The sequence below is a fragment of the Balaenoptera borealis genome (assembly GCF_965194805.1).
Source record: "Balaenoptera borealis genome assembly, chromosome: 11".
Classification (NCBI taxonomy): domain Eukaryota; kingdom Metazoa; phylum Chordata; class Mammalia; order Artiodactyla; family Balaenopteridae; genus Balaenoptera; species Balaenoptera borealis.
Genome location: NC_138868.1, coordinates 97,864,775 through 97,986,670, shown reverse-complemented (window position 1 = coordinate 97,986,670; position 121,896 = coordinate 97,864,775). Strand labels below are relative to the sequence as shown.

At 45.0% G+C, this 121,896-nt stretch overlaps 5 protein-coding genes and 1 pseudogene across 11 annotated transcripts in view; 5 read left to right on the top strand and 1 right to left on the bottom strand.

Moving 5' to 3' along the window:
- The first annotated feature begins 9,380 nt into the window (after positions 1–9,380).
- MPZL2 (myelin protein zero like 2) lies at positions 9,381–21,525 on the top strand. 3 transcript variants are annotated; one of them, XM_082342818.1, is made up of 6 exons: positions 9,383–9,585; positions 10,560–10,726; positions 10,993–11,203; positions 14,012–14,159; positions 17,260–17,335; positions 19,653–21,525. In XM_082342818.1, the coding sequence occupies exons 1-5, from the start codon at positions 9,528–9,530 to the stop codon at positions 17,321–17,323; spliced, it is 648 nt and encodes a 215-aa protein (XP_082198944.1). In that variant the 5' UTR covers positions 9,383–9,527; the 3' UTR covers positions 17,324–17,335; positions 19,653–21,525. The 3 variants fall into 3 exon arrangements, with proteins under 3 accessions (XP_082198946.1, XP_082198945.1, XP_082198944.1); XM_082342819.1 differs by lacking the exon at positions 17,260–17,335 and having other exon boundaries at positions 9,382–9,585; XM_082342820.1 differs by lacking the exons at positions 14,012–14,159; positions 17,260–17,335; positions 19,653–21,525 and adding an exon at positions 13,291–13,958 and having other exon boundaries at positions 9,381–9,585.
- A 614-nt stretch (positions 21,526–22,139) lies between these two features.
- On the top strand, positions 22,140–48,168 carry MPZL3 (myelin protein zero like 3). Its single transcript, XM_082342817.1, has 6 exons — positions 22,140–22,734; positions 32,697–32,863; positions 37,841–38,051; positions 39,402–39,567; positions 41,088–41,148; positions 45,306–48,168. The coding sequence occupies exons 1-6, from the start codon at positions 22,662–22,664 to the stop codon at positions 45,330–45,332; spliced, it is 705 nt and encodes a 234-aa protein (XP_082198943.1). The 5' UTR covers positions 22,140–22,661; the 3' UTR covers positions 45,333–48,168.
- Positions 34,387–37,376, bottom strand: LOC309605867 (prolyl hydroxylase EGLN2 pseudogene; annotated as a pseudogene). The gene is made up of 2 exons: positions 37,350–37,376; positions 34,387–35,968 (listed from the first exon to the last, which is right to left on the bottom strand). The product of its transcript is annotated as a prolyl hydroxylase EGLN2 pseudogene (transcript).
- A 97-nt stretch (positions 48,169–48,265) lies between the features above and the next one.
- Positions 48,266–81,907, top strand: JAML (junction adhesion molecule like). Of its 3 annotated transcripts, XR_014231673.1 has the most exons (11): positions 48,266–49,038; positions 49,149–49,283; positions 58,406–59,891; positions 62,798–62,952; positions 64,477–64,702; positions 68,524–68,636; positions 72,210–72,447; positions 75,900–76,038; positions 78,105–78,356; positions 79,623–79,709; positions 81,400–81,907. XR_014231673.1 is itself a non-coding variant. In XM_082342816.1 (10 exons), the coding sequence occupies exons 2-10, from the start codon at positions 59,849–59,851 to the stop codon at positions 81,490–81,492; spliced, it is 1,155 nt and encodes a 384-aa protein (XP_082198942.1). In that variant the 5' UTR covers positions 48,266–49,283; positions 58,406–59,848; the 3' UTR covers positions 81,493–81,907. The 3 variants fall into 3 exon arrangements, 1 of the variants encoding a protein (XP_082198942.1); XR_014231674.1 differs by having other exon boundaries at positions 48,266–49,283; XM_082342816.1 differs by having other exon boundaries at positions 48,266–49,283; positions 78,105–78,165.
- Positions 81,908–90,663: 8,756 nt separating this feature from the next.
- SCN2B (sodium voltage-gated channel beta subunit 2) lies at positions 90,664–106,209 on the top strand. Of its 2 annotated transcripts, none has more exons than XM_082342265.1 (4): positions 90,664–92,080; positions 100,889–101,055; positions 101,361–101,571; positions 102,261–106,209. In XM_082342265.1, exons 2-4 carry the CDS (start codon positions 100,906–100,908, stop codon positions 102,458–102,460), a joined length of 561 nt encoding a protein of 186 aa, XP_082198391.1. In that variant the 5' UTR covers positions 90,664–92,080; positions 100,889–100,905; the 3' UTR covers positions 102,461–106,209. The 2 variants fall into 2 exon arrangements, with proteins under 2 accessions (XP_082198391.1, XP_082198390.1); XM_082342264.1 differs by having other exon boundaries at positions 90,667–92,276.
- Positions 106,210–115,480: 9,271 nt separating this feature from the next.
- Positions 115,481–121,896, top strand: part of SCN4B (sodium voltage-gated channel beta subunit 4) — a 16,658-nt gene continuing 10,242 nt past the window's right edge. The window contains exon 1 of the mRNA XM_082341962.1: positions 115,481–115,680. Within this exon, the coding sequence (XP_082198088.1) occupies positions 115,620–115,680 (61 nt within the window). The 5' untranslated portion in view covers positions 115,481–115,619. The remainder of the gene's footprint in view (positions 115,681–121,896) is intronic.

Sequence of the window (121,896 nt, the reverse complement as noted above, 5' to 3'; positions counted from 1 at the left end):
CAAAAAATGAGTAATAGGTTTTTGGAAGGAACAACATAGTGAGATTTTGGCATAATCCAAACCTCATTTTTGACAAAATCTCCAAATATTCTCTCATCAAATCTTTTCTTTTAGGAGAGATGCCAAGAAGAGGATGCCTAATGTTTATTTCATTTACTTGTGCTTCAGAAGTCTTCCAGAATGGTGGCAGTGGTAGTGATGGGGAGGGAAGGAAGGCACCACTGGTCAGAGAGTGGCCTGAACATACAATGGAGGGCTGACTGTAGACAAGCTTGATACATTGTTTTTTTTTTTGGCCTTGCTGTGCAGCTTGCAGGATCTTGGTTCCCCAACCAGGGATTGAACCCGGGTTCTGACAGTAGAAGCACCGAGTCCTAACCTCTGGACCGCCAGGGAAGTCCCATTTGATACATTGTAATGAGACGGGGTGACTGGTATTGTAGGAAGAGTTCAAATTGGCTCTGGAGTTGAGAGCTGGGCAGGCCTGGTTTTGAATTCTGACCATGTCACTAGGTAGGTGACCTTGGGAATGCTACTTGACTTTGGCCAATTTCTCCTCTCATTCCTGTCACCAACTGTGTCAGACCTCCTCTCCCTTTCCGACTTCTGCTCCTCTATCTCCTTGCCTCATCCTAGGACAGTGACATCTCTTCCCTAGTACACAAATGAAGTAGGAACCACTAGATGAGAATTCTCTCAGGAGGCGAAAAAATCTTTATAAACCCACACACACACACACACACACACACACACACACACACACTCACACACACGGATGAAAACTTCAATTTTTGGCCCCAACACTTTCATTTTCAAAGTTAGCCAAGTCTGTGCCCAGCCTGGGCTTCCCCCTTATCTAGATTGACCATATAAATTATCTTCCACACTGTCACAGTGTGAAAGGGGTACTAATTTTTAATTTTAATTTTTTATTTTTTGGCCACCCTGCACGGCATGTGGGATCCTAGTTTCCCACCCAGGGATCGAAACTGCGTCCCCTGCATTGGAAGTGTGGAGTCTTAACCACTGGACCACCAGGGAAGTTCCCCGAAAGGGGTACTATTAACCATTACAGCAGGACAACAAGTATTAAGCAGGACTGTCCTGAGCATCCCCTGAGCATTTTTTTAAAAAATATTTATTTATTTATTTAATTTTACTTTTTTTTGGCTGCGTTGGGTCTCCATTGTTGTGCGCAGGTTTTCTATAGTTGCAGCGAGCAGGGGCTAGTCTTCGCTGCGATGCATGGGCTTCTCATTGTGGTGGCTTCTCCTGTTGCTGAGCACGGGCTCTAGGCACGTGGGCTTCAGTAGCTGTGGCACATGGGCTCAGTAGTTGTGGCTCATGGGCCCTAGAGAGCAGGCTCAGTAGTTGTGGTGCACAGGTTTATTTGCTCCAAGGCATGTGGGATCTTCCCAGGCCAGGGCTTGAACCTGTGTCCCCTGCATTGGCAGGCAGGTTCTTAACCACCAGGGAGGTCTCTGAACATTCTTAACCTCTTGTTAACAATGAGGGAGGTACACTTCCTCCTGTTTGCTGGCTCATTCCCGGAAGCATTTTAACATGCTAATACTTTCCTTTCTTAAAACCAACAAATGAGCCAAAAGCTAAAAAACTTTTTTCTACCACGTTCCCTTCCAGCTACCGCCTCTTCTGCTCCCCTTCATAAGCTCTGACCATAAGTAAACCACTTCCTCACTCCCATTTACCCCTCCATCGACTGCAAAACGACCTCCACCTTTACTACTTTTCGGGTGAAAGTGCTTTTACCAAGGTCACCAGTTGGGTGATCTAGTGAATACTTTCAGTCCTTATTTTACTTGACTCTCAGCAGCACTTGATATCTTGTATATTTGCCTTTTTTTTTTTTTTTGGAAACCCTCCTCTTCCTTTAGCTTTGGGACACCACTCCAGTTATTTTCTTCTCTCTCCCTTGTGTTTACCCACTCTCTTCAGAGATCTCCTTTTCTCTTGTTCCTTAGGTGATGTTCAGCCTGTAGATTCTGTCCTAGGACCGCATCCTTTCTCACTCTACAGTGGCCCCACAATTGCCTTCTGGAAGGGCTGGAGACCTCAAACTGGCATCTCTAGCCCAGAGCTCTCTTTGGAGCTCGGATCCATTTATCCCATTTTGTACTGAACATCTCTGCTTGGCTGTCCCACAGGAACATCAAACTTGACAACTCCTCATCCTCTCCATTTCAGAGAAGGGCAGCCACTGTCCACCAAGTTACCTATGCTAAAAATTTGAGAATTATCCTTCAACACTTTCCCTCACTTCCACTTCCAATCATGTACGAATCTCCATCCACTCTGCCTCCTTCATAGCTCTCAAATCCCTACTTCTCTCCATTCCCTCTGCCATTGTTTCAGTTCCTGTCAAATCATCTGCCTGTTGATTACTGTTCCCAGAAGCAGCTTCTTGCTTTCGGTCTTGTTCCTCTCCATTGTCTCTCTCCAAATTGTAGTTGCATGATCTTTTATTTTTTTATTTTTTATTTATTGATTTATTTTTAGAATTTTGGCTGTGCTGGGTCTTCATTGCGGCGCACAGGCTCTTCGTTGTGGTGTGGGGGGCTTAGTTGCTCTGTGGCATGTGGGATCTTAGTTTCCTGACCAGGGATCGAACCTGTGTCCCCTGCATTGGAAGGCGGATTCTTAACCACTGGACCACCAGGGAAGTCCCACGTGATCTTTTAAATATACAAATCTGATCAGATCACTTTCTGCTGGAAAGTTTTCAATGTATCCCCATTGCCCTCCAGATAAAGTCCAAACTCCTTAACCCTTATCAAGGGCCTTTAGGGTCTAGCCCCTGATGAGATTTTCAGCCTCATCTCTGGTCATTCATTCTCCTTTTCCCCCTTTTCTCTCCACCCACAAGGGCTCGATGGGTATTAGAATGAATGAGTCTCTTTGTGCCTCAATTTCCTCATCTATAAAACGGGGACCTCTGCTTATCTTGCTATTATGAGGATCAGACATAATATCTGTGACATGCCTGTGGTGGTGCTGGGAACATAGTAGGCACTTGATAAATGGTAATTTTTAAATTAATGGTAATTTTTATTTGTTAAAATTGACCAATATTCTAAGGAATGATGTCTAAACTATAATGATGTAAAATAATGACTCTCAAACATTCTATTTCTAAGTTTGGTGTTGTCATTTACTTAATGCTAAGGAAACTTGGTAAATGAGGAAGCAGATTTTTGCCAACATTTTATTATGAAAAGTTTCAAACATGCAGAAAAATTGAAAGGATTTTACGGTGAACACCTATATTCCCTGCTTAGGTTCTTCAGCTAACATTTTACTATATATTAATACATGATTTATATCATATATCTATTCATTTCTCTTTTCATCCCTTTATCCACCTATCCATTAATATCTTATTTTTTGTATGCACTTTACAGTTTCAGACATCAGGACACATCCTCCTACATACTTCAGCATTAATGAGAGTTCAATATTCATTTATAATTCCTTTTAAGAATACATTGAAATAAAATTTGCATACAATGAAACACACAAGACTTAAGCATATACCATTCAAAGAACTTGGCAAATGCCTAAGCCTCTATAACCCAAACCCATATCAAGATGCAGAACATTAATATCACTCCAGAAATTTCCCTCATGCCTCTCCAGTCAATTCCTTCTCCCACTCACTCCCCCAAGGGCAAACACTGTTATGATTTTTTCCCACCAAACATTAGTTTTGCCTGTTCTAGAACTTCGTATAAGTGGAATCAAAGAGTAAGTACTGGGACTTCCCTGGTGACGCAGTGGTTAAGAATCCGCCTGCCAATGAAGGGGACACGGGTTTGATCCCTGGTCTGGGAAGATCCCACATGCCACGGAGCAACTAAGCCCGTGCACCACAACTACTGAGCCTGAGCTCTAGAGCCTGTGAGCCACAACTACTGAGCCCACGTGTCACAACTACTGAAGCCCGCGCACCTAGAGCCCATGCTCCACAACAAGAGAAGCCACTTCAATGAGAAGCCCGTGCACCGCATCGAAGACTAGTCCCCGCTCAATGCAACTAGAGAAAGCCCATGCGCAGCAACGAAGACCCAGCGTAGCCAAAAATAAATAAATAAATAAATAAAAATCTTCAGAAAAGTTGAAAAAAAAGAGTAAGTACTACTTTATGTCTGGCTAATTTTGTTCAACATAATATATTTGAGATTCATGCATGTGGTTGTATGTATCAGTAGTTTGTTCCTTTTTATTCCTGAGTAGTAAACCATCGTATGAGTATTCTATGGAGTGTTTATCTATTTTTCTGTTGATGGACCCCTGGGCTGTTTCCAATTTGGGGTATTATGAATAAAGCTTCTCCAAATAGTCTCATACAAGTAATTTTGTGGATATATAACTTCATTTCTCTTGGATAAATACCTAGGAGTGAAATTGCTAAGGTGGTTAGCTTTATATGAAACTTAGCTTTACAAGAAACTGCTAGACCTTTTCCCAGTGGTCATGGGAACAGTTTTCAATATGTTAACTAAGTATAACCACAAACAAATAAATTTACTGAGCGTTTTCTATGGGCACTGCACATAGAGCTTTACTTAAATACAGCATTTCACTTGATTCTTATACTAAGTCTATGGGGCAGATAGTATTAATTAACTAATTAATTAATTTATGGCTGTGTTGGGTCTTTGTTGCTGCGCGCGGGTTTTCTCTAGTTGTGGTGAGTGGGAGCTACTCTTCGTTGCATTGCGCGGGCTTCTCATTGCGGTGGCTTCTCTTGTTGCGGAGCACAGGCTCTAGGCGCACAGGCTTCAGTAGTTGTGGCACGTTGGCTCAGTAGTTGTGGCTTGCAGGCTCTAGAGCGCAGGCTCAGTAGTTGTGGTGCACGGGCTTAGTTGCTCCGTGGCATGTGGGATCTTCCCGGACCAGGGCTCGAACCCGTGTCCCCTGCATTGGCAGGCAGATTCTTAACCACTGTGCCACCAGGGGAGACCTATGGGGCAGATATTATTTTCATTTTACATGTAAGATAATTGAGGCACAGAGAATTAAATAACTGCCCAAGGTCACACAGCTAGTAAGTGGCCAAGCTTGGATTTGGATCTAAGCAGGTTGGACTCCAGTTCCTATGCCTCATGCTTCCTAATATTTACTAGCAAAAAAAAAAAAAAAAAAAAAAGAAGAAAAAGAAGTATAAGAAGAGGCTATTTCTTTTCTCAGGAAATGAAATAATTTCCTAAGAATGAAAATTGGTCATGGTAACCAAAAGATACCACATTCATCAATAAGCACTATGTAAATGTAAATTCTCACCCAGTATTTAGATGTAGTGCATATGGTAAACAGGGAGATAGACAAATGCCTCAATCAAGGTCTCTTTATCCTCCTGGGAGACTCTTCAAGTTTATCTTTAAAGACACCCTATCTCTTCAACCCTGTGTAAATCCATCTAACTTCTCTTTGGAATATGAAGGGTTAAACTTCAGAGTCTCTTTCTTGGGCTGTTTAATAAGATTACGATGCCTCTCCTCTATAATTAAGAAAGGAGTCTGAGGCTTTACTGGAGAAGTGTACATATAAGCTGCCAAGAGGTGGGGAGGTAGAAGACATTCCTGCCCATGGTTTTACTAAGCCATTAGAGCTCAGTCTCAGATCCAGACTTGCCCTGGACTATCTGTAGGAACCTTGAGGCAAGGAGGAGGATCCAAGGGAACACACCTCTTCCTTGGGCTGAGAACCCACCTCTCATCTAGGACTCTGACAGTCTCTCTCATCTTTGAAAAGGTCTCTAAACCAGAAGAAGTTAGAAAAAAAAAAAAAAAGGAGCTATAGGTTGGAATTGTTGGTTAGGGAAGGCTAGGAGTCTGAGTCTTCTGAAAACACGTAATAAGTTTATATTTTCATTCTGGCTCCTAGGCCAGGGGCCTTATGAGATGGTTGAGTATGTGGTGGTTGATGTCTCAAGGCCTTCCCTCCTTATTTGTTTTTATTTATTTATTTTTGGCTGTGTTGGGTCTTCGTTGCTGTGCTCAGGCTTTCTGTAGTTGCGGCGAGTGGGGGCTACTCTTCATTGTGGTGTGCGGGCTTCTCATTGCGGTGGCTTCTCTTGTTGCAGAGCATGGGCTCTAGGTGCGTGGGCTTCAGTAGTTGTGGCATGCAGGCTCAGTAGTTGTGGCTCACAGGCTGTAGAGCGCAGGCTCGGTAGTTGTGGTGCACGGGCTTAGCTGCTCCGCGGCATGTGGGATCTTGCCAGACCAGGGCTTGAACCCGTGTTCCCTGCATTGGCAGGTGGATTCTTAACCACTGTGCCACCAGGAAAGTCCCTCCTTATTTGTTTTTTAACTATTAAAAAAAAAAATTCAAGTATAGTTAATTTACAATGTTCAAGTGTACAGCAAAGTGATTCAGTTATACCTTGTTATTTTTTATGGTTCTGGGAAATACCAAATTCTCTCCTCTGGTCACATGTTAGCTACTCCCAACAGATATATTTGTCAGGATCAAGTCCATACACCTTCAGATGGCGAATGAGGACCCTCAATATCTGGGCCCAACCTCTCTCCAGCCTCCTGAACTGCCACTCCTCCCTATGCACTAGATTTGAGGAATTGCTTGCAGGTTCCTGTGGATACCACATTCCACCCATCCGTTTCTCTTCTCTCCTCTCTATTCAGCCTTTTAGGACTGGTTCAAAAGTCACAAATATGGTAACTACTGGCTTACATACACACCCCACCTCCTAATCCTCTTTAGACTGATTCTTCCCCCCAGGCAGAAATGTCTTATTCTACTTTTTTTTTTTTTTAAATATTTATTTAATTTAAGAAGTCCTTCTTATTCTACTTTGTATTTCTAGCCTAGCATATAACAAAAATTTCATAAAGCTTTTCTAGTAAGAAAGACATATGGACCAAAAGTTTTGAGTAACTAAATACTTTATTTGAACCACCCCAAGCGCTAAATTATTTATTTTCCTTGCTTCACAGAATGCTATTTTCATCTTGTGGTAAAAAAACACATTTTTCCCTAGGATGCTAAGACAACAATTTTTACAAATATTGATACAAGCCAGTTGTCCTTTCTGTCTTCTGAGCCCCCAGTGAGTTTCCTACTGACCACGGTCTCAGTATCCATTAGAAATATTTTTAGGAAATGTGTAGGGGAAGGGACAGATGAGGTGCTTTCAAAACTTAGTATGCCACGAATTTTAATGACAATCAGAATTTTTCTCTGGAAAAGTTTAGAGAAAAAGTAATGTCTCTGAAAACTTCACTTTTCTTCTTTTTAAACTCCAGAACTCCTCTTCTTTTTCTCTCATTTGCCCAGATACGAACTGAACGGTAACGTAGGCCTTACCCAGATGCCTCCAGCTCTCATCAGACTCCCGCTGACTGGCATCCTGGGGACTCTTAGGGACAAACGTCCTTTTTCTTTAGTGTTTTCTCTACTTAGCAAGTCCAGCCCTTGGCCTCTCCCCTCCCCACCCAGGGAGGAGAACCGGGTGACTCTCCTGCTAACTGGAAGGAATTGGGTGTTGCCGGGCACACAGCCAGGAACTTGAACTCTGCTGAGGAATGGCGCCTGGGCAGCGGCCGACTCCCCAGAGCCATGCTGGCAGCCAGCTCACAGGGCGTCTGGCTACCTGGCAGGGGGGAATCTTCTCCTCCTGACAAAGGGGCAGTTTGTTCAGTCCTTCTCGCCCCGATTCCTCTCATGCTGCTGTTCACTGCATCCCTGAGCCTTATGGTAACCCTACCTCTCACCAAAGTTTGCAATTTGTGGTAGACTTCAAAACCTCAGGCTTTACCTCTCCAGAGCTGCACTGCCCTGCAATCTGAAAACCAACAAAGAGGCTCAAGTTTCCTTAACTCCTTTTCTTTCAGGCTCCTGGAGCTGAACTCTTTGGACCTACATACCAGAAAAGCTCTTTTATCCTATCACCATTTGAAATGTTTCCCCAGCATTTCCGACCTAGAAGCTGACAAAGGAGCTAAACATTCTGTGTTCAGAAACACTCTTCACAGGACACTCACGCTGGGACACCGCTGATCTTCATTTGGGGGAGCCCCTGTTTTCTCAGTTCTAATGGGGACTGATTTTTGCTGTTGTTTACCTTTTTTTGCTCCGTCATGATGACATCTTTCTCCTGCTGCTTTTCTCTCCTCCTTTGCTTTTCTTTTTCTTCCGTAATCTGCCTCTCTCTTGGTGGAATTTTCTCTTTGCTTCCCTCTTTATGCTGTTTTATTTTTTCTAGGTAGCTTGCCCCTTCCTCCCCCTCCTGGAAACTTCTTTGTTCCAGGGTTTCACTAGGAGATTTTATGAATCACTAAAGAGCTTCTAGATTGCTAATCCAGGGATAAGGGCAATTTGTTTCTTCTGTTCTAGATTAGATTCCTGGTCAAGCCTACTTCTTAACTGTGTGCGTAATCTTCATCCCCCTCCTACTGCTGTTTCCACGCTGCTTCATTAATCTGTAACAATCACCCATCGTCCTTCCAGACAAGGAGGCACCTTTTCTCATTTAAAGTCCTCAAATCTTTAGATTTCTCAGACAGATGGCTGCCCCCAAAATGGCAGATAAAATCTGAGGTACAAAAAAGTTATTAGGAAAAACTTTTCCTTGAGAGTCCTCTGTCTGATTGTTCACATTAGCTATTATTTTGTGGAAAGAGAACTAGATTTAAGAGTCAAAAAAGGGGATTTAAGACTCTGCATTTCCATTGCAGGGGACATGGGTTGGATCCCTGGTTGGGGAACTAAGATCCCACATGCCATGCAGCCAAAAAAAAAAAAAAAAGAGCTGGGATGACGTCCTGATTCCTCTTTAAATCCTTTAAACGTAAAGGGTCATTAAACACTGAGATTTGTTTTGGTCAGTCTATTTTAGGTGGGTCTCGGGGAAAGGTAGCAGCTAGAAAAGGTACAGCAATCCTTGTGGTAACATTTGGCTAAAATTGAGGGTATAAACTGTAGGACTTTTTGAACACAGAGGGTCCTAAGGAATTCTGATTACTTTGGATTTGGGAACCCAGTTTTCGCTGCTGTGGCCCCAGGGAGGTGCTTTGATAAGTGGAATCACTGCAGGTAGGTTCAGCATTCACTTCTCAGGCGAGCCTGAAACCTGTTTTTAAAAAAACGTGTGTGTGTGGGCCAGAACCAAAGCAGCCTGGGACATTTCAGACGGGCACCACCTCCTCTGGCTGTTTTCAAGGCCATCCAGAGGCCAGGGTCCAGATAAACTGAAAAGTTAAGACAGGACTGCATGGGACTTTCTGCAGACGCGCTTGTAGCACAGAGGGTGGGAGGGAGGAAAGGAAGGAGGGAAGGAGGGCGTTGGGAGCTGAGGCCCCACCTTTCATTCCAGCACCGGCAGAGCAGGAATGACTCACAGGCACGGGTGCTCAGGTTCCCATAGGTGAGGGACTGACTCCCCTCTCCGGAAAAACGCAGTGTGCTTTCCTCCTGGAGTGGCCTTGGCAGGGTGCTGGAGCGCTCGGTCTGCCCGGTCTGGTCTCTGGGGCCAGGGCTGGGTTTCCCTCATGTATGGCAAGAGCCCTATGCGTGCTGTGCTTTTTCTCCTCGGCATACAGCTCACAGGTAAGAGCTCTCGGGCTTCTCTGAGCCTACCTCCTTCACTGCCTACCCTATAAAGTTAGCTAATTGTCGAAGAAGTTGCAAGAGTCTTTTTTTGGAGCCTGAGCCACAGTTGCATTTCGTTTTAGTTTTGACTTTAGTGAAACTGAAGTGGTGGGTTGTTTTGGGGGAGTTGCTTTTGGAAAAACAGGTTTAGGTGTGTTCTCAGGTGCCAGTGATTCAGGCACAGAGAGGGTTTTCTAATCTCAGGTTACACACCATTTTTTGTGGCTACTCTCAAACTCCCACTGCTGGCAGAACCTGGCACTTCGATTTCTGTGTGTGGGTCTTGTCTGGGGCTCTCGGCAGCACTGGGAAAGCTGAGATTGTTAAGGAGAGAGACCCACTGTGGCTTTGTAACTGCCCCAACATGCACATTCTAAATGTAAATATCATGCTAAAAAAATGCCATGTGGTATAAAGGTTCCAGCGGCGCAGGCAAGCTAAACTGTCTGGGACTGATTAACTCAGTTTCTGCAGAAGACTAGGAACAGTGTGAAATTCACATAACAAGGACACTTTCTGGAAAACTTACCTGCCAGGGGACCATCAGACACATAACATGCAATGCTTAATCTGAATACATGTCTAATTCATGTTCTGATTAGTTCTGATGTTTTGTTTCTGCTTTCAATTTTATTTGCCGATGTTTGTAGTTTGTTACAGCAGTTTTGAAGTGGGTACCATGAGGCTAGGGTATCATGCTTTGGAGAAAGTGAGAGCACTGTGTGGTATTTTTAGTTGTTTAAGGAATGGGAGGGTCAAGGTTGCATGTAGTAGGAGTATGTAGACTCTGAGTGAAGTGAGTTTGAGTGAGAGCTGGGGCATCTCAGTTCTGTTTGATGCCCTACTCAGACCTTTATTTTGGTAGTGTCAGCAGAAATTCTCTTAATACACATCTCCTGTTAACCCTTCCTTTCCCTTTTTTTTCATTGCAGCTCTTTGGCCAATAGCAGCTGTGGAAATTTACACTCCCCGTGTGCTGGAGGCTGTCAATGGGACCGATGTTCGGTTAAAATGCACTTTCTCCAGCTTTGCCCCTGTGGGTGACACTCTAACAGTGACCTGGAATTTCCGTCCTCGAGATGGGGGGTCTGAGCAGTTTGTAAGTAAGGGTCCCTTGGTTAGGAAAATAAGCCAGTCCATTTCTCCTTGCCCTTCCTGTATTTTTCTTAGCAACAAGCACAGGGTAAAGCTGGGAAACAAATCAACAGACAGAACTGAGAGGCTGGCGAAGGGGAAAGCAAGAGGTTCTTGCAGGAGAGCTGCAGATGGGACAGTCAGGCTTGCTTGCATTTCTCTTCTGGTCCTGCCATCTCAGCCTCCCTGCCCAGGTACCAAATAAGACCTTTGGCCATTTCTCCTCTCTAGGTTTTCTACTACCATGTGGATCCCTTCAGACCCATGAGTGGGCGTTTCAAGGACCGGGTGGTCTGGGATGGGAACCCTGAGCGGTATGATGTCTCCATCCTCCTCTGGAAGCTACAGTTTGATGACAATGGGACATACACCTGCCAGGTGAAGAACCCACCTGATGTTGATGGGCTGATAGGGGAGATCCAGCTCAGCGTTGTGCACACTGGTAGGTGATGCAGAGAAAAATCGTTTTGGAAAGCGTGAGAGCTTGTAGAAAAGAGAGGGGCAAACTTTTGTGATGGCTGAAAGAGTAGAGAGAAGGACCAACCCTTTGGATCTGGAAACTGCAGAGGGAGAGTGAAGAGTCCTGGGGTAAAAAAGAGAAAGGCTTTGTTTGGCTGTGGAAAGAAACAGAAAATAAAGGGACCTAAGGAATCTGTTACAAAAATGGCATTGAGATCGTGAAAGGGAGAGGAAGCAACCCTCTGATAAAGGCTAACACAATAGGTCCATTCATTCACTCACTTATTCACAAGGTACTATTGAGTACCTACTCTACATCAAGCACTGTCCAAAGTTCTTGACATGTACTATCTCATTTAATTCTCACAACCACTGTTGGAGGCAGATACCAATAAGGGTAGTTATTGTTTATTGAACACTTCCCATGTGCTAGGGGATTTACGTATCATATCTAATCTTTACATATCATATCAATTTATTGTGCTTTTAGTGTGCTCCCCCCCACCCATTTTACTAATGAGGAAATCGATGCTCATAGAGGTTAAGTCACTTGTCCAAAGTCATGGAGCTCATAAATGGAGTCACTCAGAACTCAAACCCAAGCATCTCTGTCTCCAAAATTGTGCTCCAAACTAAGGCACTGTATTGCCTGCAGTTCTATAAAGGACAACCTGGAAAACTGCCAGACAACAAAAAGCAAAGACCATAAAACTTACAAGTTGTAAATCTGGGTTTGAGTACTGCTACAGTTTACCAGCTGTAAATAACTTTTCTTTTTCTCCTGTAAAGTGAGAATAATATAGCAAAGATTATGGTGAGGATAAAATGAAGTAATAAAAATAAAACCCCCCAAACTCTTGAATTGTACTGAAAATTATAATAGTTACCATATATTGAAAGTTTATTATGTGCAGGCACAGCGTGGAACAATTTACATAAGCAATTTTAGTTTTTATAAGAACTCAAGAAGTGAATATTGTTATCTCTATTTTATACACTGAAGAAACAAAGACGTTAATTACCCCAAATCACACAGGACCTGGTACTTTAACCTAGCTGTCTCTGCTGTATGCTCTTAACCAACACACAACATTACTACCCAAAACGTAAAAGCCTATAAAGTGGTATCATTTCCTCCTTTCATTCCTATTATCATCCTTCAAGACCCTATCAATAGAGAGCTGTATGATCTTGGAGAAGTCATTTGAGTATTGAAAGAAGTAATGTAATATCTTTGGCTCTCAGTTTCTTATCCTGCAAAATGAACAGGTAGATAAGAACACATGGTTCTTCAACATATTGGGATCACTACTCTTTGAGAACCTAATGAATGCCATAACCCCTGTTTACCACAAACAATGTACACACACAATATGACATAGATTTTGTGGGCTTGTGCCCTGCTCCCCCCATCTTCCTTCATAGACTCCAGGCTGGGAACCCCTGGGCTAGATATTCTCTAATGTCTTTTCTGGCTCTGAGGGTTCGTTGAAATTTAAATCAGAAATCAAGGTAAAAATTAAGAGACCCAGGCTTCACAGACTCTAGCCTGGTTTAGGGACCCTTCCCTTTGGGTTCTCTCTTGCATCATATATCCACTAGACTATAGTTACTGATTTACTTGTCTATCTTTCTAGTGGGCGTGAGTTCCTTGAAGATAATGTCTTTTTTGGCTTTGTATTTCCATCAGAGTCCCTGGAACATAATAGGCCCTTAATAAGCCTGAATAAATGACTGACTGCATGACAGAGGGGAAAAGGATTCGGGGAGAAATAGTTTAGACACTGGATTCGATTAGGTCAGCAATAACCTTACCCCACTAGGTAGCTCAATTGGCCAAGTGGTTCTCAAACTTTTAGCATGCATCAGAATCATCTGGAGGACAAATTAAAACAGATTGCTGGGCCCCCCCCTGTAATTCAGTAGGTCTGGGGTGGGGCCTGATAGAACTTGCATATCAAAGTTTTCAAGTAATTCTGTAGCTGCTACTCCTAAAACCAAAGTTTGAGAACCACTAAAGTAGTCTGTATGTTTTTCCTACTTTTTTTTTTTTTTTGCCACACCACGCAGCATATGGGATCTTAGTTCCCCAACCAGGGATTGAACCTGCGCCCCCTGCATTGGAAACACGGTGTCTTAATCACTGGACCGCCAGGGAAATCCCTGTAAGGCTTTTCTACTGCTACTAGACTTTACAAAATTAATATCGTAGAAGAAAGGAAGATTACATTTCAAGATGAAAATACACCCCTTAAATGATTCCATTTAAGGATGAATATCTTGGGACTTCCCTGATGGTGCAGTGCTTAAGAATCCGCCTGCCAATGCAGGGGACACTGGTTTGAGCCCTGGTCCAGGAAGATCCCACATGTCGTGGAGCAACTAAGCCCGTGCACCACAACTACTGAGCCTGTGCTCTAGAGCCCGTGCGCCACAACTACTGAGCCTGCGCTCTAGAGCCCGTGTGCCACAACTACTGAGCCTGTGCTCTAGAGCCCGTGAGCCACAACTACTGAGCCTGCGTGCCACAACTACTGAAGCCCATGCGCCTAGAGCCCGTGCTCCACAACAAGAGAAGCCACCGCAATGAGAAGTCCGTGCACCGCAACAAAGAACAGGCCCCGCTCGCCGCAACTAGAGAAAGCCCGCACACAGCAACAAAGGCACAATGCAGCCAAAAATAAATAAATAAAATAAATAAATTTATTTTTTAAAAAAAGGATGAATATCTTTAGATTTCATTATAGTCTTCCTCTTTTCAGAACCCCAACTTGATCTTTTCTCCTTACAGTACGCTTCTCTGAGATCCACTTCCTGGCTCTGGCCATTGGCTCCGCCTGTGCACTGATGGTCATAATAGTAATTGTGGTGGTCCTCTTCCAGCATTTCCGGAAAAAGCGACGGGCTGAAAGAGCTCATAAAGTGGTGGAGATAAAATCGTAAGGCTGGGCAGTTCTGGGAAAGTCTTCTTTTAACACTGTTTTATGGCAACACTTGGTATTTTATAGTGGGGCTAAATAATTGTTGAACAGATGTCCTTCCTCTTGAGTTTATCTTACATAAAAGAATTCAAATTCACAGGATGGATAAATTAGGGTGTGAATTAGTAACTTTAGCTTTTTTTAAATTGAAGTGTAGTTGATTTACAATGTTGTGTTAGTTTAAGGTGTACAGTAAAGTGATTTATATATATATATATGTATTCTTTTTCAGATTCTTTTCCCTTATAGGTTAATACAAAATATTGAATATAGTTCTCTGTGCTATACAGTAGGTCCTTGTTTGTTCTCTATTTTATATATTATAGCGTGTATATGTTAACCCCAATCTCCTAATTTATCCCTCCCCACTCTTTCAAACAAACAGTAAGTTTGTTTTCTATGTCTGTGGGCCTAGTAACTTTAGTTTCTTAATTTTACAGAAGATTTTATTATAAGCTTTCTTTACTATGCAGGATTTGATATTATAAAAATTTACTTATGTAAAGCTTTTCTAGGATATTCCTCACTTTAAAAAAATAATTAATTAATTAATTTTTGGCTGCGTTGTGTCTTCGTTGCTGCACACGGGCTTTCTCTAGTTGCGGCGAGCGGGGGCTACTCTTTGTTGTGGTGCGAGGGCTTCTCATTGCGGTGGCTCCTCTTTGTTGCAGAGCACGGGCTCTAGGCGCACGGGCTTCAGTAGTTGTGGCAGGTGGGCTCAGTAGTTGTGGCTCTCGGGCTCTAGAGTGCAGCCTCAGTAGTTGTGGCACACTGGCTTAGTTGCTCTGCGGCATGTGAGATCTTCCCGGACCGGGGCTTGAACCCGTGTCCCCTGCACTGGCAGCTGGATTCTTAACCACTGTGCCACCAGGGAAGTCCTGGATATTCCTCACTTTTAATGTAAAGCATACATTTCTAAGAACCACTGGGCTGTCAGCAGGGGCTCTATGAATCAGTGCCTAGCAAAGTCAGCCATGCTGATATAAGGTGCTTAATATTTTTTTTATTGAGATAAAATTTACATATAATAGAATTCATTATTTAATGTTCACAAAGTTGCGTAACCATCACCACTAATTCCAGAATATTTTCATCACCTCCACAAAAGAAACTCCATACCCTTTAGCCATCACTCCCTATTTTCCTCTCTCACCTGCCCCTGACAACTACTGATCTGCTTTCTGTCTCTATGGATTTGCCTGTTTGGACATTTCATATAAAGAGGATCATACAATATGTGACTTTTTATGTCTGGCTTCTTATTTATTTATTTATTTATTTATTTATTCATTTATTCATTTATTCATTTATTTATTTAGCTGCCTTGGGTCTTCGTTGCTGTGTGCGGGCTTTCTCCAGTTGCGGCGAGCGGGGGCTACTCTTCGTCGCGGTGCCCGGGCTTCTCATTGCCGTGGCTCCTCTTTGTTGCAGAGCAGGGGTTCTAGGTGCACAGGCTTCAGTAGTTGTGGCTCACAGGCTCTAGAGCACAGGCTCAGTAGTTGTGGTGCACGGGCTCATTTGCTCCGTGGCATGTGGGATCTTCCCAGACCAGGGCTTGAACCCTTGTTCCCTGCATTGGCAGGCGGATTCTTAACCACTTTACCACCAGGGAAGCCCTGTCTGGCTTCTTTGACTTAGTATAATGCTTTCAAAGTTCATCCATGTTATAGTACTTCATTCTTCCTGTGGCTGCATAATATTCCATTGTATGCATATACCACATTTTGTTTATCCATTCAGTTGATGGACATTTAGGTTTTTCCCACTTTTTGGCTATTTCGATTAATGCTACTATGAACATTCATCTGCAAGTTTCATGGGCATATGTTTTCAATTCTCCCGTGTGTATAACTAGGAGTGGAATTACTGGGATATGTAGTAGCTCTGTGTTACCTTCTTGAGGAATTGCTAGACAGTTTTCCAAAACAGCTGCACCATTTTATATTCCCACCAGCAATGTATGAGGGTTCCAGTTTGTCTACATCCTCAACAGCACTTGTATTGTCTGTCCTTTTGATTATAGCCATCTAGTGGGTGTGAAGTGGTATCTCATTGAGGTTTTCATTTGCATTTTCCTAATGACACTGAGCATCTTTCCATGTGTTTATTGGCTATTTAAATATCTAATTTGGAGATGTATCTATTCAAATATTTTGCCCACTTTAAAATTAGGTTATTTGTCTTTTTATTGTTAAGTTTTAAGAGTTTTAAAAAATATATTTTGGAGTATACAAAAGCATCTTATTAGATATAGGATTTGCAATTATTTTCTCCCATTCTGTGGGTTGCCTTTACACTATCTTGATTAGTATCCTTTAACTTTTGAAGAAGTCCAATTTATCTTTTTTTCTTTTGTTGCTTGTTTTGTTGGTGTCATATCTAAGAAACCACTGTCTAATCCAAGGTCAAAAAGATTTATGCCTATGTTTTCTTCTAAGAGTTTTACAGTTTAGTTCTTACATTTAGGTCTTTGATTCATTTTGAATCAATTCTTGTATATGGTGTGAAGTAGGAGTTCAAATTTATTCTTTTGCAGTTGTAATTTTTCAGCTGTCCCAGCACCATTTGTTTCTTTTCCTCAAGAAATATTTACTATAGTAAATAGAATTGATTTTTAAGGAGACTAATGAACCCAACTCTGAGTTGGTTTGAATAGAATACAATCAATAAAGATGACTTCTAGGTGAGTCTTTTTTTGTTTTTGTTTGTTTTATTTTTTATTTTATGCTTTTCTTTTTTGAATAGGAAGTAGAATTAGAGGTAGAATACTAATGGTAAACTAAGGTGTCTGCTTTAAACCTGGAGTTCCCAAATGATATTCTCTTCTAGAAATATTCTGAAAAGTGTCTAAGTTCAGATACCCAGGGTCATGTGGAGGTATGAGTATTATTAGATAGTGCTAATAGGTTTAGCACTCTGTAAGCTTAGATCTACTCCCAGGTGCATACAATTCTTCCCCAAATTTGGGGGAATATATCTCACCTGAACCTTTGTAGGATTTGCCTCCCTTGCTTCTTGCCTTGTTCCCCTGACATTGGTTTCTGCTTCTATGTTACAGAAAAGAAGAAGAAAAGCTCAACCAAGAAAAAAAGGTTTCTGTTTATTTAGAAGACACAGACTAACATTATTAGATGGTAAGGTTCACAAATGGGTTCATTTCTTTCCTTAGCTTTTTTTGGCTGCATTGGGTCTTCGTTGCTGTGCGTGGGCTTTCTCTAGTTGCGGTGAGCAGGGCCTACTCTTCCTCGCGGTGCGCGGGTTTCTCACTGCAGTGGCTTCTCTTATTGTGGAGCACGGGCTCTAGGGCAAGGGCTTCAGTAGTTGCAGCACATGGGCCCTAGAGCACATGGGCTTCATAAGTTGCAGCACGTGAGCTCAGTAGTTGTGGCTCTCAGGCTCTGGAGCGCAGGCTCAGTAGCTGTGGCTCACAGGCTTAGTTGCTCCTCGGCATGTGGGATTTTCCTGGACCAGGAATCAAACCCGTGTCCCCTGCATTGGCAGGCGGATTCTTAACCACTGTGCCACCAGGGGAGTCCCTCCTTAGCTTTCTTATATGGCTCATTTCTACTGTGGATCTCCCAGATTATATGATAGGTGTTTCCTGTATGAAATTACAGGAGTTGGGCAGAGAGATGAAAGGCTTCTCTTGTGTTATCGATGGCTTCCCCTTTGAGTGTGTTTTGTGCAAAGGACAGGAAGCTAGACCCTACTACCAGTAAAGCTGAGATAATTCTATGATTATTTGAGGCTTTGGGGTTATATTTACCACCACAAAGAATAAATTAACTTTCAACATGTAAATAAATTTTTTTAAATGAAAGAATATCTGCTTTTTTTCTTTTGTTTTATTGTAAACTAATCATGGCATTTAAGAGAGTGACTCAATAGATATGCTTGACATTTTGATAGGAGAACTTTTGTATTATTTGGAATTGATTTCTACTCCTCTCATTTAGTTATTGGGACTATGAATCCAATTTTAGTGGTGTGTAGTTTTGTTTTTCCAGTTTTTAGGTTTATTAGGCTTAAAAGGTAGGATGATTTATTTTTCATATGATCACAATTTCTTCTATTCTCTGAAGTAGGTCCACTATTATTATTTGCAAAAGGAGCCACATTTTTAAAAAAAATTAATTAATTAATTTTAATTTTTGGTTGTGTTGGGTCTTCGTTTCTGTGCGAGGGCTTTCTCTAGTTGTGGAGAGCGGGGGCCACTCTTCATCGCAGTGGGCGGGCCTCTCACTGTCGCGGCCTCTCTTGTTGTGGAGCACAGGCTCCAGACGCGCAGGCTCAGTGGTTGTGGCTCACGGGCCTAGTTACTCCGCGGCATGTGGGATCTTCCCAGACCAGGGCTCGAACCCGTATCCCCTGCATTGGCAAGCAGATTCTCAACCACTGCGCCACCAGGGAAGCCCCCAGGAGCCACATTTTTATAGCCTAAAGCTCCAGTGAAAGTTCTCAAGGATTTATAAAATAGAATATGGAGAAAAATGGTTCTATTGTAAACCTAGAAAAAAAGTTTGGTGTCAGAGAGATTTTTACCAAGGGCTATTTTTAAAATCAAGCAGATTTTCTAATAAGCCAGAGTCATGGAAAATAAAGATGGAGGCTAAGATTGAAAAAAATTTAAGGATTCCAAAAAAGAGGGAATATATTTATACATATAACTGATTCACTTTGCTGTACAGCAGAAACTAACACAATATTGTAAAGCAATTATACCCCAATTAAAAAAAAAAAAGATATATAAGGAATTAACACAGTCAAGTGCAGTGTACGATCCCTGACTGGATGGATACTAATTTGAATAAACTAGTTGTAAAAAAGATTTGGGGGGACAATGGGAAAGTCTTAATGTGAAAATTTTCAATCTGGACAATAGGGAATTATTGTTAACTTTTATTAGGTATAATAAGGGTATTGTAGTTACATAGGAAGATGTCCTTATTTTAAAAATGCATATTGGAGTATTTAGGGTTAAAATGTCAGTAATTTGTTTTAAAAACTTTAGCCCCCACCAATATATGTATTTATAGCAAATAAGGAAAAAAAAAAAAAAAACCTTTAAAATTAAGTGATAGTGAATTCCATACACTGCCTTCTTTACTTTTCTGTATATTTGATTTTGTTTATAATAAAGGGGTTGGAGTGATGGTGGGGGTGGGAGAGAGAGAGAAGAATGAATGCATGTGAGTGAGCAGCTACGGATCATCTAAGTGTCCATGCAAGGCAGAGACTATGAATTAAGGACACTGACCCTCAGAAATATGTAATAAGGATCAGGAAATTTCTTTTAAAAGTTAAGTTAGAAGAGGACAAATATACTTAAGAATGTTTTCCTTCACGATGGAGAATAGATTATATATATACGTATGTATTCATAATGCCAGGTACTCCTATTGCACTCTTGCCATATACATTATCCATTTAAACTTTTATTTCGTATTTCAGGAAGCTGAAGATTTCCAAGAACAAGAACCCTGAGATAAGTTGGAGTTAATGGAAGCTTTTCTTTGGCTTTTCCAGTTGTGACCTGTCTTCCAACCAGCTCTGCAGTATATAACCACCTAGACAAGCAACGTTCCTCTGGTGCCAGCATAGGGCCCTTCTTGAGCAGATACCAGCAGACTCACACACAGCCCTGTTACTAAGGTTTTATTTAATTTCAGAGTACAAATATTGTATTTTTTTCAAATGCTCATTAGCTTTTATATACTAGGAAGCTACATTTTTGCCCTTAAACACTCCTTGTGGATTATGACTTGTATACATATATATTGGCATCAAATGGGATAAAAGTCAACTTGTGTGTCATAACATTTCCTTTAATATATTAGCTTCCTTAGAGCAGCATTCTTGCTACTAAAGTTAACATGTTTACTCTTTCCTTCTCACACTCTCGATTAAAAGGTGAGCTAGTTCTCCCAACTGTTTTTGATTAACAGAAAATCCTAAATTCAATCTGTTAAAGAACAGTTTGATTTTTATGGCTCTCCTTAAGTATGGGACACATTTTATCAAATTTCTTTCAATACCCTAGATGGCAGGTTTTTGTTTTTGTTTGTTTTTGGTCAGTTGATCCAAGGTTTACAGTAGTACAAGTCTAAACCACAGAGTAACTAGGGAAGGTTACAGAAATGCTAGTAGATTGACAAACACCACCTCAAGATGAATTGCTTGTCACTTTTTTTCTCTTCTGTGACAAGCAATCAACAGCTCAGAGCTTTCATGAGCAGTGAATGACTGTTTAGCTTACTATAGTTTTTCCCCCAATTCAATTATTTATAACAACAGAGCAAAATCTATGCTCATTTGTAGACTGGAATCATTAAGCTGTTAAATGGAAGGTTTCTGAAGGAGTATATTACAACTAAAAAATTTAGAGCTAGTGAAAAAAATCACCCTAAATGATAATAATTTTGTATAGTGTTATACAAAGCTCTGAGAACTGGAAGAGATTAAAATTTTTTTCTTTTATTTATTTTTTAATTCAGTTGCTTATTTGGGGGGAGGATTTGGTATGGGGGCAAAGAAATACCAAAACTAACAGAATGAAACCAACTTTGATTTTTTTTTTCTCTTATATTAGTAGATAAAACAAACTTTATAAGTGGGTCATGGAAAGAAGAGTGCTTTTGAAAAAGTGTCTAGTCTCCCAGTGTCTTTCCAAACTTAAGCTACTGCAGCACTTATTTAAAGAAGAGAAAACATCTAAATGTTTAGGAACCTCTCCCTCTAGCCCCTGCCCCCCATGTTTACAGCTTGATATTTTCAGTTTTCACCAACTAGGCTGAAGATGTTATTTCTTTTAAAACTGGAATTTCCAAATAGTTTATCTGTATTTAAAGATGATGAACTTTGATGTTTTTTCCAGTACTAAAAAAAAACCTGGTATAATTTACATATGAACCTTGATTCTGAAATGCATTCCATACCTGTCTCATTTTGCCTTTTATACTGTCTAAAAAAGTACAGTTTCAGTACCCAGTTTTGAAAGTAAAAATTAGATTTAAAGTCTATATTACCTTTCACATTTTCTATTTTTCTCCATAATTCAACCTTTGAAAATATAGTAACTGGGTATTTCTTCAAACAGATGGCCTGGGTGATGTTCCATAAGTGTAAAGAGGTAGTTAAAAATTCATGGAAGGTTTTTCCAGCAAAATTGTAGCTTTTGTGTCTTGGCTAAATATTCAAGTGTTCATATAGCCCGGCTGTTCAGTGTCTTTTACTTGAAGAGAACTTCTGTATTGTAACTTATTTTTTATTGTGCCTTAAACACTATGTAAATAACCTTCAGTAATAAAGCATTACAATTATATAATTTGCTTTTATGCAAATCTAAAATTTTTACATAGCAGGTCACAGAAAACTGATGGGAATACATTTTATCTTCATTGAAAAATTTTCTTAGAGGCAGCCTGGAAGTCAATAATGGATAGAATTAGTTTCTACTGGATAAATAAACCTGTATGAATTTCCACATTGCTTCAAATAACCGAGAATTGGGCACAACCAACTACTTAGTTTGGGGACTCTTTTGAAGGAACAGTATCATCTCTTCCATTTGATACTCTTGCATTACCTTCTTAATAGAGAAAACTACCAGCTTTCAAGTCTAGTAAAGGAATGGGAGTTGAAAAACGGAAAGTTATTAACTTTCCCAAAAGCTGAAGCATATTTTCGTTCCTCTCTTGCTTTCATTAAATATACATAGATTCCAGGAGAATAGGTTGACTAATGATTAGAGCAGGGTACCATCCCATCTCTTTTTCAGAAGAATGTGACACCATCTCTTCATTTCACTTCAAGCACTTCCTCACTGTTCCAACCAAAAGTGGCACAAATCTCAGCTCCTTTTTGTAATGATTTCATCATTGCCACTGTCAACAGCAATTTAATAAACACCCAATTTAGGTAAGTACTGAACTGGATGCTGTAATAGCTACACACACACACACACACAAAAAGAACACGAACCAAACAGTCTTGATGCACAAATTGACAGGAAGGCCTAATACATATTTATCTATTCACTGACTGATCCTGTATGATCTCCTAGGCCCCTCTGAACTCTAAATTTATAGAAATCTATTCTGAGAGCATTCAAATAAAATAATCTGTAGGGAGTAAAAAGGACTTCTGGCTTAGAGTCAAGGGGATCAAGACGATCAAGTCCTTCAGAATTCCGTAAAAATAAATAGTAAGTTCTCCAAAGCCTGTCCGACTTCATTTTCGAGCAAAAGGGAATAATGAACTCCTACTTGAGAGTTAAGAATCGCTGACTTGAAGTGAGCAAGTCCAGGTGCGGCTCTGGAAAGAAGCCACGTTACTATGGCAACTTCGAATCGCCATTTTAGGTCTTCCCGCGGCCTCCCGCCCTCGCGTCACTTCCGGTGTCACCTGTGTGGTTACAGAGAGCCGTAAACAAGGTGTGCAAACTTCTGGAGAGCTGTCGGGATGCTGCAGAGCGGGGCGGCTGGAGGCCGTGGCTGTGCTCTGTGCCCACTGCTGGGCGTCCTATTCTTCCAGGGTGAGTGAGTCGGCGGCGGGCTCGGTTGCACTTCCGGCCGGGGGCTTAGGGAAGATGGTCGCTTTTCCGGTTCCGGTGGGGGGTCTCAGGAAAGCCCCCACTGCGCTTCTGGGAAGGAAGGAAGCGGGAGGGCGTGGGGAGGATGTTCTCTTCTGGTAATCACCACCCACTGAGGGGTGTCGGTAGCTTGTCCGTACTTTCATGAGCCCCTGGCAGCTCGATCACCTTGCGTGACTGTGCGTTGTACTGTGGTGATGGCACGGATAGATAGAATCACGGAGGGCACTGGGTTTGGGGGCACCCGGTGTTATCTTATGATGAGTTATCAGTGGTTGACTCGGCTGTGGTTTTGTGGGCCGTATATCCTGATTTGGAAAGGACAATACTAGTCTTCAGTAGTTCCAGTAATTTTGGGAAAGAAAATGATGACTGTTGCTAATTTCTTTTGTAGGTGATTGTCAGGGCCTATGAAGTAAAACGTTTATGAGTCACAGAAAGGATGTGCTTTGATTTCATTGTAACAGAGATGCATGTGTTGAGGAAAAGCAACTGCTTTGGTATTTTAATAACAGTTTTTTTTTTTTTTAATACAAGGAAGGGAATATCAATTCTGTTAAGATTTTAATCTATTAACCGATATCAGAAGTATAGTATTCACACTATCACATAATCTTAAAATTTGGATAAGTTTTGCTTTCATGCAATTTTCAAGTTGCATAAATTTCAGTCAACCTAATTACCTTCATTTAGGGTGCAATTATCCCCTGGATTTGTGTGTGTGTGTGTGTGTGTGTGTGTGTGTGTATGTGTGTGTGTGTCTTCCCCAGGAAATCATATGTTAGTAGAGCTAGCATAGGAGTGTATTGTTAACTTCATAAAATTTCCCTGTGAGTAATGGGAATTTCTGAAGGGGATCTTTGATATAAAGGCTTCAGGTGTGCTAAGTCTCAGCAGGTAGGGCTAGGGAGTTTTAATTTATTTGATGACTAGTGTTTATGCTGCCAGCATACTCCCTGATCCCTCCCAGCTGCCTGTGTCATAACAGGTGTCCAGTTTTTCAGCTAAATTATTTTGCAATATACTATTTAGGCAGACCTACTGTCACTCCAAATAATCCTAAATTCTTTTTCAATATACTATTTAGGCTGAACTACTGTCACTCCAAATCATCCTAGTTTCCTCTCTCTGTCTGTCTGCCTGTCTCTCTCACACACACAGAGAAATGTTCAGATATTGTCCTACTGAAAAAAAATTCTAGAAATGGTGGGTGGTTTCACAAACTTGATGTCATTTCACATTGAAAAGTGTCCATCAGTTCAGCAACCAACTAAATACATACATGTATTTGTTGATTTATCTTTTGCCTAAAAAAACCACCCAAAAACCCCAGCTTTATTGAGATATAGTTCACATGCCGAACAATTTACCCATTTAAAGTGTACCATTCAGGGAATTCCCTGGTGGTCCAGTGGTTAGGACTCCTTGCTTCCACTGCAGGGGGTCGTGGTTTCGATCCCTGGTTGGGGAACTAAGATCCCTCATGATGCACAGCATGGCACGGCCAAAAAAAAAAAAAAAAAAAAGGCGTACCATTCAATAGTTTTTAGTATATTCACAGTTGTGCAATTATTATGACAATCAGTTTTAGAACATTTTCATCATCCCAAAGAAACTCCATAGTCATTAACAGTCACTCCTCATTCTTCCCTCCCCACTGCCCCTGGCAAACACCAATTTACTTTCTATTGCTGTGGATTTGCCAATTCTGCACATTTCATAGAAATGGAATTGTACAATATGTGTTCTTTTGTGACTAGCTTTTTTCACTTAGCATGTTTTCAAGGTTCATCCATTTTTGAGGGGGTCATTTGTTTTGAGTCTCTTAGGTAATAGACTTTGGTTTCATACCAGTTTAATTGCCTTTCCTCTTCATATTTAGGACCCATTAAATTATTAGCTTGTTTGAATTCTTCCTAAGTTATAAGTATGGTCCTGCTATATCAGTTGTCTAAGTATGTAAAACCAGTAGATTAACAAGCCTAGGGCTATTACACTTTTCTCTTTTCCACTTGAGTGTGCAATTTTATGACTCAGTTTGACAGATTTGTATTTTGGAAAATTGGGTGTATAAAATTGGGAGTTTTTGTCATTTTTTCCATTTCTTCCATGTTTAAAGTTACTTATGGTTAAATGTGATTTTCTTGTTTTCCTCCCAGATTAAAAATTTTTTAAAATTATTATAATTATTTCTATAGTTGGCTGTTTTTACCTGGCAAGAATGCTTTTTCCCTCTGGGGAAGAGATAAATATCCATTAGCACATTAGGCCTAGGGTGAAAGTTTCTGAATGAATGTAACATTGGATTGATATTTTTTTCTTCTTATTTTATTTTTTGAGTGGAGGAGGCAAATTATTTTATATCCATTGATTTTAGAATACTTTTAATTTCAGTAAAACAGAGAAAAGTGCTTATAAGTGTACAGCTTAATGAATTTTCAGAAACTGAACACACCTGCGCAACCAGCACCCAAATCAGCATGTAGATTGTTACTGGCATTCCAGAAACTTTCCCTGTGCCTCCTTTCAGGCATTCTTCTTTCTCCTCCAGGGGGAACCGATATCCTGATGTATAGATTAGTAGTGTAGATTTGTTTAGTTCACCCATGGATGTTATGGTTACTTTTCTGTAACTATACATTTAAGACCTGCTTATCCAGTGTTTAGATTTCAGTGAAGTGACTTTACATATTGATAACTTTGTGGCAAAATTATGTTCATGTATATGGAGTTTATATATATTAAGAAGGAAGAAGCTGCTAGTAGGTAGTTTGATTAAAGGTGTACTTGCTGTAATTCAGTAACCAAAATTTGCTCAGAACTTGTAATTTTTATGCTTATTTTATAACAATTTTTGCTTTATAAAAGGAAACTCTTGGTTTGGTTCAGTTGAATAAATATTACTGAGCATCCATAGTGTGCTAGGTTCCATTTCAATGAGCTTAGGGTCTATCGAAGAAGACAGACAAGTCAGCAGATAATTTTAAAATCTAGTACTAAGAGAGAAATGCACTAGAAACTATGGCATCACAGAGGAAGTGCCCTTAATCTGCCAAGAGGATACAGGGAAGACTTCCTGGAGGTGTCTCCAAAGTTAAATCTGAAAGAAGGATAAGAGTTAGAGAAAAGGAATGAGGAAAATTCCAGACATAGAGAAGAACGTAAACAAGGCATGGAGGTAACTTTCCAAGAAAATTTTCTGAAACTTACTTTGATTAGATTAACTTAAATCCGGTGTTGACCCCAAATATATCTCTGTCGTCAGGAGGATGGTGTGCTGGAGCTACCTCCTACTGGCTCTCAAGAGCCAATCATGCACATGTCTTCCTAACTCAGCATTCAGAAACTTTTACCTTCATAGCTTGAAATTAGCCATGGTGGGAGTATTTGTACCACAGAAATCAGAAATTGTCAAACCTACATATTTGGGTTTTCTATTTTTAGCTGTTCACCAGCACACCTCTGGATGTAATGATTAGTTTAGGCCAATCTGAGTCACCTTCCAGAGCTGGGAGTAGGGTCTAGTTATTCTTGGTTTGCTCCCCTCCCACCAGATCCATTCACTTCTCTTCTCTGTTTTGCCTACTCCGTGGAAAGCTGACCTATAAACCGCATCATCCAGGCTCCCGTCCTCTGGGTTCCAGTTAGGTTTGATCAGTGGTAGGCATTGGCAGGAGATTGGAGGGCAGGAGGAGAAAGACATTTTTCTTCCCTGCTCCCTCCCTGTCATGGTGCCATGGTTGATAGTGGTTATGTTCCTCTGTGGCTACAGCTTCTGTCAAATGGCCCACAGATCCACCTCTTACCAGGCTTCAGTAACACCATTTCCTCCCTCTGCCCCTTCAGGCGTGGAGTGGTAAAGGCTTTGTGCCTTTGTTGGCTTCCTTGATGCTGAGAAAAGTCCCTTTGAAAAGTGACCCATACACTTTTCAAAGTTTTAGCTGATTTTGCCTTCTGTTTCCTGCCTGGACCCTGACAGAGGCCTCTACCCCCAAGCTCATGGGCTATGTAGGAAAGGGTGGATATCTAAAGAAAATCTGGGCATTGTTAGGAAAGGAGATGAGGGGAATGGATATTGAGCTGGTAACAAACAAGAGTTCACTACCTTCAGTTTGGGTTCCTGTGGTGGTGATAGTCAAGTGGGTATATCCAGTAATATTTGGACACTCAGAGGCAGGTCATGGCTAGCAACATAGTTTGGGGAATCATTAGCCTATTAGTGGTTGTGAAATCTATAAAACTGGGTAGGATTGCCCAAAGAGAACATGTTGAAAGAAGGACCATGGGCTCAGGGTGGAACTCTGAGGAACACCAGTGTTTAAGGGATGGGTAGGAAAGGAGGAGCCTTAGAAAGAGATTTGATAGAAACTAGCTGAGATGTCGAGTGTGTGCGTGTGTGTGTATGTAACACAATCAGTGTGGAGAATTGGTTGGAGGGAGACTAATGAGATTCTGATTTATAACTCTAATCCATAGTTCTTTTTTGCTATAAACCAGGGTTGGCAAACTTTTGTAAAGGGCCAGATAATATTTTAGGCTTTGTGGGCCACATGATCTCTGTTGCAAGTATTCAACTTTGCTGGAGTAGCACAAAAGGAGCCCTAGATGATACATAAATGAATAAAGTTGGCTGTGTTCTAATAAAACTTTATTTATAAAAAGGTGTTGTAGGCTAGATTTGGCCCATGGTCCATAGTTTGCCCATCCCTGCCCTAAACCAACTGCCCCCTTGACATTATCCCTTGGATATCTCAAAGGCACCTTAAACTTATCCAAAATCAAACTCATGTTCTTCCCTGCCAAGCCTGGTACTTTTCTAGTCTTCCCTGTGTCAGTGAATGGTATCACCAAGCCAGAAATATGGGAGTCATCCTCAATGCCTCTCTTCCCCAAACATTCCACATATGATCTAACACCAGTTCTTGCTGATTTTACCTTGTATTGTTGTCTTCCTAGTTCTCTCCATGTCCACTGCCACCAACTTAGTTCAATCTTCCCTTATTTCTCACTTGACTATTGTAGTAGCTTCCTAAATAATCTCTTTATATATACTCTTAGTGCCTCCTAATCGTCTTCCCTAGAGTGAGATTTTAAAAATGCAAACTTCTTCATGCCCCTTCTCACTCAGTCCCATACTTAAGTATTTTCCATGGCTTCCCATTACTCTAAGAATAAGGACCCAAATCTCTAAGGTCCTGCCTGATCTAGTTTCTGCCTACCTCCTAGCCATGTCTCAGTCTTCTCTCTCATGCTCTTTGTGTTGCTGCCATTCTGCCTTTTTTTCAGTTCTTTGACTGACTGTGGACAGTTCCTTCCTAGTTCCTTCCTGACACAGGACCTTTGCATATGCAGTATCCTCTGCCCGGAATGCTCCCCCTCTCCTCACCTTGTTATCCTTGCTTCAGAACTCAACTCAAAAGTAACTTTTTTCAGGCAAGCTTTCATTAACCACTCCCTGCTCCCCTATCATAACTGGTACAGTTCTCATAACCACTCTGTCTTTTCTTCACAGTGCTTATCAGAGTTTGTAATTATACATTTGTCTTTATGATTGTTTGATTAGTGTATTGAACTTCTGCTGCATTTTAAGCTCCAAAACAGGGAGTGTATGTATTTTGCTCACATTTAATCCTGAACTTAGAGGGTGGCACAAAACAGACGCTCAATAAATCTTTGTTTGAAGAATGAGTGAATGAATGAGTGTATCATCCTGGAAGGCTTGAGACAGAGAAGGTCAAGGAGCAAACAATTACTGCTGCAGAGGGATCCAGTAAAATCAGGAGAGAAAGCTGCCTATTGGAGTTTTTGTCCCTTGGATTTTGCTGTTTTAAGACAATAATGCCTTTTACTAGGAGTGGTAGTGGAGTCCAAATTGTGCTGTAGGGGTCCAGAAGTGGATGGGAAGGGAGGAAAGGGAAACGTCAGATATAAACAACTCTTTCACAAACTTGGCTTAGGATAGAGAGGGCAGTAGTTGGTAATGAGTAGGATTACAGGGTTAAGGAAAATTTGTTATTGTTTTGTTTTATTGTTATATATTTGTTTTTACAGATGGGAGAGAATTCTGTGTATTTAGAGGCTGAGGGGAGAAAGCCCCTCTTGAAAGGGAAATGTTGAAGACAGTAGAGAGGGCTTTTTTTTTTTTCTTCTTTCTTCCTGGAGCAAGGCTTGGAAGGGAGGGATCCAGGCAGAGAAGGGCTTGACCTTGCTTAGAAAAAGGGACACCACATCCTTTCAGATTGGAGGTAAGAATGGGTGAAGATGCAGGAAGATATGTGACTAAGCAGTTTGTATGGCTTCAAGTTTCTTGAAGAAGAGAGACATTTTCTTCTGAGAATGAGGGGTTTATAGGTTGCACAGAGGATAAAAGAGAATGGCAAAGTTTGAGGAGTCAGAAAGAGGAGATGACCAAGGCTGGTTAAAGAGTCATCATGCCTCATTAAGGACTTAGCTGTGGATGGAACTGATGAATTTCTTATGGTAACTGTCGGTGCATTGGTGTGATTTTTCTCCTTCAGCACACACCAGCCATAGTCTAGAAGTGGTCATCTAGGGCTGAGCTTTTCCTGATTCAGTGCAATGGAAAGGTAGGTGTCTAGGGGACTTAAGAATGTTGAAAATACTTTAAGAATGGGGATAGGAAGAGAGTGGGTGACTAATAAGCACACTTTGTTCCTACATGAGAACTTTTGGTGACCTGTCCACCTCTTTCTCTTGGTCTCTCTCTGCCTTCTCCCTTCCCTCTGACTTTTGCTCTTAAGGTACTTCCTTTAATTTAATGGAGGAAATCATCTTTACAAATTGAGTGCAAGCAATGGTATATGTGCTCGAGTAGCATTATGTACTAAATGTTATGTGAAAATTAAAAAATAGTAATAAACTGCATCAGAGAATTTGGGAAGGCATCACAAGGGGGGTGATATTTGAGATGGGTTTTGAAGGGTGTGAGTATTGGGGATGTGGTTACCAGGCAGGATTGGTAGGGATGGGGAGAAACTTCCAGATAAAGACATATTCAAAGAAAGTCACAGTGGCATGAAGGACATAGTAAATTTGAGAAATGGCAGGACATTCTGGGCATAGTGAAGGGGATGGGATGGGTAGGTGGGCAGAGTAGCAGAAGTTGGGGGCCAGACTGGCACTATTTAGATTTTATGTTATAGCCCAATAGAGAATTACTGAAGGTTTTTGAATGTTTGTGGTGTTCATTTTAATGACAATAGTTAACATTTATTGAAAGTTTCAGTTTCAGGTGCTATGCTAAGCATTTTATGTGTTACCTTCTTTAATCTTATTATATCCTCACAGTGACACGATGAAGTAGGTCTTTTCATTATTCACACTTACCAAGTGAGGAAATTGACTCTTGAACAGGTTAGGTAACTATGATCAAGGTCTCACAGCCAGAAAGCAGCTGGGCTAGAACTCAAGTTCAGGTCTGTCTAATTCTAAATCTAAACTTTAAAATCTCTTCACTATACTTATGTTTTAGGATATATAAAGAGTATATAAAGGATATATAAAGGATATATATCCTTTACATATAAAGGATATATATCCTTTATATGTAAAGGATATATAAAGGGTATGGGGAGTGTGTAGATTAACCATTCATTTCTGCCTTCCATTTTTTAGAGCTTTATCTTAAGTCAAGAGTAAGGTGGGTCAGGAGTGAGGGCTTAGGAGAGAGTAGGGATTGAGGGATGAAGGCTTTCCAGGCAGAGGAACAGCATTTGCAGAGGCATAGGAGGAATAACAAGTTTAGCATGGCAAAGTCAGAGAGGATGTCTTGGATGAACCAGAGGTAGTCCTCATCTTTGGGATGGTCAGATTCTTAGTAGAGTTGTGAGCTTAGTCTTGGTCTCCTGCTTTTAAGAGGAATGTGAACAGACTGGATTGTCTAGAGAGGAGCAAGAAACATGATTCAAAGCAGCAGAGGTAAAGGCAGTGGAAATGATGACTCATAAGTATGTCTCTGATAGGAAAGTTTGAGAGACTAAGGACAGAACTAAAGAGGTGTCAGTAACGATGATGAAGCTATCTAACGTGCATTGAGCATTTACTCTGGGTTAGGTAGGCTTCTTAGTGTGGTACATGTTTTAATTCATTTATTCTTCACAGTGACCTTCTAAGGTAAGTGTTATTATTATCATTCCTACCAGGATGAGAAACTGAAGAAATCAAGTAAACCTATGAAGGCCACAGAGTCAGCAAGTGATAGGGCTGGGATTTGCATCTTTTCTCAACCAGAGGGACTGTTGTTTTCTAGGATGGTGTGTGGGTTTGCTCTCTTCTGAAACCTTGCTGCTCTGTTTGCCTTTGGCCTGCCAGATGAATCATGGCTCATTGTAGTGGAGAAGGAAGCAGGAAAAACAAAGTGCTGGGGGCTTACTTTCCTAAAAAATGGCTCCCTAGTGGAAGAGAAATTTCTACCACTGTTCTCTGAAAGCAGAGGGAATGGTCAGAAGAAAGTGCCAACTCTTTTGGGGGAGATGGGATGTCAAAGTTGGATATACGAGGGGGCTTCCCTGGTGGCACAGTAGTTAAGAATCCGCCTGCCAATGCAGGGGACACGGGTTCGATCCCTGGTCTGGGAAGATCCCACATGCCACGGAGCAACTAAGCCCGCAAGCCACAACTACTGAGCCTGCGCTCTAGAGCCTGCGAGCCACAACTACTGAGCCCACGTGCTACAACTACTGAAGGCTGTGTGCCTAGAGCCCGTGCTCCACAACAAGAGAAGCCACCGCAATGAGAAGCCCGCGCACCGCAACGAAGAGTAGCCCCCACTCGCCGCAACTAGAGAAAGCCCACGTGCAGCAACAAAGACCCAATGCAGCCAAAAATAAATAAATAAAATAAATAAATTAAAAAAAAAGTTGGATATATGAGGTGGTTTTGGAAAGAAGTCTCTAAAGAGTTTATAAATGATATCTTATTTTTACATTTTAAAATGCATTAAATTGTAAATTTAATAAACTTTTTCCTCCCCATGATTTACTTTTCATGGATGAGTGATTCATTAACCAGCTTTAAGAAAGGGAAAAACAAAACAAAACTAGATAGAACCTTGGGGTAGATTTATAAAAATTTTTTTTTCTTTGAAAAAAAATTCCTATTCTTGTTTTCTACTTTTATTTTGCTGGTGGTTGAGGCAGTGATAGCTTCAGGTTACAGTCGTGCTGTACTTGGGGTAAATCCCTCAGACCACAGCAAGTGCCATATTCCTGGAGTATAAGTGTGTCAAGAGAGTGGGTGGTGTTGCCTTTTAGCCTTCTGTGGGCTGACCCGCTTGGTTGTAGTTAATTTAACCACAACTCTGTATTTGGAAAAAGTGCTGATGTGACCAGGTTTTAAATTTTTACCCAAACATTCATTCTATGATTTAATATCGTAAAATGACAAAAATACCACCCTTGATTAATGCAGATTTCTGCTCCTTATCCTTTTGGGCCTGCCTGAGAAGATATTTATTGCTACGGCTTTCTGATGAGAGCCCTAAAAATGATAAATAGTGTTTCTAGGGCTTCCCTGGTGGCACAGTGATTAAGAATCCACCTGCCAGTGCAGGGGACACGGGTTCGAGCCCTGGTCCGGGAAGATCCCACATGCTGTGGAGCAACTAAGCCCATGCGCCACAACTACTGAAGCCCTTGCGCCTAGAGCCCATGCTCCGCAACAAGAGAAGCCACCGCAATGAGAAGCCCATGCACCTCAATGAAGAGTTGCCCCTACTCGCCGCAACTAGAGAAAGCCTGTGCACAAAAACGAAGACCCAATGCAGCCAAAAATAAATAAATAAAATAAATAAATAAATAAATAAAATGGGTTTCTATATTGTTCACTCACGTCTATATATTCCACCCAGTGTACACATTTTAAATGTTTGGGCTTGCTTTGATTAGGTGTTTACATCGTCCTTTCCCTGGAGATTAAAGCAGACGCCCACGTCTGGGGTTATGTTGGAGAAAATATCAAGTTGAAATGCACCTTCAAGTCAACCTCATCTATCACTGACAAACTCACCATAGATTGGACATATCGACCTCCAAGCAGCAGTCGCACAGAATCAGTAAGTGTATACTTTTAAGGATATTTCTTTGAGCCTTCCGTGGTCAACAGCTCTGGAATCCTTTTATTCTATGTCACAGGTACACCTTAGGCCTTCTCATCTTAAAATAGAAGATGAGCTTCTATTAAATAGAAGGAGATGAGCTACCCTATATGACATTCATCTGGTCATGTAGGGCTTTTTCTTCTTCTGTGTGAGAATCTTGCAAATAAGCTATAGGCAAAAAAGTCAGAAACTCAGAGGAAATGTGGTTTAGTTTTGTCTCTCCTTTGTTGTTTCTTTTTGCTTGGCTTCATAGCTTGAGTTTCAGATTTGTTGTACTAAAAAGGGTACCTCCAGGCTGTTGAACAGAGAAATTCTATAGGTCCCAGTCTTAGACATCCTTTTGCTCAAAGCTGCTCATTTCCTGTCATGTGAAGTTGTCTCAGTGGGTGTTTCTGTTTGTATATCAGTACTTGTAGATTTATCTTGGCATCTTCTCCCAGTGTATAAACATCTGCACTGATTTATACAGCTCCCTTTGAAAGAAATTATAGGGCACCTTATGCTGATGACAGATGCTGTTGATGACAGATGGTCTTGCAATATTAGAAGCAATATATTTTAATCACACAGATAAAACACATTTATGGCTCAAATCCCATTGTGGATGTCTAATTGAAGATTGCAATGCTATTAAAAAACCCTTTTTCTGTATGCTTCCAGCAATATCCTAGGTCAGGATACTTTTTATCAAGAATGTGAATGTCAGAGCGGTATGTAAGATTGTATTTTTGAAAGTATCCTTGATTTGTTTATCCTGTTTCCTTCATTAGAAGTACTTTCTCTTTGATTTTAATGTATAAACTTTGGATTTTGTTTTAGGAACCATTATTGAATGCCATGTAGCATCTCTCAGTAACTACAGTAGGTGCTCCAGTTGTCCTAGTGAAGGTGGGTCCAGTGAGCTAGGCTGTATTTGTGGTCCCTTTTTCTCCCTTCCTTCCTTCCTTCCTCCCTCCCTCTTTCTCTTTCTTTCTCTCTCTTTCTCTCTCTCTCTTCCTTCCTTTCTTCCTCCCTTCCTTCCATCCTTCCTTCCTTCCTTCCTTCCTTTCTTTCTCTCTCTCTCTCTTTCTTTCTTTCTTTTTTTTCTGAGGTAAACTTTTATTTCTTGGCTGACAGGACTTGCAGACCCATGCTCCTCCCAGCACCTTTTATCCTGCCCAAGCAGCGGCAGCCTAGTCCAAAAGGTGCCATGGCCAAAGGGGTTGGGGAGTCACTTCACATTCCAGGCTGGAGGAGTGGGGGGCTTGGGGATACTCCCCCACAAACCTTTGCCAGCAAGAGGCCATGAGTCACCCCAACCCCAAATCCTGCATTCTGGTAGGAGGTGGCAGTGCCTCCTTCCAGCTCTCCAAACCTGAGAGGGGCATGCATGACCACACAGGGCAGGACACAGACCCCCCAGCTCCAGTAATGGCAGTCCCCAACACCAGCCTCTGCCCAGGTCACAACCCCAGCCCCCATCCCAGGGCAGCAGAGGTCTCTCCTCCTCCTTGGTCCTCAGTGATGGATGGAGCCCTCCACACCAGGCAGAACAGAGGCAAAGTCAGAAGCAGCGGCAGTGGCAGGGAAGGAGCAGGCACCGAGACTGGTGGCTCTGGGGCCCAGGGCTCTCCCGGAGTCAGGGCAAGCTGTCTGTCCAGGCAGCTCTGGGGCTAGACACTACGTGGGCATAGTCGGCTGTGTTACGGGTACTTGGACACCTTTCCGTCCTGATGCTAGCTGATACTTGTCTTTGGCTGCTGCTCGCTCCTTGGCATCAAAATACCAGACAGTGATGGCGTACCTGGTGGCCTAGGCTGGTTTCACCTCATGGGGGTTCCGCCGATCAGACCAGAAAGTGAGCAGCCGGTCAAAGAGTGGCTCAATGTTGGCTACCACAGGACGGCCCTCAGGGAATATCTGCAGCAGGCCGCCATGCACCTTGACGTCCCAGTTTTGATTCAGGTAATAGATGCAGGTGATGCAGCACCCATCGCCATGTGGATAGTCAACGTGTCTCACCTACCCCAGCCAGTTACCTGGGTAACACGCCACCATGGCCTTGGTGCGCCCATTGATGACGTAGCTGCCCAGCCTCCCAGCACAGTGGCGGATTACAGCATCCACGTGGGCCATGAGGGCACTGATGCTTCGGCAGCCTGGCTCATGGCCTTCCACCCAGGCGATCTGCTCCCCACGGATGCTGCGTGGCAGGATTGCCCGCTGGCCCATCACGCAGGCGCCTGCCCCGCTTCAGGGCCTCCACCTCTGCCAGCACTTGGCCACCCAGTGCCGCCCCCAGGAAGCTGTCCTTGGCGCAGATGCCATAGTACCGCATGCAGGGCACAGTATAGCCCAGGGTCAGGTGCTCAGGCGCAGCGGGCAGCACCTCCTCCCTCAGCCCGGCGCTGGCCTCACCGCTGCCGCTGCTGCAGCCTCCCCCTCTGCCTCCGCCTCCTGCTTCTCCTGCCTGGCCCAGGGCCGCTTGCTGGGGGCGGGGGCATCCCCACCATCCTCTGCCCATTTCCGTTTGGGGGCCTCGGGCTGGGTGCCCTGGGCTGCCAGTCGCTGGCACCCCTTGGTGACCATCGCCGCAGCACCGTCACTCTGCAGCGGCCGCAGCTCGCCGCCGTCCTGCCCGCCGAAGCCCTCCCGCAGGGGGCTGGCTGTGGTGGAAGTAGCTGTGGCTCTGGGGGTCCCACTCCCCGCCGAGGCCTCACCAGGCGCTCCCGGACGGTGGTAGGAGGACAGTGGGGGACAGGGCAGGTGACTCTCCACCCCCATCCTGGCCCTACTGGGCCCCAAGGGCTCTGACATGGAACCCGGCAACTGAGGGAGAGCCTGACTCAGGGGCTGCGGCTGGCGCGGGCTGTCCACGGCAGCAGTGTCTTCATTCCCCGGGCATGGAGGGCGCGGCCCAGGCCCGGGGTGCCACCCCCCCCCCCCTCCTCCTCCTCCACTTGATGCAGCCGGGGGCCGGGGCGGCTGGGCCTGGCGTGGGGCAGGATGAGGCAGGGCAGGTGGCAGAGGCCTTTCTCGTGCCCTGGGGGTGCTTGCTGGTCCCCAAGTCCTCTGCTGTCCCTAGGGGCTTGGGAAGGGACCTGTCACGGTGGCGAGGTTTTTCCTCCGGCCCCGGTGCCGCGCCGCCGTTTGTGCCAACCACCCTGCGCCGCACAGCACGCCATTCCCTGCCCCACCACCTGCGACGCTCTCCCTCCCGCTCTTCCTTTCTTTCTTTCAACTTTTAAAAAAATTTTATATTGAAGCATAGTTGATTAACAATGTTGTGTTAGTTTCTGGTCCTTTTTTCTTTAGACTTAAAATAGGTCCCTTTATTTTGAGTGGTCAGGAAACTATGGCTGGCTTCATATGGCTCTTCCTCCTTGGCCAAAAGTAGGACAGAACAAACAGTGGGGATCTTCCTGGGGCAGAAACCTTAAATGCAAACAGCAGTTCTCGTATGGCGCTCTTCTCCGTGAGGCTAGTCGAGAAATCAGCAAACTCATCCAAGTTGGAATTAGTGGACCCTTAAAGTTGCATAACACTATGTTGCAGTTACGTGATCAGTCAGGATTCTGTCAAACTAATCAGTTAGCAGGATTTGAGTATCACTAGTTTAACTTGAAACTCACAGGTTGGATTAATCTTGAAGATTCACAGCAGGCTTTGTTTTGTCAATAAGGAGTTTCAAACCCTTTTATACTGATGCTGATAATCAGAGATAGGTATTCTTTACCTCCCTCTTTGGAACATTCTACACATTTTATTATTTACTAATATCTGTATTTCCCACTAGATGGTAAGTTCCATGAGAGCAGGGACTGTGCCTGATTGGCTCCCACTGTATCATTTTGCTTAATACAGTGCCTAAGGGCACATAGTAGGTGTGCAGTAAATATTTTTTGAATGAATGCATGAACAAATGAACCAAGAAGTGATTCAGCATCTTCTCTGGGAAGTTGCTTTTCAAAATTGGGCAATTCAGTGTTTGTAAGTATCTGGGTTCTTAAGTGGGGAGGTACCAAGTAAGAAAAGAACTAGGAAAGGCTTGAATCTTGCATAAGAGAGAGAGAAAGATCATATTGTATTGTAGTGCTTGCCCAGCCTACCACCAAATATAATTAGGTGTTTCTGGTGATGAAGTATATGATTACCAATCTGAAGTAGCATTGTTTTAATTCAATGTATATTCATTGAATGCCAATCATGAATCTGACTTGAGGTTTTTATTAATTGCCAAGATAGATAATTTGAGAGAGGCTTATGTTACAGCCTCCTGGTGATTTTGAGAATAAACAAAAATCTCCCCTTTCCCACTTATTAGCTGTGTGCCTTCGAGTAACTCATTTAATTTCTTGTTTTTGTCCTTGTTTCCCTTTCTGCCTGCTCCATGTATAGTTCAGTGTTGTTGTGAAGCTCAAATGAGTAAATGTATAGAAATAGTTTGCACACTATAAAGTACCATATGAATTAGATGCTTCTTTAGCATAGGGTTTCTGAGCTTTGGCACTGCTGGCATTTTGATACAGATAATTCTTTTTTGTGGGGGCTGTCCTCTGCTTTGTAGGATTTTCAGCAATATCCCTGGCCTCTACCCACTAGAAGCCAGTAGCACTCCTTCCAGTTGAGACAACCAAAATTATCTCCAGATATTGCCAAGTGTCTTGAGGGCAAAATTGCCCCTGGTTGAGAACTGCTACTTTAGGACTTTGGGGAGAATTTAAAAGGGGTTCAAGAATTAGGATCCCTGGGTTCTTTCATCAGGCCTTTTTTTGGACAAGTTTTATTAACCTGTCTTTTAATCTATAGGCTGGAAGTGAACAAAACATAGAAAATAATTGTCCAACTGGGAAAACCCACTACACATTTGTATTTTATTTTGGACCTACTTAGCTTTACGTTTTCATTGCATTTTCCAAATTAACTTTTTTTCTCATGGTGTTGCTTTCTTAGATTTTTCATTATCAGTCTTTCCAGTACCCAACCACAGTGGGCATGTTTCGGGATCGAATTTCCTGGGTTGGAGATGTATACAAAGGGGATGCGTCCATAAGCATAATCAACCCTACCATAAAGGACAATGGGACATTCAGCTGTGCTGTGAAGAATCCCCCGGATGTGTACCATAATATTCCAGGGACAGAGCTAACAGTCACAGAAAGGGGTAAGCTAACTGCCACCAACCTTCTTCTGTAGTGAGTGCTCTCTGACTACTGTGGTGGTTTGTGGGGAGATCAGTGAGAAGCAAAACTACCTATCTTCGTAAGCCGGTTGGTCATTGGGACATTCTGCCATTTTGAATTGTCTGAGGATGAGTTTTTTTATCTTTATTTTTCAAACTGACTTTTTTTTTCAAATATCGTCATAGTTTCTCCATTATCCTTTTAAAATTTTAATTTCAGGTGACCAGAGGTCTTGTGGAATGTATGGCACACCCCTGAATAAATGGAGAGTTGCTGTCTGTGTGAAATAGAAGTCATTCTGGTTTCCCTAATATGTTCATACCCTCAGTTATGAGACTGTGTTCTTGCCTGTTTCTTGAAAGGGTACCTCCTCTAAAGATGGAGGCAGCACATTTCTTTCATGTTGCAAAGAGCAACTGTTTCCTTTTAGTGTGAAACATGAGGAGAGTGGGTTAAGGGTTGACCTTTTGTTCTACACTATTCCCTGGTGACTGATGAGTGGTCATTCTAGTCCTTATTTGAATTTGAACCAAAGATTTAGAGATTCAGAAATGACAAAGTATCTATGGTTCATTATAGATACCTTGTCATTTCTGAAATCTTTCTGTATGTCTCTCTCTCTCTCCCTCCCCTTCCTCTTTCTTTTTTCTTTATTTTTTTAAGGCAACTCATAGGTTTCAAAGACATAGGAACATTCATACTGCTGGTAGAAGTAGAAACTGGTATAGTTTTTCTGGAAGACAGTTTGGTAGTATAAATCAGATGCCTTAAAATTATATACCCTTTGATCCAGTAATTCCATTTTAAAATTTATTTTAAAAAATGGAGCTAAATATTTATATACAAGGATGATCATCATTATATATCATAGATTCAAAGAATTGGAAATAATTTGAATATCCAGCAATAGAAGATTGATTCAATATATTATTTAATATGGTAGAATACTATGCAGGCATTAAAAAAAATCTCACCTGGAAGGAATACTTATGGAAAATATTTATAATATAGTATATAAAAAAGAGGCTAGAAATAGTATGTAAACTATGATCAATACTTCTGAACATGTACTCTCCTCCCTATATTCAGACTCATACCCACATACTCCTAGAAAGAAGATTGAACGGGTAGATATTGACATATTGATCCTAGGGAATGGGATTATGAGTAAATTTTAATTCTTCTTTGTCCTTTTGTGTATTTTCTACTGTTTCTACAATGAATTTATGCCCTTTGTAACCAGAAGAAATACAAGAGCAAAAGTAAGACTATCTCATGTCAAAGGAAGCACTTTGCATGTCCCTCTCTTTGACCTCTTTTTCCTCCTCCAGGTTTTGGCACGATGCTCTCCTCCGTGGCCCTTCTTTCCATTCTTGTCTTCATTCCCTCAGCTGTGGTGGGTGTGCTGCTGCTGGTGAGAATGGGGAGGAAGTCTGCGGGCCTGAAGAAGAGGAGCAAGCCTGGCTCTAAGAAGTCATCTATTGAGGTTTCAGCTGAGTAAGTCCAACTGCAGTCCTGAGCAATCAACCCTCTTCAGAGACCTGGTTTGTGGACAGTACCCAGGCTTCTGCGTCATGCCTTCCTTTCTTCCAGGATGAATTTAGTTCTGCTGAAAGGGAAATGCGTGGATGTTAATTTGGAGAGAGAGATGGAGGAATTGATAGCATAGTCCTAGTCTCTTTTTTTTTTTTGAAATGAGATGGTGTAGTGCTGTGGTTCTGAATATAAATTCTGAAGTGAATCTCTCATTCCTTCAAAATGGACAGGAAATTCCAACAAGTCAGTTATTTTCCCCCTTTTCCGTGTTTTGGCACTGAGCTGATGTATCCTGACAGAAGTGCCTGAGCAGTGAGAGAGGCTTTAGAACAGCCAGGGAGAGCAAAACAGTTTAAATAAGTGAGAACTGTTCTTGGTCAGCAGATGCTCGGAAGGGGCTAATTGGATTGTGGTTACCAAAAGCATTTGCCAGTGAGCAGGTGTGATCCAGTATTTTCCCTAAGAACAAATCCACTAAAAAAAAGGTAACAAAAGTCTACATAAAACCCTGTTGATTCTCCATTATCTATATCAGGGGCTCTTAACCTGGGGAGAGAAGTCTTACTTTGAGAAAGTCTAAAATCTTCTTTCAGTGTATGTGTGTGTGCATGTGTGTGCGTGTGCACATTTATTTAATGGGAGTAAGAGTGCCCTTTACAAGGAATCTGTGGCCCCACAAAAAGGCAAAGAACTCTTGGTAAAAATACTAAAACGTCTATTTCGAAGCATGGTCTAACAAGATCCTTTATGATCTAACCCTAAGTCACATTGTTTCTTGCCATTTCTTCTCATTTGCTCCACATTCCAACTACAGTGAGCCATTTCCTTCTCCAAACATACTATACTCATTTAGACCTTTTAAAAAATTTTCAAAATGCTTTCCTCTTACCTAGAATCCCCTCCCTCCTTCCCTTGTTTGCCTGGAAAACTCTTCCTTATCTTCTAAGACCCTGATGAAATGTCCGCTTCTCAAGAGTTTCCCTGACTCTTTCAGGGAAAACTGATCACTCCCTCCTTTTTGCTGCCACAGCGGTTTGACCTTAACTCTATGAAAACATTTACCACATTGTATTCTAACAAAATGAGCTCAAGGGACCATGTTTTATTTATGTCTTTATCCCCAGCCCAGCACAATGCCTCTGTCATGGTTGGTGCTGGGTGCATTTCTAAATGAATGATTGTGACTGGCTCCTATTTATTGAGCACTTACTATGTGCCAAACACTGTGGTACCTGTTTTACATGTGCTTATTTTGCATTTACTCCTAACCACTACCCTTTAAGTGTAGCTGGTAATACCTGCATTTTGTAGATGAGGAAATAGGTTTCTGGAGCTTAAGTAATTTGCCCAGTCACCCTGCTAGTAAGTGGCAGAACTGAAATTTAAAAACAGACCTGTCTGACTTCAACGCTTGTCCTCTTAACTGCTCTACCATACTGAGGATAGTGACTGTTCACATTTGGTTTGTCCTCTTTCTACAGCACTGACCAGGAGAAGGATGACTGCATGGCAAAGCTTTGTGTCTGTTGTGCCGAGTGCCTGGTAAGTCCATGCCATTTCTTCTGTTCACTGTTCATGCTTCATTTTCCTGCTTAATTAAAGGAATCCTTCACCCTCAGAGGCAGCAGAGGATATGCAGATAGGTCTAAAGCAAAGTATGAACCAAGGTCTTTCCCCAAAGCATTTTGGTCTCAGGGAACCCCCACCAATTCTAACCATTATTTTATTTTCTGTCTTACGGGCAGAGAGTGGTGTCCTTAGGTTAGGGAAGGGGATTGCGTAGGCAGCCTCTGCTGACTGACAGGGAACATCCTGAAAGAGGAGTGTCCTATGCTGCTGAGGTCATACTAGGAGACCTGGCTGGACTGGCTGAACCTAAAACCCTGAATTGAACTTTTCTTCTGCGCCTCAGTTTTCCCCAGGGAATTTAGAGTGATATAAACTTTTAGGTGACTTGGTGGCGTTTGTCAATAAGAAATACCCGTGTTGGAAGGCTTGAGTTTTGATTTACATTTCAGAAAACTGTCATCCCTCCCCCTTTGGGTGCTTGCTGTGACTGGTAGGCTTGTGTACCTGTTCCAGGATCCTAGGAGGGAGAGAGACTCTCTGATGTGGTACTGTTGGAAACAGGTCAAAAGCAACTCATGATCTAGTACAAAGCATACCTGTCATTTCAGGGTTTAAACTTGAGCCTTCTTTGTACTTACTGCCAAATTCAGCACTTGGCTGGATGACCGCAGCCCAATTACTCACCACAGTGTTCCTTTTTCTCTTTCTCTTACGTACTTGAGTATTATAGGTAAGATGAGAGAAAGGTTGATAGTGCCAGTGGATAGGATCTAATTCCAACCCTTTGGGATTTGAATATTTTGATAACAAAAAATAAGCTAATGTCCTGAAACTAATACAACATTATTAATCAACTATACTCCAATATAAAGTAAAAATTAAAAAACAAAGAAAGAAGAATCACTTTGCTGCACACCTGAAACTAACACAACATTGTTAATCAACTATACTCCAATATAAAATAAAAATTTAAAAAAGTAAATAAAAAAACTAAATAAGCTAATGTTCATAAGATTATTGTCCACATTTCAGATATTGATTTGTTCAACAGTTATTCTTCGAGCATGTATCTGACATGCCCCAGCTGTGATTTTTAGGTACTTAGGAAACAACAGTGAACAAAACTGACAAAAATCCCTGCCCTCAGAAGAAATTACATTCTTTCCATTCCTGGAAAACTCTCATCATCTGAGACACAGTTGAAATGTTACCTTCTCTTAAATTGGGGTACAAACAATAACAAACTAAAAAAATTTTAAAAATTAGTAAAATATATAGTATGTCAGATTGTGCTTAATGCTGTAGAGAAAAAATAAAATAGGAAAGGGAGATGGAATGGCTGGATAAGGGGGTATGATACCAAATAGGATGGTTGGGGGAGTTCCCTGGCGGTCCAGTGGTTAGGACTCTGTGCTTTTACTGCCGGAGCCCGGGTTCAATCCCTGGTCCGGGAAGTAAGATCCCGCAAGCCGCAAGGTGTGACCTAAATAAATAAATAAATAGGATGGTTGGGGACACCCTCACTGAAATGATATTTGAACAAACACCTAAAAGTAGAAGCAAGCAACATGGCTATCATGGAGGAACATTTCAGGCAGAGTAAGTGGTTGGTGCAAAGACTTTGGGGAGGGGCCATGATTGGCATGTTCTAGGAGCAGCACAGAGGCCAGTGTGGCAGGAATGAAGTGAGCAAGGCAAAGACTAGTACTTCTTCAGAGAGGTAATGTCGTATCTTATAGAACATTATAGTGATTGTAATCACCTAGAATTTTATTCTTTTTTTAAAATAAATTTATTTTATTTAATTTATTTTATTTTTGGCTGCGTTGGGTCTTTGTTGCTGCGCATGGGCTTTCTCTGGTTGCAGTGAGCGGGGGCTACTCTTCGTTGCGGTACACAGGCTTCTCATTGCGGTGGCTTCTCTTGTTGTGGAGCACAGCTCTAGGCGCGTGGGCTTCAGTAGTTGTGGCACGCGGGTTCACTAGTTGTGGCTCACGAGCTCTAGAGCACAGGCTCAGTAGTTGTGGCACACGGGCTTAGTTGCTCCACGGCATGTGGGATCTTCCCAGACCAGGGCTCGAACCCGTGTCCCCTGCCTTGGCAGGCTGATTCTTAACTGTTGCGCCACCAGGGAAGCCCTAGAATTTTATTCTTAATGAAACAGAATCCACTGGAAGTTTTTGAGAAGAGAACACTTTGAACCGATGTATGTTTTAAAAGGATAATTCTGGCTTCTCTGTTGAAAATAGGTGGTGAGGGACCATGACAGAAACAGAGTACAATTAAGAGACTTTAGCAATGATGCAAGTAAAGGAAGAGGGTGATGATTTGGACCAAGGTGGTGGTGGTGGAGGTGGTGAGTAGTTGTTTTCTGGTTATAGTTTGTAGGTAAAGCCAGAAGGACTTCTTGACGAGTTGCATGTGTGTGTGAAAGAATGAGAGGAGTTAAGGATAAATCCAAGGTTCTTGGCTTGAGCAACTAGTAGAACAGAGTTGACATTTTCTAATATGTACAAGCCTGGGGGTAGAACAAGCTTTAGGGGAGCTGAGTTTGGATATGTAAATTTGAAATACTTGTTAAACATTCAAGTGGAGATGTGGAGTAAGCAATTGGTTTTATGGGTGTGGAGTTCAGAAGAGAGGTCTAGAATGGAGATATAAATTTAGGAGTTATTAGTATATAGAGACTGGTAGAGATATTTACACCAGGGAAATGAGAGTAGATAGAGAGGAACTCAAAGGACTGAGCCCTGGAGCTCTCCAAGGTTTATAGATGGGGAAGATGAGGAGAAATTAGCAAAGGAGGCTGAGAAGGAATGTCCAGTGAAGTGGGAGGAAAACCTGGAGAGCTCTGTATCCTGGGAACCAAATGAAGAAAGCGTTTCAAGGAAAAGAAAGTGATTAACTGTGTCAATTGTTCCTGAGTCAGGTCAAGTAAAATGAGAACTGAGACTTGATTACTGGATGATCTGGTAACGTGGAAGTCATTGGTGGCCTTGGCAAAAGCAGCTTCAGTGGAATAGTGGGGATGAAAGCCTGACCAAGGTAGGGTCAAGAAAGAATACAAAGAGATGTATTGGTGAGAGTGGGTATAAATGACACTTTCCACTTTTTGCTGTGGAGGGATGCAGAGAAATAGGGCAATAGGTAGAGAGAGGTGTGTGTCAAGAGTTGCTCTTCTTTTTACGATGGAAGAAATTACAGTACATTTGTATGCTGATGGGAATAAACCAGTAGAAAAGGAAAATTTGATGTTACAGGAGAGGGGGGAGAATTGCTGGAGTGACTTCAGGATCTAGTGCACCAGTGGAGATGTTGGCCTTAGATAAAAGCAGCGAGAATGTATCCATACTAAGAGTAAGGAAGGCCAAGTAGGTGGGCCCAGATGCAGGTGGGTGGGTAAATATGATGGGAGCTTGTGGAAGTTCCATACTGACTGCTTCTCTGTTCCCAATGATGGGAGAAAATAAGGTCATCAGCTGAGAATGAAGTGAGCTGAAGGTGTTGGAGGTTTGGAGAAAGAGGGAAAGATATGAAAATAGTCATCTAGGAGAATAGAAGAATGAGTGGACTAGAGAAATGGGGTGTGCCAGGTAGTACTAATGGCCTACTCGAGCTTAGAAGTTTGAACAATAAAGATAAGAATAAGAATAATAGTGATAGTGGTTCATCATGAATGAGTGCTTACAAATTGCCAGGCACAGTGATGGAAACTGAGGTTTAAAGAAGTTAAATAACTTTACTCAAGGTCACATAGCCAGCAAGGGGTGGAGCTGGGATTGGAACCCAGAGGTAGACTGACTCCTAGCCTAAACTCCTAGCTACAGTCTTGCACATTTTGCTACAGACAGACATCTTTTCATGTGTGTTGAGGTTTTAAAAAATAGTCACCAAGGAAAAGGGAACCCTTAGGGTTTCAAAGCAAAAATTAGCCCAATAGATACCAATTATAATGAGGTCCTGTGATGCTTCTTGGGAATTTAGGTGGGTTGAGTCAGTGCCATTTCACTGTTGATGTTTCCCCTGGCCAAGTTCCATTTGGGGGACCCTAACGTGTGGTCTTTGCCTGAATTCTGACTGTGGCATTGTACTTCATAGACCCACCACAACTACTGTTCTTTCCCCTCCAGGATTCGGACTATGAAGAGACATATTGATGAAAGTCTGCATGATAGGAGAAGAGTCACCTAATAACAGAAAATATCCCATTCCACTGGCAGCTAAAGCCTCCCAGAGAAGTGGAGCTGGCTTGGACAGTAGTGATGGAGAATTCTGGAAGCCATCAGTGAAGACTTTAGGAGCCATTTATTTATTGAAGAAATGTTCTTTTTGTATTTATAAACTTCAAAAACTCTCAGAAGAAACTCATAACTACCCCTTTTAATAACTTATACTCTAATTGAATGAAGGAATTCTTTTCCTAAGTAGAAAAATACTTTTTATTTTGCCTTTGGTCTTGAATGTATTACATGTTTTCTTCCAATTTTTTGAGGGAGAATCCTAGATGTTGGCTACACTGCTGATGCCAAAATATGTACATATATTTAATGAAATGGAGCTTGGAGCTTCCTGATGTGCTCCCAGGCAAAATGTTTGTCTGGGATAGCTATTCTTTGTTTTTTGCTCCATGAACATTTTCAGCTGTGAGTTAGCATACAGCATATACTCGTTGGTTTAATTGTCTTATCATCAATTGTGTTTGGGAGGCTTGGAGTGCATAACCCCAGTTTTTTTTTTAGAGTTGGTAGGCTCGGGAGTCAGTGGTTTACTTTGACTGGGTTTTTAAAGTGTTAAAGAGCCTTCAGTTTACAATTAAGGAAATAAATGATGAGATAGAGGGATTTCTTTCTTTTGTCTTACTAGGTGCAATTTGTTATTTTACTTTCTTACAGCTGACTGATTTATGATTTCCTTCTTGACTTTTCAGATCAGAGGCAAGAAAAACTCTTCAAAAGGTTTTTAGTGGGGCTAAGTAGACTATTTTACCAGTAATTTGCAATGAAATCATCTTTTAACCTATGCTGTTCTTCAAAAGTTGTTTTATTTCTAAAATGCGGAAAATATGAGCAAACTAATGTATTTACAAACTGTTTTTGCATAATATTTGAGATAAGGAAGTGAGGGTGTGAATAACCTATACTTCCTCCTTCTGTTCTCTTGATACCTTCTATTAGCTTCCTCCATTCTACTGCAGCAACATATTTCAAATTTTAATTTACATGGGATTTTCTGTAAGCCATTAAGAAATATGTATGAGCAACAACTACTGAGCCTGTGCGCCACAACTACTGAGCCCACGTGCCTAGATCCCGTGCTCCACAACAAGAGAAGCCACCGCATTGAGAAGCCCGCGCACTGCAATGAAGAGTGGCCCCCGCTCGCCGGAACTAGAGAAAGCCCGTGCACAGCAACAAAGACCCGATGCAGCCAAAAATAAAAATAAATAAAAAAAAATATGTATGACATATCAGGAAGGGTTGACTGTGCAGTCCTCTGTAATAGAGGGATAGAGTTCACTTCTTAATTATGAGAGACAAAAATTATCCTCTCTTCCCATCTTTGATTTTTTAACAGGATAGCCCATTTCCATGATTTTTTGCTAGGTGGCTCAGGAGGTTTCCATATTATAGCATAATACACTGTATGCTGTACAAAAATCACTTTTATATTTTTTTGCTAAGATCTATTTTTAAAAATTTGGGTTATTAGTTCTCATAGATTTGGCCTGGCCTCTTTTGTTAATCTAGTCCATCAATTAGAGAGTCTGATTAGTTAATAGATGTTATGATTTACCTCTGGTCATATAAAGAAGAAGAGGCAAAGGCAAGATTGGCAGTCTACATTTCCAGTGGTTAAATCTCACAGTCTTGGGCTACTTGTTAAGTATGTGGATGTCTAGGGCCAATCTAGTGAGACAATCTGACACCTCAACACAGAGAGGAAAACAATTTGAGCAATGAAAGTAAATAATTTGGGCTCTAGGACATTTGAAGATAGAGATATAGCTGTGAGGTAGAATTTTTGTGGGTCCTCATTTCTTTGAGAAGGAGATGATGTTATAGGAACCCAGGTAAAATCACATCCCATTGAATAAAGAACCAGTTTTGGCTGAGTTATCTTGTAATTTCTTTTCAGGCATGTTATGAGGATTAATCCAGTGGGATATGTTTATCACAGTCTTAGGGCTGCTATCAGTTTCCTTCTTCAGTCCTTATATTGAGGTCTGGGTTACAGCTCTTTTTCTTCAAAGGAGCACAAAGCAGTGTTGGGACACATGCCTTTTAAGGATGGAAGGAAGATTAAGTTTTTTCTTTTTTTAACTTACTGTTTTAATATCTTCTAAGGTGCTATTCTCTTTGTTTTTCTTTTTGCTGCTCCATGAGTTCTTATCACATTGTATGGAGACCAGCCTTGTCTAGAAAGGGAATTGAATTCTGAAAGCTTCAGAGGTGCTTAAAAGCCTTTCAGAATTTTTCTTTGCCTGCTGACGTCTTTACTTGTGGTTACATTACCTTATGAGTTTTGTCCATTGAGCTCTTAATTCTGTTACCAAATGTGAACTTATAAAATGCTTTGTGTTTCCCATGTGGCCTGTTACCTCAAGCTTCTTGGGGGCACATTATCTACAGCTCTCAAACTGGACTCTGGTGCTTCACGAGGGGATGTTGCATGTCCTTGTTTAGAAAAAATTCTGGCGGCCAAATTCTGAATCTGAATATTCCTGTGTGTCACTCAGATATGTTTCCAAAGGGGACCTGTAAGAAGACATGGACCAAGACTCTCATTTAATTGCACAATTTAAAACTTTGCTGCAAGACGAGGCAGCTCCAACCCTTTGACTCCAATGTTGGACTGTTAACTGCTACATTTCACTGTGTCTTTTGTTTGTTTGTTTGTTTTTGTAGGAGGGTATGCACTATTGGGTCATGCACACAGATGTGTAACTCTTGAGATCTTTACCACGTCATAGTTAATAAACTTCTTTGCACTTTCGGGCTACTTTTTGGTGTATATCTACATATTAGATGAGAGCTGTCCTGTGAAAGAGAAGGGGGGTGGTTTGTGATTTTCAGCATCAAGTAACCATTCATCTCTGAGCTGTACTCCAGCAAGAATCTGCATAGATTCCGAGGGGTGCTGGAGCCAGCTCACACCATAAGAGCTGATTGTTAAATTTTTAGGAATTTTGCAGGCCAATTGTTAAAGTGTTGGTAGCTTGAAATAGGCCATGGTGGGGGTATTTACTCAATTGCTGACTTATCAGCACACCAGTTCTCAAGAACCATGCAGCATAGCCCTGGTGAAGAGCAAGCATTCAACAACTTTTCAAATGATACAGGACAAGGTCCAAAAAACAAGTATGCCCATGTTTAAGTTAAGCCAGTGCAGGCAAGGTTGAAGGCGTGTACACTGAGAACACTTATTTTGAAGTGGCGACTTAAAAGCAAAAGATACCTCAACGTGAAGAAGCTTTGAGTTTTTATCTAGTCACCCACGGGATTCTCTGGGGGGGATAAAATGCTTCTTGTATTCTAGAAATGCTGATATCACATGGTCAGGGGAAATTGACATGCCTAGGTGGTGAGTTGGAGGACTGGACAGGCATATCTTTGGAAGCAGGGATTGAGTGATTGGCTATATTGCCCCTCTGTGTTGAGAGAAAAATAATGAAAGGTTGCTATATTTTACGTACAGAGCAGAATGTTTTGTGTTAATCTTAAATTTATTTTGTTTGCAAGAGGCTGATTTCTTTCTCAGCATGTTTGCCTGGGACCATTTGAGATCCCACCCTCGGAGAGTTTGTAATCTAGAAGGGGAGATGACACCTGCAGAGGTCTGGAACATGAGGCTCTCCTCAGTAAGGTGAGTTTATTACCTCATCTTAGAATGAAAGTGTAAATAAAAAGTGGGTAATAGGCCAGATGACTGAAACAAGAACCTTGATTTAAAGGTTCCTGTTTGTGTCTCTGCAGCCAACTCAGAATGCACGCATTTGGTTTGCTCTGAGCCTGACCTTCTGTGAAGGCAGAAGTGTCTTCAGTCGGACTTGGCAACTGCAGTGGTGGGAGAGCTCAGTGCATTGCTTCTCCTGGCATTCCTCATCTTGGGTAAGCAGTTTCTTTGTATTTCTTAAACAGTGACTTGAACTTTCTCACTCGGAAGAAGGCTGGTTCTAAAAGTATTCATTTAATGGCAATCCTTTTGGATTGTGAGGCCACAATCTCAGAGCTGTCAATTTCTGCAGGAGGACTGCCATAAGGTAGTCTAATGGGGACACGTTTCCTTTCTGTAATGTAGAGTAACTTGTGTTAAGACGCTCAGAGAAAAAAGGAGTAAGGTTTGCTCTTAATAAAAGAGTAAATGATAATGATAATGATGATGATGGTGATAAGGCTTTAGCTTTTTTTTTTTAACATCTTTATTGGAGTATAATTGCTTTACAATGGTGCATTAGTTTCTGCTTTATAACAAAGTGAATCAGCTATACATATACATATATCCCCATATCTCCTCCCTCTTGTATCTCCCTCCCATCCTCCCTATCCCACCCCTCTAGGTGGTCACAAAGCACCGAGCTGATCTCCCTGTGCTATGTGGCTGCTTCCCACTAGCTATCTGTTTTACATTTGGTAGTGTATATATGTCCATGCCACTCTCTCACTTTGTCCCAGCTTACCCTTCCCCCTCCCCGTGTCCTCAAGTCCATTCTCTACATCTGCGTCTTTATTCCTGTCCTGGTCCTAGGTTCTTCAGAACAATTTTTTTTTTTTTTTAGATTCCATATATATGTGTTAGCATACAGTATTTGTTTTTCTCTTTCTGACTTACTTCACTCTGTATGACAGACACTAGGTCCATCCACCTCACTACAAATAACTCAATTTCATTTCTTTTTATGGCTGAGTAATATTCCATTGTATATATGTGCCACATCTTTATCCATTCATCTGTCGATGGACACTTAGGTGGCTTCCATGTCCTGGCTATTGTAAATAGAGTTGCAGTGAACATTGTGGTACATGTCTCTTTTTGAATTTTGGTTTTCTCAGGATATATGCCCAGTAGTGGGATTGCTGGGTCATATGGTAGTTCTATTTTTAGTTTTTTAAGGAACCTCCATACTGTTCTCCATAGTGGCTGTATCAGTTTATATTCCCACCAACAGTGCAAGAGGGCTCTCTTTTCTCCACACCCTCTCCAGCATTTATTGTTTGCAGATTTTTTGATGATGGCCATTCTGACGGGTGTGAGGTGATACCTCATTGTAGTTTTGATTTGCAGTTCTCTAATGATTAATGATGTTGAGCATTCTTTCATGTGTCTGTTGGCAATCTGTATATATTCTTTGGAGAAATGTCTATTTAGGTCTTCTGCCCATTTTTGGATTGGGTTGTTGTTTTTTTGCTATTGAGCTGCATGAGCTTCTTGTAAATTTTGGAGATTAATCCTTTGTCAGTTGCTTCATTTGCAAATATTTTCTCCCATTCTGACAGTTGTCTTTTTGTCTTGTTTATGGTTTTGCTGTGAAAAAGCTTTTAAGTTTCATCAGGTCCCATTTGTTTATTTTTGTTTTTATTTCCATTCTCTAGTAGGTAGATCAAAAAGGATCTTGCTGTGATTTATGTCATAGAGTGTTCTGCCTATGTTTTCCTCTAAGAGTTTTATAGTGTCTGGTCTTACATTTAGGTCTTTAGTCCATTTTGAGTTTATTTTTGTGTATGGTGTTAGGGAGTGTTCTAATTTCATTCTTTTACCAGTACCTTTCCAGTTTTCCCAGCACCACTTATTGAAGAGGCTGTCTTTTCTCCATTGTATATTCTTGCCTCCTTTATCAAAAATAAGGTGACCATATGTGCGTGGGTTTATCTCTGGGCTTTCTATCCTGTTCCATTGATCTATATTTCTGTTTTTGTGCCAGTACCATACTGTCTTGATTACTGTAGCTTTGTAGTATAGTCTGAAGTCTGGGAGCCTGATTCCTCCAGCTCCGGTTTTCTTTCTCAAGATTGCTTTAGCTATTCGGGGTCTTTTGTGTTTCCATACAAATTGTGAAATTTTTTGTTCTAGTTCTGTGAAAAAAGCCAGTGGTAGTTTGATAGGGATTGCACTGAATCTGTAGATTGCTTTGGGTAGTACAGTCGTTTTCACAATGTTGATTCTTCCAATCCAAGAGCGTGGTATATCTCTCCATCTGTTGGTATCATCTTTAATTTCTTTCAGCAGTGTCTTATAGTTTTCTGCATACAGGTGTTTTGTCTCCTTAGGTAGGTTTATTCCTAGGTATTTTATTCTTTTTGTTGCAGTGGCGAATGGGATTGTTTCCTTAATTTCTCTTTCAGATTTTTCGTCATTAGTGTATAGGGATGCAAGAGATTTCTGTGCATTAATTTTGTATCCTGCTACTTTACCAAATTCATTGATTAGCTCTAGTAGTTTTCTGGTGGCATCTTTAGGATTCTCTATGTATAGTATCATGTCATCTGCAAACAGTGGCAGGTTTACTTCTTCTTTTCTGATTTGGATTCCTTTTATTTCTTTTACTTCTCTGATTGCTGTGGCTAAAACTTCCAAAACTATGTTGAATAATAGTGGTGAGAGTGGACATCCTTGTCTTGTTCCTGATCTTAGAGGAAATGGTTTCAGTTTTTCACCATTGAGAACGATGTTGGCTGTGGGTTTGTCATATATGGCCTTTATTATGTTGAGATAAGTTACCTCTATGCCTACTTTCTGGCAGGTTTTTATCATAAATGGGTGTTGAATTTTGTCAAAAGCTTTTTCTGCATCTATTGAGATGATTATATGGTTTTTCTCCTTCAGTTTGTTAATATGGCTTATCACATGATTGATTTGCGTATATTGAAGAATCCTTGCATTCCTGGGATAAACCCCACTTGATCATGGTGTATGATCCTTTTAATGTACTGTTGGATTCTGTTTGCTAGTATTTTGTTGAGGATTTTTGCATCTATGTTCATCAGTGATATTGGCCTGTAGTTTTCTTTCTTTGTGATGTCTTTGTCTGGCTTTGGTATCAGGGTGATGGTGGCCTTGTAGAATGAGTTTGGGAGTGTTCCTCCTTCTGCTATATTTTGGAAGAGTTTGAGAAGGATAGGTGTTAGCTCTTCTCTAAATGTTTGATAGAATTCGCCTGTGAAGCCATCTGGTCCTGGGCTTTAGTTTGTTGGAAGATATTTAATCAAAGTTTCAATTTCATTACTTGTGATTGGTCTGTTTATATTTTCTATTTCTTCCTGGTTCAGTCTCAGGAGGTTGTGCCTCTCTACGAATTTGTCCATTTCTTCCAGGTTGTCGATTTTATTGGCATATAGTTGCTTGTAGTAATCTCTCATGATCCTTTGTATTTCTGCAGTGTCAGTTGTTAGTTCTCCTTTTTCATTTCTAATTCTATTGATTTGAGTCTTCTTCCTTTTTTTCTTGATGAATCTGGCTAGTGTTTATCAATTTTGTTTACCTTCTCAAAGAACCAGCTTTTAGTTTTATTGATCTTAGCTATTGTTTCCTTCATTTCTTTTTCATTTATTTCTGATCTGATCTTTATGATTTCTTTCCTTCTGCTAACTTTGGGTTTTTTTGTTCTTTCTCTAATTGCTTTAGGTGTAAGTCTAGGTTGTTTATTTGAGATGTTTCTTGTTTCTTGAGGTAGGATTGTATTGCTATAAACTTTCCTCTTAGAACTGCTTTTACTGCATCCCAAAGGTTTTGGGTTATTGTGTTTTCATTGTCATTTGTTTCTAGGTATTTTTTGATTTCCCCTTTGATTTCTTCAGTGATCTCTTGGTTATTTAGTAGTGTATTGCTTAGCCTCCATGCGTTTGTATTTTTTACAGATTTTTTCCTGTAATTGATATCTAGTCTCATAACATTGTGGTCAGAAAAGATACTTGATACAATTTCAATTTTCTTAAATTTACCAAGGCTTGATTTGTGACCCAAGATATGATCTATCCTGGAGAATGTTCCATGAGCACTTGAGAAGAAAGTGTATTCTGTTGTTTTTGGATGGAATGGCCTATAAATATCAATTAAGTCCATCTTGTTTAATGTATCATTTAAAGCTTGTGTTTCCTTATTTATTTTCATTTTGGATGATCTGTCCATTGGTGAAAGTGGGGTGTTAAAGTCCCCTCCTATGATTGTGTTACTGTCAATTTCCCCTTTTATGGCTGTTAGCATTTGCCTTAAGTATTGAGGTGCTCCTATGTTAGGTGCATAAATATTTATAATTGTTATATCTTCTTCTTGGATTGATCCCTTGATCATTATGTAGTGTCCTTCTTTGTCCCTTGTAATAGTCTTTATTTTAAAGACTATTTTGTCTCATATGAGAATTGCTACTCCAGCTTTCTTTTGACTTCCATTTGCATGGAATATCTTTTTCCATCCCCTCACTTTCAGTCTGTATGTGTCCCTAGGTCTGAAGTGGGTTTCTTGTAGACAGCATATATACGGGTCTTGTTTTTGTATCCATTCAGCCAGTCTATGTCTTTTGGTTGGAGCATTTAATCCATTTACATTTAAGGTAATTATCGATATGTATGTTCCTATTACCATTTTCTTAATTGTTTTGGGTTTGTTATTGTAGGTCTTTTCCTTATCTTGTGTTTCCTGCCTAGAGTAGTTCCTTTAGCATTTGTTGTGGAGCTGGTTTGGTGGTGCTGAATTCTCTTAGCTTTTGCTTGTCTGTAAAGATTTTAATTTCTCCATCGAATCTGAATGAGATCCTTGCTGGTTAGAGTACTCTTGGGTGTAGGTTTTTCCCTTTTATCACTTTAAATATGTCCTGCCACTCCCTTCTGGCTTGCAGAGTTTCTGCTGAAAGATCAGCTGTTAACCTTATGGGGATTCCCTTGTTTGTTATTTGTTGTTTTTCCCTTGCTGCTTTTAATATTTTTTCTTTGTATTTAATTTTTGATAGTTTGATTAATATGTGTCTTGTCATGTTTCTCCTTGGATTTATCCTGTATAGGACTCTCTGCACTTCCTGGACTTGGTTGACTATTTCCTTTCCCATATTAGGGAAGTTTTCAACTATAATCTCTTCAAATATTTTCTCAGTCCCTTTCTTTTTCTCTTCTTCTTCTGGGACTCCTATAATTTGAATGTTGGTGCATTTAATGTTGTCCCAGAGGTCTCTGAAACTGTCCTCAATTCTTTTCATTCTTTTTTCTTTATTCTGCTCTGCAGTAGTTATTTCCACTATTTTATCTTCCAGGTCACTTATCCGTTCTTCTGCCTCAGTTATTCTGCTATTGATTCCTTCTAGAAAATTTTTAATTTCATTTCTTGTGTTGTTCATCATTGTTTGTTTGCTCTTTAGTTCTTCTAGGTCCTTGTTAACTGTTTCTTATATTTTCTCCATCCTATTTCCAAGATTTTGGATCATCTTTATTATCATTACTCTGAATTCTTTTTCAGGTAGACTGCCTCTTTCCTCTTCATTTGTTTGGTCTGGTGGGTTTTTACCTTGCTCCTTCATCTGCTGTGTGTTCCTCTGTCTTCTCATTTTGCTTAGCTTACTGTGTTTGGGGTCTCCTTTTCCCAGGCTGCAGGTTCGTAGTTCCCGTTGTTTTTGTTGTCTTCCCCCAGTGGGTAAGGTTGGTTCAGTGGGTTGTGTAGGCCTCCTGGTGGAGGGGACTGGTGCCTGTGTTCTGGTGGATGAGGCAGGATCTTGTCTTTCTGGTGGGCAAGACTGCATCCGGTGGTGTCTTTTGGGGTGTCTGTGACCTTATTATGATTTTAGGCAGCCTCTCTGATAATGGGTGGGGTTGTGTTCCTGTCTTGCTAGTTGTTTGGCATAGGGTGTCCAGGACTATAACTTGCTGGTCGTTGAGTGGAGCTGGGTCTTAGAGTTGAGATGGAGATCTCTGGGAGAGCTTTCGCCGTTTGATATTACGTGGAGCCGGGAGGTCTCTGGTGGACCAATGTCCTGAACTCGGCTCTCTCACCTCAGAGGCACAGGCCTGACACCCGATCAGAGCACAAAGACTCTGTCAGCCACACGGCTCTAGTTACAAACAATAAAGCAGGGCAGTCAGGCAGGTTAACACAGCTTGAGTTCAGCAACCACCTTACGCTACGATCTTCATTCACATCTCAAAATGAACTCACATCAGCTTTGTCCTTAGTCAGCAGAACACTCTCAGACTCAACTGTGGTGCTTCCTCCTGCTTCCATGTTTTCTCACATCACATCTTAGTTTATCACCTGCTCTACGCATCTTTAAATGGTTCCTACTCCTTCTTCAAGGCTTTAGCTTTTAAGTTGCCTGTGGCTTTGGGTAGAGCTGTGACTAGCTGTCCTTGGACTCATGGCAGAACTCTTCCTGCACTGTTTCTCTTCTCCCAGTCCTAGACAGGCCAATATTTAACCTCAAGAAGTCAGGAATTTAAACCTCCCTAGAGAGCTAGGCTGTTGTCCATACTTACCACACCCTCTGCATAGCCCTGATCTCAGGAAAGATGAAGTAGGATGGTTTAGATAGAACCCATTCTAAAGGAGAGAGCAGGAGTAATGACTCTCAAGGTCCCCTTCAAGTACAGGCTTGACCGATGTAACTGAGACTGTATTATAAGAAGCCATGTAACCTACCAGTCTGTATTAAATGGTCTTGGAAGGAAAAACGAGGATGCATTTTAAGAGGTTCATGCCTCAGAGTGGTTATGTGGACTCTATACCTAAAAACATCCAAAAGCCTGGAGGTACACAGTGCTGTGTAAATTGAGGGGACTTAACATTGCAGGTAGAGCAGCTGCCTGAGTGAGGGAGGGCAGTGAGGTTGTCTGTGTGCTCAGTGGTTGCTTGTTCTCACTAGGGGCAAACGCTTTGACTGAGAGAGAGTGCCTCTCCCTTATTTTGTCTTGTAATATTTGGGGGTCATTTCCACATCCTGTGTTGTAGCCTCATTGTCATGAGTCTCTTTTCTGAAGATTTTTTTTTCTGTTATAATTGTGCCAAGGACAACAATTCCCCTACACTGTTAATAATAGGAAAGGGGGTCCTGATACTTACAACTCCCCAGGAGTGATAGAAGGTATTTGCCAAGAGTTATATTGTGAAAGAGCCATAAGCTCAGGTTCAAACATTTGGCCAACATGTGAGATAACTTACTATGCAGAATTATCTCAAGAACATGCTGGTGAAGAAATAAGTCAGGATCTGGGAAAGGAAGCAGGCTAAGTTGAGGATTCAATTGGAGTCTATCAAGGTGCTGAAGGTGCATCTGAATGCTTTGGTTAGATTTTTAGAGACTGAGATTCATATATATATATTCTGAATTATATATCTGAATAATAAAATTCTGAACTATATATATATGTGTGTAATATCTATCTGTATTATATGGTAGGAATTTCTGAATATTTGCCAACTAACTAGGAAACTTGAAATTTGACTAGTGTTCTTGGCCTGGTTAGGTGTTATTAATTCATCTGATGAGTGGTCCCTGGGCTCCCACTCTGGGTCTTACTCTGCGCTGGTGTTGGAGATGCACTGGCCCATAGCCACAGCTCTTGGCCTCATGGGGGTGAGGGTGGAGAGCAAGACTTTAATCAAACAAGCACATAAGTAAATAGATAATTAGAAGTTGTGACAAATGCCCTAAAGGAAAGAGAAATGGTACTATTAAAACATGTGGCTAGGGTCTGCCCTGGGAAGGGTTGTTCAGGAGAGGTTTCCCTGAGGAAATTACGTTTAATTTGAGATCTGAAAGATGAACAGGAGTTAACTAGGGGAAGGGGGTGGGAAGAGCATTCAGTCAGGGGGAGCAGATTAATCTTGTTTTGGTAGATGAAGTTCAGGGAAGCTTTGCTGTAAAACATTGATTACTTTCACACACATGGAAGAGCAGTACAGGCTAGTAAGGAGACAGGCTCTGATCCAGAATGCCTGGGTTTGAATCCTGGCCCACCACTTGCTCTGTGTTATTAGGCAAGTCACTTCACCAAACCATGCCTCAGTTTCCGCATTTGTAAAACCTCATAGGGGGTTGTGAGAATTAAACTGGTTAATGTGCAGAGTGCTCAGACAGTGCCTGGCATATAACCTTCTCTAGTTTATTGAGTATCCACTACTGATTTCTAGTGTGGTGCTATATTAACTAGGGAGAAAAAGTCTGACCCTTTAATGTTAAGAATGAGGCCTGGGGAGACTGAGTGGTTTCCCAAATATCAAAGAATTAGTTACTGGAATGTCTGATCTGGGAAGAGAATTTTTAAAAAACTTAATGCTTTTTATGTTAAATCATTGCTTCTCTATTCATTCACACAGAGTTCTAGTGGTGCACTTGAGTACTTAAGACTGAAAATGGGTATCTTCTAGTTATCAGATTTTTGCACATTTCTTAGAATTTGTTTGAAAATGGTTTGGGTGTGGCTCTGTGTGTCTTGAGGTTGGTGACTAGATTCAGAGTCTTTTTGGGGTCACCGGTTTCCTCTTAGAATAGAGTGGTGCATTTGCATGATGTCTAAGTTGATTTCAGTTTGGTGGTTGTATTGGCAGCTATCAGCACTTGTCCAGTATATGCCAGGCACTTCACCAATACTGTAACACGGGCATGGGACACTCATAAATGAGACGCATATGGTCCTGCCCCTGAGAGTGTAGATAAGTCTACACTGTAATCAATGATTACTCCTCCATGCAAATGGCGCACTGCTTTGGGGAATATATGAGAGCTGTTTGCTGGGCAGTGAAGGGAGCACAACCAACTTCCTGGAGAAGAATTCATCCAGAACACAACAGGGATCTTAGATGTCCGAGATATGATGAATTAAAGTTATGATATAAAGGAAGTCCTTTATCATGCTCACCCATGTATGCGTAGGGTAAAGTATGTGTCATGCAGCAGGAATAAAGTTGTGGCTATCCTGAGAGAGAGCTTGTATTTTCATTAGAAGTACTCATATTTGGGGAAATTTAATGTGACTTTTGGTATATCTGAGTCAGTGTAATTGTTAGCTACATTGTCGTGATGGAATTCAAGAACTGAAACTTAAAAAGTTTCCAGTTCATTCTGATTCATCATTTGCCATTCTTGTAAAGGTAGATTCTCAGAACCCAAAATCTCCTCTAAAGCTACAAACTCTGTTTCCTATCTGACTTTTAGGCTATAAAGATAGGATCTTATGTGGTAATGCTTTCTATTTTTCAAAGCACTGTTATCTGCATTATCACATTTGATCCTTTTGTTGTTATCCCCATGTTATAGGCGAGGAAACTGAGGTTCAGCAAGGTCAATGGACTTTCTGCATAAGTGAGACTTAGGTAAGGCCACCTTAAACAGTTTGACCCTGATTTTCCAGATGGAGGATTTTGTTGATTAGAATACAGGTAAGAAATCTCTTACTGGGCTCTAGAGCCTGCAAACCACAACTACTGAGCCTGTGTGCCACAACTACTGAAGTCTGCACACCTAGAGCCCGTGCTCCGCAACAAGAGAAGCCACCGCAATAAGAAGCCTGCGCACCGCAACGAAGAGTAGCCCCCGCTCGCCACAACTAGAGAAAGCCCGTGCCCAGCAACGAATACCCAATGCAGCCAGAAAGAAAGAAAGAGAGAAAGACAAAACAGCAAACATCAAACAGACAAATTATTTTAAAAAAAGTCTCTTAGGTAATCATTTTTTATACATTAAAACGGCCACCATACGTGCTGGACTTCCAGGAGAGCCGGGTAGTGTACTATGATGTTAATACACAAAGAAGATCTTTCCTCCTAGCAGATTCTGAGGTGGAATTACTCCAAGATGTTAGGGGTGCAGGGATCGTGACTGAGACCAACCACAGTAGTAGGTAGGAACCCAAGGCTTGTTGAATTGTAACTCCTTGGAGTTAAGGTTCTTCTGTTTTGTTAAGAAAATTACAGGGCATTGTGCAGACAGTGAATTCTTTCCCAGGAGCTGGTGGATGCAGTGAAATTAGTACCACAGAGATAATATAGATATTTTAAAAGTACTTTTGCCCATGCACAACCCAATTCTCATTCTATCCATGCTATCCTGCCTAAAAAAGTAAAAAAATAGAAAAAAAAAATCTCACTGTGGACCTTTCATGTGGCTTCTTTGTGTCATAGAACTTGGTGAATGCCTTAACTGAGTTTAAAAAATTTCCTTGTATTTGTGTATCTCTTTTCGTACATGTCGAGAACATTCTTTATATATTTAAAGGTAGTCATTTTAATTTAGTTGGAGAGATAGGTAAAAATTTCAGGCTGAGTATCTTGTAATCTTTTGTTTATGTGAAACTCTCAGGTTGTAGATTGTCTAGGGGTGTCATCTCAAGGCTATCCTGGAATTGTTTGCTTTTTTTCTCTTTAAAAGCAACTTTCATCTAATCTTCCCTTATAGCCAGTCTGAGGCAGCCCGCAAGTGACTCTCCAAACACCACTCTGTTTTGCTTCATCATAGCAGTTACCAGCATCCGCTGTTTCTTATTCTTTCATTTGCTGCTTTTTCCCCTCTCCATCTCCCCTCCATGTGCAAGCTGCTCATGAGCCGGGACCTTGTCTTCCTTGCTCCATGCTGCAGCCCAGTGCCTCAGACAGAGGCTGACTCACAGAAGAACCCACCATTGATTTGTTAAATTAATGAACTTCTCTTGACACTATTTTCTGACTTTTTTTTTTCTTTTAAGGTTGAAAAATTGAGAGCAGCATGTTTTACACACTGAAACTCATCCTGATGCCAGTGTTACTCAGTAAGTAGAAGCCAAGGGACCAAGGAGGGTATTTGATTTCTTGTAAGTCTCATGCATGTTCAGAAGCCAGTTTTATATGTTTTCATTTCCCCTTGCTTTGTTGAAAATGGAAACCCCAACCTGGAACTTCATAGTTTTGTTGAAACAGCCGTTTTGCTGCAACAGCTGTTTTAGAAGCCAGGTAGGAGACTCTTTCTTGGAAAGCTGAATATTCCTCTGTTGCTATTAGAAACAGAATGCCTTTGGGTCCTGACTGGGTGTTTTAGGACTTTCTTATGGGATACGAAGAAAGTTTCTCGCTGGTATTCCTGCACTTTAAATTGTTATCTTTAAAACCACAGCTAGTCTCAGATTAGGAAATGAAATCACCAAAGGGAGTCCCAGAATCCCTGTAATTGTTTTCATGCTTTAGCTACGCTAGTCTTCTTGCAGTTCCTCAAATGCACTGAGCTCTTTCCCAATTTTGGATGGTTTCTTTTGCCTGGAACCTTCTCTCCCCACCTCACCCTAGCAAGCCTGCCTAAGCCTTCCTTATCCTTCCGGTTTCTCCTTAAGTTCCACTTTTAAAAAGCCTGCTCTGGCTGACTCATCAGACCAGGTTGGAGTCTCCTGCTCCTACAGTGCTCAGGGCTGCTTCTTCTTGCTAATTCCATCTCTTTCTAACTTTTTCATCCTTTTGTCCCCTTGTCTTCTCTTTATCCCATGGATATAGCTCTGTTGGAAGAATAAATTAATTAGATGCTTTGCTCTCACAGCTTTTTATTTTTTTCTCTTTTAAATAAAACTTAAAAAAATTATTTGGTTGCTCTGGGTCTTAGTTGCGGCAGGCGGGCTCCTTAGTTGTGGCATGTGAACTCTTAGTTGTGGCATGCATGTGGGATCTAGTTCCCTGACCAGGGATTGAACCCGGGCCCCCTGCATTGGGAGCGTGGAGTCCTAACCACTGTGCCACCAGGGAAGTCCCTATTTTTTTGTCTTTTTAAAGTATGGTTAAGTATGGTTGATTTACAATGTTGTGTTAATTTCTGCTGTACAGCAAAGAGATTCAGTTATACATATACATACATTCTTTTTTATATTCCATTATGGTTTATCACAGGATATTGACTACAGTTCCCTGTAATATGCAGTAGGACCTTGTTGTTTATCTATTCTATTTTTCTCTTTACTATTAGTTTTTTAAACTTTGCATGGTGACCTACACACTGACTCAGCAAAGTGCACAAAAGAATTGTCTTTGCTCTAATTCCAGGCAACATAGCATGTGCACAAACATGCAGTCAGACAGACACACACACATGAAACTGGTATGTACTAGAGAATTTTTTTCCCCATGGAATCAGGGTTATAAAAATCTCAGAGGCTATTTAGACATTTCCTGGGTTAAGCAACCTGCAGGTTTTTGCCCTTCCATCCAGAGACTTAACAATCCAACCCCATGTGGAGTGGCCTGGTGACATCAGGGGGTATTGTACTTCTTGGTGGAGAGGTTTTCCTCCTCTGTAGAAAGTCTCAATTTCTTCAGCCATTTCTGTACAAAGGTTACCCATCAGGTATAAGTTTCTCTTTGCTTTGGTTGCTGCTCTTGCTTTCTAGCAAACTCATTTAATTCTACAGACAGTGCTCTTCATATTACATTAAATAAGCTTCTTACACCTTTAACCACACTTAAAGTTGCTCAGTTCTTCCTTACAGGAAAATTCCAGGTCACTTTTGCGGGTACTTTTGATTTCTTTCAAAAAATAATTCCCTCCAGAGGGTGGAGAGTTCATGTTTTCTTTCACGTCTTCCCCACTGCGTGTTGCCTGCTGTGGGCAGGAAGTTAACACTCTTCACTCGGGGCAACAGCTTGGATGGAGAGGTTGGCACATTTTCTGTTTATTCCCAAATTCGTTCACTTGGCTCTTCTTTGATAGGAACTGGCCAGCATCTAAACGTGTCTTTCTTGCTATGGTTATCTCTTTGCATAGAGCATGTCTTGTGAAAACAGAAATATCCATGTAATGGTTTTCTCTTTAGAAATAGTTTTTTCTTTAAGGGAAAAGAGAAATTACTTGAGCAATGGACAGATAGTGGAGGGGTACTGCATGGGCTAACCCTAGAGACTGGAAAGCCAGGGCTGAGGGCAGAGCTGGAGGAGGGAGGTGGGGAGAAAGCAAACACAAAGGAAATTCAAGGGAAGAGCTGTGCTCTGTACTGGCCTAATTACAAGGACCTACACTACAGCGAGAGTCAGCCAGCAAATTCAGAGATAAGCTTTTGTAAAGGAACTAAAGAAGGAGAAAAGCAGAGGGAAGCAAAAATACCTGTGAACTGGCTTTTCAGTTAGGGAATGGGTGGGAAACTAGGAGCCAGAGACATCCCATTTCCTGTTTATGGGTGTCTAAATTCATGACTTGAAAGGAGAGACTTCAGGGTCTCTCATCTTTTTTCTTCTTGTTTTGTTTTTGTTTTTGTTTTGTTTTGTTTTTCTGGCCACGCCACACGGCTTGCAGGATCTTAGTTCCCCGACCAGGGATTGAACCTGCTCCCTCAACAGTGAAAGTGCAGAGTCCTAACCGCTGGACCACCAGGGAATTCCCTCTCTTCTTTCTTTAGAAAGGAGATTGCAGGGATGAATTCTAGAAAAGGGGAAGGGACTGGCTAGGAGCACAGGACCAGTTAGCATCTATAGAACATGAAGATTGTAGAACCCCTCTGACTTGAGCTACGTGGGGGGAACTACAGGGTATTTCTCTTACCCTTGGGAATGCCGTGCTGGTTTGAATGAAGGGCCTCTGAATACTTTGTCCACGTTGGGTCATCTGGGGGTGGAAAGGTGCATATACTTGGAGATTAATACTAATTTTTATTGTTGACTGTATTTGTCTGAATGATGCCTCCTCTTGCCTTTTTGACTTCTGTAGGTTACTCCTTGGGCCTGAATGACTTGATTGCTTCCTCCGTGGAGCTAACAGTCCATGTGGGTGATTCAGCCCTGTTGGGATGTATTTTCCAGAGCACAGAAGAGAAACTTGTGACCAAGGTAGACTGGATATTCTCATCAGGAGAGCACTTCAAGGTAAGAAGGAGGAAACACTGCTGTGTATTAAAAGCCCCTGACCAGTGGTGTCAGAATGTGGGGAGAGGGAGAATCAGGTCATCCAGTGCCATGAGATGGGGCTGCAGGAGCTTGGGCTCTGGAGCTTGCCAGAACTGAGCCTCCTCCTAGTCTGGCCTCTTGGCTCTGTACTCAGCTGTGTAAATTACTCAAACTCTCTGACATTCAACTTCCCCATCTGTGAAGATGAAGGTGATTATAATAATGGTAATGCTTACTTTTCAGGGCCTTGAGAAGCTAATGGGAGACATGCACATAAAGTTCTTTAGTTCCTTTCCTCTATTTCTCCCATTTGTAGAGTAGCATAGGTGGGTGGGAGGGTGGGAAGAGCGAAAACGCATTGGTCTAGACAAAAAGAGTTACGGCCTAGGCACAGGAACGGTGTCACAGTAATATTTTCTTTGGGGAGGGGGCAGATTCTTTCAGCACTCCACTGACACATTTATGGGCTGGGGAATCATCTCTTTCTCCTTCATGGCTGCTTAAAGTTGGCATTAGCAGATTCAGCATGGCTGAGTGAAGGCCTTTCATGGGAGCTCTTTGGATTAGCAAACAGTGTATTAAGCCTCATCTGAGATTCTGTGGAGATACTTGTGTGTCAGGATCATTTGCAAAATATGTCCTAAGTAATATATTGTGAACAATAAAGTCCCAATGTTTGCAAATGAAATATTGCTTTTGTAGCTCAGAGCATGTTATCCCCATAATGCTACTGTCACTCAAATTTTTATTACTATTTTTTGTTATAAGAGGGAAATACCCATGGTCTAAGTGAAAATAAGAATTCCCGATGGCTCCCCCTCCCAGTCTGTAAACAATTCCCTGTTGAGGACTCCTTCTCATGCCTTATGATAAGCTGCCTGGAGGAGGGCAGAAAGGACAGCGGTAACAGCCAACATGCTGGGGATTGTCACAACAGCCAGTCTGTGGGATTACATTTGGATGCCATCGAATGCGGGGGCCATGGCAGAACACAGGGTGAAGATGGGAGATGCTTTTCAAAAGTTGTGAGTTTGAATCCCCAGAGTGATCTTCAGAGTGGATGTTACATTTTACCTTAAACTGTAAGAAATGGAAATGTGTTGACCCTGTTTCTCCAATTGTCTTTGTATAAAATGAGCCACAGAGCCTTGTGCAAGTTAACGTATTGCCTGGCACATGATGATGGTGATGATGATGATGATGATGATGATGTTGATGATGATGATGATGATGGTGATGGTGATGATGATGATGATGATGATGATGATGGTGATGATGATGATGATGTTGATGATGATGATGATGATGATGATGATGGTGATGATGATGATGATGATGATGGTGATGATGATGATGATGATGATGAATTGGGTACCAAGCACTTTTTGATCACAGTGGTGATGATGACGATGCTGCCTCCACAGAACAGGGGCTTTTCAATCCGGACTCCTGGGTCTGGTGCCATGGACTTTAGATTTTCTCTGACGTTGTATTGCCCTCCAGGATGATTACGTGCTCTTCTATTATGCCAACATCAGTGTGCCTGTGGGGCGTTTCCAGAATCGTGTGCGCTTGGTGGGGGACATCTTACACCATGACGGTTCTCTCCTGCTGCAAAATGTGGAAGAGGCTGACCAGGGAAACTATACCTGTGAAATCCGCTTCAAAATGGAGAGCCTGGTGTTCAAAAAAGCAGTGGTCCTGCATGTACTACCAGAGGAACCCAAAGGTACATAAATGCTTACTCAGAGAAGGGCGAAGGGGCAAGAGATTTGGTGTGCAGTGAGGGAAGCGAACTGATTTTGTTGAGCAAATGCCAGCCATTGTGCTATGTACTTACCACGGAGTGAGTCCTCAATAAAATAAAAATAATGATGATCATTATTTTATTATTACTTTAACATGTTTCAACCTCATGAAAATGCTGTGAAGGAAGTACTGTATTCTCCTTTTCATTTTACAGATGAGTTAACTGAGGCTTAGAGAGATTAAGTGACTTGCCTAAGGACATATATTTATTAAATGGCATACCCAGTACTTGGACCCTGCTACCTCTGTCAACAAAGTCCATGTTTTTTTCACTATACCCTGATGCTTCCCATCAGTTATCCACGTTGATGTTGTGTCCATATTTTGTAGGTAACTATGTTAGGTGTTCTGGGGGATATTAAAGAAATGAGCAGATCTCTCTAACTTCCTAGGACCTCATGTTCCCATTTATAAATGGCTTCAGTAGATTGTTGGTTTTAAAAAACATGTTCTATAGAACACTCAAGGTCCAAGGAACCTGGTGGGCCACACAAAGGGTGAGAACAGGGCAGGGGATTGATAGAGGATCTAGTTGGGCAGGACCTCAGGCTTCCATCTCCACTACAACCAAAGTCCTTTTCCTTTTTCCTGTTGTATTCATTGGGCTGCCAGATAAGATTTTGTTTGAAGAAATAATTCTGCTGCTTTAAAAAGTTTGAAAACCACAGAATTAGATACATTCTTTAAAAGTGTGAGATAGAAGGAACAGTCTTTGGCCTCAGGAGAGCTTGCTGTTTAGCGAGTGAACTAGAATCTGGACGCCCCTCTCCCTGCCAGCTAGTTTAGGTCCATTCTTTCAATGAGCTCCTTTGGAGCACCCTGTCCTCCTCTCTGGTGATATTCAACACACCTGTTCAGTTGTGTCTCCCCTGCTCACCTGGATCTGTATTCTTGGTCCCATGACCAGCCCTAGACACAATGCCTGGCATAGAGTAAGCATTCAGTAAACATTTGTCAAATGAAGGAAATTCTTAAATTAGCATCCCTCACTTGAATCTGACTTCTAAAAAATGGAATGGTAGAAGGAATTGTAGAAGGTGGCCTCTGGCCTCTCTCCTAATTTTTCCAATTTTTTTTCAATTGCATTTTTCTTTTGATTTTAAATCTATGGCTCTCCAGGAAGAAGAAATGAACCAACTGCCTGTGTCCCACAAGGATTATCTTTGAGTTCCCCCTTTCTACTTTGTTCTCTGATGCTGGGCCTGAGGACTACAAGCATGTCCTACAAAATGAGTGCCTATTCCTGCTTAGAAGAGACACAGAGGGAAGGAGCCCAAAGGAGGCAGTTTTAAGAACTGAGTCCATGGGAGCAGGCTAGAGCAATTTTAGGGGTAGTCAGATATTTCCCAGTAGCCAGTGGAGCAACTTGTATTTACTTTTCCTTTCCAGCCAGCGTGGGAATAGCTCTAACTCCTGACCATTTGCCTGGTGGCTATCTCCTTCCAAGTGAAAACTCATCTAGATTTCCTCCACAAAGTTTACCCTTCAGTTTGTAATTTTTCTGTGTTTCTACTACTTCAACTCTTTTATTCATAGTTCTTATTTTAAACACTATAGACAATTTTCTTTTTTCTTTCTTTCCTTTTCTTTCTTTCTTTCTTTCTTTCTTTCTTTCTTTCTTTCTTTCTTTCTTTCTTTCTTTCTTTCTTTCTTTCTTAGGAATTTGCTTCCATTTTATTCTGTGAAAGGATTTTAAGGCATCTGAATGTGTGTGTTCACAGATTATATAATTATACTGTATAGATATATTATATAATAGTTAATGAAAAGTATAAAGACAACAAAAAGTAATTTTTATTCAAACTTGTGCATATAATTTCAGTCAGATGATCTTCATTTTTAAGATTCAAAATTGAATTAAAGTTTTCATATCAGATGAATTGCTTGAACAATGTTTTGAGTTTGGTTTAACATTTTGGAAAATATGTTGTTCAAGGAGAGAAAATATTCTTATTGAAGGGATTCGTACACATGGTAGGTAGTATAGTATGTGAGCTTTAGGTGGCTTCTGGATCCCTAACTTCATTACTCTATTATTTTTATTCTATTCTAATCTCTTCTCAATTTATAAGGGTCTATGATTCTAGAAGGGAGGCAATATAATGAAATAATTAAAAGCCCATGTTTTGGAATCACACCTAACAGTGCTTTAAATCCTAATTTAGAGAAACTTCCTAATATTTGGAAAACAAAATTTCAGTGGTATAGACAATTTTCTTACAAATAAAAATAATATTAACTTCCTGTACTTTTGCTCTAGAATCAGCCATCCTTCCACTTAATGTGAGGTGGTAACAGTAAAGGGAGTGAGAAAGCGTGTGCTTTGTTTTCACTCAGGCCTGGGTTTGAGTGCTGGCTCTGCCTTTTACTGGCCATGAAGCTCTGGGTTCTTTCACTTCCTTCCTCTGTGAAATGGGAGAGTAATAGTGCATATCTCAAAATATTGTAATGACTAGGTGATATCCTAGGTGTCTAGCACATGCCTGGTGTGTTGAAGGAACTCAGAATGTTCAGTCCTTATTATTGCATTTAAAAAATAGGGTTCAATTCTTAATATACTCATAGATTTAGAGGGTGTTTCCTTCCCTACTGGTATTCTTTGGAGTGAATTTTTATTACTTCCAAAATAATTCCCTCCATAGACTTTTGAGTTCATAATATTTTCTTTTACTTTCCTCCCATTGTGCGTCTTTCCTCCTGGGTGGGAAGTTAACATTCTCCAGGGACACAATTTGGATGAAGAGGTTAGCTGATGTACTGTGTTCCTTTATGAGCTCTGCTTAATGCTCTTTTGAAGGAACTCTGTCCAGTTAAGACGTAGGTTTGTGTCTCCCTTAAATATCATCCTGCCTTTCTTTTCTTAATTGACTTTGTGGTCGATTTATATAGAGCACTATTGAAAAATCAGAAGCATCTTTCTAATTGTTTTCTTTTTCAGGGACTTCTTGAAATGACTAAAGCAGTAAACATATGATGGGGTCAGCTGCTTATACAAATAAGCAGGAGGCAGAGACTATGTGTTGGAAAGCCAGGAGCAGGGGAAGGGGGAGCAGATGGGGAAGTGGGGGCAGGGATTAAAACAGAAAGAAAAGCCAAGAGGAAAACTGTCTGTTGTCTTGGCCTAATTAGCAAGCAGTCTTGTGACCTGTACTCTAGCCAGAATTGTCCTAAGCAAGTCCTAAGACAACTTGTAGAAGAATAAAAGAAGTTGAAGAGAGTTACCCATGATTCAGTTTTTCATCTAGGAGAGCCAGTGGGTTATTTATAAGAATGAGAGTTATATAACTTTCCACTTCCTGTTTATGTTAAGCAGATGTGGGTATCTAAGTTGGTGAACAGAAAGTGGGGGGCTTCAAGGTTTTCTGTACTTTCTTTATTACAAGCTTGAAGTGGAGTTGGGGCTTGTGGGAGAAGTTCTACAAAAGGAGAAGGAGAAAGGAATGAAAGAGAACCAGAAAGTGTTTACTGAAGTCAGTGGGACCCTTCAGACTTGATGTATGTCAGTAGCTAGAGGGTATTGTCTTATCCTTGGGGTACTGTGTTGATTTGAGTGAGAGGCCTCTGAGTACTTTGACCACACAGAATAATCTGGATCATCTGTGGAGGGAAAGCGTGCAGTATTTGGTGGTGACATTGATTTTACTGTTGAGAATCTTTGGCTAAATATTATCTCTTCTAGAAGTTCTTTGGCTTCTATAGATTATACCTTGAGTTTGACTTGATTTACCATTTTATCCCCAGAGCTCATGGCTCATGTGGGTGATTCGACTCAGATGGGATGTGTTTTCCACAGCACAGAAGAGAAACACATGACCAGGGTAGACTGGATGTTCTCATCAGGAGAGCACGCCAAGGTAAGGAGGAGAAACCCTCACTGTGTATAAGAAGCCCCTGGCCAATGCTGTCAGGACAGAGCGGGGAGATCAAGAATCCAGGCACCAGGTGCCATGTGGTGGTGTTGTGAGGGCTTGGGCTTTGGAGCTTGGCAAAGCTGGGCCTCTCAGCTCAGCCACTTGGCTGGGCAATTTCAGATTCCAGTTGGGAAAAATGACTCTAATGAAGATGATGAAGAAGAAGAAGTAGATGCTGCTACTGCTCAGCTTTTCAGGTTGTCAAGACGCATACAGGAGACAGCTGGTGTAAAGCATTTGTACATGACTTGGCCACTGCATTTTAGTTTAATTCCTCTTCTCCCTTCCCCTTTTTGTAGAGTCCATGGGATAGCAAGGGGGATGATTTTGGTGGCCTAGCCAGGAAAGCAATGGGCTAGGCATAAGCACAATTGCATTCTTATTCTTTTTTTAAAATTAAAAACAATGTTTTTAATTTTTATTTTTAATTAATTTTTATTGGAGTATAGTTGCTTTACAATGTTGTGTTAGTTTCTACTGTACAGCAAAGTGAATCAGCTATATGTATACATATATCCCCTTTTTTGGGATTTCCTTCCCATTTAGGTCACTACAGAGCATTGAGTAGAGTTCCCGTGCTATACAGTAGGTTCTCATTAGTTATCTATTTTATGCATAGTATCAGTAGTGTATATATGTCAATCCCAATCTCCCAGTTCATCCCATCCCCCCTTCCCCCTTGGTATCCATGTGTTTGTTCTCTACATCTGTGTCTCTATTTCTGCTTTGCAAATAAGATCATCTATACCATTTTGCATTCTTATTCTTTTTTTAAAAAAAATTATTTATTTATATTTGGCTGTGCTGGGTCTTCGTTGCTGTGTGCGGGCTTTCTCTAGTTGCAGCGAGTGGGGGCTACTCTCTTTGTTGTGGTGCACAGGCTTCTCATTACGGTGGCTTCTCTTGTTGCCGAGCATGGGCTCTAGGCGCATGGGCTTCAGTAGTTGTGGCTCGTGGGCTCAGTAGTTGTGGCTCACGGGCTCTAGAGCACAGGCTCAGTAGTTGTGGTGCACGGGCTTAGTTGCTCCGTGGCATGTGGGATCTTCCCGGACCAGGGCTCGAACCCGTGTCCTCTGCAATGGCAGGCGGATTCTTAACCACTGCACTACCAGGGAAGCCCTCTTATTCTTATTTGGGTTATTTTTATGAGTTTTCTTCTGTGCCCCATTGCCCCATTTATGTGATGGAGGGAATTTTCTTTGTCTTCATGGATGCTTTGAATGTTGGGGTTAGTAGGTCCTGGGGGCCAGGGTGAGGAGTACTTCATGGGAACTCTGAAGTAGTAAACAGCAAGTTAGTTCATTAGACCAGTAGATGTCAACTATGGCATGGTGATATCCTGATGGGTCAAGGTGTATTGTAAGAGACATCTCAGGTAACTTATTGTTAATAAAAGTTAAGGTACAAAGTTTAGAAAAGATTTAACTTTTATAAATGAAGACATATTCCAGGTCATCCCTACAAAAAGTCATTTATACTCACTTGATTCCTATATGCTGTCTGAGTGGGTCAGAAATGGTGGCATCCATATTTAGAGAACAAACGTATGGACACCAAGGGGGGAAAGTGGTGGGGGGATGAATTGGGAGATTGGAATTGACATGTATACACTAATATGTATAAAATACATAACTAATAAGAACCTGCCGTATAAAAAATAAATAAAATAAAATTCAAAAATTCAAAAAAAAAAGAAAGAAAAAAGAAATGGTGGCATCATGGTGGGACCTGGGGAATTACATGTAGTTCCAGATTCACCTCTGGGAACTCGTCATGCATTTATATGTCATCCACCAATTGAGACACTGCAGAAAATAGGATGAGAGTTGACATTTGGGGTTGTGAATTTGAATCACAAGAGACAAACCAGGTTTTTTCATTCATGTTTCTGTCTGTATTCCCATTTCCTTTTCTTAAAAGCTTTTAAAAAATAATATTTATATAACTTTATAAAAAATTCCAACACATTTATTTAACAAGTATTTTAAAAGCATCTGCTATGCAGTGAATACTCAAAGCTCCTGCCCTGATGGGGAACTTACAATCAAGATGGAGGGATAGAACCTAGGGGCAAGACAGGAATAAAGATGCAGACATAGAGAATGGACTTGAGGACACGGGGAGGGGGAAGGGTAAGATGGGACGAAGTGAGAGAGTGGCATGGACATATATACACTACCAAATGTAAAATAGATAGCTAGTGGGAAGCAGCCACATAACACAGGGAGATCAGCTTGGTGCTTTGTGACCACCTAGAGGGGTGGGATAGGGAGGGTAGGAGGGAGACGCAAGAGGGAGGAGATATGGGGATATATGTATATGTATAGCTGATTCACTTTGTTGTGAAGCAGAAACTAACACACCATTGTAAAGCAATTATGATCCAATAAAGGTGTTAAAAAAAAAAGATGGAGGATATACATAGTAAAACAATGAAGAAATAAATACACAATATGTCAGGTAATAGTAAGAGCTATGGAGAACAAGAAAGCAGGATTTGTGGTTGTTATTTTATGTAGGTGGTCAGGGAGACCTCATCAAAAAGGTAACATTTGAGCAGAGGTCTCAAGGAAGTGAAGGAGGCAACCGTGCATCTGTCTAGGGGGAAAGAGTGTTCCAGGCAACGGGAGCAGCAAGTGCAAAGGCCCTGAGGCCAGTACTCAAGGAGCAGCAAGGGGACTGGTGTGGTTGGAGTGAAGTGACCCAAGTAGGTGAGGAAAAAGCCAGTAGAAGATGAAATCAGAGAGGAGATGGGGGTGGGGCAGCTCATGGAGGACTTTATACTTTTAGGAGAAATGGAGGGCTATTAGAGGGTTTTGAGCAGAGGAGTGATATGATTTAACTTATATTTCTAAAGGTTCATCTGCTGAGAATAGGCTGTAGTGGGGAGTATAGAGGGATACAAGTTGAGAAGCTCTTGTAGGAATCCAGGTTAGAGATGGTGGCTTGGACCAGACTGTGGAAGAGGTGAGAAGTGGCTAGATTTGGGATGTATTTCGAGGGTAGAGGATTTGTTGTGGGATTAGATGTGAGTTGTTCAAGAAATAGTGGAGTTAAGGATGACTCCAAGATTCTTAACCAGGGCTTAAGGAAGAAGACGTTGCCATTTACCAAAATGGGATGGATAAGAAGGAACTGGTTTGGGGGAGAATTTTGGAGTTCAGTTTTAGACATGTTTCAGGTGCCTATTGGAAATCCAACTGGATATGTCATAAAAAGTAAAGGTGTACTTTTACTTTTTTTACTGGAGAAGTGCAAAAAACTGAAAGTCCCTCATTCCCACTTTCCTCATCCCTCTCTTGAGATGGAAGAGTTGTTTGTGGTTTGGTGGCGTCCTGCACAACTATGTGCCCGCAGACACGTGTGTCCATGGATTTGTGTTACTAATACCTTCTGATAGTACCTTTACTGTTTCCACACACAGAGCCTGTGAGTCCTGAGAGCTCCCCTCTCAACCTTCCCGGCGCCCCTCTACCCCAGTCCTTCAATCTCATACGTTTTGCCTTTCCCTTCTAGGAGGAGATTGTGTTGCGCTATTACCCCAAACTCAAGGCACCCATGGGATACCCTCAGAACTGGGGCCGCTTCCAGAACCGTGTAAACCTGGTGGGGGACACTTCCCGCAACGATGGCTCCATTATGCTCCACAGAGTGAAGGAGTCTGATGGAGGAAGCTACACCTGCAGTATCCACCTGGGGAACCTGACAGTCAGGAAAACCACTGTGCTGCACGTGATCCTGAAAGAGCCTCGAAGTATCTAACATTTGGCTGGAGAGGGAGGAGGGACCTCATAGCTGGTAGGCAGGGCCAGGACTAGGGTGAGGCTAGAGAGGCTTCTAGGGCGCAAAATTTAAGGAGGCATCACTCTCAGGTGCTGTACTTGCCTGACCCTGATAAGCCCAGCACTTATCAAGCACTTGTACCCTGTACTTGCATGACCTTGAGAGTGATACCTCCTTAAATTTGGTGCCCTATGCACCTTACTTGCCTCACCCTAGTTCTTCCCTGCTGGTAGGTCAAGGGAAAAAAAAGCTAATATTGAGTGAACACCACCCCTCTGCCAGACCTCACTCATCATTAGTGTAATATACTAAGTTAAATGTACAGGAGCTCAGAGATGGATTGGAGTTGTTTTGACTTGGCTTCAAGGGAGATGCTCTATGCTCTGTAGTGGAAAGGAAGATGATCCCGAGCTGGTGAGAGACAGCAAAGAACAGAGAGAAAACAGGAAGGGGCCAGAACCAAAAATAGAGGGGTTTTTTGATCAAAGATTCTGTAGTCTGGCGAAACACTGTGTATTAAGGCCACTGGTGAGTAGGAGAGTAAAGACTCAATTGTGTTGACTGATAGAGGTTGATAAGTGAGGAGTTAAAGTTAAACCATAACCCAGTTAGCAGTCAGGATGTGGCCTGTGGACTTTGCCTTTTGCTAGGGCCCCAGGGGTTGGCTGTGGTTGGTTGGGGGCAGGGATAGAGGTGAGGGTGCAACACACCCAGTACCTCTGGCCAGAGACTTAAGTCTACGGAGGCACCTTCTTGCCAATAGCAAAGAATCCCAGCTGGAGAGGGAAGCAAGACAGATGGCTTTCTTCATTCTCAGAAGTCTTAGCTCCACTTCACAGAGAAAATAGAAGCCATTAGCGGGAGCTCATTCAAATTTGGAGCCCTCCCCACCCACAAACGGACCTACATCTGCTCCCATCCTCATCCCTGCCCTGCCATCTTGAGCTCCCTTCCACCCAGGGCTTATCTGAGCCCCTGTGCTCAGGTGGTGCTCTCTCTTCCTTCTCAACATCCTCACAACATGGCTCTTTAAGCTCGTACTTTCCAAGGGCTTCTACCACTCAGCACAAACATACACTCCACTCTTCCTCTTACCTGTGTCCTTGTCTCCTTTAGCTCTCATCCTATATCTTTATTTTTCTTGAAACAGCTTTATTGAGATACAATTCACATACCTTACAATTTACCCATTTAAAGTGTACACCTTGATGGTTTTAATATATTCTGAGTTGTGCAACCTTCCCCACAATATATTATGTATTTCTTTCTTTACACAGCCAGAGAGCTTGCTAAAGGGCTGGACGTGGTGTCTCCTATCTCATCTCCCATTAATTGATAGCACACTGCATTCAGGCTTCTGCTTCTACCTCTACTCTAGCGTAGATCACCGATGGTACTCTAATGGCACATCCTCGACCTTCTCTACCTCAGTAGTATTGAACACCATGTTGTATATACATTCAATATATTCTATGTTAGATACAACTTTATCTGTCTGCCTATCTATCATCTATCTATCTATCTATCTATCTATCTATCTATCTATCTATCTATCTATCTATCTATGTCTATGTATTATATGAGCTCCACCCAAATATTCCACAAATACTCAAATACAACATATCCAAACCTACCCCTCTCACCTCTCCCCAGCCCATCTCTTCAACCTCAGTTAATGCCACCACCATCTACACAGTTATCCAACTGGATGCCTGGGAGTTGTACTTGATTCTTCCCTTTCCCATGACCCCCAATCTAACAAGTCAACAGGTCCTGTCATTTCTACTACTGACTTAAAAAAAAATATCTTTATTGGAGTATAATTGCTTTACAATGGTGTGTTAGTTTCTGCTGTATAATAAAGTGAATCAGCTATACATATACATATATTCCCATATCCCTTCCCTCTTGCATCTCCCTCCCTCCCACCCTCCCTATCCCACCCCTCTAGGTGGTCACAAAGCACGGAGCTGATCTCCCTGTGCTATGCAGCTGCTTCCCACTAACCATCCATTTTACATTTGGTAGTGCTTATATGTTGCTGCTACTCCCTCACTTCATCCCAGCTTCCCCTTCCTCTGCTGTGTCTTCAAATCTGTTCCCTATGTCTGCGTCTTTATTTCTGCCCTGCTGCTAGGTTCATCATACCGATTTTTTAGATTCCATATATGTGCATTAGCAACCCATATTTGCTTTTCTCCTTCTGACTTACTTCACTCTGTATGACAGACTCTAGGTCCATCCACCTCATTACAGATAATTCAGTTTTGTTCCTTTTTATGGCTGTCTACTACTGACTGGATCTGCCTTCTTTCCCATCTGTCACCACCACCTTATTCTGGCTGTTGCATCTCTGTCTTGGACTGTAGGCCTCTAAAAAGTCTCCGCTTTCATTCTCAGTCACTACCGCACATTCTTCATGCAGCTCTGAGTGCCGTCTTTCTCAGTCACAAATCTCAACTGCTTATAATCTCTCAATGTCTTCTCCATTGCCTACGGAAAAAAAGCCAAACTCCTCACTGAGATAATCAAGGTCCTTCATGACTTAGATCCTATTATTTATCCAGCCTCATTCCCCACCACACCCGACAAACACAACCTTTGAACCAGACCCATGGAACTCTTGCTAGTTTCTAAAAACACCATCCTGTCACCTAAAAGCACCTAAGAGCTCCAGACCTTTGGTATAAGGTCCCTATCATCCTTCCCCATATTGTTTGCCAAAAATACCTTGATGTTTCCTTTAAGACTCAGCTTAAACTTTAAAACGTTTGCTGACAAATTCTCAGGTTCTGCTCCCCATAGAATTGGGTACCCTTTTTTCTATGCTGCTCTGTACTCTATATGGACTGCTCTCAAAGCATCTATAAGCAGTCTGTGGTTTTCTGTTTACATCGTTTCTCTCCTTGAAGGAAGGGACCATGCACTATTTGTCTTTGTATCTTCTGTGCCTAGTGATATCTGGCACCCAGGAGGTGTTTGATGTGTATATTCAGAGTGAACTGAGGAGATGAGTGAAGGGTGCCATAAGGGTGGAAGTGCTTTACTTTGTATCATGACTATGGGGTTGAGTGTTGTAGCCTAGAGCAGGCTCTAACACGTCTGTTATTTCTGTCATTTGGTAAACCACATTTTAAGATAGAATTATTAATGTGAAAGGAAACTCTACTGTAGGTGAGGTGATATTCTCTTTTCCCACCGACCTTAATCTACATTTTAAGGGTAAGCAAGGGGAGGGTCAGCAGACTTTGGTCCTCAATCTAATGGGGACAACTGGAGTCCTAGTGTTTCAACATGGAGTGGAGTCTGACCTTCTCCTCCCACTTCTGACGTGGCTGTTGCTACTTGGTCTAGAACTGGTGAGGCTCCCAGCTCTTTTCTGGAATACTGAGGCCCTGTCATTACTTTTCTCCTTTTCCCAAGCATTGGTGACCCCAGTAACCCTCAGACCTGAGATCCTGGGCGGTAATCAGCTGGTGATCATTGTGGGGATCATCTGTGCCACTATCCTACTGCTTCCTGTTCTGATATTGATTGTGAAGAGGACCTATGGGAATAAGAGGTACAGGGCTGCTCCCATCTCTTGGGCTGGGGGGCTGAAGATGCCTCTAGCCTGAAGTGGAAGAGAGTGATAAGGCTCTAAGCGTGCCATTTTCACAGAAGGGGGTGTTTTAAACCAGAATCATCTGTGGTTACCACATTAGACGTCATCGTATAGTGACCCCACCCCCTTTGCTCACTGTTATCCTGAAAGGCCTTGCACATTCCCACACCATCCTCATTTTACAAAGATTACAAAGACTTACAAATGTTGTTCCAAGTAGAGCACAATTAAGAGTATAAATCTTATGCCAGAGCCATAATGGTGTTATTCAATGCCTGAGAGAAACGATTTTTGAATTATCCACCGTATGTATACACTTCGTAGAGAAGCTCAGATTTTGAAGGTTGTCAGTGGCTTTATCTAAAGGACCACATTTTAATTATGAGAAGCTACTTTTGAATGAATGGCCTCAGGTCCTAAATTATTTATTGTTGAAATGCGTTTTTAAAGGCTTGAAATTCTCCCAGTACCTCAGAAATACACCGATGCTCTGGCACGGGCACTAGTGTTTCACTGGCTGTTCGCAGGTTCATCTCCTTCCGTTTATCCAACTATTGATGAACTATGTTGCTAGGGCAAATTGACTCTCTTTTTGAAATAGTGTCAATGGGCAAGAACCCCCATTAAGACTGAGTAGTGCTGACTTTTGGGACTCCTTTCCGCATGGGACATGTATTGTACAGAAACTGCTGCTGCCTGCTAGGTTTGCACTTGACTCCCCAGGGGCTCTCTGACTTGGTTTTGAACTTGAAGGTCTTTGCTTTGGGCATGTGGACAGCACTGAACCGAGAGTTAGACAACCTGGCTCCCCTGTCAGCTCACTTCCCCGCTCTGGGCCTCAGTTTCCTTCAAAGTGAAAAGCAGCACCCCCATGTCTGTCTACTAGTTTATTCTAAAGAAATAGTCAGACGGATGTGCTGAGACTTGTGCATAAACATGGTTGCTGTAGCAAAGATTACAATTAAAAACTGAAATCATTCTCAGTGCCTGTCAGAAAGGTAATGATTCAATGAATCGGTATTCCATTCAATGAAATACCACATGGCTCTGTATGTAATCATGCAGAAAGATGTCCGAGGAGTAGTATTATACAATATATAGTATGATCTCATTTTAATAAAAAAGCATATTATGTAATTCTCTCTTCAGCAGCATATATACTAAATATATTTTGTGTGAATATACTTACACTTGCATTGAGAGAGGTTTGGAAGGATAATTCTAAAATATTAATAGTGCTATTTGGGATAAAAGAAAAGGTGGGTCCTAGGAGGGTAGGGGGTTTACTGGAATTCAACTTCAGACTGTCTACATTTCTGTATTATTTGAGTTATTTTACAATCAGAGCATACAACTTTATAATCAGAAAATGCGATTAAAATATTTCTACTCTCAGACAAAAAAATATACATTCCTTTCTAGCTTTAACCCTGGTTGTTGTTGTTGTTATTTTTCTTTTTTAGCTCCACCTTAGGCCAAAATAGGAACAAAAGGAAGCCTATTTAGTGACAAATGCAGAAGGCAGATGGTCAAGCGATCAAAGGCCAAGGGCAGGGGAGGGGCCAGAGCTCCCAGCCCTGGGTGTCTGAGGGGATAATTCTGCTTGGCCTCCTCCCTGGAAGAAAGAAGCCGGGAGCCTTTGAACTGGTGTCTCGCTGAGCTTCTACTGCTCCCTGCTGGTTCAGCTCCATCTCCCTAGTCCTCGGAAATGATAAAATCGAATCCCATGGCCCCTCTCTATTAATTCACTTAAAATTGTTATGGACAGAAAATTGTTAGGGTGACAATAGAGAGGTTGAAGCTGTCGTTCAGCCTAAACTATCTCCAGATGCCTTTCTGCTCTCCGTGAAAGAGATGCATCTCTCAGATTTCAAGCGGAGCTGGGTAGCGTGGGCTGTAGGTGTCTGGGAGTAGTTCCTAACCTGGGGTCTCTCTCTTCATAAAACTCTGTGTGGTCTCATGTTGTCACCCTTGAATATACGGTGCTGGCTGGGTAATTCCACATGCTTTTCATGCCTTTGCAGTTCAGTAACTTCCACGACCTTGGTCAAAAGCCTGGAGAACACAAAGAAGGCAAATCCAGAGGTAAGAGAACTCTGCCATTTTGCTGCTGTGCTCAGTGAGGGCAAGGTGGAGACTGCTCCAGGATCCAGGTGGTGTCACTATCATTCCCCTGTGAACTGTGTCTCAGTCCTCGTTATGTCTCGGCGCATCCAGTGCCTGGCGCAGAGCAGCGGCTCAGGAAATCTCCATCACTGCAATGAGTCCCTGGGAGAGTGAGTGGCGTGGGGCGGACAGGGCCAGTCCAGCAGCCCAGTACATCCTTGGAGGGCCCTGGGAAAGTCCCAGTTCAAGCCCAGCTCTGCCACCTCCCTGAGCCTCAGTTTTCTCATCAGTAAAATGAGTTTAAGGACAAACATATTTGCCCCGTTGTAAGGTTCAAATAACATGATGATAGGCAAGTGCTTTGTAATCTATGAGGCACTGTATCAATATAAAGGATGATTATGATCCATTCCAGAGTTAAGTGAAGGAGTTAGTTGTTCAGATTAAATATTCGGGGACCTTTGGAAAGAGAGGATCAAGAACTTTTTCTACCATATTAGTTTGTGATAAATAATTGCTACTAGGGACTGAGAAATGGATTAGTTTCCTTGAACTCTTTTTTTCCCCTTTTGTTCTTTCTTTTCTTCCCTCCTCCTTCCCTTCTTCCCCCTCCCTCCCTCCTTCCTTCTTCCCTCCCTCCCTCCCTCCCTCTCTCTCTCTCTCTCTCTTTCTTTCCTTTGAAAAACTCCTCTTATAATATTTGCCTTTCCATCTTTTGGGCTGTTTGTGACCCAAGAGTAGGATTTTCTCACAACATAGTGCAGGGGACTCCAGAAGTCCAAGACTTTGTCAATGGATGCTATCACTTCTCCAAATAGTGACAGGAATGGGAATCACAAAGTACCTCTGACCTCACAGATGTGAAGTTCAGTGAGGGCTGTTCCTGGCATATAAACCCTCTGGAAGAGACGATGACAATTAGCTGCTGATGAATGCCGTCCTGCCATGACTCTAATTAGGAGGAAATAATCACAAAGTACAAATAATTTGGCAAGATAAGAATTTTCTGCTGCTACCTCAATGCCCATCCAAACAAAGATGTTTGATTTTTTTTTTTTTGGCCACGCCATGCAGCACGTGGGATCTTAGTTCCCTGACCAGGGAGCAAACCCATGCCCCCTGCATTAGGAGCGTGGAGTCTTAACCACTGGACTGCCAGTGAAGTCCCAGATGTTTGACTTTTGAACCAAAGAATTTGTTCTTAAGATAGTGTTCTTTGCTGATGAGCTAATTTTCTTAATTTCCAGGAAGTCTGAGGACTGGATTATCGTGACCTATGATAATTCTCTAGCTCTTAGTAACCCTCTGACCTACTAATTTTGGTGGTTGATGCCCTGGAGAACCCCCGTCCCCTTGAAGAGTGGTAGATAGCCTTTTCTCTGGCATGTAAGACTTGTTGAGTTTTAGGGATATTTACATGATTTTCTCCCCTCTAGAAACATATCTACTCCTCAATAACCATGCAAGAGGTGATTGATGAAGAAGAACCAAGTGGGAAGTCAGAGGCCACCTACATGACCATGGTGAGAAATATTCTGGGTCCAGCCAAGCCAGGTATCTGGAGGCAGGAAAAGGAGCTGGGAAGGATATGGCAAACTCATGGGGAATGCACATTGCTAGGTCCCCTGGGGAGGCCACTCTGCTGAGGGCAGAGATTTTTCTAGGTAGTAGGAAAGGGTGAGAAGCTGAAGCTCTGCTGGATAGAAAAGTAATATCAAACTTGTCCTTATACCCAATTTCGAGTATTATGAGTATCTCTAGGGCTGGAGAGGATTGATCTTAGAGGTAAAAGGAAGTGCCTTCATGAAGGTAGGCAAGATCTCTGCCTCATCAGTACAATACTGGTTTAACACAGCATAGTAAAGAGGGGGCTGTAAGATCCTTGCACAAGCATCGTGTCACAAGGGATTGTTTTCCTTCCTTTCAAAATGTCCCTTCCAACTCTTAGATTTTTAAATTCTGTGACTTATTATACCTTGACATAATCTAATTGCCAGCAAGGCTGCATGCTGAATTTCATGTAATAATACAGAGTCTGATTCCTACTTTCTCTTTGCTCAACTCTCCAGGGAAGTCCAGCACCTAGAAAAGACACTGGCTGTGTAGTGAGTAGGGGTAAGGACAAAAGGACTGAGCTGGCGAGGGATATGATGCTATTTTTAGACGAATGATAGGCACCCCAGCCATGGAGGGAGCAGTGTTCTGCTGGGTTCAGGAAGGCTGGCCTCCTCTGTTTATAGGATGATGGCTTGTGTTTGTTCCTGTCACACCAGCGCTAAGGACACATGACTTCCAGATGATTACAGCAGAGAAAGGTTCTGCCAGGGGAGTGTGAGATCAGAGCCCTGGCCTGGCTCCACCAAGGGAAACATAAGCTCCCCTCTGAAGTTGAATATAGTCATTCCCCTCCCCCCCCATCCTTCTCCTGTTAGTGCCATGTGATGCTACAGTGACTGCCAGAACCTCACCTTAGAGACCTGCTGATACAGCTGCACAGTGGCTGCTGCTGAGTGTGTCAGCCGCCTGGGTGGTACTGTTTGCAGATAGTCTGTGGGGCAGAGATGATGGAGGAGGGAAAGCCAGCTTCAAAGCCAGCTTCCTCATGTTCACTGCCAGGTGCTTGTGATTTAAACTTTGCAGAAAACGGCACCCCTGTCCCCTTGAAACGGTTTCAATACAGCAAGTGTGATGCGAGGCCAAGGCCACAAACTCAAAGCCCTTCAGGGGTTGTCCAATTATTTTAAAGCACTATGTACCAAATTAAACAAGCCCGTGGGTGAATTCTGGCCTGCGTACCACTTGTTTGAGACCTCAGGTAGGGAGGTGTTATCTGAAAGAGAGCAGGGTAATAAAGAACCTTTGCTTCTTGATTAAATTTACTTAAATGAAGGGGGCACCACGCCGTGTCCCCTTTCTGAGGCTGTATAGCACAATGGTTAAGATCACAAGCTTTGGAGTTGGACACACCAGGGTCCAAATCTTTACCCTGACTTAGAAGCTAGCTCAATTTTAGGCAGGTAATTTAGCTTCTCTGAACCTGTTTCCTAATCCTTAATGGGAATAATAAAACCTATCTCTTGGGTGGTGAGGGTCAAATGAGACAGTGCATGTGAAATTCAGAATGGGCCAGACAGATGGAAAGAGCTCAATAAATGGTAACTATTATGATTGAAATGCTTCTGACAAATGTGCTTTGTTTCTCTTTCCCCACAGCACCCAGTTTGGCCTTCTCTGAGGTCAGCACCAACTAGCCCATCTGACAAAAAGTCAGATGGGGGAATGCCAAGAACAGAGCAAGCCTTTTGAAAAGAAGGGGGAGTTCCCTTTGCCCTTGGCCGTGGTAGAGACTCTCTTTTCCTTGTGTCCTGAGTCCATATACCAGTTATGTCAGACCCCCTGCCCTCCCAGTCCTCCTCCGGCCTCATTGCTTAGGCAAAGGGCTGAAGATGGAGGGCTTGAAGCTTGGCAGAGAGATGGGACAGCTCTGGAGGAACAGGCCCTGATTAGGGGGAGCATGGACTTGGTCCCTCTGGAGTGGGACACTGGCCCTGGGGACCCTGACTGAGCTGCCACAGTGGCCTCAAGCATCCCATCAGGTCAGACCCTCTGCTTGGATGGTGCTCTTTGTGGATGGTTACAGGGAAGAATCACAGAGATAAAAACCAACCCAAATGATTTCTTTGGCCAATTATCCCTAAATAAATGCAGTGTGTGGAAATCATCCTGTGTTTCTACCCTGGCTGAGGGGCAAGTGGAGTCTTGGTGAGGAATCTATGGTGTGGAACTCCTGAAACAATTGAAGTGACTGGAGGAAAACCCTGCTGTGACTTACACACTGGGGACTGGTTTGAGGCCTGGGAAAGTTTTGAGGAGGTGAATGGGGTTGGAAGTGGGGTATGAATACAGCTCTTTGATTTAACGCAGTGCTTCTTGATTCTGGCTGGGTATCAGAGTGGCTGGTGGTTCTTTGCTGGGCTCCACCAGAGTTGTTCTGGTTTGGACTTCATGGGTGGAGCTGGGGCACTTGCCTTTTTCAAAAGTGACACTCATGCGTCGCCAAAGAGGACAGCCACTGATTTAACTCTTGGTCTGAAATGTGAGGCTCCCTTACCTTTGGGTTACTACTGTAAGATTTAATAAGGTTAGTTTTTAAAATCCTTTGGTTCTGAACTCTTATTTCTAGTCTGGGCCCAGCTCGGATCTCCTCGTCTTTATTCCCACAGGGCCTTCCTCCTTCTCTGCATCCCACTTTTCCCTCTTAGCCATTCAGGGCCTGGATAAAGAGCAGGTCTCTTGTGGGTCTCTGATTTCTGATCCAATCTTAAGTGAGCTACATTTTTTACAATTGGAGTATAGTTGCTTTACGATGTTGTGTTAGTTTCTGCTGTACAGCAAAGTGAATAAGCCACATGTATACGTATATCCTCTCTTCCCCGGATTTCCTTCCCATTTAGGTCACCACAGAGCATTGAGTAGAGCTCCCTGTGCTATACATTCTGTTCTCATTAGTTATCTATTTTACACATAGTAGTGTATATATGTCAATCCCACTCTCCCAATCCATCCCACCCTCATTTCCCGCCTTGGTATCCATACGTTTATTCTCTACATGTGTATCTCTATTTCTGCTTTGCAAATAAGTTCATCTATACCATTTTTCTAGACTCCACATATATACATTAATACACAATATTTGTTTTTCTCTTTCTGACTTACTTCACCCTGTATGACAGTCTCTAGGTCCATACACGTCTCTACAAGTGACCCAGTTTTGTTCCATTTTATGTCTGAGTAGTATTCCATTGTATATATGTACCACATCTTCTTTATCCATTCCTCTGTTGATGGACATTTAGGTTGTTTCCACGTCCTGGCTATTGTAAATAGTGCTGCAATTAACAATGGGGTGCACGTATCTTTTTGAATTATGGTTTTCTTTGGATATATGCCCAGGAGTTGGATTGTTGGGTCATATGGTAGTTCTATTTTTAGTTTTTTAAGGAACCTCCATACTGTTCTCCATAGTGGCTGTATCAATTTATATTCCCACCAACAGTGTAAGAGGGTTCCCTTTTCTCCACACCCTCTCCAGCATTTATTGTTTGCAGATTCTTTGATGATGGCCATTCTGACCGGTATGAGGTGATACCTCATTGTAGTTTTGATTTGCATTTCTCTAATAATTAGTGATGTTGAGCATCTTTTCACGTGTTTGTTGCCCATCTGTATGTCTTCTTTGGAACAATGTCTATTTAGGTCTTCTGCCCATTTTTTTATTAGGTTGTTTTTTCGATATTGAGCTGCATGAGCTGTTATATTTTGGAGATTAATCCCTTGTCCAGTTGATTCATTTGAAAATATTTTCTCCCTTTCTGAGGGTTGTCTTTTCGTCTTGTTTATGGTTTCCTTTGCTGTGCAAAAGCTTTTAAGTTTCATTAGGTCCCATTTGTTTATTTTTGTTTTTATTTTCATTACCCTAGGAGGTGGGTCAAAAAAGATCTTGCTGCGATTTATGTCAAAGGGTGTTCTGCCTGTGTTTTCCTCTAAGGGATTTATAGTGTCAGGCCTTAGCTTTAGGTCTTTTATCCATTTTGAAGTTGTTTGTTTATTTATTTATTTATTTTTTATAATGGGGTTTCTAAATTTAGGGTTTTTTTTAACATCTTTATTGGAGTATAATTGCTTTACAGTGGTGTGTTAGTTTCTGCTGTATAACAAAGTGGATCAGCTATACATATACATATATTCCCATATCTCTTCCCTCTTGCATCTCCCTCCCTCCCACCCTCCCTATCCCACCCCTCTAGGTGGTCACAAAGCACCAAGCTGATCTCCCTGTGCTATGCGGCTGCTTCCCACTAGCTATCAGTTTTACATTTGGTAGTGTATATATGTCCATGCCACTCTCTCACTTTGTCCCAGCTTACCCTTCCCCCTCCCCGTGTCCTCAAGTCCATTCTCTATGTCTGCATCTTTATTCCTGTCCTGCCCCTAGGTTCTTCTTGACCATTTTTTTTTTTTTATTTTTAGATTCCATATATATGTGTTAGCATACGGTATTTGATTTTCTCTTTCTGACTTACTTCACTCTGTATGACAGACTCTAGGTCCATCCACCTCACTACAAATAACTCAATTTCGTTTCTTTTTATGGCTGAGTAATATTCCATTGCATATATGTGCCACATCTTCTTTATCCATTCATCTGTCGATGGACACTTAGGTTGTTTCCATGTCCTGGCTATTGTAAATAGAGCTGCAATGAACATTGTGGTACGTGACTCTTTTTGAATTATGGTTTTCTCAGGGTATATGCCCGACAGTGGGAATGCTGGGTCATATGGTAGTTCTATTTTTAGTTTTTTAAGGAACCTCCATACTGTTCTCCATAGTGGTTGTATCAATTTACATTCCCACCAACAGTGCAAGAGAGCTCCCTTTTCTCACACCCTCTCCAGCATTTACTGTTTGCATATTTTTTGATGATGGCCATTCTGACTGGTGTGAGGTGATACCTCATTGTAGTTTTGATTTGCATTTCTCTAATGATTAGTGATGTTGAGCATTCTTTCATGTGTTTGTTGGCCATCCGTATATATTCTTTGGAGAAATGTCTATTTAGGTCTTCTGCCCATTTTTGGAATGGATTGTTTGGTTTTTTGCTATTGAGCTGTGTGAGCTGCTTGTAAATTTTGGAGATTAATCCTTTGTCAGTTGCTTCATTTGCAAACATTTTCTCCCATTCTGAGGGTTGTCTTTTCGTCTTGTTTATGGTTTCCTTTGCTGTGCAAAAGCTTTTAAGTTTCATTAGGTCCCATTTGTTTAGTTTTGTTTTTATTTCCATTTCTCTAGGAGGTGGGTCAAAAAGGATCTTGCTGTGATTTATGTCATAGAGTGTTCTGCCTATGTTTTCCTCTGAGAGTTTGATAGTGTCTGGCCTTACATTTAGGCCTCTAATCCATTTTGAGTTGATTTTTGTGTATGGTATTAGAGAGTGTTCTCATTTCATTCTTTTCCATGCAGCTGTAAGTGGAGCTACATTTTTGAAGGGTTTCCTGAACTCTGCAAATATCAAGAACCCTCTATACCACACTCATCCTTCACTTTCTCTTTTACCAACGGCTCTCAGGTCTCCACTTGGAGGCCTGAAGCCTCTTGTTGTTCAGCCATGGCTAAGAGTCATTAAATGTTTCCTTCTCACCTGTCAGCTCTCAATAAGGAGTATGTCAATAATTTACAGTATGTGGATTGAAGGCAATATCCTGTCCAAGACATACCAGAGAGGGGACACGTGTTGACATGATAAGGAGAGGGGGGAGGAGGAGTCTTTCATATACTAAGAGTTCATGGGGAGGAAGTGGTTTCATTTCTGGGCTATAAGGTAACATGCTCTCCTGGGCTAAGGGGTCCTTTTCCATTTCCTCAATTATTGTTTTCATAGGATGACGACCTTCAGGATACCTAGTGAGATGGATGGATGGTGATTGTACATCTGTTGTTCTGGGTGGAAGGGGATACTTGGGATAAGAGCTGGAGGGTGGGCTGGGCAGCTTCTCCATACGTTCCTTCCTGGAGAGGGTGCTTTCCCCCGGGAAGTGTGGGCATGCCCCTCCAGAGTTTGACTTGCCCACATCAAATCTGAATTTGATTCATCCAAGGTTCGACTTCCATTCTAAGGAGGAGGAAGAGGAAGCCCACCTCTCTCCCACAAGCTTACCTCTCCACAAATCTTCCTCTTATACACAGGCATGGAGTCAAAGTTGAGAGTGCAAGTCCACAGCTGTCAAATATAATTTTGCCCCAAACCAAAATAGCCCTGCAGGGGACCATGGAAAAGACCTGCTTGCTCCCTCATGCCCTTCGCCTAGGGGTGGCCGTCTACTAAATCCAGGGCCATGAAGGCATATGGCGTAGGACATGGCTTCAAGGTCAAATAGGCCTGGTTTAAATCTTGGCTCTGCCTCTTGCTCTCTCTTCAATATTGCAAAGTTTATGTCAATTCTTTGAGGCTATTTCCCAGATATAAAATATATTGTGGGGACTAAATGAGGTCAGTTAGGGGCTAGAGCCTGGTCTGGGCCCTCCAGCCTCTTCCAGTGTGTTTCCCCCAGTGGATTTGTCTTCTGATGATTCTGTCCCCATCTCCCATTAATTTTTATTTCTATGGGCAGGAAGCCCTTGCAACCCTAAATACCTAAGTTCCTCTTCCCATTCAAAGAAAGAGTTAGGAAGCTGAGCTCAGGGAAGGGCTTTGCATAGCTCCAAGGTGTGACATTCTGACGGGTATGAAACCTGCTGGAGATGGAGCAAACTGGATCTCCTGGTAGATCCAAGCAGTTTTGTTACTCAAATTTGTAGTATTTTAAGTCTCTAGGACACCAGATGCTCCCATATTCAAAGGCTTCCAGAAGCAAGCAGGCTTTTGCCAACAGAAAGCAGCCTAAGGGTAGAGGGGGTGGGGCCACCCAAGAATAATGGATAATCTGGCACCGTCACAGTTTGGCTATTGGAATTGAAAACAGTTCAGCCTGTTTGTCCACTGCGGACCTGCAGAAGATGTGTCTCCTATTAAAGGCTGCAGCCTTCCACCAGCCCTTTGGTCTTTTGTTTCTCTTTGCCACCCCACTCTTTCTCCTTTTGGCTAGTCCATATGCTTGCATGTCTATACTGGCAATTTTCTTTTATAAAACACTAGCTCTGTGTGTGTGCGTGTGTGTGTGGAAGGGGTCACACTGCCACTGATTTGGCTCAGTTGCTTAGACCCAAAGAACCTTAGGTTGCAAGTTTTATCCCAACACAGACCAGTTATCTTCTCACTAAGAATAAACAAAGTTTCTCAAGACTCCTGACCTTCTGTCCTGGCCAGCTGGTTTGCAAATGTGGTTTGGTCTTCCTCAAGGGAGATCAGGCGATCCATTACCACTTCTATAAAGCCCAACTTTCGAAACACCCCTTCTTTATCAAAAAATAAGGGAACTTGGAGTTTTCACAGAAAGCTAAGCCCCTTCTTATTTCATAGATGGTGAGAGCAATAGTGATTTACTTGTCCCAGAACTTTCAAAGCCCTTGTCTGAACTCCACATCATATGTTCATGGCCTTCTGAGATTGGGTGCCATCTTGTCTACCCATCCACATCTCTCATTTTTTTTTTTCCATGACAGGAACCCTCTGCTCCATATACCTTTGTCTTTTGTGCTTCTGAGCCTTTGCTCTTGGTGTTCCCCTGCCTGGAATTCCCTTTTCCTTCTTACCTGCCCAAATCAATATTCCTTCAAGGCCCTGCTCGAGTCTCGCCTGGGTGATCTCCTATTTCTCACATCTTCCTAGATGTCTCTACACTTACCAGCTTTTATCTTCTGATGTTCTCTAATTGTTTCATGGGTATGAGGCTTTATTTTCTGCGAGAGATCTTAAACTCTTAGAGATCCTGTTTAGGTCTTTTCTGTGAGCTTTGCAGCATCTGACCCCATGTGGAACAATCCCTTGTTGAATGGAATTCCTAAGGTGTGGAGTGGCTCGACCTGGCTCCCAGTCCTGGTTCTACCACACTTTGGCTGTGAAAGGTCAGGCTGATGGAGTTTCTGCTCTTTCCCCAGATGTAAACTAGACATTAATTAATTCATTCATTTTCATCTGCTCAGGGACCAGTAGTGGCCCAGCACAAACTAAAAAGAATAAGACACAGGCTTCCCTGGTGGCGCAGTGGTTGAGAATCTGCCTGCCAATGCAGGGGACACGGGTTCGAGCCCTGGTCTGGGAGGATCCCACATGCCACGGAGCGACTAGGCCCGTGAGCCACCATTACTGAGCCTGCGCGTCTGGAGCCTGTGCTCCGCAACAAGAGAGGCCGAGACAGTGAGAGGCCTGCGCACCGCGATGAAGAGTGGCCCCCACTTGCCGCAACTAGAGAGAAAGCCCTCGCACAGAAACGAAGACCCAGCACAGCCATAAATAAATAAATAAAATAAAATAAATAATTAAAAAAAAAAAAAAGAATAAGACACAACCCCTGTCTTTAAGAAGCTACAGTCTTGGGCTTCCCTGGTGGCGCAGTGGTTGAGAATCCGCCTGCCAATGCAGGGGACACGGGTTCGAGCCCTGGTCTGGGAAGATCCCACATGCCGCGGAGCAGCTAGGCCCGTGAGCCACCATTACTGAGCCTGCGCGTCTGGAGCCTGTGCTCCGCAACAAGAGAGGCCGCGATAGTGAGAGGCCCGCGCACCGCGATGAAGAGTGGCCCCCGCTCGCCGCAACTAGAGAAAGCCCTCGCACAGAAACGAAGACCAAACACAGCCAAAAATAAATAAATAAATAAATAAATTTATATATATTAAAAAAAAGCAGCTATAGTCTAGTTGGGGAGATAAGATGTATAAACAAAAAATGACAATACTCCCTGACTCAGGCAACCCACGTGTACTGTAGATGGGAGTTGATACATTTGTCTCCCTAGTTAGAAGGTAAGCTCTCAAAGGGTGAGCTGTATATCCCTCGTTTCTGGGTCTCTGGCTTTTAGCCTAGTGTCTGGCACATAGGGGACATTAAATAGATATTTGAGTTTGTTGACTGAGGGAATTGGTAAATGAGTGAATGGACCCGGGGTCACAGCAGCAGAGAGAGGAGAGGTATGTAGGTACGACAAAGAAGGGGTTACTTTGTAGCAGGTTTTTGAAGAAGGATGAGGAGCTGGCTGAGCAGATGAGGGAGGAAGGGCGTTCCTAGAAGAGGAAACTGCAAAGGCAGAGACACCATGATGCGAAGCCCTATGCGGGGTAAGAGAAACCTCGCCTGGTGTGGAATGGCTTGGGAAGGGCCCTGGGCAGAGAAGAGAGGTGAGTGAGATTGTTATCCCTGAGCAGGCTGCCGGTTGCTCTGCCCATTTAACCCTAAGTTTGTTCCTGCTTGCCAGTGCCTTCTCCCCAACCTCTCAAACCTGGCCTCTGCATTGCCCTTTGCTCCTGGGATGCAAACCTTTTAATATTAGCTGAAGGTGTTACTTCTCAAACTTCACTGTGCTCAAGAAACACCTAAAGATCTTGTTAAAAATGCAGATTCTGATGCTTTGGGTCTGAGGTGGGGCCTGTGACTGTACATTTCTAAGGAGATCCCAGGTGATGCTGGTCCAGTAAGGCAGTGGTACCTAGGGAGGCTCTTTGTAGCTTCAACCACGAATTCCAAAGGCAAAAGGAAACTACCTTCCTTTAGGTTATTCGTAACAGTCTTCCCCAGCAGGGTAGGTAATTGAGTGTTGTCTAATAAAATCTTCACGGATAAATGGCACTGGGTAGAAATGCCGAAAATAGGGCTTCATTTCCCAAATGGCCAGTCTTCAACAGTGGTGTCTTCATTCTGCAAAATACCTCTTCAAGTTTCTGCTTCCCAGGCTTTTATTGGCTCCTGGGGAAAGCGTATTCTTTTGGAGCAAATGGGCATCTGGAGGCCCACGTGAGTTGAGGGGAGGTTCTGGGGTAGCTCTCCTCCCGACTCACCCTGCCAGGGTGTCTCTCCCCTGATCTGGCGCCTTCTGACCCTTGGTCCTGGAGGGCTGAGTTGGACAAAGGCTATAGAGTCATATACTTGGTTTCTCTTAGCCAAATTCTGGATAGAGGCAAAGGAACTTCTGGATCCCCTTCTTGTCTCAGATGTCCCCAAAATAGAAGCGTCTGGATCCAGTGTGAGACCAAGTGAGCCCGGTAATCAGCTTCCCTGGGCCTCACAGGCATGCTCAGCTGCATTAAGAAAAAGGAGGAGGCCGGCTATGTCAAACCAAAACTCTCGGGCTGACATGGTGCTGCAGACCTGGCCGAGGGGCCGTGCGGGAGCCAGGGCACGGGCTGCTGCCAATCTGTCTCTCCGGGCACACCTGTGAGCCAGGCCACTGCTGACAGCGGAGGAGGCCTGGGGCCTGAGGGTTGTGGCCACCGGACGACACTTTTCTCCCTAGGCTGCCCCATCTCTTCTTCTCTGATTTTCCTTCCCTTGGGCTGTGAGCTCTGTGAATGCATGAGCCAGCTGCAGCCAGACTCTGGTGGAGCGACAGAGGAACTTTGGCGATGGAGTCTGTGCAAGATCCAGGCATGGACAACCACCTCTGGTGTGGAGGAGCACAGATGCCTTCTCTCCGCCTTTCTGCCTTTAGCAACTGCCACCCAAATTTGGCCCACTCCACTCCTCTCCAGCCTAGGACAGCTTCAGCAGCCTCAGCTAGATTTTACTGCCTTCACGATGATGTGGACGATGTCCCACTCCTCTCCAAATTCATTCATTCATTCATTCATTCATTCATTCATTCAGGGTGTCCCCGTGCAGCTATGCAGCACCTGTTTATTGAGTGTCTGCTTTGAACCAAGCACTGTGCTGGCCTCTCATTTGGTTCCTCCATGCCCTGCCTCTTAGCATCTTCTTTTATACACACACACACACACACACACACACACACACACGCAGAGGCCCTTGCTTCGTCTAGTCCAGTCTTCTCTTCCCTGTGTCTCTAAACAACCCAAGGGAAGGTGTCGTGTCTCCTCCCCTTGGCAACAGGCGATGTGGAATACTGGACATAGCCAGTGTCTCACACAGACCTCAGCTTGAGTCCTGGCTCTGACTCTGCCCTTAACTATCCTAGGTAACTTGAGTGGGTTAGGCCCTGTTGGCCTCTGTTTCCTCATTGCAATTAAAAAAAAAAGAGAAGAAATCACCTCTTCCAGGCTTACAATTAAGTACAGACTTTTAAAGACTTGGCACAGAGTTAATGCTCTAAGATGTGGGTGGCTCTCTCCTTGGTGCATCAGTGGCCCATCGCAAGCGCGTGTAGTGGCTGCGTGAGAACCTGTGTTCTCCTCAAATGTCTCCCCAGAGGAGTGGGGGTCACCTTATCTGCTTAGGGCCACGTGGGTACTCCACCCCAAGTTCTCCTACTTGTGATACTAGCCTATTGTTTTCTCCCTTTTTCAACATCTGTTGAAACAACTAGTTTCAACATCTGGTCTTGTGTCACCTACCTCCCCCCCACTATTTTTCTTGGAATATTTTAAAGCAAATTTCAACCATCGTATCATTTCACCTATAAGCACTCCAGTGTGTATAATAGATAAAGATGTTAAAGAACATAACCACAAATTTTTTTTTTTTTTTTTTTTTGGCCATACCTTGGGGCATGCGGGATAATAGTTCCCCGACCAGGGATCGAACTCGCGCCCCCCTCAGTGGAAGCACGGAGTCTTAACCACTGGATGGCCAGGGAAGTCCCAACCACAAAAAATTTTTAACGCCCCCCCCAATCAAGAATTATTCATTAATATAATCTAACACCCAGTCCATATTTATTTTCTTCCCAATTATCTCAACAATGTCTTTTTACTGTTGATTTGATTGAATCAGGATTCCCCAAAAGTTCATGTTACAAATGATTGTAAGAGCTCTTAGGTATTTTTACACCAACCTGCTGTTCTGTTTTCAGTGGAAATGCTAGAAAAATGAGGAAGTTCTTACTTCCTGAAAGTCTCCCAACTCACTTCCCTGAACCCTTTTCAAAGGAAACAAAAATTAGCATCTCCTTTTTTGGGTGTTTTTAAATGACAAAAAGAATTCACCCCTCACAGGAGCTTTGAAATAAATGGGTTCCTCAAACAACTTTCCAACTCCAACAATCACCCAAGTGAAGAAGAAAGGCAGGCCACGCTTTAGTACTGGTTTTGGAGGGTAAAAATTTCCGAGGAACTTTGCTCTTTGCAGACAGATTTTTTATGCCCTCCCACCTGCTTTTCGAAATCCACCAACCACAAAATTTACTCCATCCACTTTTTTCTCTCTCCCTTCCACACTCCCTCTCTCTTTTTAGCAGCAACATACAAGCCGGCCATATTAGAGAGATGGAAATAAAGCTTCCTTAATGTTGTATGTGTCTTTGAAGTACATCCGTGCATTTTTCTTTTAGCATCTAACCATTCCTCCCCTGTAGCCCTCGGCCCCTCAAATCACCCTCTCCCCTATCCCACCCGACTAACATCTCAGTCTCTGAAAATGCACAAAGATGCCTGGCTACCTCGCCCTGCCTTCAGTCTCACGGGGCTCAGTCTCTTTTTCTCTTTGGGTAAGTTAGACTGCACATCTGCATGCTCCTGAGGGTCCAGAAGTGCAGCTGCAGCAGGAGGAGGATGGGGGCCGGGGGCAGGAAAGAAGACATCGCTTGAGCCTCCCTTCGGCATTGTCCTTGGGAAGGGAGGCACGGGGATGGGGGGAAGACGTGGCTGGGGACTGCATAACGCTGGGACGACTTGGTCGCAGAAATGTTGGGTCAGGGGATCTGAGTGTTCCTTGGAGGTGTCAGTTGTCAAGGGAGGTGATTTTTCTTTGGATTTCCCTGAAATGGACGTATGTGGGGGGGCTGGGGGCGGAGGGTAGGCTGATGTGCAGAGCCTCTTCATGGATTTTTTCTTTTAGCTGCTACAAATCTCCTGGGACTTAATGCTCCCTTAAGGGGCTTCTTCTGTGAACCTTGATCTTTGGAATCTGGTGGATTTAGGATATCAGAAAAGAGTGTACGGGGGAGTAGGGGGGCAGAAAGTTGAGTCTGGGTCTGGCTTCCTGGAAATCTGTACCACCGATTTGTTGCAGTGTGTGGAGGCGTAGGTGGGAAGCAGGCTTGAGGAATGATCTCTGCATTGGGAAGAGAATGGCTGAAGCAGGCACTGATGGAGAAGCTCTCTGGCTTGGGCCAGATGGAGTGGAGGAGGGGTCAGGTGAAGGGATCAGAAAAAAAAAAGAAAGAAAAGGAACACATGAGTGTGGTTGTGGCCCTTTGGATCATGTCTCCGAACTGTCCAGCTCCACCTTGCAGACTGTCAAGAGATCCAAATGCTAATTTCATACATGGCCACTCATGGACTTCCTGGTGGGTAGGTGGGCTAGGGAGTCACTTGCAAGCCTGCTTTATAGGTAGTTTCCTTCTTGCTCTTAAACTTACTCATTGCTGGCATAGCAATTGAGGATCCAGTCCAACGGCTGTCAGTGGGAATACTCCCCATCCCAAAGTCTCTCTCTCACTCCTTCTCTCCCTCTTTTTCTCTCCTTCTCTGGCATGCTGTGCTGGATATTGGGCAGGAGTGCTAGAGACAGCCCAGGGCCCCTGACAGCCTACACGATAAGGCCTAGGAGCTTTGCTGAGTTACTGAACATATTAACAACAGAGCAGGAGTGTTAGGGAAGCTCAGGCAGTAGAGACAGCATGAGCCTTGGACTCGATCTGGGTTTAAAGCCACCTTTGTCATTTACTTCATACTATCGGCAAGTTACTCCCCTCTGAGCTTCAGTTCTTTCCTGGGTGAACTGGAGAATACCTACTGCCTGGGTTTTTTGTGAGTCTGGCACATAGCAAGTGCTCAATAATAGCTAGCCTTTATGAACTCTTTTCACGTGCCCACGTGCTGTGTATCTTGTTTAGTCCTCACGGCAATTGGTTACCGTATGGGGCAGATAAATTATGATCCTCACGTTACAGATGAGGAAACAGGCACAGAGAAGTTAAGTAACTTGCCCAGTAAGGTCACAGTAGTTTAAGGGGACCTGAGATTTGAACCCCTGGTTGTCTGACTTCACCCCATTCTTTTTTTTTTTTTTAACATCTTTATTGGAGTATAATTGCTTTACAATGGTGTGTTAGTTTCTGCTGTATAATAAAGTGAATCAGCTATACATATACATATATTCCCACATCCCTTCCCTCTTGCATCTCCCTCCCTCCCACCCTCCCTATCCCACCCCTCTAGGTGGTCACAAAGCACCGAGCTGATCTCCCTGTGCTATGCGGCTGCTTCCCACTAGCTATCAGTTTTACATTTGGTAGTGTATATATGTCCATGCCACTCTCTCACTTTGTCCCAGCTTACCCTTCCCCCTCCCCGTGTCCTCAAGTCCATTCTCTATGTCTGCATCTTTATTCCTGTCCTGCCCCTAGGTTCTTCAGAACCATTTTTTTTTTTTTAGATTCCATATATATGTGTTAGTATACAGTATTTGATTTTCTCTTTCTGACTTACTTCACTCTGTATGACAGACTCTAGGTCCATCCACCTCACTACAAATAACTCAGTTTCGTTTCTCTTTATGGCTGAGTAATATTCCATTGCATATATGTGCCACATCTTCTTTATCCATTCATCTGTCAATGGACACTTAGATTGCTTCCATGTCCTGGCTATTGTAAATAGAGCTGCAATGAACATTGTGGTACATGACTCTTTTTGAATTATGGTTTTCTCAGGGTATATGCCCAGTAATGGGATTGCTGGGTCGTATGGTAGTTCTATTTTTAGTTTTTTAAGGAACCTCCATACTGTTCTCCATAGTGGTTGTATCAATTTACATTCCCACCAACAGTGCAAGAGGGTTCCCTTTTCTCCACACCCTCTCCAGCATTTATTATTTGCAGATTTTTTTGATGATGGCCATTCCGACTGGTGTGAGGTGATACCTCATTGTAGTTTTGATTTGCATTTCTCTAATGATTAGTGATGTTGAGCATTCTTTCATGTGTTTGTTGGCAATCTGTATATCTTCTTTGGAGAAATGTCTATTTAGGTCTTCTGCCCATTTTTGGATTGGGTTGTTTGTTTTTTTGCTATTGAGCTGCATGAGCTGCCTGTATATTTTGGAGATTAATCCTTTGTCAGTTGCTTCATTTGCAAATATTTTCTCCCACACTGAGGGTTGTCTTTTCTTCTTGTTTATGGTTTCCTTTGCTGTGCAAAAGCTTTGAAGTTTCATTAGGTCCCATTTGTTTATTTTTGTTTTTATTTCCATTTCTCTAGGAGGTGGGTCAAAAAGGATCTTGCTGTGATTTATGTCATAGAGTGTTCTGCCTATGTTTTGCTCTAAGAGTTTTATAGTGTCTGGCTGTACATTTAGGTCTTTAATCCATTTTGAGTTTATTTTTGCTTCACCCCATTCTTAACCACTGAATTCTACTGCCCCCAATATTTAAGAAATGATGCTGCTATAGTAACAATAATTTGGATCAAAGAATCTTAAGTACAGGCAAAAAGAGGGGAGTTGGGTGAGCGACCAGTGTACAAGGAAATGAGGATGGAGGACAGACAACCTCTTTGGGGAGTTAGGGAGAGCTTCCTGCAGGAGGGAGAGCCTTATCTAAGTGAAGAAAGCAAGGGGGCTCGGGGACCAGGACCAGGGTGTTGCTTATAGGAAGATGGAATCTAGGGTGAAGAGGTCAAGGCATGGGGGCTGTGAGGCAGTGGTGGGAGGAAGCTAAAGCCTCTGCAAACCTGGATGGGGGGAGGGTGCAGGAGTAGGGACCTTGAACTTGAACTTGATTGTCGCTGTGATGAGGCATGCCCTGGTACTCCAAGGCCGAGGGCTCAAGTGGACAATGGAACCTTGGTGGTTGTAGCAGCATCAGTCCCCAAGATGGAGGGATGTCACAAGTGACAAGGGAGGGGGCTGAGACAGGGCCTGGGTTTGTGAGGATGACTACAGAGCTGACAAAGGGACAGGGGACAGCTGGCCAACCTGCTGTACACACGACAGAAGCACATGAGACTAGTTTTCAGTTAGAAGCAATCCAAATGATTGGTTTTCCTTAGAGTTTTTCTCAAAACTCTTGGCTCCACGGTCATTGGCATGGTTACCAAAGTCTGGGTTATGTTAGGCGAGGCTTAGAAAGTGGTGTCTGGCCCTCACTCAGGCCCACTGCACACGGACACACAGGGGAAAACGCCTTCCCTTCCCTCTATAGACTTTTATCGAGTGCCCACTGTGTGTCACATGCTGTTCTGGGTCCAGGGATGCCAAGATAAATAAGAATCAGCTCCCCAGAGTCTCCCAAGGGACTAGGGAACATAAACAAAAAATAGTAATGCAGCATCCCATGTTAGCAGCTAACCTTTGGTGGGGGCTGACCATGTGCCAGGCACTGCTGTGAGCTTTATGTTTTAGTATTCAATCCTCACAACAGCCCCAGGAGGTAGGGCCTATTGTTGTCTCCCATTTTACAGATGAGGAAACTGAGGTGCTGGGAGGTGAACCATCTTTCGTAAGATCAGACCACGGTGCTAGAGCGCTGGTTTTGGCCACTATGCCATTCTGCCTCCCGGTCTGGAAGTGACAGAAACCTCCCGGTCTGGGGAGAGGGCACGGGCACTGGAGAAGCTGCCACGGGGGCGATGCCTTGTTAGCTGGGATCTGTGGGGTAAGCAAGAGGGCTCAGGGGCAGCAGGGTGAATGAGCTTCCCAACCTGCAGCAAAAACACGTGCAAAGGCATGGAGGAGTGGGAGAAGGCGGCGTTTTCAGAAAAGTAAGAACTCCAGGGTCACTGGAGCGGAGGAAGCGTGAAGGGTTGGGAGCAGGACAGGAAATGAGGCTGGGGTGCTGGATGGTCCCAGATGGCAAAGGGCTCAGAAGCCCAGGAGCCTGGACGAGATCCTGAAAGCAGCAGGGAGCCAATGGCGATTGGGGGTGAGGGGTGACAAGGACAGGTGCTCTCCTGGCTGCATGGGGGTGGCCTGGCCTGGGAAGGAGACCTGAGGCGGTGGGTCTGAATGGTAAGGCAGCCCAGGAGTTGGGCTGCGTGTCACAGTCACCTGGGAGGCAGGGGTTGCCCTGGGACACAGCGTGCTCCAGAAGGGTGGGGACTAATTTCTCTGCTTAGACAAACTCTGTTCTTTTTTTTGTAACCAAGAAGAAAATTAACCTACCTTATAGGTTGCTGTAGGGTTGGAAAGAGGCGTGAAGAGAATTAACTTCTAGTTTCTGTAGGAAATAGTGTTTGACAGGAGATGAGCAAATTTCTGTGATCTCTGCAAGACGGGCCAGTTAGAAAAGTATATGACATGGGGCCTGAGGTGCCCAGATACGCCTTAGAGAGAGTGAGGGGGCCTGGGCACCAGTGAAGTTTTGGAACTGAGCTCAAAAGCCACATCCTTACGGTACCCTTGTTGAATCATTTCCTTTCTGTGAGTTGGAGATCAGAGACTCAGGCTCCAGACCTGGTCCCAAAGGGGACAACCAGGAAGACTGTGAGCCCCCCTTGTATGGAGGTTCCTTTAAAGAAGACCATTCCCCTCTGCCAGCCTGACTGGCTGGGGGCTGACATGGGGGCCGGACCTGCCATGTAGACAGCAGGAGGACTGAGGCCTGCGACCCCTTGGAACAAAAATCACCCCCTCACCCAGCCTCCACCCCTCAAGCTGCTGTCTAGAGCCCGGCAGCCTGGCAGCCTGGGTTCCAGTCTAGCTTTGTCACTTACCAGCTGTGAACTTGGGCTATTCATTTAACTTCTTTGTGCTCCATTTCCTCACCTGGAAAGTGGGGGTGATAATAGGGTTGTTGTATTAAATGAGGTGATATCTGTAGGGTATGTAAACAGCGCCTGGCACACAGTAAGCACCTTGTTGTTACTATGAAGTCCTTTTGTGGCCCTAGCTGTGGATTCGGCTAATTTCCTGAAGCAGCAGAGTTCATCAGGAGCCCAGGATTTTGCTCACAACTCTGTCCTCGTTGCATGATGATTTCCTCATCTTTAATGAGGGCCTGGATTGGTGAAAGGCCTAAGGCCCTTGCCCTGAGCTGAGACCCTGGGAGACCTCAGGCGGAAGTGGGTGCTGTACTGGGAGCCAGGAACCGTGATTCGGGACCCGGCTTGTCCCTACCTGCTGTGTGTCTCTCTCAGGCCTCACTTTCCTCGTTGGTAAGATGATGGAGCTGGATCTACAGTTCCCGAGGTTCCCCCTGCTTTGGTGGCCCCTGTTCCTCTCTCTGCAGTTGGGACTTGACGGTTGACCTCTCTGACCACTAGAGGGCACACGTGTCCGCCTGGTGCCTCCTGCAGGCCGCGCCATAGGGATGCGGGGAAGGACCCGGATTGCACAGTCTCAGTGTGCCCCCCTCCTGCTGGCCAGAAAAGGCCCCTCGCTCCCCAGGGCCCTGCCCTCCCGCACAGCAGAGTGCTAGCTCCTTCAAGATGGAGGGAGCTCCTGGTAGGGTTCAAGTTCTGTCTCTGGAGTGATGTTGTGGCCTGGGGCGGGACAGAGGCAGGGATGGGTCAGCCAGATGTGTGGGACCTTCTTCCTAATGCCACTTGGAGGCTCCTTTTGCTCAGGTGCCCTGGAAAGGTCGCCGAACCTTCCCAGGGAAGGTGCTAGGGAAGCAAGGTGTTCCTGGGATGTGAGGTAAGCTCAGGACACGGCCCTGCCGGGCTCCTTCCCTGAAGATACCTCCGCCTCTGCAGAGCGGGGGCGGAGATGGCATGTTCAGCACACCTCCTCCTAGCCTGGCGCCGTGCTCAGTGCTTTCATAGCGCGTGAGAGTGAGGAGAGAGGAACCGGGCTTTGTTCTCCTGGAGGTGCCGCTCAGCCTCTCCAGTTCCTATTTCCCTGCCGAGCACTTGAGCACACCTGGAAGCCTGGCCTTGCAGGTGGGGCCGTGTGCCTGTGCCTCTGTCTAGGGCTGGGTCCCGACCTCCCTGGCCAGCAGTTCAGAGCATCTCCTGTTCTTAAGTCCTGCCTACTGGCCCTGGCCACTCATCCCAAGGGATGAGCTGAGTGGAAGGACTTCGCTATCCCTGCTTCCAGGCTGCAGTGCTGCTGCCCCTGGGGTGGGGCCGGGCAGCTTTGCACAACGAAGTCTTTTGCAAAACGCGAGCCCTGTGCAATCCGGGGGAATTCCAAGGGGCTGCCCTGAGGGGCCAGGCTCCAAGGTGTCCCTGCCGGGAGACTGCCCCAGAAGCCCTTCCTGCTTAGGGGGCGGAACTTGAGGACAATTTAGGCTACCCTTTGCCTTATTTTTATTTTGTATTTTTTTTTTCTTGGCTGTGCCTTGAAGCTTGCGGGATCTTAGTTCCCCGATCAGGGACTGAACCCTGGGCCACCGCAGTGGAAGTGCCGAGTCCTAACCACTGGACCGCCAGGGAATTCCCCTACCCTTTGCTTTACATATTTTATCTTATTTAATTATTACCATAACCCCAGGAGGTAGGTATCATCAGCTGCGTTTTACAGAGCAGGGGCCTGAGGCTCAGAAGATGGAGGAACTTGCCCATGTTCTCCCAGCCGATAGAAGGCAGAGCTGGGATTGAACCACGTCTAATGGGGTCTCCGTGCCTCCTAGCTGCCCCCCTGCCGCCGCCCCCTAGTGGCTTCTCTCACTCAGAAGAATAGTGTCCTGGTCCTGGCCTAACGCTGGGGCCTCAGCTCTCTCCAGTTGCCCCCTTGATCACTCTGCTGATTGTGTTCCGACGTGTGATGCTCATTCCAACCGCTGGAACTTTCCTCTTGATATTCTGCTGCCTTGGATTCCTTCAAAATTTCAAATGGCTCACTCCTTCACTTTAGTGGGGGGGCCACCTACAGGGCACCGCTCGGAGCAGCTTTCCCTGACCACCCGATATCAAACACACCCTGCACCTTGCTTTATTTTTTACAGCCCTTGCCTGTGAATCAATACCTAAAGTTACATCATTTCTTTTCCCTGTTAATGTCTGTCCCCCTCCCTAGAATATAAGCTCCATGTTACAGTACCTCTGCCTGCCTCCATCATAGCAATAATCCCTGGGGCCTAGACTGAGTGCCTGGGGCACAGGAGGTGATTTATAAATATTTGGTAAATGAGTGAATGATTGATACTGAGCATTACTGCTTCTCCTTTATAAAGAATATTCATCTCTTGGGATGAGGCTTTGACCATATTGGCAGAGAAGTTTAGAATTCAGCCCAGGGCTAGGGTGAGGTGAGTGCAGTGCCCAGGGTGCAAAATTTAAGGAGGTGTTTGCACGACCCTGAGGGTGGGCACCCCCTTAAATCTCGTGCCCAAGGCTTTCTGCCCCTCTGTGGGCGGGGTGTGGGATGGGCACTGCAGCTTCAGCTGGGAGGGCTTTGGCTCACTCCCCTCACCCTAGCCTCTGCCCTGCTTGGAATGTCAGAGTGGGCTGGGCCTTCTCAGGCCACACACCCAGGGCTCCTGGACCAGGTCCAGTGCTCCCCAGAGGATTCTGCACCCTGCTGTCCCTGCAGCCTGTATCAGCTCCTTGCCGTGGTGTGTCCAGGCCTGGCATTTCCAAAAGGGACTCCTGTCCTTGTAGACCCATCAGTTGATCCCTTAGAATTGTGCCTATTCTTCTGGGGCATCTCTTCCTTCCCGTAGCTCATCTTCTGTCCCTGCCAGGAGCCTGAGGAAGAGAAGGGGGCTGGGCCGGGCTGGACTGGGCATACGGCTTGACTCTGCCCTGTGGTATAGAGAGCGAGGCCTTCTGAATCTGCATCTGTCCTCAAGGCTGCCTGCCCCCAGGGGACACTGCAGCTTTAGCTGGAAGGGCTTTGGCTCAGCCGAGATGGTTGAAAGTGGTGGGAAGAAGGGGAAACTGAGGCCAGCACTGTGCAGCCCCTTGTCCAAGCCATCAGGTGGCCATGACACACAGGACATGTCCTGTGGCAGGACAGCCAGGTGGAGGGAAGGCTTGAGGCCATCTGTCTGTCCCTGGCTTGACAGACGATGTGGTCTCTCTCCACCCCAAGGGCCACATCAGTTACCGCTTAGGAGCTTTGCCCACCCCACTCCACCCCACCCCCTAATTTCAGCCATAAGGGACCCAGCCAGCTGTCCTAGCTCTGCTCCGCTCCCCACCAGGTGCAGAGGCTTTTGCCCCCTCCCTGGCCTTGTCTGCCAGAATCCTCACCAGCTTGTGGCTTTGTCCACAGTGCCACCAGGGAGGAGCATGGAAGTCACAGTACCTACCACCCTCAACGTCCTCAATGGCTCTGATGCCCGCCTGTCCTGCACCTTCAACTCCTGCTACACCGTGAACCACAAACAGTTCTCCCTGAACTGGACTTACCAGGAGTGTAGTAACTGCTCCGAGGAGATGGTGAGTTCTCAGATGGAGGCAGGGGTGGGGGAGGCAGGAGCCCCACAGCGTGAAGCTCCCCTTTCCCACCACCTGCCCCTGCACTGTACCAGGACCCTAGCATACCCTGGTGGGCTAGCTGCTCCTGAGGGCATTGGCAGAGGTGTGCTCTCGTGCCTGGGTGGCCCTGGGAGGGTGGCAGAGATCTAGAGGTGACTGCCTCTCTTCCAGGTAAAAGGGGGCATGGGAGGAGGGGCATCCTGCTGTCCCTGCAGCTCCTTGCTCATCCAGCCCCCTATCCTGTCCCTCGCCTCCTGCCCCCCCAGTTTCTCCAGTTCCGCATGAAGATCATTAACCTGAAGCTGGAGCGGTTCCGAGACCGCGTGGAGTTCTCAGGGAACCCCAGTAAGTATGACGTGTCAGTCACACTGAGAAACGTGCAGCTGGAGGATGAGGGCACCTACAACTGCTACATCATGAACCCACCCGACCGCCACCGCGGCCACGGCAAGATCTATCTGCAAGTCCTCATAGAAGGTGAGGGGCTGCTGGGGGGCCCTGCCCGTTCCCACCCAGCTACTCTCCAGCAGGACTAGCTGGGGCTCCTTGGGAGAGGCTGTGCCCTCCTGAGGGGTGGGAGCAACAGCATGTGCTGGGTGGAAGGCATCTGTTTTACTCCTTCCAGTCCTTGAGGACTATGTCTCAGAGAGTCCTGATGATGCTATCCAGCATGATCACGATCTTAAGAATCCCAAGAGCAGCTTTCATTTATTGGACACTTGCTATGTCTCGGTTATAGCTAGGGCTAAACTCTCTAGATGCAATATCTCACTTCATCCTCATACAACCCTATGAGGGAGGTACTATGATTATTCCCATTTTACAGATGAGGAAACTGAGGCTACGTAAGGTACCTAAGGTCACACAATTAATAAATAGTACAATCAGGACTCAAATTGGGTCCATTTGACCTCAAAGTCCATCCTCTTGGATACTGCATTATATTGCCCTCCCCTGGGGCTTTTAGGTGCCCTGGGATTATGGGGTGGGTGGGGCGCTTAGAGGTCCATGGCCTGGGTTGATTTCTGGCTTTGACTAGAGTGCTTTCCACGGAGGAGAGTAAAGTCAGGACCACCCCACACCTACTGCAGGGAGCAGGGGCCAGTGGACGAGGCTCCCTTTTCCAGCCCTAGGGCTAAGCGGGTCTGTTTCCTCTCCTTCTCCAGAGCCCCCTGAGCGGGATTCCACTGTGGCCGTGATCGTGGGCGCCTCCGTCGGGGGCTTTCTGGCTGTGGTCATCTTGGTGCTGATGGTAGTAAAGTGTGTGAGGAGGAAAAAAGAGCAGAAACTGAGCACGGATGACCTGAAGACGGAGGAGGAGGGCAAGACGGATGGAGAGGGCAACGCGGACGATGGCACCAAGTAACGGGCGGGCGGCCGGCCCTGCAGCCCCTCCCTTGCGTCCTGTCTCCCTCCCACTCTCTGCCCTGCACAGTGTGCCCCCGCCTGCCCTCTCTTGGTGTGCTTCTCTGGAACCAGGACCCCAGGGCTGACCTGGGGCCTCCTGAACCCCTCCCTTCGTATCTGCCACCCTGCAGCAAGAGAGACTCACCTCTCTTTGATTCGAGAAACCTGCCCTGGCGTCTGGGATGTGTGGGCCCTGGGGGGAGGGAGAAGCGGGCTCAAAACTGCCAGCCTCTGAGAAGAGGCAGGAGGCCTGTGGGAGGGGCGCAGAGAGAGAGGGGGAGGGTGGGCAGTGGAGGAGGAGGAGGCCAGCTGTCCAGCCTGCCCAGTGCGTGGACTGGTCTGGTGGCGGCTTCAGAGGGGACCTGCAGGTGGGCCGGGGCTCTGCTGGCTGCCTCTAGAAGGCCTGGGGCGTGGCATGCCTCTGCTCCCCGGCTGCTCCTGGCCCTGGGCAGCCTCGTCATGGGCGTGGTGATGGGTTCCTATAACTTGGGGGTGTGTTGAAAGGATGACCGTGCGTTTCCTGGGCCTTGAAGGGAAGGAAGCTGGAGGCAGCTGGAGACAAGCCTTGGCCCAGGGAGCTCTGCTCTCACCTTTCTCCTTCGATAGCTGCTACCACAGAAGCCTCTGGGTTTCTGTTGGCTTGCAAAGCCCTTGGGATTTTTGGCAAGAAAAGTACCAAAGGGCTGCTGAGCTAGGCCATGGGGGGCGGGGAGCTGTGTTTCTCCAGGTGGTGGTCATTTTTCACCGCAGCTACCCACTAACAGGAGACAATTGCAAAGTTAGCTGAGGGACGAGGGGCTGGGGGCTCCGTTGTAAAATGGAGTTCAAGGTTGACTGCCTTCTCCCCCAGGGTGGCCGCCATCACCTGGGCCAGGAGCAGCTGAGGTGCGGAGATAAGGAGGGAGGGGGTGGGAGCCAGTCAGAGGAGTAGGTGTGCAGAGCGGGGGCCTCGCTGGGGTTCTGTTCAGACTTTCCCCGTTACCCTCAGCAGGGTTTCATCTGGCTTCGGGCCCTGAGGGAAGCATGAGGGGAGCCTTGTAGCCTCTGAGATCCTGTGGCCATGTCACGTCTGGAGCCATGTCACACCCTCCCCTGCCCCGACAGCTCTCTCTGGGGGGGAGGAAAGTAGCATCTGTGGGGAGCCAACTTTCACTGCCATTTTACTCACATGAAGAGGGAATTGCTCAAGCCTCAGGAGCGGGAGAGAGACAGAGAGACACTGCCTTGGAAGATCCTCAGAGATCAGCTAGCCAAGTCACCCATACTACAGACCAGGAGACTGAGGTTCAAACTCACAACCGAGAGGCCTGCTTCTCCTCTGGTTCCTCAGTCTCCAGTTTGGATGAACAGAGCCACACTTTGCCCGGTGGGAGGGGCCTCTGCAGACAGAGAGATGAAGGAGATGAGGAGAGGGAGGTGAGCTCCTCCAGCCCTGCTCACCTCCCCGGAGCCCAGCCCCTCCAGGCTGTGACTGAGGCAGGGATGGGGTGATGGGAGTGGGAGGGCAGAGCTGCTGGAATGCCCCACGCCCACCCCAGGCTGACCCTCTGCAGCACTTCCCAGCCTTTCTCAGAGCTCAGGCCCTTCCCCGGGCTCAGGGGGTCAGAGCTCAGGGCAGGAGTCTGGGGAAAGGGGGTAGAGATGGGACTCTGACAGCTTCTGGGAGCCCTCTCTGCCTCTGCCCAGCACATGGCCTTTCTGGGGAGAGAGCAATAGCATACGGGTGATTCAGTTTAATTCCCTTCAATTCAACATCCATTTATTGAGCATCTCCTATGTGCCAGGCACTGGGCCAGGTACTGGGGATGCACACAAAGCCATAACAGAGCTGGGAACTGCTAGGTCAGCACTGTGGGGACCAAGATGAATTTTTTTTTGGTGCATCTAATTCCACCTCTGCAGCCACTGCTTCCAGGGCTGGAGTAGGAGAAAAAGGAAGAGATTCCAGAATCTGGGCCCTGGGAAGGGAGGAAAGGAAGGAAAGAGGGAGGATACAATAGGGAAGAGGGTGAGAGGCCAGAAAGAGTGGGCACAGAGTGGAGGGTGGGCAACCAGCCTGAGAGCTCCTGGGTGGGAGGAGTCCAGCTCACCTGGAAATTCTAACTCATCAGTACCTAACTGCCAATCAACACACTGCCAATGGGGGTGGGCTAAGCCCCCAGGATGCCTGGGGTGAGTGGACATTGCCCATCCTTGGAGCCAACCAGCTGAGAGGGGAGAGATGGGTAGTGGGCACCCTCGTTCCAGCTGAGACCAAGGGTGGTTGTAATAACATGTCTGCAGCTTGCAGATTTCACTTTTTGGCAACTTAAGTGCTCCCCTCTTCCAGGATGAGTGAGGATCTGTGTGGATGCTGGGAACTTTTCTTTTTTCAGGACTCATAACATTTAGGGAAATTGTTTGCAAGATTCCCTAGGTTTATTCCAAGGAGTCCTAACTCTCTATAAAGAAGCCCAAGACTTCTGGGTTCCTTCCTTTCTCTGCCCTGACCTAGAGGGTCCTAGGGAGAGCAGTGCCTCTCCAGGGGCCTCAGGCGCCCAAGCAGATGGGGATGGGCCAGGAGACACCTTTGTCTCAGGTACCCATCCTCATATGCACTTTCTTCCCGAGCCTCTTAGAGTCTCTTCCAGAGGCCTCATAGAGCTGCCTCCCCCAGGGCAATGAGGCTGGGAACAAAATGGGGCTTCTGTGAGTAGAGGTGGGAGACTGGTGAGATGTTTCCACAGCACCCTGCTTTCTAGTGTATACCTCTTCCTGCACCGTGGGGCTCAAGCCCTACTTCTGGCTGCATGTTCCCATCACTGCGCTGTGCTGGGTTCAGTCTGCTGGTTTCCTCAACTGCCTCTGCCTCTCCTGTTCTCTTGGAACCCCCTATCTGTCCCTTTCTCCTAATTAAGGGCCCCTGTAAAGAGAGATGGGCTGGCCAACCCATGGGATTTAGCTTATAAGAACAAAGCACATTTTTTTCAGGACTGAAATGCCTTGAGGTGCCTTGGAACTGGCTTTGGAAATAGCTATCTGCCCCCTAGCTCTGGACTAATCACAGTTATTCCCAATTTATAAAAAGGAAAAGCTGGATCCACATTTCTCCCTGTGAGTCTCCTTGGTGAGGTTGGGCTGGTAAGTATTTGCAAGGTCAGGTTAAGCAGATGGACAATTGAAAATACTGGCCAGGTCCAAAAGACAGTCCCAGGCCATAGGAATGGCTTGGTGCAATTGGAACGGGTGATAAATGGAGAAATTTTTCTTCCTACATACGTCTTAAGGATAGACAGCCTGTGTCTCTTGCTGTGCCTCTTGCTGATGTCTTCCTTTATTGAAGCTTGCTGATGCGTTTGTACATAGTCTATATATAGGTAGAGATATATTATATATACAAATATAAAACATCTCACTACATCCACCCCGAAAGTTACGTTGAGGGGGAAACAATCATTTCTCAGTGTTTTGAGTTGATTCACCAAAGGCAAATTATGGAATGTTCTTGTTGCTCTTTGTGCACTTGGAGGGGAAAACACAACTACTTATGCACTTTCTAGGATTTATGTGCTATGTGGTAATGGAAGAGGTGGTGGGGAGAGAAACTGAAATGGTCCTCTGTGACCCAACTGCTGTGATGTGTCTGCTTTGGGGAGCAGACAGTTTCTGTTGCAGTTTGTCTCATTGCTTGGATTTATTGGCTGCAATAAACAGATGGTCTCCCCTGAACATCCCTTGAGTGTGACTTTTTTCAGGGGTGCAGAGTGGGGCAAGTTGAGGCGGTGCCAGGATTGTCACAGGGAGTCCTGTTGTTCCTTTCCTGGTGATGCCATTGACACTGCTGGGTCCCCATCAAGGATGAGATCGTTCTGCTCCCCTCTTGTTAGATGTTTCCTCTTTTTCCCTCATTGCCTTCCCAGAATCCTGGCGGACTCCATCCACCTTGAAAGCACCCTGGGGCTAAACACCCACTTCTTGGAGGGCTCTTGGTTATTTCTGGAAGATGACAACCCTTTATGCCCCCCAAGGCTAACCGTCATGCCGATGTTGTCTATTCTTTCCGTGGTTGGATGGGCCATCCTTCCTGCCCCCTGTTTCTAAGCTGTGTCTGACTAGGCAGACATCTGTTTCATCTGCTCTGGGCTCAAGAGAAATAGCTGACAGCTGGTGCAGAGTCTGCCCTCATGCGACTTCACGATGAGGGTGGTTGCCGGGAAGAATCAGGTCGCTCGTGTCCCATCTGCGACTGCTCTATCCTAGTTACGTGCTGCTGAATCGGCCGGCCCTCAATTCAGGACCAAAGGCACCCACCTGGCCCAGGGGCTCTGCTCTCCCAGACAGCCCAGTCTTTTTCTCTCTTGCCTTCTGTTTTTGCATCTCTTTGCATTTTTCTCTTTCTTACACACACACCCACACACCCTTGCCTAGGAGGCTCACCCTATAAGAAAATCCTCAGCTTTCCGAATGCAAGGAAATGCTGAAGTGCTTGGTTTCTACTTTTCTCATGGTTTCTTTGTCATTTCTGCCTGCTCCCTGGTAACCCAGAGACCTTCGCCAGTGGTTTAGTGGTCAGATGCATTTTAGAATATTCTAGGAGTAGCCTAACATTCGTAGTCCTAATGCCGGCAGCTGCTACCCGAGAAAGAAGCCAGATAGAAGGTGGCAGCGTTGAACAGAGGTGGCTGGTATTTGACAGAACCAAAGGTACCTTGGTTTAAAAGGATGTCTGCCCTTGGAGCCCCTGAGTCCTTCCAAGGATGGGATGTCAGAGAGGATGCTTCCCTACTTAACAGATAGGAAACTGAGGCAGGGGATGTGGACTCAGGTGCTGGGGATTCTGGCTGGTTCCTTCCGGGTGGACACAGCATCTAACTCAGTCCAAGGCTTTTCCCCCAGAACACTTGGAGGACACTTTGGAGCTGGGCCTGGTTTCTGGGAGGACTGGGTTTGGCTCAGGTGTCTCCCCTAAACTGATGTTTTGGGGCCCAGCCTGCTTGGGGCCTGGTGAGGTAGTTCTGATTGAGGAAGGAGCTGCCGTGTGCGGGAAGGGCTAGCTCCCACGCTGCAACTCAGAATTGCTCACCAGCTTCCTGTGTCCCCCACCTGAGGTGCTGGTGCCTCTCCATTCCCACCGCTCTTTTGCTTCCCGCCGGAGCCCCTGCGGGGCTCAGGCACAGCCATCGGCCTGCCCATGGCCGGCTGCCCCGAATAGTAGTCTGTATGCGGAGCCTCTCAGAGTCCCTAGGACAGGTTTTGAGGCCCAAAAGGAGCGGGGGAGGGGGAAGAGTAGATCTTTACAACATCAGAGACGGGAGGGATCCCGGAGACTACTTGGCCAAGTCTCCTGATTATCCTGAAAGGGAAACTGAGGACCAGATCGGGGAAGTGATTTGCTTAAGGCCACATGATGAGTCAAGGACAGTCCAGGATCTCCCGGCTGGATCCAGGCCGCCTGTTCCTCCCGCAGTCCACACCCAGTCTGAGCCTAGCGCTCGGCATAGCTCGGCACAGCAGCCCACACCAGCCCAGGCTCCTGCCTGCCCCTCCCCAGCGGGCTTGAGTTGAACAAAAAGAGGCCCCCATGCTTCTTGTAAGGGCACAGTTTTGAAAGCTGAGGTTCAGAGAGGGAAAGTAATTCTCCCAAAGTCACACAGTAGGCTAATGACAGAGCTTGGTTTTAGTCGCCATTCCAAGTCCCATTCCACACCTCAGTAGAGTGCCTTTCCTCATGCTGGTTTGTATATGGTCCGTCTTAGGCCACTTGTCCCCCTCCCATCTTGCAGGTGTTGTGTCTAAAAAACTTCGGGTGAGAGGAAGCTGGGACAGTGCCCGGTGGGATATGGGTTGGGCAGCTGGGTGCACAGGAGCGTGGGTCCCCACTGAGGTCTCCTGCCCTCCTCCTTTGGCACTTCAGGGGCTCAGAAGGTCCATGCTGGCAGGACTCTGCAGGCACTCTTCTCGGATGGCCGTGGTCAGATTGACCCTGAAGCCCGCCAGGTTCTAATCACTCCTGGCTGCCTGCTACCATGCTGATGTGCAGGGCGCCAACCACCTTTTAGGACAGGCTCCGGCCACCCAGATGTTGAGAGTCCAGAGGGCCATGGGGAAGGAAGCTCATCTTAGAACTGTATCCTGGCATCGTGACATGGCCCATAAATGTGGTCCTAAAACAGATTAGCCTAGGACCCCACTCCTCTGCAGGGCTGAGGAGGCCTCTGTCTGGAAAAGGGAGAAAGACAGTGGGAGGGAGGTGGTGGGAGTAGATGAGTTGGGAGTAGGTAGCCTATAAAGCAGCTTCTCCTTTTCTCTGGCAATAATGACTTTGAGAGTCCACGAGGTGCTGGGAAGGGGGGCAAGTGGACACTGGGTGCTCAGCTTGGCTACTTTGGAGTCCATGAGAGGGGCTGTCCCTTACAGCCTTGGCCAAGTCACTTTTATCCCAACTGCAGCTGCCTCTGCTTCTCAACTGCGACAGATTCCCTGTAAACAGGTGGCATAAGGACTAGAACTGTTTGCCTCAACAGACTGAGACCCTCCTGTGGGCAAATGGGCAAAAGAAGGGGGTGTGTTCCTCCTGGAGGGGAAGTGTGTGTCACAGCTGATGGCTAATACAGCGGGTGGGGCTGTGGCCACAAGGAGAGGGATTCGTCTTGACCCATTCTGCCCCAGGGTGAAATATTAGGGCTGGCGGACAGAGGCAGATATTGATCCAATGGAAGTCAGAGCTGTGCAGAGGGTTGAGTTTCTCTGAGGTAATGAGCTCCCCATCCCGGAAGGTATTCAAGCATAGCTTGGGGGTGTTGTCGAGAAGATTCATATGTCAGGGCATACTTTTAGATGCTGTCTAAATTTACTGACAATGGCCCTCTGCAGCCCTCATTTTAGGATTCAAATGATAGAAGTAGGATTAACTCTTGCTTGCCTGAAGATAAACAGGACACATGAATGGGCAAACTCCTGTCCCTCTGCCTTGTTACTCAGTCACGCTCTACCCCAGGCTGCCTCTGCACTCTTCTACCTGCTTGCCCTATTCATCTTTACCCGACTTAGCAATCGTGGTGGGGAGCCCCTATTCACAGTGAGAAATAGGCCAGAAGAGGGTGGAAATTTGGAGTTAGGAACCCTCAGGAACTTCTTTCCAAAGATCAGGCCAAGTCTAACTTGTATCTTTGGCCCTCCAGCTGGGGCAAAGCTTCCCCTGTCCTTCAATCAAGACCGTAGAAAATGGTGACAATCTTTTCAGCCTTCTCCTCCCTTCACCCTCCCAGCTTTGTCAAAGTCTTCAGCCTTCCCATCCTTGCCCCATAGCACGCTCACACCCTGTGGGCTCTCCATAGGAGCTGATGCTCTTGGGAAGGGCTGTGGGATGGGCGGGCTCATATCCAGCCTCAAAGGGTTTGGAGGGTGGGGCCGGGGTGGTGGCAGGGTGAGTGACAGTCGGCTAGACTAATCAGGATGACCACCATTTACTGAGTAGCTACTCTGCCTGGCCCTGAGCTCAGTATTCAATGTGTATCAGCTGACAGTACTCAGGACAACTCCCTAAATATGCATTCTTTTCTCACTTTTTACAGATGAGGAGACCTGTTATACTAAGTTATGTGTACACTCAAGGTGACACAGTTAGAAAATAGCAGAGAATTCAAACCCAGGGTGGAGTGATGCCAAAGTCATCAATCACATCAGGCAGTGAATGGGAAAGGGCAGTGGACTGGCCTCTTGCGGCCCAGAGACCTAGGAGTGGGTGGGGGAAGGGTGACTGGGAGCCAATCTCAAAATGACCGTGGACAGCCAGAGATGGGCAAAAGTGTTTGGAAGCAGAGGCAAAGGTTTCCCAGTGGGTCTCTAACATCCACCTCCTGCCTGGCCTGGCCTCTGACCCCACAGCTCTGTGCAAACAGCTCTGGCCTCCCGCTGGCCACCCTCTCCTCTCCTGGTTTCTGAAAACCTATAAAACCTCTTCTTCACCTGCTGACCAGTTGTCTCCATCCCTACCCCTCCTCCTCGGCCTGTGTCTCACTCCAGCTTCCCCAGGTTCCCCTTCATTCCAGGCAGACTCTCCCCTGCTCCCACGCTTCTTCCCTTCCTCTTGGTCATCTCTCCTGACCTTCTGCCCCTGCCATATCTCCTCTTCTACTCCACATCCTCCCTCTCCTCTCACTTTGCAAGATCCACTGCTCTCACACTAAAATGTTCACAGCGGATGGGACCAGAACACTTGGGGAGCCCTGCCTGGCGCTCTGCACCATTTTACGCTTCTGGTTTGGTCAGTCTGTCCCAGTGCCCAGTTCAGCGGCAGGACCAGGTCTACGGTTCCAGGAGGACATCTAGCCATTCAGCTGACTAGGCAGTCCCCCTACAATGAATGACAAACCTTCCCAATGCCTCCGACCCCCAGCCCTCCTGAGCCCCCATCCTCCCATGATGGACAAGCAGTGGGGCATGGTAATCCATGAAACACAGAGGTAAACAACAGCTCTGGGGTGCTGGGTAGGGTGTCTGAGACCCTGCCATGGGGCTTCACGCCCTACCCCAAAGTGGCCCAGAATAAAGGGATGCCCAGGACTCACCCCATCTCTGAGCTGCAGTGAGGGAAGCAGATGCCTGCTCCTGGAAGGGGGCACATGCCCCTCTCCAGCTTGGGACTGTCCAGTGAGCATCTCCCTGGTCAGAATGTTTTAGCTCCCTCCTCCCTCTGCCCTCCTCCTCCCAGTGAGCTCATCTGTCTGGGGCTCCCCACCCCCTTTTGCCTGAAAGGATGTTTGGAAAGAACCTGGCAGAAAACAGAAAAAGAGGAAGGGAGGGATGGAGGAGGTGACTGCCTACCTGCCTGCGCCCAGAGCCCTCAGGGAAAGTGGAGATGGGCGAGGAGGTTTCAGGAAGAGTTCATCGCTACTCCAAGTCGCATGCGAGGTGGGCTGGGGAGCAGCGGGCAAGGTGGCCAGTACTGGTTCCTTGCTGGGCTGCTGAGCCACGTGCCTGCGGGTTGGTTGGGTGCATGCTGCCCTGTTAACCCCCTCAGCACCTGCCAGACTTCAGTGGCTGCTGAGACTGTGGCTGAGGCAAGTGAGCACCGAGCTGGAGGGCAGGAACGGTGAGTCGGGATGGGCAGGGAACAGGTGCATTAGAAGGAGGCTCCCAAACGCCTGGCCAGGTAGCATCCACCCAACCCCAACCCCAGAGGCAGAAGGATTTGGGAGCATTCAACTTTAAGTTACTGTATGCAGAGCATCTCGGCTCCTGCAGTTCCAGTGCCCTGAGGTTGGGGCCCTGTTTATAACTGGGTTATAAGCTCCTGGTGTCGATCTGAGTGATCTGAGGTCAGAGGGAGAGGGGCTGGGAGGTGGGGGCATGGCAGGGGGGTGGGGGAATCCCTGCAGAGCCCCCTCTTCTCTGCCTCTCTGAGCCGGGTCAGCGCGGTGGTCGGCCAGCTCCATTACCTGCAATGCCCCGACAGGAGCCGCGAGGGCTTATGGGGGAGGCGGAAAGGCAGGCAAGGGCAAGGGCAATAGGGGAGCCAGAGGAGGAGGAGGTTCCCTGCCAGGATCTTATTACTTAGAAGGAACTCCTCTCAGAATAGCTCTGGAGACCTCACCGGAGCTCTCCCTTCCTCCCCTGCTGGGGTCTTGCCTAGCTTTCTGAGAATTGACAGGGGATGGAATCCTCCATCTACCCTCCCCCGGTGGAGGTGGAAGGTGGGACCGCCCCCAGGGTTGAGTACCTTCCTGGGTAAAAGCATCTCCCGGAGGCTGGGAGCTGGAGCTCTGCCCCCATTTCTGCCAGTGCCACTTCCCCACCACACACTGAACCTCATACCTGCGCTCCTTCCTAGCTCCCATCCTGCTCCCCTGAGGGCCGGGGTGGAGGCGGAGGGCAGGAACCGAGAGGCTTGCCTGGTCTCAGAGAGGACTGTTGGACTAACTGCTTCAAAGAACCTGAGCCCTCCCCCGCACACCCATCCCCCTGGAAAAATCTCCTTTCCCCTTAAATCTAGGCCCTATTTCCTCCCACCTGAGGACAGCTTCCTGGCAGCTCCTTGGCTCGGGGTCCAGTCCCTCTCTGCATCCCTGAAAACTTGCTCTTCAAGGTATTTCTGAGCCAGGCTGCCCAAGACCTGAGTGTGCAGGACCCCACCACCACGAATCCAGCCTGCTGGGCACAGCGGGAGGCTGTGTCCAAACCACCATCCTGCCCTCTAGGGACCTCTGGCAGGAGGAGGAGAAAGAGCCAAAGTGCCCGTCCTTCTGATCGATGGACAAGGGTTTTGAGAATTTTTGAGGAAAGTGCTCTCTAAATGTAGAATTCCTCTAGCCGCTAATGCATCTTTCAAGCACTTTTTCTGCCCAACTGTAGAGCCCTCCTGATGTTCTTTAGAGGAAAGCTGGGGGTGTGGAGGGAGGGAATCAAATAATGGGGGAAGTTCTAATTCTGACTTTAAGAATCACTTTCTCTGTGACCTTGGGCCACACATTCTACCTCTCTGGGCCTGTTTCTTCATTTGGGAGGCGTGTGGGTTTCCTAAGGACCCTTCTGGCTCTAAGAATTGGTGAGAGCAGCGAGGCAGCTGAGAAGATGGAGGGCACGGAGGAAGCTGGCACCTTTTCGTGTCACCAGGGTCTAAAGATATCCAGGGAGTGCTGTCCCCTCCCTTCCCCTTTCTCTGGGCAGGGGTCACTTTCCTTCCTTTTGGCTCACCTCCTGTCTCAAATCAGCCTCCGGCTCTGAGAAACATGACCCCTGCTGTAAAAATAAAGTAGGCAGTGTGGATGTCTGGCCCTGTGGATCTAGTGTCTGGGATCTCCTGGAGAAGGAGGGGGTAAACGTGCAAACTTGGAGACAGGAAGAGTCTTAGCCTTTTTAGGGCCATAGACCTCTTTGAGAATAACAAGAGCTAAAATGTACTGCGGGCTGACCCTATGCCTAGAACTCCGTTAGCACTTTTACGTGTGATAGTATCTCATCCAGTCTTCATAGGTCCACATCTGATGTTTGTGAGGCCCGGGGCAACTGCACAAATGATAATTACATATATGTCTAAATATAAGTTATGAATCACGATAACAGAGTGTTAAAACTCATCTATTATCCTCCACCTTTGATGAATTTTCCTCAGTCTTCATTTTAAGGCCAAGCCCAAAAGCCATTCCCTGGCCCACTCTTCCCTGGTCTTGCTGGGACAGGGGCTCTCATGCATGCCTGGGAACCCTCCACCTGCATGTCAAGTGCCATCCACTTCCCACCCTCTGTAAACAGCTGCCCTTTGCCCACTCCCTTGGCCTGTGGGTGCACATCCGGCATGGGCAGCTCCTGAGAGGGTTGACCCGGGGAAGAGGCCTGCTCGGAATCGGGTCATGTGAACAGGGAATTCCAGGGTCCCGGATGTTCGGAGCATGGTCTAGAAGGGGAGGTGTATAGACTACCCTCCCTTCTGTCCCAGGAACCACTTTTCCAGTGAGGAGGCGTAGGGCCAGAGGAGGGCCAGAGTGAGGCCCTCCAAACTCGGGAGCCCAGGGCTGAGGCCCCTTTGCCCAGGTCTAAGGGCGGCATCGCTCTTAACAATTGCATGAGGTGAATATCGTCACTTTCACCGTATCACAGATGAAGCTTCTGCAGAAGATTGCATAACTTGCTCAAGGTCATACGACAATAAATGCTGGAGCTGGGACTTGATTCCCCAGTGCCTAACTCCAGAGCCCCTATACCACTCTCACAGCTATACTGAGCAAGCCTCTCTCCTGGAAAAAAAGAGAGACGTTCAGCATTTCCAGTACAACCTCAAGGGGTCCATGATCTCTGAAGCCCACCAGGGACCCCAGGTTAAGAAGGTGGGTGGTGTGGGGGCAGTAGCAGAGGTCAGGCCATGAAGTGGGAGCAGGTTTCCAGGTCTGAACCAGCCTCCAGACAGGCAAAGGTTGGAGGGTCAGGACCTCAGCCAGGACCTGTGGTGGTGGGAGGGGGCTGGGATGGTTGGGAAGGGGCTGCTGAGGAGGATATCAGACATGAGTTACCAAACCACCCCAAATAGCACTACTCACTTGTAACTCAAGAGGGTCTGGGAAAAAGCCCTCGGACCTGGCTGTGACCCCCAAGCCCAGAGGCCTGCCCTGGACTCCTCGACCCCCACCCCAAAAGGGAGGCGAGGCCAAGGGAGTCTTCCAGGATTCTGAAGGACTCAGGACACCCTTGGAGGGGGGTAAAAGGGGAGGGTCTGAGGGGGTGGCCTAGGTGGGAAAAATGAGAAGTAGGGGCGCCGCCGGAGGGTGAAGCGGGGCTTGGACCCGATCGGCGGTGTCTGGCCGATTCCGTAACCAAGAGCATCATGATTTTCGAGGAGGCCATGAAGCCATGGGAGAGGATGGTGGGCGGTGGCGGGGGCAGTTTACGGCTGGAAGCCGTGTTCCCGGGACCCTGCACAGCGGGGCTCCGCGAGGCTGCACACACGCGGGTCGGCGGCCGCGGCGGGCAAGCCCGCACACGCCCGCCGGCTGCTGCAGTGTTGGCTGCGGGCATCCGAGTGGTCCCTTCGCGGCCCCGGGAGAGGGAGCCGCTCCCCTACTCGTGTTCCCCAAAGCAGAACATCACAGCCTTCCAACACCCGAAAAGCTCCATCTCTACTCCTCCCCAAACTATCCTCCTAATTGGCAGCTCAGCGCACGGGGTGATGCGCGCGGCTGAGGGCGGCCCTGCAGTGCGAAGCCGCAGCCGCCCAGCCCGAGCCGGAGAGGAGGCAGGGGTGGTGGTGGCGGTGGAGGGGGGGACGGTGCGGCAGGCTCCCGGGGCTCGGGGACCACGAGGCGGGGAGGCCCCGGGCTGCGCGGCGGCCACCGCCCCTCCTGCGGCTGGAGCGCTTCCAGAGCAGAGGAGCAGCGCCGCTCGCCTCTGCACTAGCTCGGAGGTCCTCCTGCTCTCCGTCCTCCTCCTCGGGCTCCTCCTTCTCCTCCCCTTGCTCCCGCAGCCGGCTCCTCCTCTCCCTCCCTCCCCCTCCTCGCCCTTTCCGCGCCAACTTTCCCGAGCCCCGGCCGGCGGCGCAGAGCTCCCCGGCAGCCTCGGGGCCGACTGCAGACCGAGGGCTGCGAGCGCGGCTGTGACCTGGGTACCCTGTCCCCGCGCCCCTGGTGCGCTCCGCGGAGAACAGCACGATGCCCGGGGCTGGGCACCGAGGCGCAGCCCGGGCGAGATGGCTGGGCACTGGGCTTTTGGGTAAGGCAGCCCTGGCTTGGTTTCTTCTGCCTCTTCCCCCCACCCTTCCCCCACCTTCCCCCAGAGGAGGAGACACTTAGAAGAGCAGCGCCTTGGACGGGGTGGGCTTTGGAGTGCGGCCCGGAATGAGCATCGCGGCTACCGCTTCTTGCCGGACGCGGGGCTCGGACTGCTGAGCTCCCTGGGGACCGTGCGCCGTCCCCTGCCCCATCCGGCCAGCCAGCCCCGAGATTAGTTCTTTGCTGTCTGTGGTGCCTTCAGCCCCGGGCTTCTAAAGCTGAATCTTGGGGCCCAGAGTTCGGAGGTTTAAGCGTGCTGGGGGAGGGTGTCTGCCTTGGGCGTAAGGGATGCCAGGTGGGTTTGCATCCCAACGTGTGATTGTTGGGATGCTGGTTTCTACCTCTGCCCAGAGCCGTTTGCAACTTGGATGCTTGTTGCCCAGGCAGTAGCGTGCACCAGTTGGGGGTGGGGGAGCTCCCCTTCCTCCTGGTCCTTTTTCTGTTTGACTCCTCTGCTCTCTACTTCCTCCAGTGCCCATTGCCTTCCCTGCAGACTGGATGGGGTTGGAGGGACTTGGAGGACAGTTCAAGCCCCTATTTATTTATTTATTTATGGCCGCGCCGCCTGCTTGCGGGATCCTATTTCCCCGGCCAGGGATTGAACCCGCGCCCTCGGCAGAGAAAGCGTGGAGTGGTAACCACTGGACCACCAGGGAATTCCCCAAGTCCCCTTTTAGGAAGGATCTTACGTCTCTTCTCAGGTAAAGATTCCATGAGGGGGGAACCTGTTTAACCTGCTCCTGGCTCTTCATTTTTGGGATGAGTATGAAGACGGAGGGGGCACATCCAGAGGACACAGAAGGAACAGATTATTATCTATTAATATGCACACGATAGTTTTGAGAGTCAAACGCCAACAGATTGGGGGATGATATTTATTAGTCCAGAATGTAATCGCCTCATAAATCATAGCTGGATTTCAATGTAAGCCGACTCCATCTCCGGCACCCGCACCGCTTCCTGTTTATATTTGTCAGATTTGGCTTTTGGCAGCTGCCCCCTCATCGGGTCAGGCACACCATGTAGGCATTTGGGCTGAAAACAGGGAGACAGAAGTCTTTAATAAGGGCGGTCACTGCTGCTTCTGCAAATGTAAACTGTGTGCAGACCTGTCACGTTGGCACCTGGTGGAGGAGGGGGGGATAGAGTATGTCTTGCACTCAGGAGCCACTGATTTTATTACATCCTCACAGCTGGATAGAAGCCACTGGTGTTCTCTCTTGTACCTTAGGCACAGATATGCTGGTTTCACAGTGACCCTAGGAAGTGGGCCTCTGTGAGGATTGAGGCTCCTCTTCATGGGCTGGGCACAGTGCCACTCTACACTAGCTGCCCTTCACCCCGTCCCTGATCAGCCCGAGTTCCCACTGTGGCCATGGCCATTTTATCCTCAACTGCAAAGTTGAGGATAAAATGGGTGCCAGTCCCTTCCTAAGCATGTAACTGGTAATGTAGGTGTCCTACCCACCCCTTCCTGTTCCCTGATTTGCTTAATTACTGTGATCTCTGTGTAATTATCACTTGTGAGGGTGCTGTGTTGCCCCACCCTCTTTCCCTTGGTATGTATTTATTAAGGGCTTGTTTAATGAGAAGGCAGTTAAGGAGAGGGTGCTGAGTCCCACTCAGAGGAAGGAAAAGGAAAGGGTAAGTAAGGAGTTCATGGAGAAGAGGATGGGAAAGGGGGGAAATGGAGGAAGGCCCCAGGTTTGAATCTGGAACCGGGGATTTGTTCTTCTTCTGGAGATGCAGGCCTGTGGGGTCTCCCAAGCCCTAATGCCAGCCGTGGCTGGTGGGACCAGCATGCTAGGTAGACCCCAGGTACAGATCCTCCCACTTTGCCCTGTTGCTGTGGGTGTAGGGCTCTCTGCATAAGCCACGGGCTGGCTGAACCAACGCACCCGTTCCGTGGCCTGCAAGAGGAGGGGTGGGCACTCTGCTTGGACTTGTTTGCAAAACTTGTTTTGTTGAGCATCCAGTGTTGTCTCAGGGGCATGTTTCTATCCCGGCAAAGCCCCTGGGTGTGGGCCGGAAGGAGGCAGCTTGCCTAAGGAGAGGGAGCTGAAATCTTTCCTCTGTCTCTGGGTCCAGGGGCCTTCCTGGCTCAGCCTTGCCCCACCCCCCACCCCACGGCCCCCAGGGCCTGCACCCCAGGAGGGGTCTTGTCCTGCTGACCTCGGCCCAGTTTCTGCCTCCCAGCTCTAACTTTGAGCCTGTCTGACTCCCCCGGGGTCCAGAGTGTATCAGCTTACTTATTAAAGTCAGCTGTGATTCCGCCTGCCCTGCCAGGAGAGCCCTGGGAGCTAAACTTAGAGAGGGCACCACGCTGCCCCTCTTTCCTCCCCCCACCCCAAGGTGGGTGTCACTGTCCCCGGATGTGGGAAAAGGTGGCAGAATGTTTCTGCCTTGGCATTTGCCTTGGAAGGTCTGATGGTAGCCCTGAGATCCCTGCTGGTGTATTTAATGGTAACATTTGCATGTACCAAATACATTTTTACTTTAAATGGGAGGCCTGAGTCAATCCTTAGACAAAACTGCAGCACCCAGATGATATAGGAGGGGGCCGATCAGTAAATAGCAAAGAAAATGGCTGCTCTGAGAGTGGCTCAATGGTTAGGGTCTTTCAGTGAGCAAAGGCAAGGCTTAGGGGCTTAGGATTGAATTCCACAAGATCATGAGTAGGAGGACTTGTTCATCAATCCCACGATGCCAGAAAGAGGCCCTCAATCTGAAAAATACACAAGAAATTCTAAAGAGTTTAGTTTGGGACGAAGCAAAGGAAGTCCTTCTTTATCTAAGGAAATAACCACATGGAAATAATTACCTCCAAGAAGTAATACAAGGTGAAAGTATAAAACAGCGTGTGAATGGCCTGGAGATATTGTTGACTGACACTGGTCATTAAGTTGGGGTGCCTTGGTTACATCTAGACCTGTGATGGGGGCCCGCTCTTTCTCTCTCCCTCCCTTTTAAACACTATCCTTCTCTACCTGCAGAGTGCCCAGGCCAGAGGATGGACTCACTGAAGCCCTTCTTGTGTTTTATAAGCTCATGTTTTAGCTTTATACCAAGCTCAGAAGGTAGGAAAGACAGCCATCCCTTGTTTGGGGCTATGGCACCTCTGACTTTCTCAGGGTCAGCAGGCAGAGTGGGGCCTGCCTTGTGTCTGCTGACCCATCCACCCTGGCTCGGTCATCCTGCTGAAGTACCTCTCGGGGTCCTCTAGTGGATTTATACCTGCCCCTGCTCCCTCCCCTCCCGCCAGCGCAGGCTCACAGGGGAGAAGGTACAAGAGGCAAGCCCCTGGGCTTTCCTGTGCACGAGTCTCCCAGACACAGCCGGCAGGACTTTTGCCTGCTGGGAGGGCGTGCTGTGGAGAAGCCAGGCTTGCTCAGCCTCTCTGATGCCTTAACTCGGGCAGGGCTCTGAACTTCTCCGTGGAAACGTCTCTGCCTTTCCTTTGTCCCCTCCAGGCTACGATGGAAATGGCAATGCTTCACTCTGGGAGTCGGGGAGTCCCGAGTGTATTAGAGTTAAGTCATCCACATAGGCACACACTAATCAGGCAGAAATGTGCACTGTCATCAGACAGACCTTAAAGAAATACTTTTCTCCTCCGTTCTGGACTTTTTTTTTTTTTTTGCTTCTATTTAAAGCAGTCAAATAATTTCACTTTTGATGTGTATCTTTGGTGCTCTTGGATAGCCCATTCTGGCTGAGGCTGGGGAGAGGGATTTGGCCCCTGACTCGCATTCCCCGCCACCTTCCCCAGGATCCCGAGCACTGGAGGCTGGCGGTGTGGTGATCCTTGGAGCATGTGCTCAGGCCCCGAGGGAGCGCTGTGGCCATCAGGAAGCTGCCTTCTCCCGAGAGCTTCCCCGTCACGGCTCTGCACTCTGCTTCTTGGTTTGCGGGGGCGGTAGGGGGTGAGAAGCAAAGCTGGGGTCTCCGATCAGAAGGCCATCTTCTAGGCTGGAGGGCAGAATCTCATGTCTGGCTCCCGTCCCTAGACCTCTGGGGCAGGGGGTTGGGGGAGGGGAGAGATAAAAAGAAAACCAAGAGTGCTAAGGAGAGCTTGGCCCTGACAGCACTGTTCTCTTGGAGAGGCACCGTCACAAAGGGGGGGACAGCAGAGTGCCGTCTGTACACTGCTTATTCCACTCACCAGTTGTGTGGCCTTGAGCAGGTTAATCTCTCTCAGCCTCTTTCTTCATTTTGTATGTTGGGGATAAAAATAATAACTAACTACCTCATAGGATGATTATGAGGATTAAATGGGACAGTGCATGTAAAATGCCTGTCCTATTTTATAATAGGTGCTCAATTCAGATTCACCATTTATTATGTGGCCCTGGGCAAGTGACTTAACCTCTCTGAGCCTCAGTTTCATTGCCTGTAAAATGAGAAAAATGATACCTACCTTTTGGCATTCTAATAAAACTTGGAGTTAACAGGTAGAAATCCTCTTGCACGGCGCTTCTCAAAGTGTCATCCCTGACCACGGCATTCCCTGGGGCCTTCTTAGAAATGCAAATTTCCAGGCTCCATTCTACGTGCTAGATCAGAAACTCCCAGGGTGGGGCCGGCAGAGCTAGCTGTAATTGCCCTCCAGGTGATTCTGACGCTCTGTGAATTTGAAAGCCACTGCTCTAGAACAATTCCTGGCACAGAGGAGCTGATCAAAGAATGAAGGCTAATTGAAATGACCTCTCAGCACTAATTGGAACCCAGCAGGTGGGCAAACCCTGCTGTTTTAGGATGTAAGGAAGGACTTTCTTGCTTTGGGGCTTTGGGATGCTAGAAATGTCTCTTTTTGACCTTAGGTAAGTCACCTAAACTCTCTATGCTCAGTCGCCATGTCTGTAATAGGGAGGTATTACAGTACACCACTCATAGCATGAATGTGAAGGTTAAATGTGCCTGGCACATAGTAATTGCTGAGTAAATATCAGCAGTTGACAGTGGCAGGGGATCCTGGGCACGGGATCCTGGGCACGGGGTGTTATTTCTGAGCTTCGTGGTACGAGCAGTCCACTTTGCCTTCAGAAGTGAAGTGGACGTGAAGAAGCTGAGGGGGGCCCTGAGGGCAGAGTTGGGCTGCCAGCTCTCCTTGGAGCTCCTCTTATTTATTTATTTATTTGGCTTCGCGCAGCATGTGTGATCTTAGCTCCCCACCACCAGGGGAACTCCCCCTCCCCTATTTAAAAAGCATTGCCCAGGTGGCACCAGGCATCATTATCTCATGTGGGCAAAACAAGAGGAAGCTGGTTTATGATGTAGCATGAGGGAATTAAGTTTGACAAAAGAGGTCCTTCCCTGAGAGTGAGGATGGCAGAAAGAGCAAGGTTGGTGGCCTTTAAAACAAAGACTGACCCTGGCTGTCTTGGGAACCAGAGCAGTTCTGGGAATTGCCTTTCGAGCTGGGAGCTGACCTGGCCCGAGAAGGGTTCTCAAGTGGCTCAGCCACTAAACCCAGTCAGTTCAGCCAAGTTTCCTCCCATTTGGGGTCTTGGTTGTCCTGTCTCTAAAATCAGGCAGTGGCAACTTAGTGTCTGTAATATGGATCAGTCTGGATCCTTTAGCTCTTACACTCTGGGAGCCCTAGGCTGGAGGTCCAAGTGGTTGAGAGAAATTACAGTCTGGGGAGAGATGCCGGGGAAACTTTGGCGTAGGAGTTGGTGCAGCCAGATGGATGCTCTCAACTGCCCACTAGCCCTGGGGTCAGACCCCAGTTCAGATTTCAACTGCCTCTAGAAGTTGTATGACTTTGGCCAAGGCACAAGGCACTTTGCTCTTCTGACCCTCATTTTTCCCACCTGTAAAATGTGATTAATAAGACCACCTTACAGGTGTGAGGTGAGGGTGATATGAGATTACTCACACATAGCCTTAGCAAGCATCCCGGCCCAGGAAAAGGTCATTATTCTCAGGGTCACTGGAAACCTGAGAAGGACTCCCTCTGAGTCCTCACCCAGGGTGACCCTGGGTGCCAGTTTCATCTAGGGGCAAGGAGAGCTACTCTCTAATTCCGACACCCCTCTTCCCCATGACCTTGAGGTACGGTGGACTATCCTCAAGGACTTTGTAGGACAGGAGGACCAGGTTCCCTTACAAGAACTCATGAGGCAGGGCCCGGAGGCCACGAGTGGAAATTCACGAT

Coding starts and splice junctions, on each gene's coding strand:
- MPZL2 (XM_082342818.1), top strand. CDS start 9,528: ATGTATGGCAAGAGCCCTATGCGTGCTGTGCTTTTTCTCCTCGGCATA. Junction 10,727..10,992: donor ATGGGGGGTCTGAGCAGTTT/GTAAGTAAGGGT, acceptor TCTCCTCTCTAG/GTTTTCTACTACCATGTGGA. Junction 11,204..14,011: donor GCTCAGCGTTGTGCACACTG/GTAGGTGATGCA, acceptor TTCTCCTTACAG/TACGCTTCTCTGAGATCCAC.
- MPZL3 (XM_082342817.1), top strand. CDS start 22,662: ATGCTGCAGAGCGGGGCGGCTGGAGGCCGTGGCTGTGCTCTGTGCCCA. Junction 32,864..37,840: donor GCAGCAGTCGCACAGAATCA/GTAAGTGTATAC, acceptor TTGCTTTCTTAG/ATTTTTCATTATCAGTCTTT. Junction 38,052..39,401: donor GCTAACAGTCACAGAAAGGG/GTAAGCTAACTG, acceptor TTCCTCCTCCAG/GTTTTGGCACGATGCTCTCC.
- JAML (XM_082342816.1), top strand. CDS start 59,849: ATGTTTTACACACTGAAACTCATCCTGATGCCAGTGTTACTCA. Junction 62,953..64,476: donor CATCAGGAGAGCACTTCAAG/GTAAGAAGGAGG, acceptor ATTGCCCTCCAG/GATGATTACGTGCTCTTCTA. Junction 72,448..75,899: donor GATCCTGAAAGAGCCTCGAA/GTATCTAACATT, acceptor CCTTTTCCCAAG/CATTGGTGACCCCAGTAACC.
- SCN2B (XM_082342264.1), top strand. CDS start 92,207: ATGCACAAAGATGCCTGGCTACCTCGCCCTGCCTTCAGTCTCACGGGG. Junction 92,277..100,888: donor CAGTCTCTTTTTCTCTTTGG/GTAAGTTAGACT, acceptor CTTTGTCCACAG/TGCCACCAGGGAGGAGCATG. Junction 101,056..101,360: donor GTAACTGCTCCGAGGAGATG/GTGAGTTCTCAG, acceptor CTGCCCCCCCAG/TTTCTCCAGTTCCGCATGAA.